Genomic DNA, 141061 nt, shown 5'->3' on the forward strand with positions numbered 1-141061 from the left:
CCCTGGTGAAGCAGCACCCGAGGCTGCGGGGGTGAGCGGAACTCGGAGAGCGTGATTGGGATCAACGGTCAATTAAAATAAAACGGCCCATTTTAACGCGGAGGTCCTGCTTATATTCGTGTCCCTTTCCCATAAATGAGGAAGTAAATGAAGCATGTTCATTTGTGTGTGGGGGGGAGGGGGTCTGAGGAAAATAAGGGTTTTTGAAATGGTTACAGAGTCTAAAAAACAGAAATTTGAAGCGTCCCGGGGAGAAAACATGTGGCCTGGTGACCTGCCAGATGCCAGCGGCTCCAGGGCAGCTGCCATCAGCATTAACCTTGGGGGCATGTGGCCTAATGTCACCAGTGCCAGGCTCAGGGTGGGCACCTCGGGTTGGAGCCCTGCCCCACCACCTAGTCGCCACATGGCCTTGGCCTACAATGAGCACCTTCTCTGTGCCTCTACTTCCCCGTTAGTAAAGCGAAGGCAATAAAACTACCCCGTGGGTATTTTAAAGATTCCGGTGAACGGTGTCGCCCAGGCGTCACGCACGGTGTGAGCCAGGTGTGCCCTGTTGGTCCTCCTACTTGCTCAGTGAACCTGAGGCCCTGCGTGCGACCTCAGAGGACGGCAGCGTAACCAGAGCTGCACCTCTGGTGGGCGCCTTCCTCCTGGGGCTTAGCTTCCAGAGGCAGCCCTGGGTGTGCATTTTCTTCAGTGGACGTTGAGCCTGTTCCTCTCCTAGGCACATGGTAGGTAGGTTCAGCACCGTGGACAGCAGAGACAGCACGCCCAGCCCCGCTACCACCCCAGCTACCACCCCAGCTACCACAGGGCTCCATTCACTGGAGGCACTTTGGCCCCTTCCTGGCAGCTCCTGCCTCACAGACTCCCTGTGAACTGTATGGACTTGGTGTGAGGCTGACATCTGTGGTGTTGGCCTTCATCAAGGGGGCATTTGCTTCCAAGTTCAAATCTCTCTTCTCCAGTTCAGGGCAGGATTTCTCTAGAAGAAATTCCCAGTCGTTTCCTTTGGGGCTGCTGTCTGCAGGCACAGCGTTGGGATAGGAAGGGTGAGGCGATGGTTACCAGGGAGAAGGATTGGGAACCACACGTGGGAACCCAGGACTGTGTAGCTTGGGTGGAAAACTGAAGGAATTTTTTAGAAGAGCCAAGTTGGTAGGAACCTGAAGGATGAGGGGAAGAGACAAAGGGGAGAGTGTATAGCACGGAGCCAGAGAACCAAGTCCAGAACGAAGCAAGTGCCATGAATGGACTACACTGGTTCAAGAAGGTGCCCAGGACTAGTGAGTGGGCACCAGCATGGCCTTTGCAGGGGTGCACAGGACATGCATAGGCGTGTGTTTTAAAGGAGCTGGGCCGGCTGGTGGGCACAGAAGATGGAGCACCAAGGGGACAGAGACCTCAGCAAGCGAAGCCCACGGAGGGGCCGTGGCCGCAATGGCTACTCTTCCTTCCCTTCCTCCTAGACCAGCCATGGGCAAACTACGGCCCGCGGGCCGAATCCGGCTGTTCTATCCAGTTTTCTTGCTCTCCCCTCCGCTCCTTTACTTTGAATTTATATTAGTTCACACAAACACTCCATCCATGCTTTTGTTCCGGCCCTCCGGTCCAGTTTAAGAACCCATTGTGGCCCTCGAGTCAAAAAGTTTGCCCACCCCTGTCCTAGACCTTTCCTAGGACACTGAACAATTTTAGCAAAGATGGGGGTGCTGTGGGGGTTTCCAAGAAGGGGTGTTTCCCCACTCCTTTCTCATGTTCCTCATCCTGCCACAGACCAGAGTCCTGATGAGCAAGACAGAGCGAAACTGGCCCAGGGAAAAGTCCCGTTAAGCATGCACAGGGGAGAGGTCCAGAGCAGCTCAGCTGAGTGGGGTGAGTGAGGGGTGGTGGTAGTCTGGGACTGAAGAGAGGAGGAGGCAGAAGACAATACCCACACACAACACCCTCTGCCTTGCAGCGATCAGCACCTGCTAGTTCATGCACAGCCTGGTTCCTGCGAACACCTGCTCCTCTGTCCCCAAGCACCTGATGCTGTCCTTGAAACCAGACGCCAGCTTCCTGCGGAGGCGGGGAGGCACAGAGACACCAGCAAACAGCTGGCAGAAGTCACAGCTGGCCTCCCTCCTCCCCCAGCCTGGCACCTTTGCCAGCAAGGCCAGCTCACAAGCCGCCCCCTCCCCTTGCACACAGCTCAGACCGCTCTGTAGGAATCTCTGGCGCTCATGTTTGCCAAGGAGTCCAGCCACATTTTACCTGGCCCAGCTCTGAGCGGTCAGGTGGAGCTGCAGGCCCGGGGGCGGGGAGACTCAGAGGGAACCCCTCACCCTGCTGGACGCCTGCCCAGGCCTCTCTGTCTCTGCTGCTGCTGCAGGAGCTGGACTGGGTCACACGTGAGGAAGGTTTGCTCATTTCTCTCCACATAGCAGTTCTGAAAGTGTGATCCTGAGGCCAGCAGCATCACCTGAGGGCTTCTCAGAAATGCAGATTCTCTGGCTCCACACCAGACCCACTAAAACAAAGCACCAAGGACACGGCCCACAAGCCCGGGGGTTCTGATGCCTGGCATTTGCGAGCCCTGTGTTCCAGAGGCATAGGAAGAGGACGCCTCCACCCACCGCGTGCGACTGTCCTGCTGTCACCCAGTCGTGGGCTCCTGGATCTGTCCCAGTTTTCCTTCCAACAGCAAGATGTTTGTATGGGACATTCTCCCAGATACACCTTCACGGACCCATGCCAGTCTTCCTGGAGGGCGCATTCCTAACGGATTTGCAGGACACAGGAGCGCACATTCAAATGCTGGGAGAGGTGCCTGTGGGCCTCTGACAGCCTGCAGCCTCTCCACCACGCTCACTCCCACCACAGATGAAGGGACACACGTGTCCTGCAGCCTCCCCACCACGCTTGCTCCCACCACAGATGAAGGGACACGCGTGTCCTGCAGCCTCACCAGCTTAAACTAAGCGTTCTCCGTGTTTTCATTTTCTTTCCAGATCTGAGCTGTGAAAGTGGCATTGTGTTTTGACTTGCATTTCTTTAAGAGTGAAGTTGTGCATATTTTTTAACGTGTATTAGCCATTTTAGCATGGTGCTTTTGGGGCTCTCTCTATGTCCAGCAATCAACATGCATGACTGTGTAATAAAATAAAAAGAAGAAAAATGCTGCCCCTTTCTTTTCTGAAAATTGCTTTGCAGTCTCATGAAGGGGCCGGATGAAAGGTCTGGGGTGAGGGCAAGGTGACCAGGTGTGGCGGTTTGCAGGAAGGGGTGGGGGCCCGGGATGTAGGACTCTCAGTGCTAAACCTGTGGGAGTCCCAAGCAAACTGCAATGAGGTGGTCATGGGGTTCAGTGGTTTGCTCAGGGCAGCACACAGCAGGGCAGCCGGCAGCCGGGCAGGAGGCTCCGGGCCTGCCCAGTGCAGGGCTCTTCCCTCAGGGGCCTCTCAGGGAGAACAGAGAGCTGCCAACAGGACTTGTCGCCCTCTCCCAACTGGACAGGAGGCTCCTTCTGCTCATTTACCTCTTAAACCCATTTCTCTCTGTACCTGGCAGAGTCGGAAGCTGGTCAGACTGAGGGCATTACCACCAGGGAGGAGCGGGGGGCGGGGAGGCCCGACACTGCAGTCTCCTGACCACACAGGGACAAACCCACCCAGTGATTTCCACAGGGGAACGTAGTTGAAAGACCTGGGCTTTGGAGTGGACAGACATGAGCTCTGATGGCTCCAGTCCAAGCCCTGACAGCTGCTTCACCCTGGAAACCGCTGTGACCCTCCGTATTCTCTTTTCTGGATGAGACCAGTGATACCCTCATCACAGCAGCATGCTTCAGGCATGAGGAGGGCGTGAGGAGGAGAAGGCACAGAGGGTAGATTATTCTCTCTCTTATTATACTACATGACACACGCCAGTCAGAGAAAGACAAGTAACACATGATCTCACTTATATGTGGACTCTAATGAACAAAATAAACTGATGAACAAAACAGGTCCAGAGGCATGTGGATGCCTGGAACAGACTGACAGAACTCGGGGGAGAGGAAGGGGGACCTGGAAGAGATTAACCAAAGAACACATATGCATATATGCACAACCCATGGACACAGAGAACAGTGTGGCCACGGGGCTGTGTCTACCCAAAGGGGCACATTTTGCAAATCCACACCCTGGCCCACATTACTCCAGTGCTGCCGTGGCCCCCCCCCCCCCCACACACACACACACACCATCTTTCCCACCCCTCAGAGCAGCCCCAAGAGGCTTACCCGAACAGGTCACCTGAAAAGCAAGCTACTGTTCATTGTAAATCACAGATCATTTGCAAAATAGGAAGCTGCCTCAATGCTGCATGAATTACCACTCGAGGCAGGTGGCTGCCAGCTAGGAAGGCCTCGGATTGGCAGAGCCTCAAATGAGCGCTTCGGACAAGCTTTGTCCACAGGCCAAGGTTCCGCTCTCAATGCTGGGCTGACCTGGGCGTTTGCAGGCCGCCAGGAGCCCGGCTGTGGGTATGCAGCAGTGTCTTTGGGCAGAAAAGCAATGTTCCCAGCCTCAGTTAAGAGAAGAGGGAAAGATGATGGCTAAGTGTTCAGTTCACTTCTATCACTGCAAACATCCAACCCAAGGGAGAGGGAATGGGATATATTCTGAGATCATTTCAATTCATTTAAATTTAAAAAAAAAAAAGACAACTGAGCAGCAGCGAAATGCAGAGAGAACTGGGGGTAAAGGGGTACAGCGGGTGTGACGCCACAGAACCAGCCAAAAAGATGTCGTGGACCAGAGAAAAACACAGAGTAACAACATCTGCGCACTCAACCAGTGAGCTGCCCACCTACCAGACAGGCCACCAGCCCGGAGACAAGCCCCACCCCTGGGAAGCAGATGGAGGTCTCTCCCTCTGTTTCAGCAATAACCTGACTGGTGGCCCCAGAGTGGGCGCCCTGCTCCCAGTTGGACAGGGGATATGCCGCAGGAGTGCTGAGGTGGCAAACAGTAGGCACGTCCGTGAGGAGGCGGCACAGACACCCTCACCCTAGCCCAGGCCCAAGATCTCCAGCAGTCACACAGGCCCATGGGGAGCAGGCCCTGGCATTGCCAGATGCAGCACCTGCCCCTGCCCCAGCGCACACACTGCTCACCCCTGGCCACCCGGGCCCCACACATTCACACACAGGCACCGTGCCCACCCCAGGCCTCGCCAGCCCAGGTGGTGTCCACTCTACTCCTCAGGAGGGAGCCACAGCCTTGTGGCCTGTGTGGCCTGCCCAGGCCACGGCACTGCAGCGAGGCTCTGCTCTCCCACGGCTGGAAGGAGCCGCGGACACTCTGCTGGGAGCCAGGGAAGTGCAGTGTTTGGCTGGGAGCCTTGTGCAGTCCTGACCACACAGGGGCTGGAGCCTGGGTATGGCTGTTACCCTCAGAGCGTCACGGAGGACGGACCACGGCTTTTCACCTCTTACAGGACTTGATGGTTGTCATCCAGCAAACCCCCTGCTCAGACACTGCAATTAGGACATCGAAGTCGAGCCCGGCGCAGAGGAAGGCCCAAGGCAGGCAGGCTGCCGAATTCCAGAAAGCCTGGTGGGTGGCACATGCTTTGGGGCCTCAGAGTTTCATAGTCCAGCCCTGAGTGTATTAGGCTGAAATGGCATCCAGACCCTGACAGGTGACTTATTGCTCTGAGGTGGACTCAGCCAGACCGAGGTTAGGAGGTAAGCCATCATTTCAAAGTATTCGTTTACAATGAGAAATGCAATTGTTTACTCAAGCCCAACAGCCAGCACATTCTTGCTAGAGAGAAAGCCACCTGGGAGGACAAATGAGAATCAAAGTTTGCCAATTAAAAATAAAACTGGCCTGGCCAGTCTGGCGCAGTTGATTGGGTGTCATCCTGTACACCAAAAGGTCCCCGGTTTGATACCCGGTCAGGGCATATGCTCAGGTTGTGGGCTCAGTCAGGAGGCAGCTAAACAATGTTCCACTCTCACATCGATGTTTCTCTCTTTCTCTCCTTCTCCCTTCCTCTCTCTCTAAAAATCAATTTAAAAATCTTTTTGAAAAATAAGTAAAACTGGACAGGTGGGTTGGATCAACTCAAACGTGGTGGTCAAGACAAGTTTGGCCAGGACCCAGGCCTCTGGCTTCTCAACCAGCTGCGAAGCCACCGTGTCTGGAGAGGACAGCCCCAGGCAAGCCACCCCGTGCTGTCAGCTTCTGATGGAACCTAACCCTTGGCCTGCATTCTACTCTGAAGCAAGCAAGTCCTCTACCCTGCCCCTCCCCAGGTCTGCTGCTTGATGGCGGGGGGGTGGGGGGGGGGCAGGAGGCTTGTGGAAGCCACAGAGCTGTGCCACTCGAGTCCCCTCAGGAGACACAGTTGCAGAGTGTGAGTGACTGACAGCCTCCACGCAGCCTCTTCAGCGTCCTCAGCTTTTAAACCAAGGTCTCCTCTTGAGCTGGCCCCTGGCCCATGACCGAGCCAGGCAGTGGTCTGAGGGCCTGGCCGTTCCTGCCAATGCCGGCCGCCTGCCTGGGAAGCCAGCACTCGCCCTGGGCTCAGGGACCTCGCAGGTCTGCAACTTGGTCTCATGGCTCCTCTGACCCCCACCTGCCTCCCACCCGCAGCCCCACCCTCTGTCACGCAGGGGCCACTCCTGGCCAACCTGTTGCTCTCCAACTGCCTGCAGCTCCCTGGAGCCTGGCCTGCCTCCTGCTCTACTCAGAGACCAGCAAGTCGTGTTCGTGGCCGAGTCCTGGCCTGTGGCCTGTTTCCCTAAGGAAAGTGCCATTGGCACCCAGCCACGCCTGTAGGTTACGTCTTGTCTATGGCTGCTTTTGCACTCTGTCAGGCAGTTGAACAGAGAGACCTACAAAGCCTACCCTGGTATTTAATATCTGGCCCTTTACAGAAAAGCTTGCCCGTCTCTGCCCCAGATACTACAGTTCTGATGCCAACAAAGGCTAACACCATGAAAAGCAGGCCTCTTCCCAGGCCTGGACCCACGTGCCTGAGACACGCCCCTGGCCTCACTTGATGCGCTCCTCTCCCGCTCCTAACTGCTCTCAGGGAGCCCCGGAGTAGGTGAGGGAACCACAGCGCAGGGTGCAGAGCCTGAAAGACATGCAACATCAAGGCCAGGGTCGGCCTCAACACGCGGGCCCAGCCTCCCACTGGCCACTGCCTTCGTGTGGAAGGTACACCATGCCCGGTGTGATTGGGCAGGGAGGGCCTTACAAGCTTTGACCTTGACAGTGAAAACCAGGAAGCAAGGATGTGAGGTCATTTGCTGCTGTGACCCCGCAAACACCCACCACCTTTGGGAACGGTGCTCCGACTTTCCTTTGGAAAACTGCCCTGCCCCCCTCATAAACCGGGTTTTCAGGGCTGCAGGCTGGGCCTGTGACTGCAGCCTGACCCATGGGTGCGCCTCCCTGGGGCACCGAGATGGCATCGGGAAGAGCACACAGCCACCGGGTCTTCAGCAGGAGCCAGGAGGAGAAGCTGTTCCTCTCTTCCCATTGCTGAAGGGCCATCGAGCAGGTCTGAGTGCAGCTGCTCGGAGGACAGCAAGCCAGGCTGAGGGTTAGGGTTCCTGTGGGCATCAGTGCAGCTCCTGGATGTGTAGTTCCATGAGCGGGCAGGGTCCCCATTTTGTTGAACCAATTGGAGTGGGATTTGCTGTCACTTGGAACCCCAAAGGCCTGACTTATAGGAGGACTACACTCAGACCCTGTCCTCCTGGGAGGGGCAGGGGAGGTGCCTGGGTGTGGGCTCTGCTGGCTGCAGACCGGCCTCCACACGTGGGGGCGGGAGAGCGCCTCCATCCCAAAGCCCTGGCTGGGACGGAGGTGCCGGAGGAAGTATTTTTCCGGCTGCAGTGAAGCAACTCCGTCATGAAAAGGTCGGAGGTTATTTCCAAATCCTCAAAGCCGAACAACCTCAAAACCTCAAAGCGGAGGGGGTTTTGTTAGACATACTTAGTCCACGATCCAGCATCTCATGAGCCACCTCTCCTGCAGACACAACTCTCGTGTTGCTTCTCAAACACGGAGAGCAAGATGAAAGCGCTGCGCTGTGCTGGTGCAACCTGCTCCACCACGGCCAGCGGCTCCCCCGGCAGCGCCCCTCCCCTGCGCACCTGCGAGCCCGAGGAATGGTTGAAATGCAAAACGAGGAATGGTTGAAATGCAATACGCAGTTACACTATTTACATTTTCATTCCTTATTAGATCCTTGTAATGACTCCTTATTGAATTGAAGCTTAAATGGCTCGAGACTGATGGTAACGGAACATCTAGTTGAGCGCTTGCCTAAGTCTCTCAGCCCTGATTGAGTATTTTTCTCCCTGAGCCGCTTCCACAGTGATGCTTCTGTCACTGAGGAGAGCAGGACCAGGCAGGATTCAGCTCTCAGCTCCCATCCGTCCACGGCTTGTCCAGTGGTCGGGAGCAGCGCCCCCTGGAGGAAGTCCCGGGAACATACAAGTCCTCAGGGAGGAAGAAGGCTGAAAGGTGAGTAGGGGATGCCTGTTACCTTGCAGGTTCCAGCTTCCAGTGGAAGCTGGGGTCCTTGTGGGAGCCACTACGACTCCCGCCTTCTTCCCCACCCCTCCCGGCTCAACAGCAGCGCGTCCCGGCACTTGTCAGGCCGCGCCGCCCCAGGTCTGTAGATGCCTCTTCCCGGCCTCCTGCTTCTCCCACTTCCCCACAGGTCCCCCCAGCTCCGAACCTCCATGGCTCAGAAGAAAGCAGGGCTCTGACCACGGCCTCCACCCCGCTGTTCCCTCCGACCTCCCCTTCCAGGACCTCCCTCCCTCCCTCGGCTCCACGGCCTTGTGTCTCACAGGCTTCCTCTGTAGGGCTCACCTGTCCTCCCGAACTGGGATCTCTCTCCGGAGTCTGCATGCCCCACCTCCTCACTCCTTTATGCCTTTGTTCAAATATCACCTCTCAGTGGGCCCTCTAACCACCCCATTTAAATCCTCAACTACCACCCCCTTCCCCCACCTCTGTCTTATTTATCTCCGTAACTCTTACTCCCAGGGCACACATTGTAGTTCACCCATTTATTCTGTTTATTGTTCTCTCCCCCTGCTTTACTTGAATGTTGGTTCCAGGAGGGCAAGAATTTTTCTGTTGGTTTCACTGCTGAATCCCCAGTATCTAGAAAAAAGCCCAGCACTAAGTAGGTGTTCACATAAATATTTTTTAAGTGGATGACCCAGCAAATGAATGACTGCACACATGCATAAGTGAAGGCACAGTCAGCCATTCCTTTCTGGCCATCAATCCCGATGGAAGGCTCTCCTTTAGGCCAGGAACCTATGCGTTTGTACCTTGCCTTTCTGGATCTGGGCATTGGAGAAGTCTTGCACGGGAAACAGGGGTGCAGAGTGAGGTCCAGAACTCAGGGTGAGCCCTGGTCTTTCAGTCACAGCAGTTGCCCCTCGCCTGGGCAAAGGGGGAGAGGAGGGCTCAAGAGCCTGAGCTCAGAAGGGGCCCTGGTCCCTGGCACCAGCAGAGCAGGTTGCTCCCTGGAGGCATCAGAAATGAGGGACAGCTCAGTGAATGGCTGAAGCATTGCTATGAACACCCACAGAGTTTGTCAGCACTCAGCGATCCTGGGCATGATTTAGGAGAAAGAGAAGGAGAGAAGGGTGGTGGGACAGTCAAGACTATCCCCCTTGTATAGGACATTGATACAGAAGGGCAGGGTCCTGTGGTGCAGGTAGCTGGGGCCCCAGATGTGGCCAAGACCTTGGGGGTGATAGTGGTGTGGACCCACTACTTCCCAAACCTCTCTACCAGCTTCCTCAGATCAGTGGCATAGATACAACCCACCAGCCAGGCCATGCACAAGGAGTTCAGTTTTGCATCAAAGAACTCCACCCCGGCTGTCCAGCCAGCAGGGGCATGTGCTCAGTGGTGACCAGCCACACCCTCCACTTGGCATCCTCAGCAGCTCCACATGCAGGAGCAGGGACGGGACAGCTGCCCAGTGCCGATCACCTTGGCTACATAGTCCAGGGACCGTGGGGCCAAAGTCATGAGGCCAATCTTCAGGACCTAAAGGACCGAGATGCTTCCCTCTCCACAGGCCCTCAGAAGGGGCTCCACACTATGTCCTGCTCGCTAGGTCCGGGGTCCCAAACTTTTTGCAGAAAAGTTATTTTTTCACAAGCCTTCACATTGGAGAACTCATTCAGTTCCATCTAGCATTTATTTAGTCATCACATTTTCAAGGCATGTACATTTTGATAGTTGTGTCAAACGCCACCAGAAATGTCCCAGTGTGTGCTGTCCTTTGCCATCCTCTCCACTGAGTACCTATCTATGTTCTCACCTGCTCTGAAGAGAGCCCCACCTTCCAGAGAATTGTCTATTTGATTTATCTTTTCAAAGTTCTGGTTCCTGATTCAATTAATCCATTCCACTGACTTTTTGCCTTGTGATTAATGTGTGTTCTTGTCTTTATTAATTTCCTCCCCTCACTTTTATTTTGCTAATCATTTTCCAGCTTCTTGTTTTGAATTTTTAATAATATTCTCAATCTTTCAACATTTAAGCATATTTATTTTAATAAGAACTTTACAATATGGATTTTACAAAGAATTACATTCATCATGGCCCAATGTGTGTTTCCGTACAAGGGTCTCAATGTCTTAAATGTCTCAATAGTTTACCTTTTCAGTATTGACTTCAACTTTTACAACAATTATTTTTATTTTGTTTTATTTCCAAGTGGCTATCATTTATCTTAATTTAGGCATCCTCTTGCTATTGAAGCAATCAGGAAATGTGGTTTGTTAAATTTTAATTTGGGGGATTTGTTGTAAATATTTTTAAATTATATCCTCAACCAAGGATATTTTTCCATTGATTTTCAGAGAGAGTAGAATGGAGGGGGGAGGGAGCAAGAGAGAGGGGGAAAAGAGAGAGAAACATCGATGTGAGAGAGACACATTGATTGGTTGCCTCCCACACTCACTCTGATCGGGGCTGGGGATCAAACCTGTAACCTAGGTACATGCCCTTGACTGGAATCGAACCTGTGACCCTGTGGTGCACAGGCACCACTCTAACCACTGAGTGACACTGGCCAGGGCTGTTGTGGATTTTTTAACTTGGTACATACATTGCATCAGTCCAGGTAGGTTAGGCTGCAGTAACAAACAGCCAGAAAGAAAGTCTCTGTGTTTAAATAACAAATATTCCTTGCTCACTACATGTTCATAATGCGTAAACTGGGCGCTCACCTCCCAGCCAGGCGGTGACCCATGTTGGCAGTTCCATCTTGACACATGTTCCATGGTCACAGAGGCAGAGAAAAGACAGCCCAGCTTACGCCTCTTCTGCACCCATTTCATTGGCCAAAGAAAATTCAGATGCCCGAGTTCAACAGCACATGAGCACTGAACATTGTGAATAAACATTCTACTGCACCCATTCAACAGGTGTTTGTAAAGAACTGTGGCGATACTGCCTACTCTAGAGCAAAGACGGGTGCAGACATTGGGACTGTGGCAGATAGTGTGACTGTCCTGCCTCCCAGCCCCACTTCCAGAGGTGGCCTGTGACCCACACAGAAGTGGAGTTCCTGGGAAAGCTTTTGCTTTTCTTATATTGGTGCTGCCCTGTCTCCTTCCTTCTTTTCCTCTGTCAAGAGGCCAAGCAAGTCTCAGAAATATTTGCCTTGACAATGTTGAACATCTGAACCAAAAACAGCAGCTGCCAACTTCCAGATTTCTCATATGAATAAAAAAATAGACTCATCCTATATAATAAAAGCCTAATATGCTGTGTCCGGTCATCCGGTCGGCCATTCAACCAATCGAAGTGTAATATGCTAATGATATGCTAAGGCCGCTCAACTGCTCACTATGCCATGCACTGACCACCAGGGGGCAGATGCTTCGACTGGTAGGTTAGCTTGCTGCTGGGTCCAGCCGATCGGGACTGAGTGAGATGGGCCAGACATGCCCTAGAGCCCCACCGCGGTCCCCCTCAGCTGGCCAACCTCCCAGTTCCCTCCCCAGTCCCGATCATGCATCACTGGAATCCCTCGGCCTGGCCTGCACCCTCTCACAATCCAGGCTGAGGTACACCCCCCCACACACACTGAGTGCGTGAATTTCATGCACCGGGCCTCTAGTGTTTGTATAAGCCACTGAGGTGGGGTTTCCTATTAGTCACATGTGAAGCAGTTCTGGGTGATGAAAGAATTCAGCATGCACACAGGATAGGCCAGTGGTCGGCAAACTCATTAGTCATCAGAGCCAAATATCAACAGTACAACGAATGAACTTTCTTTTGAGAGCCAAATTTTTTAAACTTAAATTTCTTCTAACGCCACTTCTTCAAAATAGACTCGCCCAGGCCGTGGTATTTTGTGGAAGAGCCACACTCAAGGGGCCAAAGAGTCATATGTGGCTCGCGAGCCGCAGTTTGCTGACCACGGGGATAGGCAATGCCCGTCTTCAGGGGATAACAGTCCTGCAGAAGCACATTGTTGTGAGATAATAGAAAAATATATATATTGATCTCTGTCCCCAGTTCCTGCACAGAGTTCCCAACACCCTTGTAATTTCCTAGGTGACAAGTACACTAGGAGCATCTTTTGTTCTAATATTTGGTATTGGACCCCAATTCCTGACACAAAGTTCCTAAATCCCCTGGAAGTCCTGGGTGATAGCAGTGTCTTTCATTCTAATGTGGTGACTGGTGACCAGAAAGACCAAGCCATGATTAGAAGCTGGGAACTTTCAGTCCCACTCCCTCTGCCATCCTCCAGAAGGGGAGAGGGCCGGGAAGGGGAACTAATAATGGATGGTCCCCAGGTGAGGAAGCCTCTATACAATCCCAATAGTATGAGTTTCAGGCAAACACATCCATGGTGACTCCCCTAACTCCGAAGGAACAGAAGTACTGAGGACCCCCCAGACCTCACCCGTGTGTCTCTTCATCTGGCTGCTTGTCGGTACCCTTTACCATACCCTTTAATAAACTGGTAAACACAAGTAGGTGTTTCCCTGAGTTGGTGAGCTGCTCTAGCAAATAATCAAATCTGGTGGGACGTCATGGGGACCACTGATTTGTAGCCAAGTCGAAGTTGTAAGTAGCCTGGAGACCCACCACTTGTGACTGGAATCTGAAGGAGGGGACAGTCTCGTGGGACTGGTCCCTTAACCTGTGGGGCCTTCCCTAACTCCAGTTAGTGTCAGAATTGAATCAAATTGTAGGACACCCAGCTGGTGTCACAGAGAATTGCTTGGTGTGGCAGGGAAACAGAACAAACAAAAAAGCCCCTACACATGTGGTGTCAGTTTCTGCAAAGAAGCTGGCTGTTGTTTTGATAGCAATATTATTGATAGCGATATTATTGATATAATAATAAAAGCATAATATTCTCATTAGACTGGATGGCCTAACAGCAGAACGACCGTCCAGATGACCTTCTGGACAAAGCTGGGGCTGCGAGGGCCTAGCGGCCCCTTGCACAATTTTCGTGACTGGGCCTCTAGTTGTAGATAATTTGAGAAGTATTGCCATCTTAACAAGATTACCTTCAATCCATGAGCATGGGATATCTTTATAGTTATCTAAATTTCCTTTAATTTACTTCCATAGTGTACTATAGATTTAGTGTACAAATTTTGCATCTCTTGTTAAGTTTATGCCTGAATGCTTTATTCTTTGGATGCTGTTGTAAATGAATGTTTTCTTAATTTTATTTCCAGGTTGTTCATTTAATATTGTACAGAAATACAATTGATTTTTATATTGATCTTGTACCCTGCAACCTTACTGAACTCATTTATCAGTTCTAGTAGTTTTTTAGTGAATTCTTTAGATTTTTCCACATGTAGAACCATGTCATCTGGAAACAAATATGTAATCCTTTGCAATCTGGGTGCCTTTAATTTCATTTTCTAGCCTAATTGTCCTGCCTAGAACTTCCAGTACAAGGTTGATCAGAAGTGGTGAGAGCAGACACCCTTCTAGTTCCTGATCTTAGGGAAAAAACACTCAGTCTTTCACCATTAAGTATGTTAAGTATGTTAGCTCTAGTTTCTTGAGTGTTTTTATAATGAAGGAAAGTTGAATGGTGTCAAATACATTTTCTGCATCTATTGCAATAATCATGTGGATTTTGTCCTTTATTTCATTCATTCATATGGTGCATTAAATTAATTGACTTTAGTGTGTTCAACCAGACTTACATGGCTGGGATCCCACTTGGTCGTGGTGTGTAATCCATTTTGTATATTGCTGGATTTGGTTTACCAGTTCTGTTACTATTTTTCCACATTTATTTATGAGATATTGGTATGTAGTTTCATTTTCTTGTGATGTGTTTGTCTTGTTTTGGTATCAGGGTAACACTAACCTCATAGAATGAGCTGGAAAGTATTCCTTCAACTTCAGTTTTTTGGAAGAGAATGATATTAATTCTTTTTTTTTAATATTGGTAGAATTCACCAGTGAAGTCCTGAGAAGAATGTGTATTCTGTTGGTACTGACTGGAGTGGCCCATAGATTCTGTTAGGTCTAACTCACTCACAGTGTTTTGTATAAGTCTATTTGCTGATTAATCTTCTCTCTAGTTATTCTATCTATCACTCAAAGTGGATATTGAATTCTCCAACACATATTGTTGAATTATCTATTTCTCCCTCAATTTTGTCCATTTCTGTTTCATGTATTTTAGGGTCTATTGTTTGGTAATTGTTACCAGTATATTTCCTTGATGTATCAATCTTTTTATCATTACAAAATGCCCCTCAAATATCTGTCTTTTTGTTTGAAATTCTATTTTGGGTGTTTTTAGAATAGCCACTCCAGCTTCCTTATGGTAACTGGTTGCATGCTATTTCTTTTATACCCATTTGCTGCCAACCAACTTCTATCTTTGAGTCTTAAAATAAATAGCATATGGTGGGACCTTGTTTTTAAATTCAGTCTAACAATGTCTGCCTTGATTAGAATGTCTAATCTGTTCACACTTAATGTTATGGATATAGTTGGAACCACTGAGTTTCATGGATACTATGTTTGTTCAGTTCCTTATTTTGAATTTCTTCATTTTGCTGGCAAACTGATTCAAGTAAATTTCTTATAACTATATATGGATGGTATCGTTTCTGAGTTCTTGAATGTCTAACATTATTTGTCTTTTATTCTTATGCAACAACAATAGTTTGGGAGGGTATAAAATTCTGGGGTCACAACCATTTTTCCTCAGAACTCTGTAAACTCTTACCTATTGCCTTCTAATATTTAGGGGAGCAATCTACTTTACCTATTTTTCCTTTTTAATAATCATATTTTTATCTGATTTAATTTTCTTTTTATACTTAGAATTTATAAAAATCCACAAAATATGTCCCAATTAAGATCTTTTTTCAATTAATCCTGAGTCTTTTTGACATAAAGATTTAAGTATTCAGCCGAAACCGGTTTGGCTCAGTGGATAGAGCGTCGGCCTGCGGACTGGAGGGTCCCGGGTTCGATTCCGGTCGGGGGCATGTACCTTGGTTGTGGGCACATCTCCAGTGGGAGGTGTGCAGGAGGCAGCTGATCAATGTTTCTCTCTCATCGATGTTTCTAACTCTCTATCCCTCTCCCTTCCTCTCTGTAAAAATATCAATAAAATATATTTTTTAAAAAAAAAGATTTAAGTATTCAGGTCAAGTAAACTTTCTTCCATAAATTTACTTCATTATGTGTTTCTGGAACTCATTTTATATGAATATTGAATCATTTAATTGACTTCATATCTTTTGTCTTTTATAATTTTTTTCTTTATATTTCTTACCTAGTTCTAAAGGACCTTTTTTTAGATTAAAAAGTGTTTATTTAAAATGAGAAAATAAACCACGAATCACACATTTTGAAAAAATTTATAATTACCAAAAATATCCCAAATCCAGAAAAAAATATATTTTAATTGACTAATCAACTGGCATACCTCTATAATATGTTTTTCTGCATTTTTGGCTGCAAATATTTTGATAGTCTCTGGTTTGTTTGTTTTTTAAGAACTACTTGAAGAAGAATAAGCTCATTAAAGAAAATTTAGGGGGAAAGTAGAATCACAAGCAGAAAGTACAAATACACAGATTGTTCTATCACCCATACACACAATACAGGCAATACATTACTAATATTTTAGAACTGCTATTTGGCCTTTTAGAATATACCAAGACAAGAAGTGGCAGGCATATTTTAATATTTCAAAAACAAAAAATATTAAGATTGAAGGTAAGCGACAAACGTGGGGGGAAATAAGCTTGAAAAGCAAATTCTTACAACAGCAGTTCATTTTCATCCTGCAAAACTTTTCACCTTGATTACGTATACAGTAGGTCCTCAGGTTACATCGGAGATCCGTTCCTACAGCGCAACGTAATGTGATTTTCGCCGTAAGTCGGAACCCACCTACATAAGCACCTACGTCACTCACATGGAGCACATACTCAGCAGTAATGAAGTGAAACAGTAAAAAAAAAAAAAAAAATTAAAGAAAGATAACAACTCCTGACCTTTACTTGTGGTAAATAAATAATAAAAAACATAAAGCACATATGTACATACGTCGAAATGACGGAACTTTTTTTTTTTATAAATAAATGGGAGATGGCGATGTAACCTGAGGACTGCCTGTAGTTATAAATATACTAGAGGCCTGGTGCACGAAACTCGTGCATGGGTAGGATCCCTAGGCCTGGCTGGTGATCAGGGCCAATCAGGGCCTTCCAGCTGCTGGCCAGAGCCTTCCTTCGTTCCGCACCACCCCTTGGTGGTCAGCACACATCATAGCAAGTGATTGAACTTCGGTCTCCTGGTCGAACTCCCAAGGGGACACTATTAGCCTTTTATATATAGATAGATATAATAGCATCTAAGCATCTCCATTCAAAATGTTATGATCGAGGAAAGGAAGATGGCTGCTGATGGGAAGGCAGTCTGCAAGATAGTATGTGAGAAAACAAAGGGAGAGTATGTGGTCGCACGGGGAGTGTTTGTTGGTGAGTTGAGGGACAGCTATACTCCAGGAGACTGTGCGGGACTGCTAGATGGGGCTCCCCTGACCAGGCAGCCCACACTGCTTCTGGGTTCCCTTCTGGAGCAACCGGCTCAGATGCGGAGACTGCGCCATCTTGAAGGGGAAAGTGGATGTTGTTGGGAACATGAAAACCCTGGAGAATCTAAAACTACGGCACCCACCAAACAACTGTGAACCCCAGAACACCGGTCCCCAATTGGTGCAAACACACGGATTCAGAGGAGCTCTACACTCCACCACGGAAAGGTCAGATTTTGCCTGGGATAAGGTGAGGTCTCTGTTCCTGGCAAGAGAGAGAAACGCGCGCACTGCGGGAGCTGGAGGACCAGGGGAAGTCTGCGCCTAGAAAAATCCGTGGCTTGTTGGGACTGGCGTGATCCGTGAATGTGGAAGGGGGTCCTCAGAGCTGCTAACAGAAGGGATCTCTAAAAAGCAACCCATTTTGATCTGACGCAAAAGGACAACCTAAAAATTTTAAAAGTGTGCTGGCTGCTTAGACCCAAGGGGGGAAAACGACTGCACAGACTTGCGCGCAGCCCCGGAGTTCACACACTTATGCTGGCTCGTTTTTTCTTTTTTCTTTTTCCTCTTTAAATCCTTGCTTCTGATTACTAAGCCCAATACATAGAATCACCCAATTATGGACACCTTAAGAGAATGCAGGGGAAAGTTGTTTTTCTGGAACCTGGGGATCAGAGCGGGGAATAACCATCAGAGAACCAGCTCTGGGGCAACCCACTCCCACAAACCGGTACTGAATGCCACAGGGAAAGCAGGATCTAAGCACTGGCTAGAGAAGACCTATAGACCTGGAGGTCAATCCAGAAACACTGCCACCCAGGGGTTGAATCACAAATTGACTCTTGTGTAAACACAAATAAAGGAATACAAGAAATTAAGACATACTGCCTGCTTAAAAATCAGGACTGGCTTACAACACTGAGGAGCAGTGGAACGCAGGGAACTGCAATACTGTCCTGACTAGGAAACAGGCGTGCCAAACAGAACAGTAGAGGAAGTGACCTTCACTACTGCACATTTTTATTTTTTTTTTTCGTCTTTTACTTAAGACTCTAATTATTTTTCTTTTTTCCTCACTTGATTTTACCTTTTTTTTTTCAAGATTTTTTTATTTTTTTATTTTTTTTATTTTTTATTTTTTAAATAAATCTTTATTCAGATTATTACAATTATTTCTCCTTTTTCCCCCCATAGCTCCCCTCCACCCATTTCCCACCCCACCTTCTGCCCTTACCTCCCCCCCACTGTCCTCATCCATAGGTGTATGATTTTTGTCCATTCTCTTCATGAACCCCCCATACCCCTTTCCCCTGAGAATTATCAGTCCACTCCCTTTCTATGCCCCTGATTCTATTATATTCACCAGATTATTCTGTTCCTCAGGTTTTTAATTCACTTGATTTTTAGGTTCGCTTGTTTATAGATATGTATTTGTTGTTCATAATTTTTATCTTTATTTTTTCTTCTTCCTCTTCTTTAAGAATACCTTTCAGCATTTCATATAATACTGGTTTGGTGGTGATGAACTCCTTCAGCTTTTTCTTATCTGTGAAGCTCTTTATCTGCCCTTCAATTCTGAATGATAGCTTTGCTAGGTAGAGTAATCTTGGTTGTAGGTTCTTGCTATTCATCACATTGAAAATTTCTTGCCACTCCCGTCTGGCCTGCATAGTTTCTGTTGAGAAGTCAGCTGACAGTCGTATGGGTGCTCCCTTGTAGGAAATTAACTGTTTTTCTCTTGCTGCTTTTAATATTCTCTCTTTGTCTTTTGCTCTTGGCATTTTAATTATGATGTGTCTTGGTGTGGTCCTCTTTGGATTCCTTTTGTTTGGGGTTCTGTGGGCTTCCTGGACTTGTAAGTCTATTTCTTTCACCAGGTGGGGGAAGTTTTCGGTCATTATTTCTTCAAATAGGTTTTCAGTATCTTGCTCTCTCTCTTCTTCTGGCACCCCCATAATTCTGATGTTGGTACGTTTGAAGTTGTCCCAGAGTCTTCTTACATTATCTTCAACTTTTTGGATTTTTTTTTTTGCTTTTTGCTTTTTCGGTTGAGTGTTTTTTGCTTCTTTGTATTTCAATTCTTTGACTTGATTCTTGGGTTCCTCTATTCTGTTTCTGGGTCTCTGTATAATATTTTTTATTTCAGTCAGTGTATGTTTAATTTCTAGTTGGTCCTTTTTCATATCTTCGAGGGTCTCGTTATATTTATCGGCCTTTTCTAGGATATTCTTAAAAAGTCTTATAACCGTGGTTTTGAATTCTATATCCAGTCGTTTGTTTTCCTCCATTTCTTTCGTTTGTGATCTGATTCTTTGACCCCGCATTTTCACTGATTCCCTGAGTTGGTAAGGTAGATATTTGTGCTAGGTTTCCAATATGGCCCAGTGGGTCTGCTTCCCCAGTTAACCTGAGGTGGACACTCTTGGTGCACCCCTTTGTGGACTGTGTGTACAGCCTTGTTGTAATTAAGTCTTTATTGTTGTTTGTATCACTGGGAAGAATTGACCTCCAGGCCAGTTGGCTGTAAGGATCAGCTGTGTCTATGCTGGGAGAAGTTCGGTGCTGGAGACAGCCTTATAGGATTAGACTTGCCAAATTGCAATAGCCTCTGTGCTCACCTTTGATGGGGTGGAGTCTCAGTCTTGGCTTCCTGTCAGCCTTGCCCTTGCGCGCATGTGCGCTTTCAGTCCTCCGCCTTCCCCGGCTCCCAAGTCTCCGCCCGAGAGTCCAGACTCCCCCCACAAGAGCGTGGGTCCCCAGGGGCTCGCCTGGAACTGGGGTTCACTGCAGTCAGAACTGGGGCTCAGTGCCGTCAGGAGCCTCTGACTCCCTTTCACTAGGGAAAGCCTGTGGCAACCTCTGCAGCCTTTGTGCGCACTGGCACGCGCACGCGCGCTTTCAGTCCTCCGCCTTCCCCGGCTCCCGAGTCTCCGCCCGAGAGTCCAGACTCCCCCACAAGAGCGTGGGTCCCCAGGGGCTCACCTGGAACTGGGGTTCACTGCAGTCAGAACTGGGGCTCAGTGCAGTCAGAATCCTCTGACTCCCTTCCACTAGGGAAAGCCTGTGGCAACCTCCGCAGCCTTTGTGCGCACTGGCGCGCGCGCGCGGGCACTTTCAGTCCTCCGCCTTCCCCGGCTCCCGAGTCTCCGCCCGAGAGTCCAGACTCCCCCCGTAAGAGCGTGGGTCCCCAGGGGTTCGCCCGGAACTGGGGTTCAGTGCGGTCGGAAGCTTCCTTCCCCCTTCCGCCAGAGAAAGTCAGCCAGGCTCTCAGCCGCCCTTCCTCTCTGCGCGCACAAAGCCCCTTTGCCATACCTCCAATTCTCTGTGAGCTTTCCTCTTTCCTTCTAGTTGTAGAATTTTCACTCAGCCAGCTTTCCTGTGGTTCTGGATGGTGTCCGTTCTGTCTTTTAGTTGTAGTTTTGAAATTGTTGTGCGAGGCAGCAGTTTAGGTGTTTACCTATGCCACCATCTTGGTTTCTCTCTGATTTTACCTTTTTAATTATTACATTTTTATTTTCAATCAGTATTATTACTACTACTATTTTACCTTGTTTTAAAAAAAGTGTCATTTTATTTTTTCTTTATTTTACTTTGGGATTAGTGTTCTACATTCTATTTTCATCTTTCTTTTAGCATCATTTTACTCTATCTCAACTTTACCTTTATGCCATCACTCTCTTCCTAACTTTTCACCTTTTGTTGTCCTGTTTCTCTTACCCTTTTCCTGCTTTAGATTTTCCCTATTCCTTCTTTTTACCACCTGTTAAAATTTCACCCTACTTATATATCTAATTTCCAATCCCTTGCTCCAAGTCCATACACACCTCTCTCTTCTCTTTCTTCACTATCCAAAAAAAAATTTTTCACTCTGTCCTTTTGTTATTATTTGCTTGATTGTTGATTATATCGATTTTTTTATGCGTGTTTGTGAGGTTGTTTCGCTTATTCTTTTTGTTTTGTTTTGTTTTTGTTTGTTTTTTGCTTCTGTTTTTCCTCGCCTCGCTTGATATTAGTTGTTGTTTGTAGTTTGTATTCATCTCCAGGTACTTGTTGCAAGCATTTGTTGGGATTAGTGGCTGTTCTATTGGAGTTTTCTCCCCATATATATAGTTTGTTCCCCTCTTCTTTTGTATTCTCTTTCTTTTCTCTCTTACTTTTTTTCCTTTTTTTAATTTCATTTTTGCACTCCTTTCTTTTTTTTCTCTCTCCTTCTTTGTCTCCTATCCTCTAATTTGCCTTTCTCTGGTGGTCACCTTTATTTGGGGTTATTAGTATCGTGAATACATTTCTGTTCAGTGCCGTGTGCATTGTACATGGTTGTGTTGTATTTTGTGCCTTTAAATCAATGCAGGAGAGAGAGAACTACATAACCAGACGCCCAGAGAAGAGAGACCATGGGGAGACAAAAAAACAGCCCGCAAATGAAAGAAAGGCAGGCATCACCAGAAAAGGAAGTAAACAAAATGGAGGCAAGCAATCTGTCAGAGAAGGAGTTCATAGAAATGGTCATAAGATGGCTGAAAAGAATGGAAGACAAATTCGACAATATGTGTAAGAACCAAGAGGAAATGAAGAAGAACCAAGAAGAAATGAACAATGACATCGCTGCTGTAAAGAACTCAATAGAAAGCATCAAGAGTAGACTAGAAAAAGCAGAGGACCGCATCAGTGAGCTAGAAGATAAGGTAGGAAAAAATACCCAAGTAGAGCAGCATCTAGGAAAAAAAATTGAAAAGCAGGAGGAGAGCCTAAGGGAACTTTGGGACAACATGAAACAAAACAACATCCACATAATAGGGGTTCCAGAAGGAGAGGAAACTGAGCAAGGAATAGAAAACCTGTTTGAAGAAATAATGACAGAAAACTTCACTGATATAGGGAAGAAAAACCCACACAAATCCAAGAAGCTCACAGAGTCCCAAGCAAAATGAACCCCAAAAGACTGACGCCAAGGCACATTATAATTAAATTGGCAAACACCAACGACAAAATAAGAATCTTAAAAGCGGCAAGAGAGAGACAGAAAGTTACCTACAAAGGAACCCCCATCAGACTAGCAACTGATTTCTCAACAGAAACTCATCAGGCCAGAAGGGAATGGAATGAAATATACAAAGTCATGCAAAGGAAGGGTCTGAATCCAAGAATACTGTACCCAGGAAGGCTATCAATCAAAATTGAAGGTGAAATGAGGAGCTTCACAGACAAAAAAGGACTAAGGGAATTTATTACCACCAAACCAGCAATGCAAGAAATGATAAAGGGTCTGCTGTAAAAAAAGAAAAAGAAAGAAAGAAAGAAGTAGGAAGTGAAGAAGGAACACAGGGGTAAAGAATAACAATGGCAGCAAATAAGTACCTATCAATAATAACTTTAAATGTAAATGGATTAAATGCCCCAATCAAAAGACACAGGGTAACGGATTGGATAAGAAAACACGACCCATATATCTGCTGTCTACAAGAAACCCTCCTCAGAAAAAAAGATGCACACAGACTGAGGGTGAAGGGATGGAAAAAGGTTTTCCAGGCAAATGAAACTGAAAAAAAACCTGGGGTAGCAATACTTATATCTGACAAATTAGATCTCAAAGTGAAGGACATAACAAGAGATAAGGAAGGCCACTTCATAATACTAAAGGGAGCAATCCAACAAGAAGAAATAACTCTGGTAAACATATATGCACCCAATACAGGAGCACCCAAATATATAAAAAAAACTCCTGAAGGATATCAAGGGAGAGATTTACAGCAATACAATCATAGTAGGAGACTTTAATACCCCACTATCACCATTGAACAAATCCTCTAAACAAAAAATCAGCAAAGAAACATCAATCCTAAATGACTCACTAGACCAGATGGAATTAATTGACATCTTCAGAACATTTCACCCCAAAGCCACAGAATATACATTCTTCTCAAGTGCACATGGGTCATTTTCAAAGATAGACCATATGTTGGGACATAGGCAAAGTCTCTTCAAATTCAAGAAGATAGAAATCATATCAAGCATCTTCTCAGACCACAGTGGCATAAAACTGGAAATCAACTACAATAAAAACAACCCAAAGAAATCAAACACATGGAGACTAAACAGCATGCTATTAAGCCATGACTGGGTTACCAGAGAGATCAAAGAAGAAATAAAAAAACATCATGGCAACAAATGACAATGAAAACACTACAATCCAAAATCTATGGGACACAGCGAAAGCAGTCTTGAGAGGGAAGTTCATAGCTCTACAAGCCTACTGCAAAAAACAAGAAACAATGGTAATAAATTACCTAACGCAACAACTCAAAGAGTTAGAGAGCAACAAGAAAAGCCCAGTGTAAGCAGAAGGAAGGAAATAATATAGATCAGAGCAGAGATAAACGACATAGAGACCAAAGAAACAATACAAAAGATCAACAAAACCAAGAACTGGTTCTTTGAAAGGATAAACAAGATTGATGAACCTCTAGCCAGGCTCACCAAGAAGCAAAGAGAGAGGACCCAAATAAACAAAATCAGAAATGAAAGAGGTGAAATAACAACAGACCCCACTGAAATACAAAGGACTATTAAAAAAAAATACTATGAACAACTCTATTCCAACAAACTGGACAACCTGGAGGAAATGGACATATTCCTAGAAAAATATAACCTTCCAAAACTCAATCAGGAAGAATCTAAACATCTCAATAGGCCAATAACTACAGAAGAAATTGAAGCAGTCATCAAAAATCTCCCAGCAAACAAAAGCCTGGGGCCAGACGGCTTCACAGGGGAGTTTTACCAAACATTCAAGGAAGAACTAAAACCTATACTCCTCAGACTATTCCAAAAAATTCAAGAGGAAGGAACACTTCCAAGCTCCTTCTATGAAGCTAGCATCACCCTAATATCAAAACCAGATAAAGACAACACAGCGAAAGAGAATTACAGGCCAATATCCCTTCTGAACATAGATGCCAAAATCCTCAACAAAATTCTAGTAAATCGGATCCAGCACTACATCAGAAAGATCATACACCATGACCAAGTAGGGTTTATCCCAGGGATGCAAGGATGGTACAATATTTGCAAATCAATAAACGTGATACATCACATAAACAAATTGAGAGATAAAAATCACATAGTCATATTAATTGATGCAGAAAAAGCATTTGACAAAATCCAACACCCTTTCTTGATAAAAACTCTCAACAAGGTGGGAATAGAAGGATCATACCTCAACATAATAAAAGCCATATATGATAAACCCACAGCTAACATCATACTCAATGGGCAAAAACTAAAACCATTTCCCCTAAGAACAGGAACAAGACAGGGATGCCCACTCTCACCATTCCTGTTTGACATAGTACTGGAAGTATTAGCCATTAGAATTAGACAAGAAGAATAAATAAAAGGCATCCAAATTCGAAAAGAAGAATTAAAACTGTCCTTATTTGCAGAAGACATGATATTGTTCATAAAAAACGCGAAAGACTCCATCAAAAAACTAATAGACTTAATAAATGAATTCGGCAATGTAGCAGGATACAAAATTAACGCCAAGAAATCTATGGCATTTCTATACACCAATAGGGAACTTACAGAAAGAGAGATTTAAAAAGCAATCCCATTTATCATTGCACCAAAAAAAATTAAGATACCTAGGAATAAACTTAACTAAGGAGGTAAAAGACCTATATGCGGAAAACTACAGGTCACTGAAAAAAGAGATAGAGGAAGACATAAACAGATGGAAGAACATACCATGTTCATGGATTGGTAGAATCAACATCATTAAAATGTCCATACTACCCAAAGCAATCTATAGATTCAATGCACTCCCCATTAAAATACCAATGGCATATTTCACAGACCTAGAAAGAACTCTCCAAAAATTCATCTGGAATAAAAAAAAAAAAGACCCCAAATAGCCACAGCAATCCTGAGAAAGAACAAAGCAGGTGGGATCTCAATACCAGATTTCAAGCTGTATTACAAGTCCTGTTCTCAAAACAGCCTGGTACTGGCATAAGAACAGACATATAGACCAATGGAATAGAATAGAGAACCCAGACATTGACCCAAACCACTATACGCAATTAATATTTGACAAAGGAGGCATGAACATACAATGGAGTCAAGACAGTCTCTTCAATAAATGGTGTTGGGAAAATTGGACAGATACATGCAAAAAAATGAAACTAGATCACCAACTTACACCATACACAAAAATAAACTCAAAATGGATAAAGGACTTAAACATAAGATGGGAGACCATAAAAATACTAGAGGAATCCACAGGCAGAGAAATCTGACATATACCAAAGCAATTTCTTCACAGATACCACTCCTAGGGCAATGGAAGCTAAAGAGAAAATAAACAAATGGGACTACATCAAAATAAAAAGCTTTTGCACAGCAAAAGGAACCATCAACAAAACAACAAGAAAGCCCACTGTATAGGAGAATATATTTGCAAATGTTATCACTGATAAAGGTTTAATCTCCAACATCTACAGGGAACTTATACAATCTAATAAAAGGAAGATAAATGATCCAATAAAAAAATGGGCAACGGACCTAAATAGAATCTTTTCAAAAGAAGACAGAAGGAAGGCCAAGAGACATATGGAAACATGCTCAAAGTCACTAATTAACCGAGAGATGCAAATAAAAACGACAATGCAGTACCATCTCACACCTGTCAGAATGGCAATCATTAACAAATCAACAAACGACAAGTGCTGGCGAGGATGCGGAGAAAAAGGAACCCTCGTGCACTGCTGGTGGGAATGCAGACTGGTGCAGCCACTGTAGAGAACAGTATGGAGTTTCCTCAAAAAACTAAAAATGAAACTCCCATTTGACCCAGTAATCCCACTTCTAGGAATATATCCCAAGAAACTAAAAACACCAATCAGAAAGGATATATGCACCCCTATGTTCACAGCAGCAAAATTCACCATAGCTAAGATTTGGAAACAGCCTAAATGCCCATCAGCAGTTGAGTGGATTAGAAAACTATGGTACATCTACACAATGGAATACTACCTGCTATAAAAAAGAAGGAATTCTTACCATTTGCAGCCGCATGGATGGACCTGGAGAGCAGTATGTTAAGTGAAATAAGCCAGGCAATGAAAGAAAAATACCACATGATCTCACTCATTTATGGAAAATAAAGAACATTATAACCTGATGAACAAAAAGATAGATACAGAGGCAGTAAAGCACCGAAAGGACTGTCAAATTACAGTGGGAAGGCTGGGGAGTTTTGGGGAGATGGGGGGAAAGAGACCAACCAAAGGCTTGTATGCATGCATATAAGCACAACAAATGGACACAAGACACTGGGGGGTGGGATGAGGGCATGTGACAGGGGGTAGGGAAGGCTGGGGGAAGGTCAATGGGGGGAAAAAAGGAGATATATGTACTACTACATGTAATACTTTGAACAATAAAAAATATTAAAAACAAAAATAAACAAAATGTTATGATCAGCAACTTTGTGTGATATGGCTGATGACATGCTTTATTTAGTTTAAGATACACATCTGGTTAATGATTTAAATGTTTACAGAGAAAAGCTTTACAATAAGAAAATAAAAGTACATGTTAGAAATAAGCAAGCTCTCAAAACACACAAGATTCTTTATGAGAATTACCTTACTATGAAAAAAATAAAACCAATTCCATCTTTCAAGAGACCAGATAAGCCCTAGCCGGTTTGGGGATAGAGCATCGGCTAGTCAAGGGCATTTACCTCAGATGCAGGCTCCTCCCTGGCCTGGGCCCTGGTCGAGGTGCATGCAAGAGGAAACTAATCTATGTGTTTCTCTCACATCAATATTTCTCTCTCTTCCACTCTCTCTAAAAGTCAATGGAAAAATATCCTCAGGTGAGAATTTAAAGAGAGAGAGAGAGAGAGAGAGAGAGAGAGACCAAAGAAAAATGGGAACAAAGTGAAATTCTAGCAGATGGTGGTAACATCTAATCTTATCTGTAAGTAGAACAAATGTGACGGGCTCTTCTTGGTAGACTTTCCTCATGCTTTGTGACTCTGTTGAGGTCATACATGTTGTCGCATCTGAGGTTTTACAGCTAAGAAGGACCAGTGTTGGGACTCAAGTCTTTTGATTCCAAGTGCATTGTCCATTTTCTCGTGGCTGTTGTTCGAGTTCCCCATGACAAGCCAGCTCTGTGCGGAGAGCTCACTACCTAAGAGCCTGGTCAGTCTGTAAATCTGCTTCCGTCCGTTCCTTTCGGGTGGCACTGCGCTCTCCCCTACCGCTCGAGTTGGCACATGAAGCCTACGACCTCTGTGCTTCAGTGTCCTCGTCTCAAGACATGGAACGACAGTGACAATGTCAAAGGATGGTTGTCCCTTCCCACAGCCTTGTTCCTGCAGGCCCGGTGGAAAGCTCCAGGACACCCGGGCCTGGTCGTCTCTTTTATAACAAGCTTACATATCATTCTCTCTAGAGAGTAGAGAGGTTTAGGCATTCCTCTGGCATGGTAACTTCTGAGTCTGGGTACTTCAAGCCTATTTCTCTACATGCCCTTGCACTTTTGGCACCGGGCACCTCGGGCTGTGTCCATAGTGACCCTACACTGGCCTGGACCTTCATGTTGGATGAGTTAGCACAATTGTTAGGAAGATCATCCCAGGTAACAACTCACATGTCCATCAACCAATGAATGGAGAACAAAATGGAATATTCCAGTCATAAAAAGAAATCAAGTACCAATTCATGCTACAAGAGGGATGGACCTTGAAAACATTATACTAGGTGAAAAAAGCCAACACAAAAGGTACGTATATTATCTGATTCCATTTATATAAAATACCCAGAATAAGCAAATTCATAGAGACAGAAAATAGATTAGGAGAGGATTAGAAGATTAGGAGCTGGCTGCTCTGTGTGTGTGTGTTGGTGGGGGGGTGCTGGAGGAGTTTCTAGATAAAGACTTTTTGATTCACTCATCTAACTAGGGATCCAATGCTTTTCCATCCTGTTTTGTATCTCCAACGATGCTGCGGGCTTCGCTGGCAATCTCCTTGCAGAGCACACACTTTTGCTATTTCTCCACCTTATCCCCCAAATCCCACTGCAGTGACTGGCTTCACACGCAGCACCTGCTCTGATTCCTGGGCCGTCCCTCCTTCTCTCTGATGAATTTCTTCGTGTGTCTGAAGACTTTTCTCACGAATGCGGTAAAGACAGGTCAATGCCAGTAACCAAGAGTGAGCTTCATTAACAACTTGTGGGGTCCCTGAGCCTGGCCTGTGGGAATCGGGCCAAAATGGGCAGTCAGACATCCCCCGAGGAGTCCCGGATTGGGAGAGGGCTTAGGCCAGGCCGAGGGACCCCACTGATGCATGAATCCATGCACGGGGCCTCTAGTATGCATATAAGATCTTTGGTTAATCTCTTCCCACCCTCCCCACTCCCCCCTTCCCTCTGAGATTCATCAATCTGTTTCATGTTTCCATGCCTGTACATTGAGCATCTGGCTTCTGGTGGTCAGGGTGCATCATAGCTACCAATCAAACGGTCAAACGGTCCAATGGTCGACACTTAGCATATTAGGTTTTTATTATACAGGACTACAGGCCCAGTGCATGAAATTCGTGCATGGGGGGGTGTCCCTCAGCCTGGCCTGCATGCTCTCCAATCTAAGACCCCTCCGGGTATGTCAGTCTGACACCCTCTCACAATCTGGGACCGCTGGCTCCTAACCACTTGCCTGCCTGCCTGTCTGATTGCCCCTAACTGCCTCTGACAGCCTGATCGCCGCCTAAGCGCTCCCCTGCTGGCCTGATAGCCCCCAACTGCCCTCCCCTGCCAGCCTGATGGCCCCCAACTGCCCTCCCCTGCCAGCCTGATGGTCCCCAACTGCCCTCCCCTGCCAGCCTGATGGCCCCCAACTGCCCTCCCCTGCCAGCCTGATGGCCCCCAACTGCCCTCCCCTGCTGACCTGCTTTGCCTCGGCCCCCACCACCATGGCTTTGTCCCAAAGAAAGTTGGATGTCCGGAAGATGGCTGGTCACCCTGTCTAATTAGCATATTACCCTTTTATTAGTATAGACTAGAGGCCCGGTGCATGAAATTCGTGCACAGGGAGGGTATGTCCCTCAGCCCAGCCTGCACCCTCTCCAATCTGGGACCCCTCGAGGGATGTCCGACTGCCCGTTTAGGCCCAATCCAACCGGGCCTAAATCCAGGACTGCTGGCTCCCAACTGCTCGCCTGCCTGCCTTCCTGATTGCCCCTAACCGCTTTTGCCTGCCAGCCTGATCACCCCCTAACCACTCCCCTGCCAGCCTGTTTGCTCCTAACTGCCCTCCCCTGCAGGCTTGATCACCTCCAACTTTCCTCCCTTGCAGGCCTGGTCTCCTCCCAAATGCCCGCCCCTGCTGGCCATCTTGTGGTGGCCATCTTGTGTCCACATGGGGGCAGCCGTCTTTGACCACATGGGGGCAGCCACCTTGTGTGTTGGAGTGATGGTCAATTTGCATATTACTCTTTTATTAGATAGGATTCCCCGAGTTGATGGGTTGGGAGACCAGAGAGGAAGGAAATACCATGTCTGATCATTAGATTGTTTGTCATCTAACTGACCTCAGTAGCAGTTAGACAGTGTGTGGAGTGTCATCTTCCGTCTGTGAAAACCCTTCTAGGTTGTAGCTATTCCCGCCCCCCTTACCTTATAACCTCCTCTGCAATTGGCTACCTCGCAGGGACTGACAGCAGGCCTCACTCCGCCCCTGCAGGCAGCACTAAGCTCAGGACCACCCCGCTGTTCTGCACTCACTGGTCCTTGTCTCAATCCTCCCACAGGCCCTACAGATGCTATGGGGTTCAGGGAGATTGGATGAGGGGGAGTCTTTTTATCACTCTCTGACCAATATCTTCTCAGGCTCATGGCTCAGCAGTCACTGGTCAACTGGTCACCCAGCTATGGCCACAGCCACTTCTCCTGCCACTGGGGTGGGAGGGGACAGCACATTGCAGACACATGGCCCAGCTGCGACACAGACAGGTTCTGCCCACTCACAGGGCCAGGGCGGAGCGGAAGCCCAGCAGCCAGACATGCAGCTCCAGAGAAGGCGGTGGGGGAGCAGGAGTGGCTGTCAGCTGGGAAGTAGCACGCGCCCTCCGCTGCCCCCGCCTGCACTGTCACGAGGAGCCTGGCCTGACACAGGCACTCCTTCCCCAACCCCTGCATCTCACAGGGCTTGTTTGGCGCAATGACACAAACGCATAGGAGACACAGGCTGCAGGCTCCGCCTCCGCCTCCTGCCCGCGCCCCGCCCCGCCCCGCCCCGCCCCGCCCTGCATCCCTGTCCTGCATCCCGCTGAGCAGGAGGGTGGCGGCGCGGTGCTGTTGGTGGCTGGAAGCTGATGAAGATCTGTTTGTCTTCATTGGAACCATTCGGGTTTTCATTGCAAGCCGCTTCCATTCTTTTCCCAGAAGCAGGCGGCATACATTATAAATGACTGACTGACTAGGAAACAGCTAATTACTGGTATTGGTTTCTCAAGTGAAGGTCCTTCCAAGCTGCTGCTCATTAGTTCATTCATCAAGGCGGTGGGCGCTTCCCGGCGCTCCTCCGGACCGCGCGGGGCGGGTGGCACGCGGCTGCGGTGCTTCACAGGCACCAGGGCCCCTGGCGGGGCCGCCTCCCTCGGCGGGCACCGGGTGGCGCGGCGTGGGACCCGGCCACACGCACAGGGCCAGCCGCTGACCGCCCCAGCACAGCCGCAGGCCCCCGGGGCCTCCCCCACTCCCACGCGCTGCAGGCCCCGAGGCTTGAGAAGAAACAGGACACGTGTGTCTGACACGGTCTCCCCAAGACAGTTCCTAAGGACAAAGGGAATCAGCAGCCATGCAGACCCCAGAAGACACTGCCTCACCCACAGGCCACAGTGCCTGCCGCCAGTAGTGGCACAGCAACGCCACCTTCTCCCAGGGGCGCGCTGAGAAGAGCATGTGGCTCCTGTAATATTTCTGCCCCCAAGATGGAAAGCCTCACTCTGATCGTGACATGCACGAGACAAACCCAAACGACAGGGCCTCCTGTATGACAACTGGCCAGGACTCTTCCCAGTCCCCACGGTCGTGGAAGACAGAGCTGTCAGGTTCCGGGGACTGAGGAGATGTGGCAGCAAAATGGAATGTGGAATCTGAGCAAAAAACAGGCCTCTGTGGGAAAAACTAGTCTTTACTGGACTTCACCAGTTTTCCCCCTTAGTAACCATGTTACTAAATGCAGTTGTGAATGTTGACTATGAAGTCCCCTCCCTTAAGACAGTGCAGGGTATTGGAGTTGCACTGTGAGAAAACACAAACAGGTTCATATCCGAGACCTGCCACCACTGTTGGGCTGACTTTTAGGGAAGTGATTTATTCTCTCGCGCCTGGTGCACATCTGTACAAAACTGAAACAGTGGGCAGACTTTGGTTGGACATTTTGTTGCTCATCGCTGAAAGCATCCAAATGACACAAGGAACAGAGCAAAGACAAGACTGCCCGAAGAGCAGTGCCTGCAGTGGAAATACATGGGAGGAATACGTGAAGAGAGAATTAAAAAATTCAGAGACTGAGGTCTGTGAAAATAAAATAGTAATGAGACGAAGAGTGACTGCAGGTGGGAAGACGGCGCTGATGTGGTGGCCAAAGGAGGACTGCCCGCGTTCCACTAAGATAGGAAGGACTTGCCATATGAGCACTTGGGGTAAGAGCATTCCTGGCAGAGGAAACAGCACTTGCCAAGGGCCTGTGGTCGACACACTACGAGGTGGCCTCTGTGCCTGGATTAGAGGAAGAACAGCGCAGAAGCCCCGTGGAGACTGTGGTGACTTGGACTCGGGCATTATCTGTGGAGAGAAAGAGGAGTGGGCAGGTGAAGACATGACTGTGAAAGCAGAGCTGGGCAGAGCCTGCAAATGGCTCAGGTGTCAGGAAGCGGGTGAGCGATGGATCCCTGGATTCTGGACGGAGAAGCTGAAGTGGACAGATGGTGATGCCATTTACCAAGTCCTAGAAGAGGCTGGGAGACAAAGCAGAAGCAATATTTAGAGATACTGCCTGAAAAGTTCACAAACACACTCATAAAATGCAGGATAAAAAACAAAAAGCCCACAGGTAGGCCCATCATAACAAAACTGATGGAGAACAAAGAGTGACATCTTCCAAGCATTTAGGAAAAAAAGACACAATTCCAAAGAAACAGCTGGAAGACTAACTGCTGATTTACCTACAGAAATAATAAAAGGCAGAAGACATGGAATGAGAAGGAAAGAAAATAACTTCCAGCCTGGAATTCTATTCTCAGTGAAAATACCCCTCAAAGTAAAGGCAATATAAGGACCTTCCAGGCAAATGAAAGGAAGTGGGCAGGCATCACAAAGAAACACGCAAGGGAATTCTTTAGGCAGAAGGCAAATAATTGCAGAAGAAACACTGGAACACAGGAAGGCTTGAGAGCAACAGGACATGAGCATTGATAAATCTAAGTGTATACTGACCCCCAGCATTAATAATAATGTTAGTTATAGGAGTTCTGTATCTACATATGTTCAATATATACTGAGTGGCCAGATTATTATGATCTCTGAATGCATAATAATCTGGCCACTCAGTGTATATCTTATATAATAAAAGGCTAATATGCAAATTGTCCCCTCGACCAGGAGTTCGACCAGCAGGCAGGCCGGCCAACCGCCCATGTCCCGTCCCCCTGGCCAGGCTGGCCGGACCCCACCCATGCACAAATTCATGCACCAGGCCTCTAAAATACACACACACACACACACACACACACACACACACACACTGAGTGGCCAGATTATTATGCGTTCAGAGATCATAATAATCTGGTCACTCAGTGTACATAGATTTAGAAAGCACAACAGCAGCCCAGCCGGTGGTGCTCAGTGGTTGAGCCGTCGACCTATGAACCAGAAGGTCACAGTTTGATTCCCGGTCAGGGCACATGCCTGAGTTGCAGGCTGAATCCCCAGTAGTAGGGGGCATGCAGAAGGCAGCCAATCAATGATTCTCTCTCTCTCTCTCTTTTTTTTTTTTATAAATGCTGAACATTTTTAATGCTTCTGTCATTTCACAAAACATCTTTTGTTGACATTCTACAAATGATAGCATCCAATAATGTCCCAATCCTTTCTATCTTTTTGACTTCTGTAATATTTGTTATTTCAGGAAGATTTTTCAGGGAAACTTGCTGATTTTCTACCTTAGCTATTATGTTTCCTTTATCTGTTTTTCTCCATCTTCAATGTAAACAATTAGAACTGAAGTGTCATTTGCTGAGATACTGAATTTTTTCAAAGCCTCTGAAATATTGTTATTTGGGGACAGGTTGAAAATAATTTCAGTACATAGAATTCTTGTCTTCATTTTTTTCTAGTTTGTAGAGATGAACTGCTTAGTTTGCTGCCACAAGTATCAGACATGGATCGATAATCACTGTAGGGTTTATCAATGAACTATTAATAGCACCTTCCATGGCCTTTTTTCTCAAGTCTCCAGCATTTTTTACATCTTTAAATAACAGAAGAGTCACCCTGCATTCGGGAAATAGTCCAGCTGATGAGTTAACTGCATTTCATAGATAAGTAGGCTTCGCCGCCTCCCGCATCCGTCTCCAATGATTCTCTCTTACCATTGATGTTTCTATCCTTCTCTACCTCTCCCTTCCTGAACTCTGAAATCAATCCTATATAATAAAAGGGTAATATGCAAATTGACCCTAAAGGCGGAAAGACCAGGAAGGACTGGTTGCTATGACACACTGACCACCAGGGGACAGATGATCAATGCAGGAGCTCCCCCTGGTGGTCAGTGCACTTCCATAGGGGGAGCGCTGCTCAGCCAAGAAGCCAGCTCATGGCTGGCCAGCGCAGAGGTGGTGGCGGCAGCACTAAGGATGTTAGACTAACGGCTTAGGCCCCACTCCCAGCAGGCCTAAGCCATTAGTTGGACATCCCCCTAGGGCTCCTGGGCTGCCAGAGGGATGTCTGACTACCAGCTCAGGCCTGGTCCCCCCGGGAGTGGGCCTAAGCCAGCCGGTGGACATCTCCTGAAGGGTCCCCGGACTACAGGAGGGCACAGGCCGGTGAGGCCCCCCCCCCTCCTGCCGAGTGCATGAATTTTTGTGCTCTGGGCCTCTAGTAAAAATATATTAAGAAAGAGAAAAAGGAAGGAAGGAGGGAGGACAGCAAACAGTAGAAAGGGGAAAATGGGATTTAAGTGTCCTAAGGTCCAGAAGGGGTGAAATCTCATTTCTCTTACACTCATAAATCAGGAACTCATGTTGAAATCACAACAGTAACCATGAGATGAAGAGTAAAAGAATGTATAACCAACAAGCTAACAGAAGTGAGAAACGGGAATTTTTAAAATGTTTGATCTAGAACAGGGGTGGGCAAACTTTTTGACTCGAGGGCCACAATGGGTTCTTAAACTGGACCGGAGGGTCGGAACAATAGCATGGATGGAGTGTTTGTATGAACTAATATAAATTCAAAGTAAAGGAGCGGAGGGGAGAGCAAGAGAACCGGATAGAACAGCCGGATCCGGCCCGAGGGCCATAGTTTGCCCAAGGCTGATCTAGAAGGAAGGCTAGAAAGGAGAGAAAAGGGCATACAAAACAGGAAGGCCACATAGCAAAAAGAAACAAGATAATAGATAAAACCAAATGCACTTCTAATTAAGTTAAATGTAAGCAACCAGCACCTCCATCAAGCTGCCAATGACCAAGTGCATACTATTAGCCACATTTGCAGGAGAGGAAGGAGATGCAGAGAAGTCAGGACCTGCCCACAGTTGTCCCCTGGGAAGTCATGGGACCAGAATTTGAACGCAGCAGCCTCCTCCGGACCTGAGCACGCCACCCTCCAGGAGCTCCCTCCTCTGTCCACCCAACGCTGCTTCAGCCCTTCCACAGACGGCCCTAAGCTCCCACAACAAGCTCCTTGCAGGGACCCAATGGCCCCACATCATTGCCATGGTGATGGTGCTAAGGCACAAACTGGGTCTTCACTTTCTCCAAAATTAAAATGTCACCTGGCGGGCTGCTAAGTGGTTAGAGCAGGGGTGGGCAAACTTTTTGACTCGAGGGCCACAATGGGTTCTTAAACTGGACCGGAGGGCCGGAACAAAAGCATGGATGGAGTGTTTGTGTGAACTAATATAAATTCAAAGTAAAGGAGCGGAGGGGAGAGCAAGAGAACCGGATAGAACAGCCGGATCCGGCCCGCGGACCGTAGTTTGCCCACGGCTGGGTTAGAGCACTGACCCACAGACTGAAAGGTCGCAGGTTTGATTCCAGGTCGGGGGCACGTACCTTGGTTGTAGGCTTGATTCCCAGTGGGAGGCAATCAATTGATGTGTCTCTCTCACATCGATGTTTCTCTCTGTCTCTCCCCCTCTCTTCCACTCTTTCTAAAAATCATGGGAAAATACCCTTGGGTGAGGATTAACAATAAAAAACAAACAACAATAATTAAAATATTTCCTGGTTTCTCATTTGCTTCAAGACAAATGCAGTTGGTCATAAAAGGTCCCTCTAGACGAGGCCTCTGCCAGCCCCTGTGCCTCCTGACCTGTGCTGAGCATGACATGGCCACACCCTACAGCGCAGGTAGTCTTCCTCTCCTCGACAGGAGGGCACACTCAGAGCAGTCAAGTGATGACCCAAGCGAATCCATTAACCCAGCTCACAGTTCGATTCCCGTCAGAGCACATGCCCGGGGTTGTGGGCTTGATTCCCAGTTGGGGGCATGTGGGAGGCAGCTGATTAATGAGTCTCTCATCATTGATGTTTCTATCTCTCTCTCTCCCTTCCTCTCTGAAATCAATAAAAATATATTGAAAGAAAATTTGTTAATCCAGGTGGTAAATGTTTACTAAGTAACTACCATGTGCCTCCCACTCTCCCAGGTGCTGGGAAAAGAGCAGGGAACAGAAGAAGCGAACACCCGCCCTCCTGTGGGCATGCCGTCGCCCGCTGGCCTTTGGCATCCATGGGTTCCATATATGTGGGTTCAACCAACTAGTGGATCAAAAATACTTGAAAGAAAGTTACATTGTTGCTGACATGTATACAGTTAGGCCTACGAAGATTATAGTGGTGTCCATACTGAACATATAGACTTTCTTGTGACTATTCCCTGAACAATACAGCAAACAACTAGCTACACAGCATTACGTTGTATTAGGAATTATAAGTTATCTAGAGATGATTTAAAGTACATGGGCGCATGGGTGTAGATTGCATGCAAATACTATGTCATTTCATATAAGGGACTTGAGCATCTGCAGTTGTGGTATCATAGAGGTCCCGGACTCAATCCCCCAATACCAAGCAAGGGACAGCTATAATGGGCATGTGTGCTGTATGTTGCACATATGTGCACGTATGCTGTGGCAGGTGGTGAGAAGTGGCAGGAAGAGAAAGGGAGGGAAAGGGAAGGGGGTCGCAATGCTTACAAGTGTGCTCAAGAAAGGGCTTGAGACTGGTGTTGAGTAAAGATACCGAGGAGATGAGGGAGTGTGTCCTCACCACAGGCATCTCGGGGACAGGCCTTCTGGGCGACCCAGGAAGTGGGCTGGAACGGCAATGCCTTGAGGGGGACGGGGAATGGCAGGGCAGGAGCGCTGAAATGTAAGAATGTGCCTCTGGGTATAGTCAGATCCGCATTTGGGCACAGGGGCATTGCTAAATGAAGAGCCTGGACTTCCATTCTGAGTGGGACAGTAAAGGGGCACCCCCCCACCCCTGGCCAGGCCCTCTAAAGGAATGAGGCCAACACCCAACACCGTCCCTGAGGCCCAGGAACTGGCCGTGCCTACCCTGCAGAGGTTCAGACAGCAATGCTGGCTTCACCCAGTCCTCCCTACTTTCTTTAGGAAAAATGGAGCTGTTAGCCAAGGATACCCCATCCCTGAACGCTCTGAAGAAGAGGGCGCCGGGCCGCGGGTCACTGGGCAGGATGCAAACCCTGCGGCTCTGGGAGAAGGTGGCTCTCGCTCTCTCTGTGTAGAGAACGTTGCCCGGGGTTGGGAGGCATGGTGAAGACCAGACCAAATCAAGACTGAATCTAGAAGGTTCCACATGAGGTAGCCCCAGCGCACGGAGACAGGTTATCTATGAGGTGACTGGCACAGGGTTGCAAAAAGGGAACCACCCCCACCCACCTACCCCGCCAGGGGAGAGCAAAGAGCCGCCTGGGTGAGGAGGGCGCTGGGCGGGACAAGCCACCAGGCACATCCTGTGAGTCACGCCTGGCTTTCTCCAGGAAACCTGTCAGGAGGTACTGGTCACTCAGGTATTTGAAAGTAACCCTCCAAATTCTGAGGAAACAGAACGTTCCGCATATATTTGCTTAGATATTCAACCTGTGTATTTTATGACATCAAACTTTCGCATAATGAAGCTTCTTGAATAGTCAGTGGACTGCATGGTTGAACTCTTTAATGAAACCTAAAGCAAAATTCTCCCGCTTAAAACCCGTAAGTGCTGCGTGCCGGGCTTCAAGACACATGGCCCACTCACGCGTCCTGGGTTGGGAGCCTCCCTACCCCACTCCAGGCCACAAGGCCGCGGTGACCTGCATCCGCTTCTAGGGAAACCGATGCTGTGCACTCAGCTTGCAGCTAACTGCTCCCGCAAAACCCGCCGAGGTGCGGCAGCTGCTGCCATGGGAGTGCGACCCCCTGCGGCCACACGAGGTATGGCATCCTCAGCAGGGAGCTGGAAATTCCAGAACAGAACAGTGCAGAGCAAAGCTAAGTGAGGGGCGAGAGAGGTCCCAGAAAGGGAAGGTCCCTTTGGCCCGCTGTTTCCTCCCATCACAGAGGTGCGGCAGGAGGGAAGAACAGGAAGCGCGGAAAGTCCGCTGGGCCTGGATTAGAATGTGGAGTTGTCTGGAGCCAGGTTGAGTTACCCCGTGGAGACATGGATGCTAATCCTTGACTGTGAAAGTTAAAAAGCATGGATGTGACTTTTTGTTTTAAAAATTTACAGAGTATCTGCATGCAACTTACTTTCTTCACTTAACAGTACAATTTTAAGGCATTTTGTAATATCAGTGTGGTACCGATATCTGTTTCATTTCCGAGGTTAACACCAAAAAACGCAGTTTGGCAAGGGGGAGAAAGAGGAGTGTGGCTTGAAGGGCATCGTGTAATAAATTTATTGTATTTTGTTACATTTTCCACTTTTCCCTTAATTCCAACTGTGTGCAATATAATCAACTGCTGTTCCAGAAATAAAATTTTTTAAACATAAAAATATAAATTCTGCTTCTCAAAAGTGCATACACCTTGAATAATAAGACACACAAATAACAGAAGTCAGTGGCACATCTCATGCACTTGTTCTAAAATAACTTAAAAGATATGACACACTTCTCCGGCCACAGGACGACCCCTCTTTCCCATGACTGCAGGGCTAAGGAAACTCAGCACTGAGCATGCGTGCGTGGACAATACCGAGCCGCCTCGGGAGTCTGACGGCAGCCCGTGTGCAGCCAGAGCGTCCCGGGAGAAACCAGTCCTGTGATGGGCCGGAGTTCAGTTTAGCCAGTGGTGAGAGGCAGAGGGGACGTCCTGGCCTCTCCCAGGCAGAGTAGCACCTAGGGAACTCCCATCACTCTTCCTCCACGGTAGCAGCCTCACTGCTCCCGCCTCGCTAGGGAGCCCGCCAGCCTGGTAGCTTTGTGCCTTGAAATGCGAACACCAGGGGAACTGTTTCTTTCTCGCGGGCAGCAGTGGTGAGATGAGCCACCCGAGGAGCACAGGGACTGCCCGGAAGTCCTTGGCAAGCACTCAGCTCACCAGATTAAGCTCCATCCCACTGGCCTCCATCCATAATGTATGCAGCCAAACTTTTGGATGAGCATTAGCTGATTTATTAAAATGATATGAAAAAATACCAATGAGGGTTACAAAAGATTCCAAATAAAAATGCTTCACATTCATTTTTAAATTTAAAAATACTTCCTGAAATTACATTCTAGACAAGTAGAGAATGAGCTAAACAAGAAATTTGGGGGCAGCCTAGGGTTTGCTATTATAATTATTACAAAGAAACCATCATTCTATCAAAATCTGGGACTCCGCCCTGGCTCTCAGCAGGGCTCAACCCTGCACTTCAGACACACCTGGAGCTTTAATCCACGTGGTCATTCCTGGGCCGGACCACACTGACTACATAGTGTGCGCGATGGGGAGGGACCTGGGTTTAAAGTTCCCTAGACCAGTCTCATGAACATTCATGAGAGGCTTCAGAGACTTCAGGGGCAGTCTGTGTGAGATGTGAAGAAGCCTCCCTAGTCTATTATGGATCTCACTTCCACCCAAACTGGGAAGTGCCAGGTTAAAACAAATGTGAGATGGATCTAGAACTAACCCACCCTCCGACGCCACCATAACCCCACAAGCTTAGTCTTCATGTGACCACTGTTTTCCATAATAGTAGCTCTAAGTCTCTAAAAAGCATTTTAAACTGTTAGCACTACTAGAAGCCACGTTCTCTCCTTGTGACCACAGTAGAACCCTAGAGGATATAAACAATTAAAATCTATAGAAAATGGCAGGTTATTTTTAGAACATTCCTATACTTCACAAAAGTCTTCAAGCTAAATACAGTATATAAACCAGTGTTCAACATCCCCAACCCATTCCTGCTTGCAAATACTTACAGTCTTGCCAATGATTCAAAAGGCTGGCCAAGAGAAACATGTGCAAAGCAAAACAGGAGACCACATTCATGCTCTTCTACACTGATTAAACCACACTGAACAATACAAATCAGAAAACAGAGCTCCGTAATCTAAGAGTTGCCTTTAAAAAGCTGTTTAGTGTCGTGGACGGTCTGTGAGGTGCTTTGCATAGGCAATAAGAGCATGCTTTCTGGGTTAGCTACAGGCCATGCAGGGCCATCCTGTGTCCCGTGCGTGAAGCATGGCTGCTCAGGCTCCACGTGCAGCTGCAAGACACACCTCTGGGCGCTGAGCCAAAGGCAGTGAGACTGACTATTCAACTAAAATAAAAGCATAGCGTTTACCCCAAAATACTCCTGCAGGCTTAGCAACAATGCATCCTTTATGAACTTAGACAGCCTGCACAGTAACAGCTACCTTTTGTGTTAACCACAGGCACTGGTTAGACAGCAAATTTTGCTCTTTTCAATCCAAATGATTCAGAGTTCAACCCACCTCACAGAATGTGTTTTATAGAAACTGTGCTTGTCATTTGCATACTATCTCAAAATTCCAACCCAGAAACACTATCTTTGCATCTGACAATTATAACTCCAGAAAACAGTAAAGTCAGCTGCTCAGTAATTTTATCAGAATGAAAGGTGACATCAGGTGTCAACTACTTGAAAAACATGTTTATTTTATGTAAATGAGCTTTGCTCACAGCTCTCCTCTGCTCCATTTTCCTAAAGGCTGCCACTGCCGTCCTTCACATGCTGTTCCTGTGTTTCTCATGATAGAGGGATGACAATTTTTCACTCAAACTCCCTCCCCCCTCCCCCCGCAAAATCCCCACATCCATCTCATGCCAACGTGGGTGACCACATTTTCAAGCCCTAAGTATAGAAACAGCTGTCTGAAAAAGTGGACGTAGAGGAGAGCGTCTCCGGAGGTGAAGAAGGGCACTTTTGGCTTCCAGAGGACTTGGCCGAATCAGCAGAACCCGTTCGCTCTGTCGGCACCCGGTCCATCAGCTGCGCTCCCAGGGCTCCTCGGCCACAGCAAACTCCTGAAGCCTGCAGCTGGCCTTCACTCGCAGAGCAGGCCCTCCACCAATGTGTCAGAATGAACGAACGAATGAGTAAATGACGAAAGAATGATTACAAGAGTTGAGGTCAGCCTCAGATAATTACAACTCTTTACCAAAACACAAATACTCCTATTGGTCCAGCGTAGTATTCCTCTCAGTTAGGCTGCTTTTAGGGAGAAAATAGAAAAAGGTGGGAGATGGTCTTGCATGACATGAGCCTAACACCCTCCGCGCTCACACATTGGGGAGGGATTATGAAGGCAAGGCCCGGGACTTAGGGAACGTGGTAGGCTCAGTGCCTGGGTTGTTCACTGGAAAGAAATCCAAATGAAAAGTTTCTTAAGTGGACAAGTGAGAGAGACGAACTCCGTGGTTGGTGGTTTTTCTGTGCTCACCAGGAAATGAGTGCTCGGATGAGGCCAGAAACCAAGCCCACCATCCTTAGTAGGTGATTTCCAATCCCAAACACACATATGCTCATTGCGCCAGACATCACCAGGGAAAAACAGAACCAACACCAAGTCCCTAACCTACCAAAGACCTGAAATGAACCAGGTAACCATTTCCCACACTTCACACCTCAAAGAGCACCTGCAAACTTCCGGGCAAGACAGCCTTCTCAGTGGCTTAGCGTTTATACCTGGTGATCAGGGATAAACTTTACATTGCTTAAGCGCAGAAATGTAACAGCTTAGAGATGCCTAGACAATGCCATAATATTTCCTGATTTTTTCCATTTAAATCTGAAACGAGGACTAAATTCATAAGCATACAATTTTATAGTGAAATTTTGTTTCTAGATCTCATGGAAAATTAAAGGAGTTTGTAGTGTGCTTTTTAAGACACTAAACCAAATGGAAAATCCATTCCTGAAGCATTCAAGAATAAAAATATTCACCACTGTGAAAATTAAACTACTTTCCATTCATGCTTAAATAATTATAGCCCCAAAAGGTGTTCATAAAACCTGTTGTGTAGCCAAACTATAATTCTAACACTTTGCAGAGATACAGATTTCAAATGTGGTTTGCCTGCGAGAGAAAGATGAGAGGCTCCAATCGGCGATTCCACATTTGTGATACAGAAAACCAGTGCCTAACAGACTGGCTATCCACGTGTGGTCAGAAGCGAGAACATCCCCGGCAGCTGGGCATCGGCAGTCACTGGGCCGAGGAAAGCAGCGCTGCTCTGGAGCAACAGGACTGGGCGCGGGGCAGACACGCATGCTCAGGAAATGTCAGGGAGCACTACGGCAACTTCCACAAGCTGGGTGAGTCTTAGATATCACAAGGGTCTAAAATTCCAGCTACCCTCAACAAAAATGGCCTCCAGACTTGTGAGTTACCTGCTAATGCTCAAATTAGCAGCAAAATAAAGTTAAGTAACCTACTGGAAACATTTCCCAAGAGGTATTCATGAAAAACAACAACAAAAGGCAGTGCAGAATTCACAGCCGTGTGTGTGTGGTCGCCTCACACACAGCAGGACTGAAGGGGGATTACACATGGGTCCGAGTGCCAGGAGTTCAGGGAGAACTTGAAGAACCTGTGAGTTTTTGGAAGTTAGTATTTAAGAGCACATAAACATAGCATGCTGTATTTCATGGCAAAGTGACAAATGCTATTCAAATAGAATGAGAACTAGGACTCTCTTGACATTCAGGAAAAGGAGGAAAAAACTAAAACTTGCCAGGATACCTCCAGAAAGCTTGGAAAACCAGGTATCTTGCTTATCTGTGAGATGTCTGTGAGGTTCTCTAACCAGGAAATGCAATTGGCATGGACAAGGCCAGACGGAACATGTGCTGACCCCGCCGAGTTCTGGTGAGAGATTCAATCTTAAGCACGAAGAAGTGAGTGAATACTGAAGAGCAGTCACTGAGCCCGACAGGCAGGATCAGAAACGTGTACGTAATACTTGGTTACACGTCGCTTCACTACCACTGACTTCCGACCTGAGCAACTTCTTTCCTCTTCATAACTGACCAGACTGTGGAGACGTGGGCATGAAGCTTCCAACGTCTAACAGGAAAGGCAACACCGAGGAGGAAAATGGGAGATTCACATGTGCAGTTGAGAATCCTTTTTCTTTTCCCAGGAATCTTTAAAAGATTCCTCTACTGCTCGACTACTTTTCAAACTCCTAATGGCCTCCACTAGCAAATTTAGAAGGGAAAAAACTTAACTACGAGTGACTGGCTTTCTGAATACCCAATTTGCCACATCTTGGGACCCACACCTTTGCCGATGTGAAAGTAGTGAAAGACCGCTTCTACCTCTAAAAGTGTCCATGTGTGGCAGTAGGAGGAATGACAGTCACTGACAGGCCACCTTCCTCTCTAGTCCTTTTACGGATACACATCCTTCCTAGCCTGGCTGAGTATATATACCTGAGAAACATTAGTGTTAAAATATTGCCCTTTACAAAGACTGGTAGATGGGGCCAAAGTGCAGGAAGCAACCGTTTTCTCTCGGTTTGTCTCATTGTTAGTGTCACAGTTTTTAGAACTCCTGGTGCCACATGACAGTCCCCTTGGGGACAAGTCCTGCTCAGCTGAACCCCAGGTCAAATAATTCATCCTTCTACAGAGCACAGTAATGACAGCTTGACTGGTCCCAGGTCCCAAACCCTAGTGTCCAACGAGTCATTAGAGTTCTCTAAAAGAAATATGTACAACTGCTAAAGGGACTGTCCAGGGTATCCTCTGTAATTTTTCCAGTTAGCTCAGTACTGATGCTTTACCTATGGCTGTTATTTGGTTCAATGGCAGAATAAGGCGACGCTTTTAACAATTTGCAATTGAATTCCACGCACGCGCGCACGCACACACACACACATGCATGCACGCAAGCACACACATCAGGCACATGACCCAAAAAATACAAAACAAAAGCATAGAGGGCTTTGGTGGGGGGGAAGGGGGTTCTAAATAAATAAACGCATCACTGAGGCTTCGGAGGAGGCCGTGCAGAGGCTGGCATGCTCGAAGGCAACCTTGGGGAGGACTTCTCGGAGGACTGCCTGCCTCCAGGAGAGGAGAGTGCTCCAGAGTCTAGAGGGGAAGACTTGGACTTGCGACTGGACAGCAGGGAATGTCTAGCAGAAGCAGGGTCCTTGGAGACAAGCTGCTCTTTCCCCGCAGAACTGGCATTTGGCTGCTGGGAGCCTGGAGGCCGGTGCCCTTTCTCTGCCTTGTCCTCCCCGGCATTCTTACAGGCCGACTTGACAGAGCTCCCACCTGCCTTCTTAGAGAGCAAGGTCGTCTTGCCGAGGTCAGTGGACCGCCGGGTTTCCTTCTGCCTCAAGGCTGACTTGAAAAAGGATAGCCCCTTTTCATCCGACTTGCTGTCCCTCTTCAGACCAGCCTTCACACTCGCATTGGGGGAGCGCAGGCTGGCCATGGAGGAGCTCCTGACCTGCTTCCCATCTCCCCGGCCCTCCCCCGCCCTGGCCTGGCTCACCCGAGGGGAGTTGGGCTTGGAGCTGGAAGGGCCACTGGCTCGGTCAGAAACCAGGCTTTGTCTGGAGCCCTCTCTACTTAAGCTCCGATCTGAAGTCCTGCCCTTCCCAGGGGGGAAGGGGCCCCTCGTGGCAGGGCCCGAGGCTTTTTTGGCAGGAGTGGAGGAAGCAGTGCAAGTGAGGGAAGAAGCTGACTTCTGCTTCTGGGGCGAAGGAGAGGCCACTGAGTCCTGGGCTCTGGGGGAGGACTCCTTCCTGGGAGGGGCGGGGGCCCTGGAAGACTCCGCTTTGCTTCGGGAGCGGGAGGGCTTCACAGAAACTTTGGCAGGAACCGGAGAGGAAGGGGAGGTGCTGGACTGAGATGACCCCCGGCTTGCCAAGACGGACCTCCCCTTCCGCAAGCTTCTGTCTGGCTCAGACGCACCTTTGGAGCTGGGGGAACTCTTGGTTGTGCTCTCTGGTTTCTTTGTGAGGGAGCCTGGGTGGCTTGGGGGTTTCACCTCTTTGACGGGAGAGCTGTCTACAGAATCGCTCTGATCCACGTAAGCTATCTGGTTATTGTTATCAAATGGATCAGAGATGGAGGGCAAGCGAGCCCTTTGTGCTGAGTGTTTGCTCTGTGTGTCTGCCACACTGGAGTTCAATCTGTGGGCCTCTGGCTCGTCTCTGCACACGCCTTCCATGACAGCCAGAGGGGCCCGGCCTGTAGCCTTGTGCTCCCGTCGACTGGGAGTGCCGCCCAGGTCCTGGGAACTGCTAGAAAGGCTCCTCAAGCTACCAAAGCAAGAGACCGAGGCCTTGTCATCCACTGCCTCCCCGATCTTCTCCAAGGTGGAGGCAGAGGCGTGAACCGGAGAGTCCCCTGAGAACCGGGAAGGAGAGCTGGAGCGCATCTGAAGCTTGGCAGACAGGGACCAAGAAGGTCTGATGCAGTTTTCATGGACGGCCAAGGGGCTGGTGACAGAAGACCTGGATGACAAGCTCTGGCGCTGGACACTCCTCACGAATGGTCGAGTTGAGAAACCTCCTGCATGCACAAAGAGAACATCGTTAAGCTAAACAGCAACGAGGCCAGAAGCACCTACCGGGAAAGGAAGGCGAGCATCTGGGACAGCAGGAGCACGACGCTCAGAGCAGCACGTCTGGGCTCAAGGAGTAGTCATGGGATGTCCACTTTCCTGAGCCCAGTTCCCTCCCTTACCTATCCAACAGGTGCATTCTAATTCAGGGACCAGCAAACTGTCTCTGCCTGCCTGCTCTCCACCAGGGATCGGCACCGTTTTCCTGTACAGGCCCAGCCAGTAACCACTTTAGGCTTTGTGGGCTCCCATCTCATGAAAGTAGTCATGAGTGACACATCAACAAATGGGCATGGCTGTGTTCCAATGAAACCTTATCCTATCTAATCCTTCTAATAAAGAGGGAATATGCTAATTGACCCTCACACCATTGCAAAGATGGCGGCGCCCACAGCCAGTAAGGATGGAATATGCTAATTGACTGCCCCACCCTCAAAGATGGCGGCACCCACAGCCACAAGATGGTAGTGCCCAGTCCCCTCAGCCCCACCGGGCGCCTGCCTCCGGAGTTCCCCAATCCCCTCAGCCCCCCAGCTTCCCAGGACCAGTCCGAGGTGCAGGCAAGCCTTGGATGGTGGCTGCCCAGCCGCCCAAGACCGGCCCGAGGTGCAGGCAAGCCTCGAATGATGGCTGCCCAGCCGCCCAGGGCCACCCGAGGCTCAGGTAACCAGGGCCGGCCGAGGCTTGCGCTGCCAGCAGTGGCAGCAGCAGAGGTGTGATGGGGGCCTTCCCCTGATCGCCGGGTCGCCTCTCGCCCCTGAGGGCTCCTGAACTGTGAGAGGGGGCAGGCTGGGCTGAGGGACCCCCCACTCCAGTGCATGGATTTTCATGCACCAGGCCTCTAGTGAGAATAAAATAAAATCTTTAAAAAGTCCTGTGCCCAGCAAGGTACTTGGCACTCCACAGATGCTCAATAAATGTGAATGACTGAGTCAGCTTAACTCACTAAGGATATCTGGGGCACACAGAAGGCAGTCTTTGCCCAAGATGGCACCAAGAGTTAGAGGCAGAGCAAACACCAGAGCCGCAGCTCCAGCCCACATGCAATGCCACATACAGGTGCCTGTAGTTGTTAACTATGAAAGCAGATCCACACAAACGACTAAAGAGACAATATACTCCTATCCTGAGTGACTTAGAACTTATTTTAAAATAGTCGTAACTAGAATAATATAAATCCAAAGAGCCCAGCCAGTGTTGCTCAGTGGTTAAGCATCGACCTATGAACCAGGAGGTCACAGTTCAATTCCCAGTCAGGGCACATGCCTGGGTTACAGGCCTGATCCCCAGTGTGGGGCGTATAGGAGGCAGCTGATCAATGGTACTTTCTCATTGATGTTCTATCTCTCCCTCTCCCTTCCTCTCTGAAACCAATAAATATATTTTAAAAAAACACAAAAAAACCTTCCAGCCCTTGAAGAAAAAAATGGTAGCCAAATAGGCAGACGTGTCCTATGCCTTGTCCCAGAGCAGATAGAAGAAGCAACTAAATCGAATAACATCCACCCGGAATTGGCAAACTGGACACAGCTGGTGAGACCATTCACAACTGGGAAGCGCAGAAGACACCTGGAGAATGGTAGGATCGAGGATCTGGGCTGGAGAGAGGTGTGCAACCACCAGGCCCAGAGGGTCAGAAGAAAGCTGCAGGGCACCAAGTCTGCATCCCTTGGGGACAGGCGTAACATCCAACTGTGGAAGGGAAGTCCACAGGCTGCTGGCGGCTGGAGATTCTAGATCTAAGCCCATAGCTGCGAGAGGCTGTGACCAGAAAGGCGGCCTGAAGAGCTGACTGAGCCACAGGGTGCCAGCAGGGAGAGGAACTCACAGTCATGTGGTTGTTTTGCCTCTATTTTGTCTTCTTTTATTTGCTAAACCCAGTTCATAGGACCTTTCAATTACACTCACCGAGGCTGCTGTGCAGGTGTAGGTGTGGATTTGTGGGGTCTGGGGAGAGGTTGTGGAGGAGAAAGGGTCAGGGAGAGGTGACAGGAATCCAGCACTGAGACTTCCTGACCCTCCAAACTTAAGCAGCCATTTTCTCCTGAAGAGCCAGCCCTCCCAGCAGCCTCAAGACAACCAATACAGTCACACCCAACCTACACCTTGAGCTGTACAGAGGACACAAAGACTATGAATAGCCCCAAAGAGCCCTCAGGGACTTGGTTGAAGAGGGGCCATTGAGTCTTAAAAAGCGATAAAGCACCACTCCCACCTAAAGCCTGTCAGAAGCAGATCCTTGAGAAATTAAGATTGACAGCAGGCAGACTGGCAAAGCGGGCAGATTGCTCCTGCCTGTTCACAGAGGAGTGGTGGATCTCTTGGAACTTCACGGTGCTGACTACCTAACAGGTAACAGACGTGGCAGACAGAACAGAAGAGTGGGGTCTTAAACCAGCCCCCATGGGGCATTAAAACTCAGCTGAAGCTAATGACACTTCACTTTTTAATCTTTTATTAAAAATTTTTTTTCTTTATTTTTTTAATCTTTTATGTTTTGTGTGTATTGTTTTTTCATTCTATTTTTATTTTATTTTATTTTATTTTTTTTCACCCTTTTCTTCCTCATTTCTCCCTTTTTCATCCTTTTTTCTCTTCTCCTGTCCCTGCTTTAGTTTTTCTCTTTCCTTTCCTTTTACCCCTTGTTAAAAATTGATCTTTATCTGCTTTATTGATGTGTTGTTATTATTGCAGTCTCTGTGGGCTTACTCGTATATCTAACTTTCTCTCCCCTGCTCCAAGTCCATGTACCCTTCTCTTTTCTCTTTCTTCGATAGTCAATTCTTTCTATGCTTTTGTTGTTCCTCTCCTCTCCTGCTCTCTTCTTCTCCTAATTGTTTAATTAGATTCACTCACTAAACTCAAGCCTATCAGCTCTCTCCTCTACTCACTTTTTCCAAAAATAAGTGAATAAATGAATTAAAAATTTTTAAATTTTTTGTTTTATCTTTTAATTTTTTTTATTATCTTTCTTTTCTTCTTATCCACTCATTCTCTTTCTACTGCCTCTATACTGAACCATGGTCCTTAACATTACTCATTCAATTCCTTAACCTTACTTTCTGTATATAAGCTCTGCCTCTAAAAGATTCTGTCCCCCCACTTTTCTGGGTGTTCATTGTTTGCATTTTTTGGTTTGTTTTGTAGTGTTATCTCCCCATATAAATTTTTTTTTCTTTTCTCTCTTATCTTTTTTTCTTTCCTCACTTTTTCTCTTTTTCTCTCTCCTAATTTTCTTTTCTCTGGTGGTCACTTTTATTGGGGTTATCAGTGTCATGAGTACATGTTTTCTTCCATTTGTGTTGTCTTGTCTAGTTGTATCTTGTGCTGTTTCGTGAACATGGTAGAGAGTGAGCCACATAACCAGACACGCTAAGAGGAGACTCCATCCACGAATGGGACAATAACACTCAAGACCCAACTACACCAAGAGAACCCAAATATCCCAAGTAGGGGGCATCCCTAGAATACCAGCCCAGAAGACCTGAGAGACTGTACTACTGGGTCCCACAAAACATCTATTATATAAGACAAACTCAAAAAATCTGCATGGCATATTAGTTTGATCTAATACATAGAAACAATCACAAAGGGACAGCAAAAATGGGGAGACAAAGAAATAACCCCCATACGAAAGAAAAGGAGGACTCACCAGTAAAGGAAATAAATGAAATGAAGGCAAGCAAGTTGTCAGAGAAAGAATTCAGAGCAATGGATATAAGGACACTGAAAAGGACTGAAGGCAAATTCAACAACATGTGTAAGAATCAAGAGGAAATGAAGAAGAATCAAGAGGAAATGAAGAATCAAGAAGTGAAGAAAGACATAGCTGCAATAAAGAGTACAATGGAAAGTTTCAAAAGTAGACTAAAAGAAACTGAGGACCGCATCAGCGAGTTAGAAGACAAGGTGGAAAAAACACCCAAGTAGAGTAACAACTGGAAAGAAAACTTAAAATGCAGGAGAGCCTAAGGGAGCTTTAGGACAACACAAAACAAAACAACATCTGCATAATAGGGGTGCCAGAAGGAGAGGAAGCAGAGCAAGGAATAGAAAACCTGTTTGAAGAAATAATGACAGAAAATTTCCCTGATGTTAGGAAGAAAAAAAAAATTACACAAGTCCAAGAGGCACACAGAGTCCCAAACAAGATGAACCCCAAAAGATCAACACCAAGACACATCATAATTAAATTGGCAAACATCAATGACAAAGTAAGAATCTTAAAGGCTGCCAGAGAGAGACAGAAAGTTACAAGGGATCTCCCATTAGACTATTAACTGATTTCTCAACAGAAACACATCAGGCCAGAAAGGAATGGTATGAAATATACAAGGTCATGCAAAGCAAGGGACTGAATCCAAGAATACTATACCCAACAAGGCTATCATTCAAAATTGAAGGTGAAATCAGGAACTTCACAGCCAAAAAAAAAGGCTAAGGGAATTTATTACCACCAAGTCAGCAAAGCAAGAAATGCTAACCAGACTGCTGTAAAAAGAAGAAATAGAAAGGGAAGAAGGAACACAGGCATAAAGAATAAAAATGGCAACAAACAAGTACCTATCAATAATTACCTTAAATGTAAATGGATTAAATGCTCCACTCAAAAGATACAGGGTAGCTGAAGGTGAGCCACTTCATAATACTAAAGGGAGCAATTCAACAAGAGGATATAACTCTGGTAAACATATATGCACTTAATACAGGAGCACCCAAATACATTTTAAATAATTCTGGAAGATATCAAGGTAAAGATTGACAGCAATACAATCATAGTAGGGGACTTTAATACCCCACTAACGCCATTGGGTAAATCCTCTAAACAAAAAATCAGCAAAGAAATAGCAATCCTAAATAACTCACTAGATCAGATGGAATTAATTGACATCTTCAGAACATTTCACCCCAAAGCTACAGAATATACAGTCTTCTCAAGTGCACATGGGACATTTGCAAAGATAGACCACATATTGGGACATAGGCAAAGTCTCTTCAAATTCAAGAAGATAGAAATCATATCAAGCATCTTCTCAGATCACAATGGCATAAAATTAGAAATCAACTACAATAAAAACAATGTAAAAAATGAAACACCTGGAGGCAAAATAGCATGCTATTAAACAATGATTGGGTTACCAAAGATATCAAAGAAGAAATAAAAAGCATCCTGGAAACAAATGACAATGAAAACACAACAATCCAAAAATCTGTGGAACACAGTAAAAGCAGTCCTGAGAGGGAAGTTCATAGCTCTACAGGCCTACCTCAAAAAAACAAAAAGAAAAAAGAAAGAAAAATGGTAATAAATTATCTAACCCTACAACTTAAAGAATTAGAAAGAGAGCAAGAAAAACCCAGAGTAAACAGAAGGAAGGAAATAATAAAGATCAGAGTGAAAATAAATGACATAAAGACCCCTCCCCCCCCAAAAAAAATACAAAAAGCAATAAAGAGCTGGTTCTTTGAAAGGATAAACAAGATTGATGAACCTCTAGCCAGGCTCACCAATAAACAAAGAGGACCCAATAAGCAAAATCAGAAATGAAAGAGGTGACGTTAACAACCAACCCCACACAAAGAAGGCCGAGGGACATATAAAAACACGCTCAAAGTCACTAATCATCCGAGAGATGTAAATCAAAACGACAATGAGGTTCCATCTCACACCTGTCAGAATGGCTATCATCAACAAATCAACAAACGACAAGTGCTGCAGAGGATGTGGAGAAAAAGGAACCCCCGTGCACTGCTGGTGGGAATGCAGATGATGCAGCCACTGTGGAAAACAGTATGGAGTTTCCTCAAAGAATTAAAATGGAACCTTCATTTGACCCAGTGATCCCACTTGTAGGAATATATCCCAAGAAATCAAAAACACTGATCAGAAAGGACATATGCACCCCTATGTTCACAGCAGCACAATTTACAATAGCTACGATTTGGAAACACCCTAAGTGCCCATCAGTAGATGAGTGGATTAAAAAACTGTGGTACATCTACACAAAGGCATACTGCACTGCTGTAAAAAAGAAGGAACTCTTACCATTTACAACAGCATGGATGGACCTGGAGAGCATTATGCTAAGTAAAATAAGCCAGTCGAGAAAGATAAATATCACATGATCTCACTCATTTGTGGAATATAATGAACAACATAAACCAATGAACAAAATTAGATCCAGGGACATAGAAGCATCGACCAGACCGTCCAACCTCAGAGGGAAGATGGGGGTTGCGGGGGGGGGAGGGTGGTGGTAATAGATCAACCAAAGGACTTGTATGCATGCATGTAAGCATAACCCATGGACACAGACAGTAGAGGGGTGAGGGCATGTGCTGGGGGGTGGGAATGGCTGGGGAGAGGTCAATGGGGCGGGGGGGAAAGGAGACATATGTCATACTCTAAACAATAAAGAATTAAAAAAAACTTCCAAAGAAAATATTGTAAATCAACTCCCATACACACATGCTAACGGCAGCGGGGGAATATGTCAGAGTCTGCCTGGAGGAGAGCCTAGGGCCAGGCCCGTCCTGTGGGCACCACCAGCACCCCTGGGAGATGATGACACTTAAGAGGGCACCGATTCTCCAACCACTGGTTAAAAACAGGTTGGCAAACCACCTTTAGGCCCACTGTTAAAACGACAATGAATTCTAGGTTGAAAGGCTGTGCTGGAAATAACCTCTACCTTAGTAAGTGAAGATTCATTGGTCAGTTTTTCAAATAATGTCAGGAGCTAGAAAGGAGCTTAGCAGCCATAGCCCAGTACTCTTACTGTAGAAGCAGAGAAGCAACAAGCCCGAGCTGGCAGAGCTGATGCTAGGGGCACATCCCCCAGGCTGGCACATCCTCCCAGCCCCTGCCTTGGCCTCCATCTCGCGTTCTCAGAAGACCCATCACCACTAGAAGCAGTTACAGCTATCACAATGCTGGCCGCAGAATGAGGCTTGTTGGAAGGAAGGTGAGTCAGCGTCTCATTCAGAAGCTGAGCTCACTGTCTCTCCTTTCCCACCTCTCGCAGTGCTGGCTGCCTTGGTCGCACCCACCTGGTCCCTGATGGAACTAAGGGCCTTGGGTGCTGCCACTACTCAACTGGTAAGTGAAGGTAAAAAAGAGTTCCATTTTTATCAGATTTCCAAAGTTTTTATGTTGTACTTATCTTCAGAATTCCCAAAAACTACTTCTATGGAGAGGCACCAGTTTCTGTCCTAAACGCTTCTGAAAAAGAACGCGCCAGAGTCCTCTCAGGAAAACCGCGTGGCAGGGAGGTGAGACGCTGGGCGGGCGGGAGCTCCCTGCCAGGCCTGGCACAGGCGCGCTGCACTGAGTCCCCTCACCGCTGCCTGGAAGATTTTAAAAAGCACTTTGAAAAATCTGTATTCATTATTGTACAGAGTCAAGGCCCCAGCCTCCACGCCAGACCTGCAAGGTCGAAAATGATGAAAGAGAAGAAAGAAGTCCTAGGTCAGAGAGGAGACGACACGCCCCGTGCACAGCAGACGTCACTGACGACTGGATGCTGTGCAGCACCACCCACAACCTTCCTGGACTTGGTTCCTAAACAGGAGGGACCCGGTGCTTTCCGTGAGTTGCCTCTTGGAAGTCTGTCACCAAAACACAAAACACACACTCACCATCATCTTCACTCCTCTCCCCTGTCATCTCCACGGACTCAGACAGCGAGGCCAGAGAGGTTCGTCGGGAGGAAGCTGCCGAGGTGGCACTGGCGGGCTTGCTCCCCGGGAGCCGGCTCACCCAGTGCTCGCACAGGGAGGAGCTCGTGGAGCCTGCAGAGAAGGGAGGGCACCGAGGTCAGGCCAGGACCCGGGCCTGCACAGCACACCCGCAACGTGAGCACTGCAGGTCAGCACGAGCTGCCAGACCCCAGTGTGCCTGCTCCAACAGCCCCTGCCAAGACCAAAGGCGCACGGCTGCAGTGATAACATGAGTACAGGATGGACAATTCACAATGCACGTCCAAGTCGCAAGGGCTGGCAATAGAACAGGCTATAGACAAATCGCTCACGTTCATTCCTTCTGCACACATTTACGAAGCACTACACACAGTGCCTGCCTCACACTGACACACAGGAAGGAGAGAGAGCAGCCGTGCTGTTATTTCCTCCGCCTCGCTGTTTGTTGACTTTTAAAGTCATTTTCGCAATATTAATATACAAACACAAACACAGGGCTCTGTGTCGATCTGTTCTGTGTCTCAGGAACGCCCTTAAATACACATGAGAGCAACAGCAACTGCTCTTAAGTTGAGAACATGAAGCAGTATGACGGTCTCAAGTAGCCCTCACGAGGGTGTCGTTTCTGAGCACATCCCAGGCTCTAGGAAGCACTGAGGACAGGCCTCAGAGCACTGGGAGCCTCACTTGTGTTAACGAGTGAGTGGCAGACAGATGGGTGCACTGGGGGGCAGGGTCTGATTCCAGCAGGGGCCATTGCTCCAGAGAGGACTCCTTTTAGCAGCTTCTAACTTAGCCCTCGCAAGCTTCAGGGGGAGCAGGGGTCAACAATCCCTAACCTGACCACATTCCCACATCCCAGTCCTGTCTTATTCTCTTAAACTCAAACCTTGCACTAAGCAGCACCCATCCCTTGTTTAGATTGTGTGAGCATTGATTCCTGCATTTATTAAAACAACAGACTAGACCCCTTCAAACTCAACTCAAGCCATCTATACTATTACCTTAGCCTTCAATTCTTCCCCTAATAGGATAGGTCAACTTTACTGGGGGGGGGGGGCTATTTCTACCGGCGTTTAACCCTTTACAAAAGGCTTTAAGGTGCATTTGCCTAATACCTGATGCATGCAAGGACCCCAAGAGGCACGTAGTGGTATTGCACCAGGATTACAGATGATAAATACATGCCTTGGACAGGTTGTGCCCCAAGGTCACCCAACCAAAATGTGGCAAAGCCAAGTCTCCGTCCTACTTCCAAACCTCTCATTCCCTCTACTTTCAGAGTGCATGCCATGCTGCTTCGTAGCTCATTTACCCCACGAGTGGCCCTCCCCAGCACTAGTTCCCCTCCCTGTGAACTCTGCTGGTTCACAGCTGCTCGCACACACCACCCCCATTTCCTTAACTGCAATCATTTTGGTTTCAAGATGAAATGCAAATGTGAAGATTAATCTGATCAAACTGACAGAGGCATGACACCTCCTGGGAATTTCTGTGGACATTAATGACAATCTTCTGTTCTGGGAAAAATTGCCCAAGAATAGGGTGGCCTTACCTGCCACCGAGCTGTTGGCCGACCATGATGGTATCGCTGTCCGCCTCTGGTAGAAAAGGATGTAGGCCATCTGTGTGCAGACCTCATCTTCCGACAGCTGCTGCACATCACTGTCATCGAAGCAGTACCAGAGCCCGTCCACGGAGTTCTTACAGTAGGCTGCCAAGGAGAGCCCCGTCAGCACCCGCGCTGCACCAGCTGGCCACTCCCCACCGAGACCCTTTCTCTGGCTCATATAATTAACTCAAGACCTTTTAAAGGCTGCATGAAGTGACAACGAGGTGAAAAATCCAAATTCCGTATCACCCTCAGGCCAAATATTTCAAAAAATTCCAAAGAGATAAAGTTCTTTTTAATCTTAGGAAACAAAATAGACTTATTTATTTAAACCAGTGGGTCTCTGGTGGGACCAAACCAGTGGGACAATTCTACCCCGGAGACATGTGGACAAGTCTGAAGGCATTCTGACTGTCCCAGCCTGGGGAAGGGGCTCCTGGCCTCCAGTGGGAGGCAGGGGTGCCCAAGCACGGAACTGTCTGGCCAAACTGTCAGCAGTGCCAGGGGTGAGAGACCCTGAGGGAAGTATGTAGTAACAGCTTGGTGTTTATTAGAGACAGAAGATAACAGAACCAGAAGTAATGGTATTAATCATAACAGCAGCTAACACTTGCTTAGAACTATGTGCCACACATGCACGTCATCCCATGAGACCTGCTCTATGATGATTCCCACTTTAGAGGCTCAGAAAGATCAACCAACTTGCCCAAGGTCATGCCGCTGGTGAAGGGCAGGGCCCAGCTCATTTCAGAATTGTCTAGTCCCCTATCCAACACTGCTTCCCTTGGGGGTAGCATAAACCATGTCTCAGGGAAGTTGCTTGGTAAACGGAGACCATTTGAGCTCATGGATGTATGCGGCCTTCTCCCCAGTTCTAATTCTAAGCCTGAGAGAGAGATACAGAGCATTCAAGAGCCAGCAAGAACGGACAACTCAATGTTCCTGACATCCTGGAAGGATATATCAAAGCTGTGACAAGCTTGATCCAGAGCAGTACCACACTTCCTACAATACCTATTTGTTGGGGTGGGATAAAGGAGTGCTAGGATATTTAGCTGACCACTGGCACAGACTCAGCATGGCCCCAGGGAGGGCACGCAAGCAATGAGAGGAGGCAGCGGAGTGACTTTCCCAAGCATGGCATCCTGAGGGATGAGGGCACCCGGTGAGAAGGGCTCCAGCAGACAGGCCCGGAAGGAGAGCAGAGTGAGAATCTGTGCTTGTAGGAAGGGAAGTCTTGTGCAGCTTGGACTCTGGAACCAGCCGGGAGAACCATGGAGCTATACCCAGGAACGGGGCCAGGGCCAGGGCCAGGGCAGTGGTCTGGTCCATGGCTGCTCTTCTGGAGTGGGGCTGGGATGGCCAGGGGACGCCCGAGAGAAGGTGATACAGAAACCTGGCACTGGCTTCAGTATGTTTCCTTCAGATGGTCTGTCCCCAGCCATAGTGTGAGCACCAGGGAGCACGACAACTCATTTGTGGGCAAACGATGCACTTACGAAATAATTCTAGTTGCCTTCTTTCCAGCACTATTAGTGACGTGTCCTCTAGAACAGTGCTACTCAAAGTGCGGTTGGAAGACTGGTGCCAGTCCACAAGATAAAGAGCAAAACTGAGAAAAGCACTTGAAAACTTTTATAGCAATCTGATACTGCCATGTTTTAATTGTATTTTTGCAAAAGTACTGGTTCATGAAGGACTGGAAATTTTTAAAAAGAAAAAAAAAACAGGTTCTTCATCACAGATACTTTGGGAAGCACTGTTTCAGAACCCTTACACAGGTTAGCCATGCATGCACCACGTAAGTATAGCTAGAGCCTGTGCAAAACAGACATCACAGGAAGCATTCCCAATGAACATGTACACACGGTGTCCGTCCCCTGCCTATGCTGAGGCACTTCAAGTGTTCTCTCATCTAAGACTAACCACTTCACATACCAGACAAGCAGAGGTGTGGCCTCAGCATGGGAAAGGGGAAAGGATGCAGAAAACAACCAAGCTCCTCTTAAGATAAAAAAGTCCTGGGCATGGATGAGGATGACGATTCCATAAAGATGTGCCACTGACCAGCACACTGAGGAATGGTTAAAATGGTAAATGTAGTTATGTATACTTCAGCACAATTTTAAAAACTGTTATCAGGGGTTATTTTTGAGCAATAAGCCCATAGATGATGGCACTGTTCTTTCTCCCTCTCTTTAGTGTCTAAATTTCATTTGATGAACGTAACTGCTTTAAAAATGAAAATGTAAATGTAGCCTTGATACAGAAAGAAACCCTCCAAGTCCCTTTAGAGATACTAGAAAAGTGCTTCACAGTCACTCCAAACCAGGGAGGCGCCAGGAGCTCACGGAAGTGGAGTGAATCCATACGTGGGGAGTGCAACAAGGCGAGCCCAGCGAGTCCTCGGGGAGCGGAGCGTGCTGTCCATCTGCACACACCACTCCCCAGTCAACCAGACGCCACGGATGGGCCTGCTCAGGAAAAGGAGGAGGGTTTTCACTTGTTTGCTCTTGGACAAAGATCCAGAGGATGAAAACTGCCCTCGCAGTTGGCACACTGGCTACTGGAAGGGGCAGTGAGGCTCTAAGGCAGAGTGACCCTGTCACAAGCAAACACGCCTGAAGGCATCATCCGCACAGACACCCGGCCCCTCGCACTGCAGACCTGTGTAGTGCCCCCCTTGCATGGTGCCATGATGATTGCACACAGCATACAGGTCATAGACGTAGTCCTCAGGGTCCCTCCCGAGTCCATAAGGTCGTCGCCATGGAGACCAATGGGATGGCAAACTCCAGCTGCTCTGGCTTCTCTTAACCACATGAGGCGTCATGTCCAGGCCAGTCAAGGGGAACTTGACCATGTTCTGAAGTTTCACACGCCTGTCTCCTTCCTGTCACAAGAAGAAAGACAAGTCCTGATGATGATATTTTCCTGCAAACAGGAGGCGAATGGGTTCAGTGTGGAACATGGGCTCTAGCAGCTGAAGTGGCTTGAGTTACCTGTCTGATATTCCCCAAGACACACACAAAATAGGGAAACAGACTAGTTGTTTGAACTGTCTGGAGGAACAGGTTTTAAGATCACTAAAAATGGAACCAGCAATGACCTCCATATAAGGGGTAATGAGACTCCCTGAGTCTCCACTTCTATCTGATAAAGGGCTTTTAGGTTTTTGACTCACCAACTGACAATTTCAGGTGGTTCGTCCTGATACCTCTGTCACTAAGGCATGAGAGTGATGGAATAATAACATATGAGAAAGACGAAGCCGGATGCCCAGCACAGACAGCCACTCACTAAGCAGTGCTCCCTTCTGACCCACCCCTCCAGCAGTAGTGTGAAAAGTTAACACTGATTTAGCTTAATCTATGCGTTTAGTTGACAATCCTGGGTAATCTGTCTTTTCCACTCATTCATAGGGAAATCCTGTGAAATCCAACCGTCAGCTGAATATTTACTGAATGTTTCATGTGTCTGTGGGAGCTTTAAAAAATTAATCAGGCCTGGCTGGTGTGGCTCAGTGGTTGAGCATCGACCTATGAATCAGGAGGTCACGGCTTGATTCCCAGTCAAGGACACATGCCGGGGTTGCGGGCTCGATGCCTAGTAGGGGACGTGCAGGAGGCAGCCGATCAATGATTCTCATCATCGATGTTTCTATCTCTCCAGCCCTCTCTTCAATCAATAAAAACATATTAAACTTTATTAAGAAAGATTAATCGGGTATGGATAATGGCTACCCAAAGGAGATATGGATCTATTAAGGGAAGAAATTTTTTCATAAGACAAGGTAAGATGGGTCCTAGGTGGTCAGGAAGCTCAAGCTAAAGAACTTGAACTTTGTTCTTAGTCAAGGGGGAAGTACTGAGGCTTTGAAGAGGTGATGTCATCGGAACTGTAGGTGAAGAACTGTGTAAGTAGTGCATAAAACATGGTAGAAAAAGTCATCTAAGTTAAGAAATCAGTTAAAGACACTGCAGCTCGGCTGGCGTGGCTCAGTTGGTTGAGTATTGGCCCATGCACCAGGAAGTTGCGTGTTTGATTCCTGGTCATAGCACATGCCCAGTTTGCAGGTTCAATCCCTGGATGGGGGCATGGAGGAGGCAGTCAATTGATGCTTCTCTCTCATCAATGTTTCTATATCCCTCTCCCTTCCTCTCTCTGAAATCAATAAAAACGTATTTTTTTTTAAAAAGATACTGCAATTGCAACCAGCTAAAAAGTACCAAAAGTCTGAACTGGCAGAGTGACAGCAAGAATGGAGAACCCTGGCCTGGTGGCTCAGTTGGACGTTGTCCCGTGCACTGAAAGACTGCTGGTTCAATTCCTAGTCAGGGCACATGCCGTAGCTGTGGGCTCAATCCCTGGTAGAGGGCCTGCAGGAGGCAGCCAATCGATGCTTCACTTTCACATCAATATTTATCTCTCCTTCTCCCTTCCTCTCTCTCAAAATCAATTTTAAAAATCTTTAAAAAAAAATGGGGAGCAGGGGACAGATGCAGGAGGCAAGGGAGAGGCGTAACCAAGCAGAGGAGGTGACTGCCATGGCCTAGATGAGAGGGGCCAGAGAGAAGAGTCAAAGACACCCTGCGGGTACCGTTCAAGGTGCTGGGAGGGTGACACTGTGCCTTCAAAAGACACAGAAAGCAAACTAAATTAGTCTGTGTGTGTGGGAGGAAACAGAGAAGGCTGGGGTCCCAACCCTCAACAGCTCCCCACCTGCAGATCCCAATGGGCTGTGTGCAGTTGGGACACCCAGCTGGCCCCCAAATCTGTGTGAAAGCCCCAGCCCTGGAGCCACGTGCAGGCCACGTGGTCAGCAGCCCTAAGCCTCTTTTTTTTTTTTTAATTTCTTTATTGATTAAGGTATTACATATGTGTCCTTATTCCCCCATTATCCCCCACTTCCCATTCATGCCCTCCCCGCCACCTGTTGTCTGTGTCCATTGATTAGGCTTATATGCAGCCCTAAGCCTCTTACCCCTCTCCTGGTCTCTCCAACTCCTCTGCCACGACTGTAGCCCCAGCCATCAGCACCGCTCCCAGCCCTGAGGACTGCACTGGCCCCTTCAGATCTCCTGCCTTCATTCTTGTCACTTCTAAGCCCTTCGTCAGAGTCCCACTCTGTCTGCGCGGACAACCCGGCCCCCCACATCGTCCACCTCAGCTCGCACCTTTCTCTCCAATTCTCTGGTGCTCCAGCCAAACTGGCTGCTGCCAGCCTCTGGCATGGCCGTACTCCCTTGGGGGCGGGGCTCTGCACACCCTGCTCCCCTAATGCCTACCCCAATCTCAGATACAAAACTTCCTAAAGCCAGGCCCACAACCCTCTATGCTTACCTCCCGTGTAGCCCTCACACAGTGAGGCTGTCCCAGACCATCCTACCTCAGGACAAACAGCCGTTCTGGGCACACTGACTCACAGAGAATGTCACTCAGAGCAGATCTTCTTTGTACATGTTTCTAACTCCTTTCCCCAACTGTACAACCACCCCGTGGGAGCAGGACGCCACCATCATGCCTTCAGGGAGAAACATCATCCTCCCGCCCCCAGAAAGGAGCTCTCCTTTTTATTTTTAATCCAAAGTACGCTCACCAAAACTGAAACACAGTATTTACAACCCTATAGCAAATGCTCCAGAACAAAGTAAAATATCCACAGTATGAACTAAAATGTATAGGCTTTAAAGGACCACAGGACACTCTAACTCTGGAAAGAACAAAGGGTGCCCCACAAGGACAGATGTGTGTCTGTAACACAGACAGGAGCACAGGATCAAGCAGGGACCCTCGAGAACCCACAGCCCACGTGGCCACAGCCCGTCCTCACCTGCCGGAACCTCTTCAGGTGGACGATGAGCACGTCCGGCAGGGTCCACAGGCTCAGCGTGATGCTCCCCTGCTGCAGCTGCTTGCAGTGCGGGCAGCGCCAGGCGTCATCAGGGGCCAGCTGGAAGTGAGGGGCACAACTGTGTGAGCGCCTCAGGGCGAAGCTTCCTGAGGATGGCGGCTGCACTCCCTTCTCAGCCAGTGCCCGCAACTCAGAACCTGTCTGGAAACTGCACACGATGGCACCACACACCTGCTGGATGGGTTCTCTCTCAAAGGGCCCGATGACTGTCTAGCAGGCGTCCTTAAACTACGGCCCGGGGGCCACATGCGGCCCGCCCAGGACATTTATCCGGCCCGCCGGGTGCTGCTGCCTGTCCTGCTTAGCAGCCGACTCATCCCGGGCCCGCAGTGCGCATAGGAATTTGTTCATAGTTTTTTTTTTAAACTATAGTCCGGCCCTCCAACGGTCTGAGGGACAGTGAACTGGGCCCCTGTTTAAAAGGTTTGAGGACCCCTGGTCTAGAGCAGCGGTGGGGAACCTTTCTCTGCCAAGGGCCATTTGGATATTTATGACATCATTCGAGGGCCACACAAAATTATTAACTTAAAAATTAGCCTGCTATATCTGGTAAACATGCTAAATTTGGTCAAACATTTAATTAACTCACCCCTCATGCCTTGGCAGGCCAGACCAAATGATTTCGCAGGCCTTATATGGCACGGGGACCAGGCGTCTCCACCCCTGGTCTAGAGGATATGACCCCGAAGCACCTTAAACTCAGCGTATTCCCCAAACTCATCAACATAGGCCACTTTCTCCTCCTTTCCTGTCTCAGCAAACACCAGGACACCCCCCAAAGGCAAACCATGGGGGTTATCCCAAACCCTCAAACCCTTCCCTCTTCCTCCCGCTCTATGTCCACCTAAAGTTATTCTCTCTCTGCCATCTCTCGTCCTGTCTCCTCCTCTCTACCCTGACTAACCCCACCTGAATTTGAAGTCCTCACTCATTCTCTTACCTGGGCATCACCAACCTCCTAACTGTTCTCTCTCCCCTAGCACTGAATTGCTCAACAATCCTCCCCTTCTGCTACAACACGATCTTTGTAAATATCATCTACATCTACATCTACATGTGTCATCTCTGCAGGCCAGGTTTCAGGAGGGGGACATATTAGGTTCCAGGGGCTAATAGGTGAGAGATTCTTAAACCTGCTCTGGAAATCAGAAGCTGCATCAGATCTGGGACCACATTTTACAGTGAAGTAAGGGAGATCAGGGAGTGGAAGGCCCTGCCCCTGAGACGGACGAGAAAGAAGCCTAGGACAGATGGTGGGAATGCCTCTTTTTAAGGGAAATACAAACGTTCAGAAACCAGCAGAGCCTGAGGATGCAGAGGCAGAAACCAGGGAAATCGGAAGCACTCCCTTTCACGGATACCAAAAAGGAGTGGTGAGGACGGAGGCTGTCAGAACCAACCCTGTGGAGAGATCAAGTGTAGACTGAGAACGTCAAGAGCAGAGTGAGGAGTGTGGCCAGACAGACGATGAGGGCTTGCGGGGGAGAGAAAAATGCTGGGACACTAATGTGCAGTGGGGCAGAAAGGCGGAGGAGGGCTGGAAGGCCAGCGGGGAGGGAGCAGAGCGGAGGGAGTGCTTTCTCACAAGGAGAGTCATGTCTGCAGGAAGTCTGGGGGGGTGAGAGTGCATCAGAAGGTGAGACTGGAAGGGGCCTCCTCTGTCATCTGGTAAGTCCACATTGTGTGACACAGAAACAGTCCGCACGCATGGCCACCCAGCCCAGTGCACTGGTGAAGGAGCAGTTGTTGCGTTAATTTCTGACACATTATAAACAATACTTCTGTAAGAGACTAAGAATGCCGTGAAACGTGTAATAACAATGCCAGTCTCTAGCATACCGCTCTGACCCTGTACTTTATCGAGCTATAACTGCTACTGAGAGCTCCCGACGTGCACACCACACAGTCGTTGGTCTGGCTCCTACCGGCACGCAAGGGGGGCTTGCTCAGCAGGAAGCTGTTCCAGTTTCAGACAATTCATTACCAAGTTCTTCCGTGTTAAGACAAAATAACTCCCTGTAATTCCTATCTTTAAGTTCTGTTTTTTTAGGTAAAATTAAGTTCACCTCCTCCTCCACAGGATGGTCCTTGAAGTGCCTGAGTCCTTCAGGCTCCTTCGTCAAAATACATTCCGCCACATCTTGATTCCCAGGTGTGCCATTCCTGGCCACTCGCTCAGGTTGTGCCTGGTCTGCCAGGGTCTTAACAGGGAGCATGTAAAGTGATGGAAAGAGCGGTGCCATCACTGTGAGTTTGGACAATGTCTAACGCAGCCCTTACAGATAATGCTGACCAATGTGAGCTTGCAGACAACCCACGTCCACAGTTCCTGTCACACAGCCTCCTGCCGGCCAGGCCACACCCTCTCCTCTCCCACGTTGCACTGTTATTTTTGGATCCAATGACTGAACTCCCCAAGTGACCCCCATTTACTCATTCATCCCAGTGCATGCTGACTGCGTGCTTTCCATGTGCCAGGCTCCACGGTGGACATTCAGGATTACTCAAAAACCAGCACTGTCTCTCCTCACCCTGTGCTCCAGTTATACTGGCTTCCTTTCTGTTTCTCAGCCATGCCAGTTCCTTCCTTACCCATGACCTCCACTTTCTTTACTTCCTTGTTTGAGGACAGAAACACTGTCTTTCTTGGTCCCAGCCAAATCCCCAGGACCTAGTGCAGTACCTAGCACACAGTATGTATTCAATAAACATTTACTGAATGAATGAATCCCTATCCTATATAATAAAAGGGTAATATGCAAATTGACCCTAACAGCAGAATGACCAATAATGACTGGTCACTATAACACACACTGACACTCAACACAGGAACTGCCCCCTGGTGATCAGTGCACTCCCAGAGGGGGAGCTTCACTCAGCCACAAGCCAGGCTCACAGCTGCAAGCGCAGTGGTGGTGGCAGGAGCCTCTCCCACCTCCTCGGCAGTGGTAAGGATGTCCAACTACGGCTTAGGCCGGGGGGAGCGGGCCTAAGCCATTAGTCAGACATCCGCAAGGGCTGCCAGGCTGCCAGAGGGATGTCTGACTGCCAGCTTAGGCCTGATACCCCAGGGAACAGGCCTAAGCTGGCAGGTGAACATCCCCTGAAGGGTCCCGGACTGTGAGAGGGCGCAGGCCTGGCTGAGGGACCCGCCCCCCAAGTGCACGAATTTTCACGCACCAGGCCTCTAGTGAAAATATATCCTGCTAGCTTGAACTCATCCTTCCCATCAGTGAGACGTTCTGTAGAATACCAGTTTTGCCATCTAGTAGGTCTGCTCATCTCTAAGGTTTGTGCCATTCTCAAACAACTTCCAAATCAATTAAAAAAAATCTAAACAGGATAAGGTGCTTTACAGAGTAGGCAATCAACAGGTTGCAAAGCCAATGAACTATTTTATATAAGCTCCAAACTGAAAAAAAATTCTTATGAAACTTATTATTAAAGGAACTAGCTATGGACAACTTGGGGGTGAAAAGGCTCAGTGAGAAGATGGAAAACATTTCAAATATTTAAAAGATAGACAAATATTTGGCCCCAACTATTCTTAGAGAGAACACATATGGTCACAGTGACCTGGGGATATAGTCCAGGCTGACCTCAGTCTCCATCAGGGACCTCCAAAGAGGAAATGGTGAGTCACCTACGTAGGCAAACGCTTCACAACTAAAGGTGTATAAACAGTGGCTGAACAAGCACCTCTCTGAAATTCAGTAGAGCCCAACCATCAGAGAGAAAGAAGCGTTCAAGTCCTCTTCCACCGGAACTGCATAACTCGCTATGTACTTAGAGTGAACAGTAACAATCAGTAGTCAAAAGTCTGACCTGACCCTGGCTGGGAGCGTCATCCCAATACACCAGGTTGCAGGCTCCATCCCCAGTCAGGACACAGACAAGAATCAACCAATGAATACATAAATACATGAAACAACAAATCCATGTCTCTCTCTCTCTCAAATCAATTTTTCAAAAATTTTTCAAAGGCACCTGCTGATCCTAAACATCACCTCAAGATGAACTACAAGCATTTTAGTCAAGGTTTCTCAAGGTGCACAAACCTGGAGAGGTTTAAAAACCACAGAGGCTTGAGCCCCATCCACAGACACTTGTCTATCTGTCATCCTTACATGCAAATATTTGCCAAATCCCTACTATCTGCAAAGCACTGTGCTAAGTGGTCCAAAGAACTGCCCAATAGAACTCTGTCTATATGTACACTGTGTCCACTGAGCACAGGAAACTAAGAAACTGAACTTGCAATTTTATTTAATTATAATTAATTTAGATAGGTTCTCACACCTATGTTCTTAGTACCAAAAAGTTGAGAATCACTGTTCCAGTTACTAAGGAAAATTATTTAAAACCTAACACTAAAATACCCATACGTGTGCAGAACCTATGTAAATGCAAAACGACTCGGGAATTTTCTGGGACATAATTTGTTTCTTCATTGTCACCTTGCTATTCCCCCATCCCTACCACCGCACCACCCAAGAAATGCTCCCCAGCTCTCACCCGCTCCTCTTTGGTGTAGAGTTGGAAACACTGGGATAAAGTGCAAGTTTGAGGCTGATGATGACGCTCCTGTTGCAGACGAACACTCTCTGCATCAGGGATATACTCATCTTCAGTATTTACAAACAAGCTGCCATTGGGGGCAAAGCATTTATCAGCAATATCTTGCAAAATTGACACAAAATACAATCACAGCTTCACAGCATAGATATAATTTCATAAGCAAGAAGGTCAATGTGTAAGAAAGCAATTTCCCATGTTCCAAAGTGTTCTTGAAAAATTCTCTATAACATTATTTTCAAGAAGAAATAACTTGGTTTGTTTTTTTGAGGGACTGGCCATGAACTGTGCTAATTAATCCATATACTCTTGTCCTTTGTAACTAAGGGCACACATCTTGCCTAACTTACTAGAGTTAATGGGCCTGTAATACAAATCAAAGTAATTAAACCTACAATGAATACACACACACACACACACACACACACACACACACACACACACAAATATATAGCTTCTATCTCATTAGCAGCAAACAACAGAATGTATAGGACAGAAATAATAAACTACTTAAATAAAGGACTAGCAACACACCAGACACTAAACAGTTAAAGAGAATTTTGGGTTTCAGCTAATTTGAAAGATCAAAGGCATGCTTCTAAAATAATTAAAACAATGACTCTATAAACACTAAGTAAAAAATACTCACAAATCTTTTGTCTCCTTGTCCCATTCTACCACTAATTTCACATGAGCAGTGCCACCCGGTCCACACGATTTTAATGCCCTATAGATAGAGAAAGGGGATGGGGAGGGAGAGGAGTCACATGTTATCTCTATTATAAAAACCCTGTGGCCATGATGCCATCACGACCAAACATCAAAAGGCACCTGCTAAACGTCATATGATTTCTTCATGGGAACAAGTAAGTGTTGCTCTGTTCAACTCTCATCTTCCAACAAAGGTCAATTTAAGTGCTTCTGAGAAGGAAAGGTTAGAGCAGGAAACTATTCTTATCTCTATCCACAAGTGTCTTCAAGGTGGGCGAGGCTGCGTGCGTGCATGCGGGTGGGCGGGGCTGCGTGCGTGCATGCGGGTGGGCGGGGCTGCATGCGTGCATGCGGGTGGGCGGGGCTGCATGTGCAGCGAGGCGCACGCAGGTGGGCGGGGACTTGGCGCTAGGTCTCATGGCGGTCTGGGTCTTGCATGATTTTGCGCAGTGGGCCTCTAGTTTTCTAAATAAATGCTTTTACTTAAATATGGTCATCCTATGTGAAATCTGAAATCATGTGATTTCTGAACATCTTCATCATCATTCCACATCAGAAAAAGTTTCTAGTGAGACCATTATAATAACCTCATATATAATTAGTAGGTTACAGTGGGACTAAAAAACCCTTACATTAAAATGTCTAGTATAGAAATAGGGATTAGAAGAAATTTAGAATTCTGTTATAAAGCTATCCATAGTCACTCTTAGATGTTCTTTAGGACCTTTCCAACTCTTTGTCCAATTTCTCAACAACCCAAATAGAGACAACAGTCTCTCTGGGAACAAAGTCTGCTCCTGCACCCCTTCCCCATAAACCGTGCCTGTCCTTGGACTTGGTCTGCGCCAACCTGAACTTCCACTAGGTCCTGCTCGAGTTCCACCTCCTTCCTTCATAAAGCCCCACTGAGTGCCTTGGCACATTCCATCTCCTGAGAAACTCAGGATTAATAGTCAATATTACTGCCCTAGCCAGTTTGGCTCAGTGGATAGAGCGTCGGCCTGCGGACTGAAGGGTCCCAGGTTCGGTTCCAGCCAAGGGCACATGCCTGGGTTGTAGGCTTGATTCCCAGTAGGGGGAGTGCAGGAGGCAGCCGATCAATGATTCTCTCTCATCATTGATATTTCTATCTCTCTCTCCCTGTCTCAAATCAATAAAAATATATTTTTTTTAAAAAGAAGAAAAGGGTATACTTATAAAAAGGAATGTTCAGAGAACACAAAGGGAGCCTTTACACACACACACACAAAAAAAAATAGTCAATATTACTCATCTAATTTTCTTATGCTTTGCAATGTTTTGAAGCATTATCTAATCTATTAACTCTCATCTCTAAAACCAAATAGTGACTTGCCCCAGCTGGTGTGGCTCAGTTGGTTGAATCGTTGTCCCGTACACCGAAAGGATACAGGTTCGATTCCTAGTCAGGGCATGTGCAGGAGGCAACCAACTGATGTCTCTCTCTCTCTCTCTCTCTCTCTCTCTCTCTCTCTCTCTCTCTCTCTCTCTCTCCCCCCCCAACCCTCCCTTCTTCCCTCCCTTCCTCTCTCTAAGATCAATTTAAAAAAAAAAAGATGTTAAAATAATAAAACAAAACAGTAGCCTGCTTTCAAACAGAACCACATTGTAGACTTTTTTGAAATACTGAAATGCAGGCACTACAACATTTGTTGAAAAAATCATAATAAAAACAGTAACATGAGTTTTTATATTTATGTGTCATATATGTATCATTATTTTAATACAGTGTGTTGTACTATAAGAAGTGTGTAGAAAGTACAGGGGAAGCAAAGTGTAAGAACAATTTGACCACAGGGGAAGGATGGACAGTGTGAAAAAAGACTCAGAGGAAAGATACTGTCAACACATGCAAAGGCACATGAAGCCGTGCTGTGTGTCCAAGCAGCCCGCAGCACCCTGCCACTGCTGAAGGGTTAGGATGGTGGGAGAGCAGCAAGCAGGCCTGACAGAGGAAGCAGTCACAACTCAAACTGAAACACGCCCTGCACTGTGGAGCCTGGCTTTGTCTTTTACAACACAGGTCACCCTGCAAGGACGGCAAGGGGGAAAGTGGCATGATGAGAATTCTACTTTGGGAAACGTCAACCTTGGTGAATATGAAAGTATCATTTATCTGTAGTCCTGGGATATACAGCAATTTGCTTTCCTTAACATGAGTACTCCAGGCTTTTCCAAAAAGGATCCTGAAACATATATCCTAATATGAATCAAAAGTAAAATGAGGACTTAATTTCTAAATGAGCCCAAAGAACACACTTGTGTGGACATTATACCAGATGTCACTAGAAATCACACATGAGCACTTGTGAAATTCTAGAAGGTGATGTTTTTACCTTTCTACTGTTGGGTGGCACAGTGGCTGCTCCTCCTGGGGCAGCAAGTACGTTATTCCCACCACACTGACCACACGCAAGCTGAACGGACACACCTGCAGCGAACGGGGAGGAAAGTTAGGCTGGATTTCTCTAAGGGCATCAGTTTCACAGCGGTCTTTCCAAACCAGGTTAGAGGGGGAGCAAACTTGTGTAAAATGCTCCTCCATAATGTTGTTAGGTTGCTGAACTGCTCTAATACACTTTAATATGATTTACCCAAATACAATTTACACATCAAACATGTTATGCAAGACAGGTAATACGTGGCAGTCGTGGAACATTAACTTAATGTCAGTTTCCCATGGATACCTTAACACTGAAATCCTAATTTTGAAAATATACAGAGGGATGTTCTACAAAATCTGTCCAAGCTGATCACATGCTAACCATGATTAGACAAACCTTAGAAAGGGAAACGTGCAGTGGCAGTTCGCGTCACAGACGAGGGCTCAGTCCTCGTCTCAGAGCCCTACTGAAGAGCTCTGCAGAGGCCTGAACTCTGAACTCCCGTTTCCTCACTGGTACACACGCATACTGGGCCGGAATGCCGGAGCACGTACACACCTGAATGCAAACCGTGGGCCTCAGGAAATACTTCATCTTCTCCAAGATTTCCTTCTGCAGCAGGTCCCAGGCTATTGTCTTCTCCAAGTGCAGCACAAAAGGCTGTCCAAACCTAACACATACAACCATTTCAATTAAATTATAGCAACCTCTTTACGCTGTGTTCCTTACTCATGACTTTTTTAAAAATACGTTTTTACTGACAGTAGAGAAAGGGAGAGGGACAGGGAGGTAGAAACATCGATGAGAGAGAAACATCTATCGACTGTCTCCTGCATAACCCCTACTGAGGATCAAGCCCACAACCCGGCCAAGTGTCCTGACTGGGAATCAAACCAGTGATTTCTTGGTTCATGGGTCAATGCTCAACCATTGACCTTCTTAAATGGAGTCACTATATAATTGTTTTTAGGGCTGTTCTCAATATAAAACAAACAGGAAATTTAATATAACTCTCATAAGTGGATGAAACAGTCAGAAGAGAAGTGAGTTTTCTAAATGAAATTTAACAGCTCATACATCAAAATGGCTTCTGGGGGAGCATGAGGCTAGGATATTAGGAAGCAAGACACAGGATCAGTGGAGACGATGAGGAAAGAAGGCCAGAGTGGACAGCAGTCTGGAACAGCACAGGTCAAACAAGCAAGGGGTTAATGCCAGAGGAGCAGACAGGACAAGCAGGCCTAGCAGGCAGGCAGCCAGGGAGAGCCACATGGCCCCTGGGGTGCCAGGCTGTCAGGTGTTGGAGAACACCAGGCGGTGCCTGGCTCTTGGCTATGGCTGCAGGCAACGTCACCGAGGGAGCTTCAAACAAGGGTGCCCAAGTGCAGCCCCCCAGATCCTGTTGCAGTCACTCTGGTGGATGGCTCTAGCACTGAGACTTTTTAGAAGTTCCCCAGGCGGTTCTAAAGTGCAGCCACGGTGGAGCACCACTGGGCTGCCCTCACTCCCCAAGCTCCAGCCATTCACACCTACGTGCTGTGTGCCCTGAATGTGTCCAATTCACACACCCAGGTCTTTGTTCAGCCAATTCCCTCAGCCTGGAAAGCCTTCCCAGCCTGTTCCTGGGCTAGGCCCCACTCAACCACGTCAAGACCCCGCAGAGGTGTCCTGTGGAAGCACCTGTCAATTTGTTCCCTGTGCTCTCGGCACCATAGCACCAACTTACAGTGCCTGATCATTCTTCTGCCTCCACAATGCACTGTGAGCTATCTGGTGGAAGGAAATGTGGTTCGCTATCTTAGTAGCCTTAACATGGTAGATGCTGAGTGAGTGAGTGAGGAATCAGATAAACCCTGACTCAGGCCAAAGCAGAGGTGCTAAGATCACCAAGAAACCCAACTCCTAATAAAAAGTTTATTCACAGTGACACTCAACAGTGAACCAACCTATCTGCCTAAAAATGACTGTGACGTGAAATTACAAGCACATGTAAACCATCTGGCCACATTTTCAGTGACAACGTCTTCACTTCTAAGAGACTAACATCCCTTCCCTCCTGTCCCTTACACATGCCAAGCTCCTCTAGGCTCAGCGTCTTTGTACTCCAAGTCCCCCCTCATGAGATCCTATTCCCCAGAGGGTCACACAGCTCACCCTCTCCTCTCAGGCTCAGCTGCTTCAAGAAAGCCCTCCCTGGCCTCCCTCCCTAACAGTGCCCCCAACCCCAGCAACTCTATCATCCCAGCCAGTTTTAAAATCTTCGAAGTGGAAAGGACTGAAGTTAAATGTGTTTACTTGCTTGTAGTCACTCTGTCCTAATTAGGATGTAAGCTCCTGGGAAGGCAGATCCTGTCTATCTGCTACGTAGCCCCTGTGTTTAGAACAGTGCCCCACACACTGGCAACACTCGAGTATTTGTTAAATGAGCATCAAAAATGCAGAAATCAACACATTTTGCATTTATATTATTCAGCATCTTTAAAAAAGGAATTTATTCCAAAGCAACATTTTAAAAGGCTAATATAAATGCTACCTTGACAAAGAGTAGAAACAACAAGTGCCTTCCTCCCTAAGCAGATCCACATCGTGCTTATCACTCAGGTGACATCACTACTGGGAAAAGGCTACTTTAAAAGACAGTCGAAACCCCCGCAGAGGGAAATTCTTACAGAGGGAATAGACCTGAGATTTCCAACTCCCAACTTCCTGGCTTATGCCGCTGCACCAAGAGTGGCACGCACCACTGCTTAGACAGGAAACGCTGGAGGGCCAGGGGTGCAGGGAGAGAGAGCTCAGTTTGGAACCTAAGATTGTGGTGTACATACCATCCAAGTAATTTGTTAAGAATTTAAAGAAGAAAAAGAAAGCTGTTAAGAAAGCAGCTGTATATAGGTGTATAGGTCTGGGGCCACAAGAGGAGCTTGTGCTGGAAATAGACAAATGACAGGAGCCTTTAAAAACTACCATGAGCTTGAAGAGCCGTTCTCACTCAGATTCTATCATCCTAATTTTATATTCTCCCTTCCAACCCCTCAAATCAGGTCACCTTCTTTCTAAACATCAGAATCAAAAATTAACTACTAAAAGTAAGGATGCTTTTATCCCTAGTTTTGAAAACATGAGACTTTTCAAAGCCTCCACAGATGCTGGAAAAGAAGCTGTCTGCACCTCTTTCCCTGCTGCCCGGTGCAGGCGCGGTTGCACACCAGCAGGACGATCTTGTCGCTCTCTGCTCTCGTCATGGGCAGCTCCACCTTCCCCTGCTTTGCTGCTGCGTGTGTAGAAGACAGTCTATGATGGGCCAAGCCAATTGTTAAGTGGTTCAGATTGTTGTTTAAGTGAATTCCTGAAACAAAATAGAAAAAACTTACTTCATCTCTTAAAATTCTTTTCATTCATTCATTACAAAGTACTTTGCCCAATAGAGAAATTAAGATGTTGTCATTATATAATTTAAACTACAGTTGAAAGAAGGAACAAAATCTACCCTGAGATGACTCCTCTCGCCACTCAGATAATTTCTTCAGCATCATTATTTAAGCTGGCCTTACCGTCAGAAACTGAAAATTAAACCTCTTATCTTCAGTGACTATTAGGTCCGATGTAAGAAAGGCAAGTCTGCAGAGATGATTCACCACAACAACGTGAAGTGTGGCCATGCGTGCAACCAGCAACCAGATGAACTTTTTTTTAAAAATATATTTATAGATTTTTTTACAGAGAGGGATAGAGAGTTAGAAACATTGATGAGAGAGAAACATCAATCAGCTGCCTCCTGCACACCTCCTACTGGGGATGTGCCTGCAACCAAGGTACATGCCCTTGACCGGAATCGAACCTGGGACCTTTCAGTCTGCAGGCTGACACTCTATCCACTGAGCCAAACCGGTTAGGGCCAGATGAACTTTTTAAAAAGTAAAAGGAAAGGCTAATACAAGTGGAATGATCTTCAATATTCCAATGCTGCTTTTTCTCCCTGCTTTAAGGGCCAAACTTATAAGAAACTACATTTGCCCTGACCAGGTGATTCAGCTGGATGCAGTGTCGTCCCATGCACCAAAAAGGCTGGGGGTTTGGTTCCCAGTCAGGGCACATACCTGGACTGGGGTTCGATCTCCAGTCAGGATGTGTATGGGAGGCAACAACTGATGTTTCTCTTTCACATGGAGGTTTCTCTCTCTCTTTCCCTTCCTCTCTAAAATCAATAAAATAAAATTTAAAAACAAATAAAACAAAAAAACCACATCCTAGGGTGAGGATTAAATAAAGAAACTACATTTAACTAGATTCACAGCAACTATAGAACTTTAATACAATCACCTAAACTGTCCCAACAACATTAACGTAAACGCACGTATTTGTTTGGCAGGCCCTATACAGACTGCTGAAAGCAGAGCTGTCAATCAGAGGCACTAAGCAATTCAGCACCAAGCAACAGCCCTGAACTCAGTAGGAACTCAATAAATGCTTGACTAAGTAATTGTTAATTTCCTTAATCCTTTGAAAGCCTAAGGAAATGATACTCCAACTGGATAATGAAGCCTACCACCACCTCAAATATAGTAACATCACCAGGAGGAAAATAAAATAAAAAGTATTTACACAAAAGTATTCATAGCAGAAATCTGGCAATAACCTAAATATCCAGTAATATGTGACTTGCTGAACCTACGAAGATACATCAACATTACAGCAATTTAAAATCATGAATACATAGTCTGGCCAGATGACTCAGTTGGTTGGCGGGTTGTCCTGTACACCAAAAGGTTGCAGGTTCGATTCCTGGGAACACATACCTAGGTTGCAATTCCTGGTTGGGGGCGTATACGGGAGACAACTAATTGATGTTTCTCTCTCACATCGTTTCTCTCTCTCTCTCTCTCTCTCTCTCTCTTCTCTAAAAATCAATAAAAACATATCCTCAGCTGAGGATTAAAAATGATGAATACATAGTTAATACCGACATAAATTCCAGATAAATTAACCTTTTAAAATAAAGAACACAAGAACTAGCCGGGCCTGTGTGACTCAGTGGTTGAGCATCGATCGACCCATGAGGTCACAGTTCGATTCCCAAACACGGAACAGGCCTAGGTTTCTGGCTCGATCCCCAGTAGGGGGCGTGCAGGAGGCAGCCAATCAGTGATTCTCTCACATCACTGATGTTTCCATCTCTCTCTCCCTCTCCCTTCCTCTCTGAAATCAATAAAAACGTATTTAAAGAACAATAACACAGGAACTAGAAATACGGAAACACTGAGTTTTCATCAAGCTATTAGAGGGAAAAATACATTTTAATGTTGAACACCATGAAGAAAACACAAAAGAACAGCAGATTTCAGTTCCTAACCATTTTAAACTTTAGTGTAAGGAAGTAAAAGTAATAGAAGTCTGAATCTGAGACAACGAATGGCCTCAATTCCCAGGCTTTTGGCAGAAGGGAGGCTGGAAAGACCTGTTCTGCTAAAAGTGATCAGGATTCCTAGTGCGATGAGGTGATACCCATCAACTGCAGAGGTCAGCTCTGCATTCAAAGTGCAGGCCCAGTTACCACCAGCTGTGTGACCCCTTAATCTAAGTCTCCTCCCTCATTTGTAAACTGGGAAAAGTAGCAGGCTCATTCACAATGAACCCAATAGTATAAGGCCTTTACAACAAAGACTAACACATACTCACAAAGTGGTATATTCTTCCAACAAAGGCACTCTCTGGCTAGAATATAATAACCTTGGACCTCCCCATATTCACTTAAAAAGAGAAACTTAGTGTAAACTCTAGTAATTGGGGAATGAAGGGGGATTTGGGATAATATTCAGTAGAACAAACACTAACTGGGCTGTATATTAGGAACTATACTCAGCTGCTGGGTACAGAAAGATGAAGCAAAATGCAGTCCCAACTGTAGAGAATTCACAGTATGGTGGGACAGACACAGGAGAAAACAGGTCATGGCCACACAACATTCTAGTCCAGAAGCTATGGCTAGATCACAGAAGGGAGGAGTCAGTCGGCCGGCCGAGAGTGGAGGAAATGAGGGAAGACTCTGGACAAGGTGATTTGGTATTTTTACTGTGATGCAATTTAAATAAACAAAAGCACATGCATGAGAACACAACTGGAAAACAGACAACAGAGCTCCTGGGTCAAAGAACAATGAATACTGAAATAACAGACTGTCTACAAAATGATGTCAATAGGGGTAGACCAGAGAAAACTGACTCCTAAGCTGAGAGTGGAGAAAGCTGGCCAATCCAGTATATACAATTACCAAAAGATTCAGGAACTAGAGGCACCAGAGACCTCTAGAATTAGGGGGTGAAAGAAGAGGTACTAAATAAGACTTTTGACAAGGGCACCAAGACCATTCAAGGATAGTCTCTCCAACAAACAGTGCTGAGATAATTGAATATTTACATGCAAAAGAATGGAACTGGACCCCTACCTCACACCATACACAAAAATTAAATCAAAATGGATCAAAGACATAAATGTAAGAGCTAAAACTATAAAAATTCTATAAGAAAACACAGGGGTAAATCTTCATGGACTTGGATTTGGCAATGGATTCTTACATATGACACCAAAAAGCACAAGCAACAGCAATGACAAGATAAATCAGGCTTCATCAAAATTAAGTACCTTTTATGCATCAAAAGGTACTATCCATTCAGAACACCTGAAATCTAGTTGAACAGAAGGCCTACAGCTAAGAATATAAAAAGAATCCACATCAAGACTCGTAGGAGGGCCGGCGACACATAGCAGGCTGAGCCCAAGCCCACATGTGGTGGTTAAAAACCGGGAGGGTTATCTTGGCTGTGGATCCATAAGGAGCGAGGCGTTCCAGTGCCAGGAAGAGAAGTCCCCATAATTTCTGGCTGTAAAACCAGACTGTGGCTGAGTGAGAAGGAGGGCTGCTGAAGTCCTAGGCATTCCTCTTAAAGGGCCCCTCCAAAGACTTAATCAGACTCACTCTGAGCTTCAGAGCTGGGCAGCAGTTCGAAAAGCACCAGGAACATATGGGAAGGGACTGAAGTGTATGACATCACGGCAAGAGCTGGAGAGAAAGCTTTCTCCCAGAGAGAAGTGCTGGCAGAGTCCGTTGTTCCTTTTCTGAGCCCTCCCACACTGAGCACCTCCTCTGGGCACCTCCAAGTCCAGCACAAGGAGCAACCACCTGCAGATTGCTCTGTAGCTCATGCAGGCTGGCCCTGGGCAGGCAACAGGTGGTGGCTGACTTTGCAACTCCCAGGAGGCCTCAGAGACATGCAGTAGCCAGCTTCAGACCACACCAGATTACAACCCAATCACCTCCACAAGCAACCCACACACCCACACAAGCAACAGACTCAGTTGGCATCAGAGCCCCAGTGAAGCAAGTTCTGCTCCATGGGGCCAGCCCCTGCACAGCAGCTCCTCTGCTGGAGTCAGAGCCATTCCTCACAGCTGACTGACCTTCCAATGATGTGTGAACAGCAATCAAAGCTCAACTACTACAGGAGGATGCACACAGCCAACACAGGGGGAGCACCTGGAGCATCCAGCTCAGGTGACTGGAGAGGCTGTGTCAGTGGGCCCTACAGGACACCTCCTACATGAGGCCACTCTACCAATTCCAGGGGATGTAGCAGCTCTACCTAATCCACAGAAACAAACACGGGGAAGCAGCCAAAATGAGGAGATAAAGAAACATAACACAAATGGAAAAAAAACACAAAAAAAAGAAAAAGAAAAAAAAAACACAAGCAAAATCTCCAGGAATAAAGCTAACTGAAATGGTGGCAAGCAAATTACCTGATACAGAGTTCAAAACAATGGTTACAAGGATGCTCAATGAACTTAGTGAGAACTTCAACAGCATAAATAAGGACATGGAAATCATAAAGAAGAACTTGTGAGAAATGAAGAATACACTAACTGAAATGAAGACCAAGTTACATGGAATTAACAGTAGAGTAGATGAAGGAGAGAATCAAATCAGTGTTTTGGAATATAAGGAACCAGAAAAAACTCAATCAAAAGTGAAATGACTCCAAAAAAATGAGGATGGTGTAAGAAGCCTCTGAGACAACTTCAAGTGTACCAACATTCACATCATGGGGTTGCTGGAAGAAAAAGAGACAGAGTAAGAAATTGAAAACTTATTTGAAAAAAATGACCAAAAAAAACTCCCCTAATCTGGTGAAGGAAATAGACATATAGGTCCAGGAAGTGAAGCGTCCCAAACAAAATGAACCCAAAGAGGCCCATACAGGACACATCATAATTAAAATGTAAAAAGTTAAAGACAAAGAGAGACTCTTAAAAGCAGCAAGAGAAAAGCAGTTAGTTACCTACAGGGGAGTGCCCATAAGATTGTCAGCTGATTTCTCAACAGAAACTTTGCAGGCAAGAAGGGAGTGGCAAGAAATATTTAAAGTGATGAAAAGCAAGGACTACAACCAAGATTACCCTACCCAGCAAAGCTATCATTCAGAATCAAAGGACAGGTAAAGAGCTTCCCAGACAAAGAAAAGCTAACTGAGTTCATCACCACCAAAACAGTATTACATGAAATGTTAAAAGATCTTCTTGGAGAAAAAGGAGAATAAAAAAAGATCAAATATATTAATAATAAAATGGCAATAAATACATATCTATCAATAATTACTTTAAATGCTCCAATTAAAAGACATACATTGACTGAATGGTTAACAAAACAAGACCCTTACATATGCTGTCTAAAACAGACTCACTTCAGATCGAAAGACACACACAAACTGAAAGTAAAGGGATGGAAAAAGGTATTTCATAAAAATGGTAATAACAAACAAAAAAAGCTTATGCCAGATAAAATAGACTTTAAAACAAAGGCTATAACAAGAGACAAAGAAGAACCCAGCAACTCCACGTCTGGGTATTTATCCAAAGAAACCCAAAGGACTAAATTGAAAAGACATGTGCATCCCTATCATAGCAGCACAATTTTTAATAGCTGAGATATGGAAGCAACCTAAGTGTCTATCAGTAAATGAATGGATAAAGAAGAGGTGGTACATATGGAATGTAATTCAGCCATAAAAAAGAATGAAATATTGTCATTTGCAACAATATGAATGGACCTAGAGGTTATTGCACTAAGTGAAATAAGTCAGACAAAGAAAGACAAACGCCAGATAATTTCACTTAAATGTGGAATTTAAAAAACAAAATAAACAAACAAGCAGAACAGGAAAAGGTTCATAAATACAGAGAACATCTTGATTGTTGTCACATGAGAGAGGGGTTGGGAGTGATGGGTGAAAAAGAGGAAGAAATTTAGAAGTACAAACTGGTAGTTACAGAACAGTCATGGGAATATAAAGTACAGCATAGGGAACATAGTCAATAATATTGTAATAAGTATATATGTTGTCAGATGGGTATCAGATTCATCGAGGTGATCACTTCATAAGTTATATAATGTCTAATCATGGTGTCATACACCTGAAACTAATATAATATTACACATCAACTGTAACTTTAAAATAAAAATTTTCATAAAAAAGAAAAGACACTATCAAAAAAAAATAAAAAGATAACCTACAGAATGGGGGAAATTTTTGCAATCAGATATCTGATAAGGGTCTAGTACCCAGCATACATAAGAAACTCTGACAACTCAACAACGAAAAGATAAAAAACCCAATTTAAAAATAGAGAAGGAACTTGAATAGACATTTCTCTGAAGAGGATATATAACTGGCCAACAACCACATGAAAAGATGATCAGCATCATATATCATTAGGAAAATGCAAATAAAAACCACAATGAGGGGGCAGACCGGAGCGAGGCTACAGGAACTGGAGAGCCATGTTCTGGCTGCTGGCACTACACAAGGAAGATCACATCCGGGGCAGCAGCTGCAGCCAGACCGCAAGCCGGGCCATCCCCGCCACTCACTAGGTGGTCCTCAGCGACAGCATGCAGCTCCCCCCCAACCCTCAACAGACCACCACCCCCTGCGGCACATTCTTCAGCACCACCCCAGGAGGTACCAGGATCATCTATGACCAGAAGTTCCTGATGCCGTGTCAGAATTATTCACCTGTGACCAAACAGCCCCATGGGATCTGCCTACTATTCGGGGGGTCACTAGCCCTGTAAGTGACGAGCCCCCCACAGAAGCCAGCCAGAACCACCTGCAAAGCCAGCAGGCGGTGAAGAGTCACAATTTGAGATAGACATTTAAAGGACCAGCCATCAGATCAAGCAATGACTCTGGGCCTCTCTGGCCCTTCTCTGGAGAAGAGTCACACCGCCAATTATCATCCTGGGCAGGCAATGGGTGTGGGGTCAACCACCCTAGTCCTCTGCTCCCTCGGTCAGAGCACCTGCTCCCCCTTACTCTTGGTGAACACCAGCAGATACCTCTTTATGCCTCCATTCATGCAGGAGCTGGCACCCCAAGGGGAGTGACTCTCAAGAGAACACATCCTGCAGTCTGGGCCAGGAAGTGGACCTGGAGGACCCCTTCTGAATGACCATCCTGCTCTCTTCCACTGAGGGCACACCACCCCTTAGTTAGGTTTGTGTGCTTGGGGAAGTTCCCCTCCCCTACTTCCCCAACAGAGGAAATAAAAGCCCTTGGGCAAAAACAAAAAAACACACAATGAGATACCACTTCACACTCACTAGGATGGCCATAATAAAAAACAGACAATAAAAAATGTTGGCAAGAATGGAGAGAAATTGTAACCCTCATATATTTGTTGTTAGAAATAAAGACAATGTAGCTGCCGTGGAAAACAGTTTGATAGTTCCTCAGAAAGTTAAAGAGAATTACCATATGCCCTAGCATTCTCACTCCTAGTTATATAACGCAAAAGAAATGAAAACAGGTTATTCAAAAAAATATTTATACATGAATGGTCACAGCAGCACTACTTAATAATGGCCAAAAGATAGAAACAACCCAAATGTCTATTGACAGATAAATAGGCAAACAAAATGTGGTCTATACGTATAATGGAATAATATTCAGCCATAAAAAGGAATGAAGGACTGATACACATTGCAGCATGGATGAGCCTTGAAACATAATGCTAAGGGAAAGAAGTCTGTCACAAAAGGTGACATGCTATATGATTCCATTCATGTCTAGATGAGGGAAATGTATAGAAACAGAAAGTGACTGCTTAGGACTGGGGGGAGGGGAGAGGCGAGGGAAAGAGATTCTTGGGGAGACAAAGGAGAAGCTAATGAGACAGAAGATGGGGAAATAAATTATCAGCACACAACAGGGAAAGTTTAAAGCATGCGACATGTTTGTGTCAGATTTCTTAAAAGCAAGTATCAAGAGAAGGTTTCTACATTAAAGGTTTTAGAATTTAGAAATTGAGCACCAGAGTTGGTAAGCACAATACAAAAAAAATTTACAGCAATACATAAATAAATAACTTGAGTGCTGTAATAAGATGCCGAAGTGTCCACTTAAGGGAGAAAATAGTCTCAGAAATGTTAGGAATTAAGGTAATATCCTTGCCTAAAGCAGTAAGCACTGTCTTCTTCTAGGAAAATATGTTACCATAAAATTTATACCATTACTAGAGGCCCAGTGCATGAATTTCGTGCACAGGTAGGGTCCCTAGGCCTGGCCAAGGATCAGGGCCCATTGGGGCCTTCTGGCTGCCAGCCAGGGCCTTCCTTCCCCAGCTGCCAGATGCTGGCTGAGGCCTTCCTTCATTCCGCACCGCCCCCTGGTGATCAGCGCACATCATAGCAAGCGATTGAACTCCCGGTCTCCCAGTTGAACTCCCGAGGGGATAATTTGCATATTAGCCTTTTATATATATATATAGATTTAAAAAATGTGTTATGTGTATTTTACTACAATGTAAAAAATGATGCTATCATGTAACAGACATCTGAAAAGGCAGACAGTGGTTGACCCACACACCTATTATGTGGCATTATGGAAACATATGCTCATTTACCTCTCTGACTGAGAATTCCTTCAGGCCTGAATATTTCTGGAGTCTCAAAGGCAAAAATGCAGTCGCTTTCGTGGACTGTTTCCAGGTCATCTGTGTCACAAAAGGAACGGTGGAACCCATCATAGTACATTTCTGTTAACACAATCTAAAAATGGGGAAAATGTAAATAACTGAATAAGCAGGAAGTCAATATGAATGGATCTCCTAATTCTCCATGAACTTCCCCAGACCATCAGGACCTAACCTGTGAGGCCTCTGACACATCACAGAACCCACATTATTTGCCTTTAATAAGAGAATCTTGGAAGAACAGCATCCCCTGTCACTGAAGAGCAATGTATTTTGTTCTCAGAATGTGATGGCACTAAATCCAGAGTTCCTCTGAGTTCTGGTGAAGAGACACAGGAGATGGGAATTACCCCTGTTTCACAAGGGAAGAAACTAGAGAAGGCGGTGACCTGCCTGAGGTTATACAAATATTCAATCTCTGGCAATGACAGAGTCCACATCTGGCTCCAAGACTGACCGCTACATCATTAAATTTTCTTATTTCCAGGTTAAAAAATGTCAAATAACCATCAATATTTGCATTAGGAAAAAATGTAAATCAACTCAATGTCCAACAATAGGAACTACTTAAATATATTATAGCCCTACTGGAATTATAAAGCTATTACAAAGAATGAGCTATAAATAACTGCATTAACATGAAAAAAAATCTCCTAAGTAAATAAGAAGCAAGGTAATTACCTTGCTTCTTAATGAGTTCATGTTTATAAAACAATAAATGTAGTATATGCACAGGAAAAAATAGGAATGAATTTACAGCATAATATTAAAGTTAGTAACCCCTAGTTCTCAGATACTTTATATGAGATACTTTCTAAGTTTTGTTTCTGAAATGGCTGAGTATTGCACAGTAACACAGAAAAACAAAAGATGGGTAAAACAATGGAGACATTCAGGGACTTGGTTACATGCTCAGCAGCACTGTCTAGTGGAAAAGCACTGGATTGGGCATGAGGAGGTTCCAGTCCCGGCCTGCCACCAACCAGCCCTGTGACCTTGAACAAGTCACATGGTTTTTCTGAGCCTCCTTCCAATGAAGGGTTTGGACTGGACCCCTTTGGTTTCCTTTACTAACACAAACATAATGAGTCTATGAGGTGACAGGGGCTGGTGGCAGAGTCCACAAACAGCCCAAGGAAAATACTCCTGGCATATGTTCTGTCTATGATTTTAATGACCACATTGTTTTTCTGCAGGCGAACATGTAAACATAGGTCACTTTCTCCAGCAAGAACAATGAGGTCAAAAAAAATTTGTAATTCTATCACTCATTCAAAGCGCATGCAAAAAGAACCAGACAGTACTGAGAGCTGTAAAGAGACAACCAGATTTGCCTTGGACACACACCTAAGCCTCCCTCCTTCTCTGCTTTTCCCCTTATCCTGAAGGAAAAAAGCAAATCAATGTGCTCTTAAGTGTAAGGAAAAATGTGAACACTTTATAAATGTGCCAGTGCTGGGTCTATGAAAATGTGTGATATTTGCTTTTTAGGGCAACACTCGTATTTGTTTTACTGTAGTAACTTCCGAAATGAGGCTGTCGGCAGCCCAAGTACATAAGAGCTTTCCTATGCAATTATGACAGCTTCCAGAAGTGATCTAGGGAGAAGCTACGCAGTCACTGAATCATCTTTCCTTAGTAAGTCCTAATAGGGAATGTTTTTCCAAATAAACGCATAATAGTGAACTGAATAAAGAATGTATGCAAAAATATGTCACGCCACAAACAGGCCAATTAAAATACCAAAAATTTACCCAAAAATGAAAAGGATGCACAAATTCCTTTTTCTTATCTAAACAAAGTAAGAGATTGGTCCAGCTCTAACCAGAGAACAAACAGAACTGAGCATCTCTGTGCAGGAACTAGCCAGATACCCATTCTAATCACAGGATGGCAAGGGTTTGTCAAGAGCCACTGCTCAGGTTCTCTAAGCCTCTTTGGCTTTCAAATACTACAGGGATGTTCTTCCCACATAAGCCTCCATCCGGATGATTAAGAGGGCTAAGTAATTATAAATAAAGTCACAGCTTTTCCTTTTAAAAATGTACTAGTATACACAATTAAAGAAACATGGAAAGGTTTTGTGTATATTTTTCTCCTTTGGGTCTTAATTTTCCTTTTCCTCACCACAGAAGCAACTGGTTTGACATTTCTATCTAACCATATTTGGCAGAGAACTGTTAAAAATTCCAGGACAGAAAGCCACCCTTCCAGGGCTCCTTGTGCAGTCAGTGTTTGCAGGCGTACTACCTGGTCAGTGGGGATCTTTGTTTCCAGAGACACTGCTTCCCGAAGTCTGGCGACAGTCCCAGACAGAGGCACAGCCACGCCAATCCGCATGCAGTGAGAACACTTTCCTTGATACACTACGGTGACATAGAGAGGCCTGTACAGATCAAAGTCACATCTTCTTATTAGTTGCTTATCTCAACTAAATTACAGAAGCAAGACAAATCTGATTGGAAATCAATGTAAAACTGAAGTTAACCCACACCTTTATTTAGAAGTCAAAAGAAAAACTCATTTGGACCTAAGTAAAACTCTCAATAATTAAGAGATCTCTGGAAAAGGTAAGCTTCAAAAAACAAAAGTATAACATATCAATACTTGGAAATTTTGAGAAACAGTTCAAATAAAGCAATTAACTAAAAGTGCAAGGTGAGGGCTCTAGGGAATCTAGAAGGCACTCAACAGCCTTTCCCTTTCCCCATGCTGTGGATGATGACCAAGTGAACAGACACACCTGTCCCATGCACCCTGCAATCTCAGACAGGCATTCATAAATTTCTGTAAGGTTTTAACAATGCTTGTATGTAACGTATCATTAATCCCATTACTTGTCTAAATAAGTAAGCCTACTAGGAGCATACAGAGGAAAAGGAACACAGAGAAATGTGCCACCTTAATTTTATTAAATCTGTTCTTACCTTGTGTAGGGTAGAGGGATTGGCAAAGAAATGCAGAGGAAAGGGTCAAAAGTGTTGCTCTGCTTCTGACAATGAGGACATGTCAGGGAGGATCTTCAAAAAACAAAATGTAAGATACCCACATTAAGATCACCTACAACCACATAAGCAGGCAACATAAAGGAAATTTAATTTGCTCATACCTGTATTGGGCTTGAAAAAGTTCTTGTACAAAAGTGCTACAGACAGGAAAAGATGGTCCCTCAGGCATCATATCAGACTCTGATGGTGGCTTAAAAGAAGAAAGTATAATTTCACAGGCTGAAAGTACCAATTATTGACTGAAGATGACCCTGAAAGTGGCACAAATGTCCCTGACTTCTTATACAAGCTATGCATCAGGTCCAGATGTTCCAGTGAGAGGTATCTGCTAAAGGAACCAGAACACAGCAGCCGGGACGTGGGTCACAAGAAACTCATCTCTTCACAGGCTCTCCCACATCTCCGTCTCTCCACCCCATCCAGGTGGTTCCTCCCTAGGACACTCCAATCTCCCTCCAACTCTCGATGTCCTGTTCTAACCTCTTCCAGGAAATTAATCCCAACCACTGAGTTCCTAGCACGTATTAGCTGCTGATTTGGGTACTTAATCACTCTATTTCATATTTCACTAACCTTTCCATGTCTCTCCACTAACATCACTGAGTACCTGCTATTACATGCAGAGAGCAAGGTAGAGGGCTTTAGGGCACAAAAATAAGACACAGAGCCTGACTTTGACTTCATCGCAATCTGGTAGGGGAGAGAGTCAGCTACACGCATAGAGTTCTATGACAGAACAGTGTTCAGGCACAAAAGGACCTTGAATTGAAATAATTTAACAACTTACCGAAACAAGAAATTTAAATTTTGAGGTACTGAGCAGAATTATCAAAAACTTTAAAAGCTGCAAGAGAAAGGCAACTCTTTATCTTAATTACTTCCATTATAAAAATCATTTTACCCATCATAGTAAGGCTACATGCATAAAAATGGAGAATAAATCACTCTTTCTCAGTACGAATATTCTGGGGGTTCAGTTCCTACACTTGTTCCTGTTTGACTGTGTCCATTCCAGTGATCTATAGGCTATGGGTCTCACTGGACTAGAAAGCAAGTGTTTGCTTTAATAACAGTTTAGTGAGGTGGAACCACTTAATTTTAGTCTAAAGTTAGTCATATAGGCAAACGTGTCCTCTCTCATTAGACTGTAAGCTCCTGGGACGGTGCCTCTGGCATCTCACGCTCCCAACACAGTAGCCAGTGTGAGAAACCCTCTAAGTGTCCATGAATCTTATCCTCACCTGGAGCTCACTCAATGTCACTACAGTAACTAAGTGCCGACTGCAACAGTTCCTGAGAAGTTTGGGAGAACGGACCCTGGGCTCCAGCTCCCTGGCTGATGGGCGGGGCACCCTCACCTTCACAGGAGGCTGGCCGCTCTGCTTCACTGCATGATTGAGGTCTTCGTGAACTCGGTCCAAAAGCCACAACAGAAACTCCTGGGCATCATGCTGGGAATTCCCCCGGTACTGCAGTGCATTCTTTGACACAATACTCTAGATAGGTACATAAATCAGCACGAAGAGGGTGAGTCCTAGCTCTATGATATACTGCTCATCATCCCAAAGAGGGATGGATGCAAACTCTCAAGGGTGTTAGAGGACTTCCCAGAAAGAGCAATGTAAAAGCAGGTGCTAAAAAACAACTAAAAAACAACAACAGAAAAAAACAGGTGCTCAATGTAAAACCTACCCCCAAGAACATGCACCAAAGACTTAAATGTGCCTATCCCACTTTTAGGAATATAGCTAAAGGAAACCATCAAAATAGTCACAACATCTAAGAGGATATTCATTCATCAGACCTTCTAATAGCAAAAACAGGTGATAACTTGAACATCTTAAAAACGAGAATTTTTACAAGTACCACATTGTTATTTTGTACACGCAAAACCACCAAAATGTTCTATGTCAATTACACCTTAGTAAAGAAAAAAAGAGTTGGTAGTATAAAATAAACAAGTCTACATCATATAAATATTGAGTAAATAAATGGGAGGAAGAGATGAATCTTCCTTATAGAAGAATTCCAAATAATTTATGTCACTAATGCCCCTCCAGGAGTTGGACCTTGAGAATGGGCTATGATAGTGACCTGCTTTCAAAGACTCGAATATGGGAGAGGGTAGCCATTGAAAGGCTGCAGCTGAACTGAAATAAGATCATGGGCTCTGGAGCATGTAGCCTCGGTTCAAATCTCTGTCCCACCTCTTATTATGTGTGAGGTCTGGGCTAACTCCCCTCCAAAGTGAAAAGGACAATAATGATTTAGTGTGATGGCTAAGTGAGAACGCATGCAAAACATTTCACATATAAATGAGTAATTAAGCACTCAAATTTTAACTATGAATACTGGACTTATAAAGTAGGGAGACAACTACACAAAGCGAAAGCAGTTCAGACAAATGAAATGATGAGGCATGAGATAATGGGGGTCTGAGCTAAAGCAGTAAGGGCAGAAATGTGAGGCCAAATCTGAGATTTTGAAATTAAAGAAGTAGAATCAATAGAATTGGTGAGTTAATGGATGTGGAAAGTGAGGAAGGAGGCATTAGTGTCACCCAGGTGTCTTATCTGGACGATGTTCAACTGGTGGTACTTGCATCAAGATAAAATAAAAAAGGAAGAAGTCTGGGAAAGAGGGTGATGAGTTAGTTCCCTTTCGAATCCACTGCATTTGCAGCTCTGCAGAACCTCCACGTAGAAGTATCTGGTAAACAAGTGAAAAATACAGACCTGGACTCCATGGAAGTCTGTGCTAAGGACAAGATTTGTAAATCACCAGATGAGTGGTAGTTAAAACCATGAGTATGTCTGATCACCCAGACATAATCATGAGATGGAACCCAGAGGACAGCTATATTTAGGGGAGACCAAAAACGTCATTAAAGATGTGGCAAAAAAATCAGGAGAATGGAGACCCAAGAGTCAAAAGAAGAGAGTCATGCAGAAAGTGATCAATAGTATTCAAAGTTGAAGAATGATAAAGTAAACCAAAGAAATACAAGCTGTCCATTGTAATTTTCCAATAAAGATAATGATAACAGAGATTAAAAGGGGATAGATTTTTAATTTGATTATGAAAAGAAGCATCACAACTTGATGGTCAATTAGATGTCAATGAAACATAAAGATGATTTATGAAGATTCAAATTTAGGGAGGAAAAACTCAAAAGAACAAAAATGAGAGCATATTGAGGTGTCATGGGCAAAACTTACTGAATGAAGTGGGCAAGGAAAAGGAAGGACCCTGAAGACAAACAAGGATGCCGCCTGGATGCCATCTCAGAAAGCAGTACACAAAGGAGAGATGGCTAACTCACCCGGAGTTTCCTTCATGTGGGGAAAGTCTTCACCAGAGGACAAAACTTCTACCCGAGGTCAGAAGCCACCCAAATCACCAAGTCCAATTTCTTCTTTCTCAGCCCTCACCTTACTCAATCTCCCTGTAGCAGTTTCTAAACTTGATATCTTCCTTAATTTTGAAATGCCTTGGTCTGTGGCCTTATGTTCTCATTTAAGAGAATCAAAACCAGAGCCATCGGTATGGACATTGCAAGAGGGTGAACTACAAAAGAAAGAGAATTCCTAGTAAAGGAATGGATCAAGAAAAAACACCAGCACTAGCCACACTGACTCAGGATGGAAGAGAAACAGGTGCCTGGTGGCACTATCTTGCGGGAGACACCATGTTTTTAGTGTCTGACTTAGGCGGACAATGACGCCAGGAACAGCAGAAGACTGCAGCACTTTGGACATGTTATGTTTGAGGTACCTACAGGATCCCAAGTGAGGTTAAGTGTGGTGCTCAGGAATGACACCTGAGCTGGAAGTTAAATCAGAGAAGTATATACCTATCCCGTGAGCGCAGAGTCAATACCCCAGCCAGGACAAAACCTTGAAGAACTAGGCTAGCATAGAAGGTACAAGTCACAGAAAAGAAGCCAAGAAGATAAGAGAATGGCAGCACATAGGCAGAGGGAGGGGAAACCTCCAGGGGATGAAAGCAACAATGTCAACTACCACAGGAAAGTCAAGACAGGCAGGGAGACAGGTCCTTTGGAATGGCAAAGTAAGAGGTTGACTGCCTGTGCAATTTCAATGAAGCAGACAGAGAGGGTGAAAGAAGACCACTCTTCATATCCAAGAAGCTTCATTATGAAAGGAAGGAGAAAAGATGCTGTGACCACCTAGAGGGGGACTGACTGACACAGCAGAAGCACTTATATGATGAGGGTAGAAGCTAACAGAAAGGAGACACCTGAAGAAAGGCGATGCTTTTTCTTTATTTTTATTTTTTTATTGGTTTTAGAGAGAGGAAGAGAGAGAGAATAGGAGAGAAACTTCAATATGAGAAACATCCATCAGTTGCCTCCTGCACACGCTCTCACCAGGGATCTGAATCTGCAAGCCATGTATGTGCCCCAACCAGTAATCGAACATGCCACCTTTTGATGTATGGGACAACTCGCCAACCAAGTGAGCCACCTGGCCAAGACAAGAAAGACGATTCTTCAGTAAGGGGAGAAGGAGGGATTCAGAATAGGTAAACTGCCTTAAAAAGGAGGTAGGAGAGACAGAAACAGAGGTAAGAATAATGTAATGGTTCAGAGAAGTTACAGACAGGAAGGTGGGGAAGTTTGATTTGTATTGTTTGTTTGTGGAGGAAGCAGAGGACAACTGCCAAGAGGAAGTCTTGGGTACAGCAAGGGTAGAAACAAGTATCATGGCACACAGCTGGGTACACAAATTGCCAGAAGCATGACCAGCTTCTGTTTGGGACCCTCTCTCACTATTTCCAGTGAGGGAGCAGGGGAAGTCCTCAGCATCTGCATTCTAAGAAAGAGATTAGCTGAAACTCAATGCTTCATTATGTGTCAGAGCAAATATTTATGGACAATGTCATCAAATTTCAGGGTGGAGACAATATTAAATTCTTTATCAGGCTTGAATTCAACTTGATTTATGCTTCCTGCCACTATCACTTCAACTCATCCAGCATTTATCCACCAATCACTATGTTCCAGGCACTGTGCTAAAGCCGCTCAACAAGATTTTTGTTGGGCACGATTAAACAGGCCATGGGGACTTCCACAACCCTCTGCAACTGGGGCAAAAACTGCTCTGGGTCAACCTCACCCTAAATCATTACATCACAAACTGAAGGCAAGTTTACAGGAGACCTCACTGAACAAACACAAAGGTTCCTCTTTCTGCGCCTTCACAATGGTGACATCTTCCTGCTGCAGATACCCAAGGGACTTTCCTTTAACCCCAGGCAAAACAAATCGTAAGATCCTATCTAATGAAGAGGGAATATGCTAATGGACTGTCACGCCCTCACAAAGATGGTGGCGCCCACAGCCAATAAGGAGGGAATATGCTAATATGCCCTCAAAGATGGCGGTGCCCACAGCCACAAGATGGCGGCGCCCAGTCCCCTCAGGCCCACTGGGGCGGCAGGCATGCGGCATGACAGGGCCCGCCCCCAGGTGGATCCAGCCACTCCATGTGCCTGCCTCCAGAGTCCCCAGCTGCCCAAGGCCGGCCAGAGGCACAGGCAAGCCTCTGATGGGGGCTGCCCAGCTTCCCAGGGCTGGCCCGAGGTGCAGGCGAGCCTCGGATGGCCGCTGCCCAGCCACCCAGGGCTGGCCCAAGGCTCAGGTAATGAGGGCTGGCTGAGGCTTGCGCTGCCGGCAGGGGAAGCAGCAGAGGTGTGATCACGCCTTCCCCTGATCACTGGGTCGCCTACCGCCCCTGAGGGCTCCTGGACTGTGAGAGGGGGCAGGCCAGGCTGAGGGACGCCCCCCTCCAGTGCATGAATTTTCATGCACTGGACCTCTAGTAATCTAATAACCATCCTTAGTATGTTATAGGAGAAAGAAAAGTAATGGGAGTAAAGAAACCACAGGGAGACCGGCCAGTGTGGCTCAGTTGGTTTAATGTCGTCCCATGCACCAGGAGATCACTGGTTCGATTCCTGGTCAGGGCACGTGCCCAGGTTGCAGCTCGATCTCCCAGTAGGAGGTATGCAGGAGGGCAGCCGATTGATGCTTCTCTTCCTCTCCCTCCCCCTCTCTAAAATCAATAAAAATATATTTAATTTTTTAAAAAAGACAGTCACAAAATGTTGGATATGTTTTATAAAAAAAAGAAAGAAAGAAAAAATGAGTTATTTCTGGTACAGAGTTCCTTGACCTTTATAGACACAGGGGCCTAACACAGGGTAACTCAAATCAAGATATCCCTGCATCCAAGTTCTCATGAACCAAATTCAGGAACTAAACAGACATGGAAAGCAAGAGCTATCTGCACTGCTGTAAAACTAACTTTGGAGATTAAACAAACTTGTATGTACCACAAAGACTTGGTGACAGAAATTCACTGCTTGGGATATAGACTAGGAAAAGGCATATATCTTGTCTAAAAGGGTTGAGAAAGGATTACTCCATTTCAAGAAATTATAACTAAGGGTAGAAGTATGGTCAAGAGCATTAGAGCCGGGATAAAAGGATGAAATATAAAAAAGAAACTACGACAAGTGGTTCAGTGAGATGAACAAGGAGCCAAGACTTCCCAACAGATAATAAAGCTATACAGGAACAAAACAGAGCAACAAGAGAAGACCCCCCAAGTATGTAACAGTGGTCAGAAGTTTCCACTAGAAATGCAATAGAAACAGAAAGACTGGGTCCTGAACACCTGAGTTCAAGTCTTCTTTCCACTTTTTACTTAGCATTTCTCTGTGCTTTGGCTATCTTTTCTGCAAAATGGTGATGGCAATATTTTTCTAAAAAAATTATTGTGGCACTTCAAATCATAAAGCATCATAAATTCTAAAACTCTGTATGGCTGCTGTTACATAACTTTCAAAAGTCAAGAATAAAGAAAGGACTTACCCTCTGGTGCTATAGGGCACCATATTTGGAAAATCCCAAAGAGAAAGCAAAGGAGAAAATACCTAAGGCTTTGCCTCCTGACTCTTGGTTACACATCAGAATCATCTGGGAAATTTTTAAAAATAAAAGCCATGTCCTGGCAGCAGATCCAGGCCTACGGTGGGATCTGATCACCGCTCATCTTTTATCAAGTGTGATTCTTCTTTTTAACAATTCAAATGGGAAGCCAAGACAAGAAAGAACATGGCCACACTGGAAAAGCTCTGCAGCTTCACTTCTAAAGCACTAACATTTAGGAGAGGCTCTTTGGTCCTCACTGGATTACCATCACTTATTACACTGTATTTTATTCATAGCATCAGGAAATACAATATCATATCTGCCTCCACCATTAACCAGTAACAGGGATATTTTCAATATTATCTGCCCCACCCCCCGCCCACACCTAACAAATGCAATATTTGATACAAAGAGTAACAATTACAGTTAATATCTGAGTGCTTATAATGTATCAGGCATTACACTAATTGTTTATAGGTGTTATTTCCTATAAAATCAATCCCTTGAAAATTCCCTATGCTGTGTCATTAAGAGGCCCGGTGCACGAAATTCATGAACGGGGGTGTGTGTCCCTCAGCCCAGCCTGCACCCTCTCCAATCTGGGACATCCCTCTCACAATCCAGGACTGATGGCTCCCAACTGCTTGCCTGCCTGCCTTCCTGATTGCCCCTAACTGCTTCTGCCTGCCAGTCTGATCATCCCCTAACCACTCCCCTGCCAGCCTGATTGATGCCTAACTGCTCCCCTGCCAGCCTGTTTGCCCCTAACTGCCTTCCCCTGCAGATCTGGTACCCCACAACTGCTCTCCCCTGCAGGCCTGAGTCCCCCGCAACTGCCCTTCCCTGCAGACCCAGTCACCCCCAACTCCCCTCCTCTGCCGGCCTGGTCACCCCTAACTGCCCTCCCTTGCAGGCCATCTTGTGGTGGCCATCTTGTGTCCACATGGGGGCAGGATCTTTGACCACATTGGGGCAGCCAACTTGTGTGTTGGAGTGATGGTCAGTTTGCATATTACTCTTTTATTAGGTAGGATGGGTGGGGGCCAGCTGGTTTGCCCTGAAAGGTGTCAGGGTGGAGGTTCCCTTGGGGTATGAGGCGGCCTTGGAGAGGGGCCTGTGGTGGTTTGCAGGCCAGCCACGCCCCCTGGCGACCCAAGCGGAGGCCCTGGTATCTGGGGTTTATTTATCTTCTACAATTGAAACTTTGTAGCCTGGAGTAGAGCCAAGCCTTCTGCTTGCTCAGAGGTGGCAGCCATTTTGGGGGGGATTTATGTATCTTCTATAATTGAAACTTTGTAGCCTTAAGCGGAGGCCTGAGCCGGCCAGGGTGTGCAGAAAGCTTGGCTTCCTCCATCACCGGGAGCAACCCTAGCCTCCTGCTCTTTTCAGCTCCGTGGCTGCCGCCATTTCTGTTTGGATTTATGTATCTTCTATCATTGAAACTTTGTAGTTTTGAGTGGAGGCCTAGGCTGGCAAGGGCAGGCGGAAAGCTTGGCTTCCTCCATTGCCGGGGAAACCCAAGCCTCCCTCCTGCTCTCTGTGGCTGTAGCCATCTTGGTTGGGTTTATTTGCATATTCGCTCCTGATTGGCTGGTGGGCGTGGCTGGTGGGTTTAGCAGAGTGATGGTTAATTTGCATATTGCTCTTTTATTAGATAGGATTTACAGATGAAAAACATTTGGACTCAGAGAAGTGAAGTAACTTGTCTAAAGTTACCATTATTCTTCAACCTCATCTTATGGAAACAGCCTTCAAACCATTCTGTCAATAATCCTTCCTCCACAAATGATTCCCTTCCCTTATACAACTCAGGAGCACACAGGACTTGGGGTTCTTCATTCTGAGTGTCAGTTCTCCATGCAGACATAAACCCGTGTAGGAGACTAAACTATAGTTGCACCAAGCCTGAGGCTTCTAGGAGTTTATTTGCTTTTAAACAAATCCTTGTTAATCAGTGTTCGTTTTGTTGTAATTTGCATTTTCCCTACAACTGAAATATGGCCCAGAAACAAAAATGCCGTTTTTCTCATTGAGATGTTGTTATCTGAGGCATAAGGAGGAATGCAGACTACGTCAGAAGATCAAGCTGCAGCTTGTGAAGGTTTTTGTCCTGCCAGAGTGTCCTGGTTGCAGTTGTGACAAGAGAGCCAACAAAAGACAAGGATCTGGCTTTGCAGAACTCCGCCTGCCTCTCCTCAGCTAATGGCAAGGGGAGTGATAGCTCTGCTGTGAAGAGGAAGTCTGTCCTGCCACAATAGTGTCTTCTTTTGGGGCTCCTTATTTTCCAACACAATCTAAGATTCTTCCCAAAAATAATGCCTTTCTTTTTTTTTTTTTTTTTTTTTTTTTTTTGAGGAAGGGAAAATTTTGGCTAACAATCATCACAATCTAAAAAGCTAACACTTAGTCCTGATGTAACTTAAAGGTAGCCATACAGTAAAGTTTAATAAGTTCAACAGTTAAAAGTCAAAAAAGAAAAACTAGAAAATTCATCTAAATATCTAAGAAATTATTATATACTAGTGGCCCGGTGCACAGATTCATGCACATTGAAAGGACATTAATTAGAAGGTGGCCAGCGGGGCAGGACTAGGCGAGACTGGATGGACATGCCCTGGAGCCAACCTCCCGTGGTACCTACCCAGGTCAGCTGTACCTGGGGTGGCACTGTGGCTGGAAGGGTGTCTGCAGAGTGAGCAGGGTCCCTCCGGCAGGTGGGGTTCCTCAGCCTGGCCTGCAGGGATCAGGCTGAAACTGGCTCTCTGACATCCCCAAAGGGTCCCAGAGTGTGAGAGGGCACTCTGCAAAGTTGCTGTCGTACAGGGTGTGGAACACAAACACAAGTGTGCAGTAAACCAGATTCAGGGACGACAGTGCCCCAGCAACAACATAATCCACAGCCAAAGGTAGAATCATGTGGCCCTGCGAGCCCTCGTGAGAAATTGGGCTCCCTCCTATCTGGTTTCAGAGTGTGTCACCCGAGAACCACCGCTGCCAAATCACTGCAGCTCGGCAGCTCCTGCACTGAGCGTCTGCCCTCTGGTGGTCAGTGAACGTCATAGCTACTGTTGGACAGACACTTAGCATATTAATAGTACCCTTTTATATATATACTAGAGGCCCAGTGCACGAAATTCGTGCACGGGGGTGTGTGTCCCTCAGCCCAGCCTGCACCCTCTCCAATCTGGGACATCCCTCTCACAATCCAGGACTGCTGGCTCCCAACTGCTCGCCTGCCTGCCTGCCTGATTGCCCCTAACCGCTTCTGCCTGCCAGCCTGATCACCCCCTAACCACTCCCCTACCAGCCTGATTGCCCCTAACTGCCCTCCCCTGCAGGCCTGGTCACTCCTAACTGCTCTCCCCTGCAGGCCTGGTCACCCCTAACTGCTCTCCCCTGCAGGCCTTGGTCCCCCCCAACTGCCCTTCCCTGCAGGCCCAGTCGCCCCCAACTTCCCTCCTCTTCCGGCCTGGTCACCCCTAACTGCCCTCCCCTGCAGATTGATTGCCCCCAACTGCCCTCCCTTGTATGCCTGGTCCCGCCCAACTGCCCTCCCCTGCTGGCCTGATCGCCCACAACTGCCCTCCCTTGCAGGCCTGGTCCCTCCCAAATGCCCTCCCCTGCTGGCCATCTTGTGGTGGCCATCTTCTGTCCACATGGGGGCAGTCATCTTTGACCACATGGGGGCAGCCATCTTGTGTGTTGGAGTGATGGTCAATTTGCATATTGCTCTCTTATTAGATAGGATAGAGGCCTGGTGCACAGATCGGGGCCAGCTGGTTTGCCCTGAAGGGTGTCCCGGATCACGGTGGGGTTTCCCTTGGGGCGTGGGGGGGCCTGGGCGAGGGGCATGTGGTGGTTTACAGGCCGGCCATGCCCCCCGGCGACTCAAGCGGAGGCCCTGGTATCTGGGATTTATTTATCTTCTATAATTGAAACTTTGTAGCCTTGAGCAGAGCCAAAACTCCTGCTTAGTCCGTGGCCGCAGCCATTTTTGTTGAGATTTATTTATCTTCTATAATTGAAACTTTGTAGCCTTGAGTGGAGGGTTTGGCTGGCCAGGGTATGGGGAAAGCTTGGCTTCCTCCATCGCTAGGGAAACCCAAGCTTCCTGTTCCCTCTGTGGCTGCAGCCATTTTTGTTGGGATTTATTTATCTTCTATAATTGAAACTTTGTAGCTTTGAGTCGAGGCCTGGGCTGGCCAGGGTGTGCGGAAAACTTGGCTTCTTCCGTCACCGGGGGCAACCCAAGCCTCCTGTTCACTCCATGGCCCCAGCCATCTTGGTTGGGTTAATTTGCATACTCACTCCTGATTGGCTGGTGGGCGTGGCTTATGAGTGTAGCAGAGTGATGGTTAATTTGCATATTACTCTTTTATTAGATAGGACTAGAGGCCCAGTGCATGAAATTCGTGCACGGGGGGAGGAGGGGTGTCCCTCAGCCCAGTCTGCACCCCCTCCAATCTGGGACCCCTTGAGGGATGTCCAACTGCCCATTTAGGCCCAATCCTGGTGGGATCTGGCCTAAACAGGAAGTCGGACATCCCTCTCACAATGCGGGACTGCTGGCTCCCAACCACTCACCTGCCTGTCTTACTGATTGCCCCTAACCGCTTTTGCCTGCCAGCCTGATCACCCCCTAACCACTCCCCTGCCAGCCTAATCGATGCCTAACTGCTCCCCTGCCGGCCCAATTGCCCCTAACTGCCCTCCCCTGCTGTCCTGGTTGCCCCTAACTGCCCTCCCCTGCCAGCTTGGTTGCCCCTAACTGCCCTCCCCTGCTGGCCTGGTCACCCCTAACTGCCCTCCCTTGCCAGCATGGTCACCCCTAACTGCCCTCCCCTGCCAACCTGGTCACCCCCAAATGGTCTCCCCTACAGGCCTGGTTGCCCCTAACTGTCCTCCCCTACAGGCCTGGTTGTCCCCAACTGCCCTCCCCTGCTGGCCCGGTCACCCCTAACTTGCCTCCCTTGCCAGCCTGGTCGTCCCTAACTGCCCTCCCCTGCTGGCCTGCTTGCCTCCAGCTGCCTTCCCCTGCAGACCTGGTCCCCCCCCCCCCCACAACTGCCCTCCCCTGCCAGCCTGGTTCCTTCCAACTGCCCTCCCCTGCAGGCCTGGTTCCCCCCAACTGCCCTCCCCTGCAGGCCTGGTCCCCCCCAACTGCCCTCCCCTGCCAGCCTGGTCGCCCCTAACTGCTCTCCCCTGCTGGCCTGGTTGCCCCCAACTGCCCTCCCTTGCAGGCCTGGACCCTCCCAACTGCCCTACCCTACTGGCCATCTTGTGGCAGCCATCTTGTGTCCACATGGGGGTGGCCATCTTTGGCCACATGGGGCAGCCATCTTGTGTGTTGGAGTGATGGTCAATTTGCATATTGCCTCTTTAATATGTAGGATAGATTCCTACTATGGAGTGTTGTAGATATGAGAAAGTTAATTTAGAAAACATGGAGAAATAAATAATACAATTAAGTGAAAAGAAGATAAAAAACTATGTATGAACATGATTTCAAACTTTTAAAATACATTTTAAATACCTTTTGTCTTGTATCCTTCTAAATATACACCAAAGCATTATCTTAGGTATCATTATCTTAGAATGGCAAGTATTAGGTGATTCTTACTTCTTCCCACGTTTCTGTAATTTGCACATTTTCTAAAATAAATTTGTTGATAACAGTAACTAGGTGATACTTAATGATCTGAATATAGCACACCTTGGAATTTTGGCCAAGGAACCCCAATCTTTATGCATAAAAGATGGGGCTAGCAAAAATTCATCCCAGTGAAATAGGCAGCACTCCACTGAGAATTTCTTTCTTCTCTGCTAGACAGACCTAGGGAGCCTTACACTACAGTTTTCTGCCCATGTTAATCCTAAACCCAAAGCCAAAAACAAGCTTTGGACCTTATCACTAGAGGAAAAATGTGACAGCATCAAAGAAAAATGAGGGAAAGAGAGAGGGGAAAAAGGAGAGTTTGTGCCTTTAAATATGATTTTTCTGATTTTAGAGAGGAAGGGAGAAGGATAGAGAGATAGAAACATGGATGAGAGAGAAACATTTATTGGTTGCCTCCTGCACGCCCCCTACTGGGTTTCAAGCCTGCAATCTGAGCATGTGCCCTGACCAGGAATCGAACCAGTGACCTCCTGGTTCATGGATCAATGCTCAAACACTAAGCCAGACCAGCCAGGCCAATCTATGTTCTTGATTAAGTGGCACTCCTCTTTGGGGTAGAAGTGAAATGATCTACACATTCTTGGAGATGGCACATGGTGGGGAAGAAAAGGCGTGGAGGAGACAAGCATGCAAGTATGTCTTCTATAATCAGTATGTGTGTGTGAACACACACAGGCACATGTGCAAAGAGGCAAAGTATATAGCCTCTTCATTTTGAATCTGTTGGTATTTGATGATAAACAACTCTAAAATGTTTTTGACCAAACAGCTAATTTTATAAAGGGATCCAAAATATTCTGGAAATAACCTTGATTTAAAGCATATATAAATTATGAGTTCATAGTGCCATAAACCCAGAGTACTCTCAATAAAGTTTAACTGGCTGGAGATGCAAGGCCCAGGCCTGCCATACCACTCTTCTCCACACCCAACACTGTGCATGTCTGAGAGTAAGCCGGACTGACTCCTAAGCCATACACAGAGGGGGTCTCCAAATCCACCCTGGCCTCGGCCAGTTCTCCCAACCCTCACAAGAATCAGATCGCATAAAAACAGGTGCAAGTCTCCAGCTCAACGTGGCTTCAGGCTTTCCCTAGCAAAGAACAATTTAAAACCTTCCTAGCTTTGGCCTGGCCTGGCCTGGCCTGCCCCAATCTTGACCAATTCTAGCTAGTCCAGGCCTTGGTCATCTGCCTGTAGAATGTGAAGGCTAAATGGAAGAGTGCATGAATACATAGAGAACAGAGAATTCTGTGTAATAAAAATAGGGTAATTCCCTGAATTACTGAACTATTACCATCGTATACGTGTACTTCTACTTTAAAGAACAGATAAAGCTGCCCTACCTCATTATCAACAAGGAAATGCAATTTAAAACAAAATGCGATTTTCCATTTATCAATGTAAAGATGCCTATTCTGCAACAGAGGGTACAATAGACATTCTTACACACTATTCATAGCACAATCCTGTAAAATAAGGTAACAAATATGACTTAATAACCTTCAAAATAAGGCCTGGCTGAAACAGCTTAGTTGGAAGAGTGTTAGACTGAAGAATCTTCAAAACAGATAACCACTGACCCAGGAATTTCACTTCTATATATCCTAAAAAATAGCCTAAAGTAATTGTAGTTATCTTACTGATTTTAATAACTCATTTATGTCATGGATAATAACCATTTTCTGCTCATAAAAATGAAAGCTTTATGTAAAATATACGTTCATGCAACCAGAAACCATCAAAACAGATGCCATCAAACAATGATCTGAAGATTTTGCCATCAAACAATGATCTGAAGATTTTTTTGACAAAAATTCGTAATACCGTATGAAATAAAATCATATCATGTAAAACTGTATATACAGTTTGATTCCAATTATGTGGAAACACACAGATAAGGGGTTTGGAAAGGCAAGTAATATGCCAAACAACTTTTATACATTTTCAATTCTCCTCTTTGAACTTATACATATTTTCTAAGTTTTCTACAACAATTTAAATAATATTCTTATCAAAATTGATGTTATCTTACAATAAATTTTAGCAAAAGAAACCAGACCCAAAGGATATATACTTCATGCAAACCAAAACCACAATGAAATACCACTTCATACCCACTAGAGTAGCTATAATAAAAGATAGACAAAAACAAGTGGTGAGGATGTAAAATGATGCACTGTAGAAAATGATTGGGCAGTTGCTCAAAAAGTTAAACATTGAGTTAACTACCATATGACCCAGCAATTCTACTCATAGGCAAATATACCCAGGAGAAATGAAAACATATGGCCACACAAAAATCTGTGCATGAATGTTCATACTTCAGCATTATTCATAATAGCCAAAAAAGGAAACAAACCCAATATTCATCAACATGTGAATGGATAAACAAACTGTGGTATATTCATATAATGGAATATTTTTCCGCCATAAAAAGGAAGGAAGTATGACTCATGCTACAACATGATAAACCTTGAAAACGTCATGCTAAGTGGAAGAAGCCAGATGCAAAAGGCCACATGTCACATGATTCCATTTTTATGAAATGTCCAAACAGGTCAATCTACAGAGACAAATTTGGGAGGAATGAGGAGTGACTGCAAATGAGTATGGGGTTTCCTATGGGAATAATAAAAATGCTCTAAAACTGATGGTTGCACAACTCTGAATATACCAAAAACCTTTGGATTGTGCACTTTAAATGAGTGCAGTATACGGCATGTAAATTATACCTAAATAAAACTGTTTTTAAAAAGAATATATACTGCATTATGTTACTCATAATAAAATTCAAGAACTGGCAAAATAAATCAATGGTGTTAGAAGTCAGAGGAGTGGTTACCTTTTGGGGGAAGGGACAAAAGAGGGAGCTTTTGGATGCTGCTGATGTCCCATTTCTTGATCAGGTTGATGTATTATCACTTTAGAAAAATTCATCAAGCTTATGCTGAAGTATATGTCTATACTTCATTTAAAAGTTTAAAAAAACTAGTTGACTTCAGAAAGAAAAAACACTAAAGTTTTTAAACTTAGCCAGAGTCTCAGGCCCTCAGTTTATTTAGTCTTATTTAGAGCTGATTCTATTTATCTGGCTACTTAACTAAAAGCCAAATAGAAACTGCAAAACACAGGAGTGAGACAGTAGAAGGTATAGGCTCCCAGGATAAAGCAGGAGAAAAACTAAAGAAGGACCATGAAGGAAGAGGGTAGGGGAACGAGAGGAAGCATTATAAAGAGCAGGAATAAGAATTCAACTATATAGCAATCTGTAACTATTCATCAAGTCCTATATAGTCCCACTAGCCCCAAAGAAACAGCCATCTTACAGACCAAGAGCATATAGACGATGCTCATGATAGTCTAAATCACCAAGGAAACAGTAAAGTATGACCAGGATCCTCTCCTGGGAAAGTGAGTATATAAAATATGCTATCAAGCTACAAATCCAAAAGTCTAAATTTTAAAGACTTGATGTTCAAATACATAATTACCTGGGCCCAGTCCGTGTGGCTCATTGGTTGAGCGCTGACCTGTGAACCAGGAGGTCATGGTTCTATTCCGTGCAGGAGGCAGCCAATCAATGATTCTCTCTCATCATTGATGTTTCAATCTCTCCCTCTCCCTTCCTCTCTGAAATCAGTAAAAATATTAAAATAGTAATAATAATTATCTGGGAAGTAACTTCTACTCCCCCAAAACACCAGATGAATGGGTTATTATTGTAACTCAAAAAGACCATACAATAACATAACAATGGCACAGAATATACCATACTGAGAAGTCCCCAGAGAATCATGCTAGGGAATCATCTAGCACTGTAACACTGGAGATTTAAATACCACTTCTTCAAAAACAGTCTACAATTCAATTGATCAAAACCAAGAACACACATGCATCAAAGGTGAGATACCGAACAGAGTGGCAAGGCCAGACCCAGAGAAAACTTTGAGGTGGAACGCATTTCTCCTCCACATATAACTACAGTGGCCTTTTGCAGGATCCTCCAGCTCTTCCTACTGGCATCCCGCCCTTTCCTGTAAGGCTTGCTCTTACAGGCTGGGTGGGTGGATTGGTGGGTGGGCTGGCTCACTGGGCTTTCTTGCTAACATGTTCCCATCACTCAGGTGTAAAGGAACCAATGGTTATTGAACACCACGATCTGTGAGGCTGATGTTATATGGCAGTGAAAAGGGAAACAAGGTAACCAAGACTCAGTAAGTAACTCAAGACCTCAGCTGCACCAGATTCTGACTAAATTCCAAATTCATGGATTCACTAATTTTCCAAAGAAAAGGAGTAGACCTGGACACTGACTGGTCTCACCCTCCTCCCAGAGCCATCTTGGGATGCTGACAGCCTGAGGTCTGAGACAGAATCAGTAGTATCACCAGGAAGTGGTGGGCAGCAGTTACAAGAGCCTAACTCTGCTTAACATCACAATGCAGCTCCTAGGGGAAGGACCAACAGGTCCCCAACCTAACTAACCCTTCTTCCCACTGCATGGAAGATAAAAAGCCACCTGTGCTCCTTCTCTCCTGCCAGCAGGGAACAAGGCTACTCTCCTCTTCCTGCCCTTCCTGTCAATATTAAAGTCCTAAAATCATTAACTAGTAGCTACTTCCCATGAGCTGTTGCTTTTAAAGATGCTATCCTTTTTTAAAAAATATATTTTTATTTATTTCAGAGAGGAAGGGAGAGGAAGAGAGAGACAGAAACATCAATGAGAAAGAATCATTGATTGGCCACCTCCTGCACACTCACTAGTGGGGATCGAGCCCAACACCCAGGCATGTACCCTGACCAGAATCGAACCCGGGACCCTTTAGACCACAGGCTGATGCTCTACCACTAAGCCAAAATGGCCAGGGCGAAAGGTTCTATCTTTTCTTTAGCTATCCTAGTTCATGATAACTTCCATGGAATCAAGGCTCTAAAAGAAGGGGGATGCACCAAGCACCTGCACTGGCACAAGGGTCTATAGTATTAGGGTAAGATTAAGAACGTTAAGCTAATATCTATAATAATAAAAGTGTAATATGCAAATCGGCCGAATGTCCGGATGTCCTTCCAGATGACCTTCCAGATGAAGCCAGGGCTGCAGCCGCAGGATTGAGGCAGCCGCCGCAGCTGCAAAGGCCTACTCTTGCATGAATTTCGTGCATCAGGCCTCTAGTAGCTTTATAATTACATACTTGGAGCACCTCTGATCAGGAAAGGGGTTAGTCTTCCCCAGCTGTAGAGAGCTATGGACCTCAAAGAAAAGGTTGAATTTTCTTCCCTACAGTTTAAAAACAGTATTTCTCTGCCCTCATCATTGCTCAAAGTAAAGAAATACAAAAGTTACTTCCCTGTTCATTCATTCACTAATAAACATGCATAGAGGACAGGACCAGTTACTATGGAAAACGAAGAGAATCACAGAATTCAAGTTTACACCTGTATCTTCATTTGCAAAACAGAAATAATAATAAGTGTCTACCTCACACTGTTATCAGGAGTAAATAAAATAATCCACTGTGCAAGACATAGGGTAAGCACTCATGTTAGCTAGAGGAAAAAAAGCAAGATGGAAAAAATTACATAATGTGCTAGCATTTATCTCAATAAAAGGGAAATACAATCACACACACAATATACAACCACAAATATATATACACACTCACAGGTTTACTTATATTAAAACCAATGAAAGAATAAATCATAAAATTTAGGGAAAAGGGGACAGGGTGTAGGGATCAGAGATAGAAACTAGACTTCTCTGAACAGATCTTGTTTTGTAAATTTGGCTCCAGGCCACATATTTAATTTTTTACATAATTATGCAATAGAATTAAATTTTAAAAAGCAACTCCTCAAAATCAAAAGGAAAAAGAAACACATAAATTTACATATATATGCAGTCGGTAGTAAAGCCACACTTAGAATTATTACGAGCAACTTTAAGACATAGTAATTTGACTATACAGATATATGAACAAAAATAAACCTTAAATCTTTTCAAAGACTCACACTATTAGTGGTACCACTACTGGGATTATTATTCTGTGACTCAGGAGTGCACTGTAGGATAACGCAAATAAGAATTTACACTGGTGTTTCAGGATTTTCAGTATGAGAGAAAGGAAAAACAGATAATATCAATGATCCTATCTATCCTATCTAATAAAAGAGTAATATGCAAATTAATCATCACTCCGCTACACCCACAAGCCACGCCCACCAGCCAATCAGGAGTGAGTATGCAAATTAACCCAACCAAGATGGCTGCAGCCATGGAGCGAGCAGGAGGCTTGGGTTTCCCCAGCAATGGAGGAAGCCAAGCTTTCCACACACCCTGGTGGGCCCAGGCCTCCACTCAAGGCTAAAAAGTTTCAATTATAGAAGTTAAATAAATCCCAAAAAAAATGGCTGCAGCCACGGAGCGAGCAGGAGGCTTGGCTCCACTCAAGGTTACAAAGTTTCAATTATAGAAGATAAATAAATCCCAGATACCAGGGCCTCCGCTTGGGTCGCCGGGGGGCGTGGCCGGCCTGCAAACCACCACAGGCCCCTCGCCCGGGCCGCCACATGCCCCAAGGGAACCCCCACCCTGAGCCGGGAACCCTTCAGGGCAAACCAGCTGGCCCCCACCTGTGCACCGGGCCTCTATCCTATCTAATAAAAGAGTAATATGTAAATTGACTGTCACTCCAACATACAAGATGGCTGCCCCTATGTGGTCAAAGATCCTGCCCACACGTGGACACAAGATGGCCACCACAAGATGGCCAGCAGGGGACGGCAGTTGGGAGGGACCAGGCCTGCAAGTGAGGGCAGTTGGGGGCAATCAAGCCTCCAGGGGAGGGCAGTTAGGGGTGACCAGGCCGGCAGAGGAGGGAAGTTGGGGGTGTCTGGGCCTGCAGAGAAGGGCAGTTGGGGGTACCCAGGCCTGCAGGAGAGAGCAGTTGGGGGGGTACCAGGCCTGCAGGGGAGGGCAGTTAGGGGAAAACAGGCTGGCAGGGGAGCAGTTAGGCATCAATCAGGCTGACAGGGGAGTGGTTAGGGGGTGATCAGGGTGGCAGGCAGAAGCGGTTAGGGGCAATCAGGAAGGCAGGCAGGCGAGCAGTTGGGAGCGAGCAGTCCTGGATTGTGAGAGGGATGTCTGACTGTCCGTTTAGGCCCAATCCTACCGGGATCAGGCCTAAACGGGCAGTCGGACATCCCTCGAAGGGTCCCAGATTGGAGAGGGTGCAGGCTGGGCTGAGGGACACGCCCTGTGCATGAATTTCGTGCACCAGACCTCTAGTGTTAAATAAAAAACTTGATATCCTGAATTGGAATTATCAACATGAACTCATGATTTAGTGTATCTTTAAAAGAAATTATAATTTTCTTTCATTGTGTTGTCTTTATCTGGTTTTGGTTTTAGGGTGATGCTGGCTTCATAGAAGGAGCTTGGAAGTGTTCCTTCCTCTTGAATTTTTTGGAATAGTCTGAGGAGGATAGGTTTTAGTTCTTCCTTGAATGTTTGGTAAAACTCCCCTGTGAAGCCATCTGGCCCCGGGCTTTTGTTTGCTGGAAGCTTTTTGATGACTGCTTCAATTTCTTCCATAGTTATTGGCCTATTGAGATGTTTAGATTCTTCCTGAATGAGTTTTGGAAGGTTGTATTTTTCTAGGAATATGTCCATTTCCTCCAGGTTGTCCAGTTTGTTGGAATAGAGTTGTTCATAGTATTTTTTAACAATCCTTTGTATTTCTGTGGGTCTGTTATTTGTCCTCTTTCATTTCTCATTTTGTTTATTTGGGTCCTCTCTCTTTGCTTCTTGGTGAGCCTGGCTAGAGGTTCATCAATCTTGTTTATCCTTTCAAAGAACCAGCTCTTGGTTTTGTTGATCTTTTGTATTGTTTTTTTGGTCTCTATGTTGTTTATCTCCACTCTGATCTTTATTTTTTTCCTTCCTTCTGCTTACACTGGGCTTTTCTTGTTGCTCTCTTTCTAACTCTTTGAGTTGTAGGGTTAGGTAGTTTATTACCATTGTTTCTTAGACAACACAATGAAAGAGAATTACAGGCCAATATCCCTCATAAACATAGATGCCAAAATCCTCAACAAAATTCTAGCAAATCAGATCCAGCAGTACATCAGAAAGATCATACACCATGACCAAGTAGGATTTATCCCAGGGATGCAAGGATGGTACAATATCTGCAAATCAATAAATGTGATACATCACATAAACAAATTGAGAGACAAAAATCACATAGTCATGCCCTAACCAGTTTGGCTCAGTGGATAGAGCGTCGGACTGCGGACTAAAGGGTCCCAGGTTCGATTCTGGTCAAGGGCATGTACCTTGGTTGCGGGCACATACCCAGTAGGGAGTGTGCAGGAGGCAGCTGATCGATGTTTCTCTCTCATCGATGTTTCTAACTCTCCATCCCTCTCCCTTCCTCTCTGTAAAAAATCAATAAAATATATTTTAAAAAAAAAATCACATAGTCATATCAATTAGCGCAGAAAAAGCATTTGACAAAATCCAACACCCTTTCTTGATAAAAACTCTCAACAAGGTGGGAATAGAAGGATCATACCTCAACTTAATAAAAGCCATATATGATAAACCCACAGCTAACATCATACTCAATGGGCAAAAACTAAAACCATTTCCCCTAAGAATAGGAACAAGACAGGGATGCCCACTCTCACCACTCCTGTTCAACATAGTACTGGAAATATTAGCCATTGCAATTAGACAAGAAGAAGAAATAAAAGGCATCCAAATTGGAAAAGAAGAAGTAAACATGTCCTTATTTGCAGATGACATGATATTGTACATAAGAAACCCGAAAGACTCCATCAAAAAACTATTAGACTTAATAAATGAATTCGGCAATGTAGCAGGATACAAAATTAATGCCAAGAAATCTATGGCATTTCTACACACCAATAATGAACTTACAGAAAGAGAGACTAAAAAAGCAATCCCATTTACCACTGCACCAAAAAAATTAGGATACCTAGGAATAAACTTAACTAAGGAGGTAAAAGACCTATACACGGAAAATGAAAAAGGAGATAGAGGAAGATGTAAACAGAGGGAAGAACATACCATGTTCATGAATTGGTAGAATCAACATCATTAAAATTTCCATACTACCCAAAGCAATCTATAGATTCAATGCACTCCCCATTAAAATACCAATGGCATATTTCACAGACCTAGAAAGAACTCTCCAAAAATTCATCTGGAATAAAAAAAAGACCCCGAATAGCCACAGCAATCCTGAGAAAGAAGAACAAAGTAGGTGGAATCTCAATACCAGATTTCAAGCTGTATTACAAAGCCACTGTTCTCAAAACAGCCTGGTACTGGCACAAGAACAGACATATAGACCAATGGAATAGAACAGAGAATCCAGGTATCGACCCAAACCACTATGCTCAATGAATATTTGACAAAGGAGGCATGAACATACAATGGAGTCAAGACAGTCTCTTCAATAAATGGTGTTGGGAAAATTGGACAGATACATGCAAAAAAATGAAAGTAGACCACCAACTTACACCATACACAAAAATAAACTCAAAATGGATACAGGACTTAAACATAAGACGGGAGACCATAAAAATACTAGAGGAATCCACAGGCAGAGAAATCTGACATATACCAAAGCAATTTCTTCACAGATACCGTTCCTAGGGCAATGGAAACTAAGGAAAAAATAAACAAATGGGACTACATCAAAATAAAAACTTTTGCACAGCAAAAGAAACCGTCAACAAAACAACAAGAAAGCCCACTGTATGGGAGAACATATTTGCAAATGTTATCACTGATAAAAGTTTAATCTCCAACATCTATAGGGAACTCATACACCTTTATAAAAGGAAGATAAATGGTCCAATAAAAAAATGGGCAACGGACCTAAATAGAAACTTTTCGAAAGAAGACAGAAGGAAGGCCAAGAGACATGTGAAAACATGCTCAAAGTCACTAATTAACCGAGAGATGAAAATCAAAATGACAATGTGGTACCATCTCACACCTGTCAGAATGGCTATCAACAAATCAACAAACAGCAAGTGCTGGTGAGGATGCGGAGAAAAAGGAACCCTCGTGCACTGCTGGTGGGAATGCAGACTGGTGCAGCCACTGTGGAGAACAGTATGGAGTTTCCTCAAAAAACTAAAAATGGAACTCCCATTTGACCCAGTGATCCCACTTCTAGGAATATATCCCAAGAAATCAGAAACACCAATCAGAAAGGATATATGCACCCCTATGTTCATAGCAGCAAAATTCACCATAGCTAAGATTTGGAAACAGCCTAAATGCCCATCAGCAGATGAGTGGATTAGAAAACTGTGGTACATCTACACAATGGAATACTACCTGCTATAAAAAAGAAGGACTTCTTACCATTTGCAGCAGCATGGATGGATCTAGAGAGCATTATGTAAAGTGAAATAAGCCAGGCAATGAAAGAAAAATACCACATGATCTCACTCATTTATGGAAAATCAAGAACATTATAACCTGATGAACAAAAAGATAGATACAGATGCAGTAAAGCATCGAAGGGACTGTCAAATTACAGCAGGAAGGCTGGAGAGTGTTGGGGAGGAGGGGGAAAAGATCAACCGAAGAACTTGTATGCATGCATATAAGCACAACAAATGGACACAAGACACTGGGGGGTGGGATGAGGACATGTGATGGGGGTAAGGGAGGCTGGGGGAACGTCAATGGGAAAAAAAAGGAGATATATGTACTACTATATGTAATATTTTAAACAATAAAAAGATACAAAAAAAATAAAAGGAATTATACTTTTCCTAGCTCTACCTACTTAGAAGACATGGAAACCACGTGCACCCTGGCGCCCAGCATGTGGCCTCTCAGTGCCATTTGTTACCAAAAGGACCCAGGGCTCCTTAAAGAAATGTATACTTCCAGATCTGGCACAGGAGACAGTAACATGAGCCTGGAACACCTTAACTTCCTTGAATTCTGGTCTTAAATCACAGACTACTAGTATTATGTCAAATGGACTTGGGAGCCAAATTGTCCCACTAGCCTAAAATGAGACAGTTTGAGCAACAAAAAGGTTAATAACTGAAACTGACTGAATAACATCAAATATGCATTTAAACCCATGAGTTCATATGGTTACAACAAAAATCTCACTAGCCACATTTGGAAATCAAGTTAACTATTTTGAAAAATAGAAAATTAAGATGGGGCCCTGCCTGGTGTTGTTCAGTGGTTAGAGTGTTGGCTTTAACCAAAGGGTCATGGGTTCGATTCCCGGTCAAGGGCATGTACCTATGTTGCAGGTTTGATCCCCAGCCCTAGTCAGGGTATGTGAGAGAGGCAACCAATCAATGTGTCTCTCTCACATTGACATTTCTTTCTTTCTCTTTTTAATTGAGTTCAGAAAGGAAGGGAGATGGGGAGAGAGATGGAAACATGAATGATAAGAAAGAATCATTGATCAGCTGTCTCCTGCACACCCCACACTGGGGATCGAGGCCACAACCTAGGCATGTGCCATGACTGGGAATCGAACCATGACCTCCTGGTTCACAGGTTGACGCTCAACCACTGAGTCATGCTGGCTGGGCTCACATCGATGTTTCTTTCTTTCTCTCTCTCTCGCTCTCGAGCTCTCTCCCCCCTCTTCCCTTTCACCTTCCCTAAAAATTAATGGAAAAAAATATCTTCGGGTGAGGATTTTAAAAATAATAATTTTTATAAAAAGAAAATAAAGGTGGGGAAAAATCAAGCATTTATTTTACCTTTCTTCTCCAAATTTACTTTGGGGTAATCAAATAATTGCCAGGGGCAAAAGTCTTATAGACGTGTTCTAGCTGTTAAGTGAAGAAGGAATGTTAAAATTATAACATCCCCAGTTCTGACCCTTAATGATCTAGGAATAATCATTACTAACATTACAAGAGACATGACCAGACAAGTCTAGGCTTCCTGATAGAGGTTAATAACACTACCCACAAATTAGTTTTACAAAAAAATGGAGGTTAAAACACACACACACACACTCCTTAACCCTGAACCTCATTAATCCTCCATATCTAACTACTACTTTACAGGAAACACAGGGACATAAATTTGACTAAAACTACAACAGGCAAAATCAGACTATGGGAAGCTCCACAGCAGTGTTCTTCAAAGTATGATCCACAAACAGGTGCCTATCTGTGAACTTGTCACCTGTCTATGACGAGATAAGTACAGAAACTGACAGTAAACATAGAAACATTTAAAGCAAATAAACAATCATTTTATGTCTAATTAAATCTAACAGTTTTTTAAATGGCGCTGATTTTATGTATGCCTTATTTCATTTTTCTGGAAAAGCTGAAATGCCAAGCTAAGAAATTTATACCATTTTATATAAAAGAAAAGGTAAAGGCATTTTTCTTTTTAAAATAAAAATGTTTTTATTGATTTTAGAGAGAAAGGGAGAAGGACAGAGAGATAGAAACATGGATGAGAGAGAAACATCATGGATCCACTGCCTCCTGAACACCCCCTACTGGGGATCAAGCCTGCAACCCAGGCATGTGCCCTGACTGGGAATCGAACCAGTGACCTCTCAGCTCAACCAGCTGAGCCACACCGGCTATGGTAATAGAGGCAATTTTTGAGAAGAGAAATATAATTACAGGTAAACTTTAAGAAGATTATCTGGCAACAATAAAACCTATCAAATGGAAGAAACAGAGTTTGGAAATGGGGAAGGGTCCTCAGGTGACCACAGACTTAAAATGAGCAGCTTTGTTATCGCCTACCATTTCTTGAATTGTTACTATGAGTGGGTTTTTATACTAAATCCTTACTTCTATCTTCTCATTTAATCTTCATAAAAAACCATGCAAGTTTGGAGTTCTGGCTCTGATACTTACTAGAACTGAATCCCAAAATCCTAGTTTTAAACACTGAATAGCAATGCCTCTTTCACAGGGCCATTGTGAAGATTAAATGAAAAATTGTATATGAATGTATATTGTCAGTGATCTGGCTCCACACAAATGGTATTTTCAGGATTATGATTATTATTGTTTCTTAAATCTCTCCTGAGAATCAGACAGCTCGGCCTTACTCTTAAAGACGGAAAGACCAAGAGTAAAAGCAAAGAATTTATGGAGCTGGTGATGAGCTTACAAGGGTTCCTGACAGCAGAAGCAACCAAGGCATTTCCTGATCAATCCTGTGAAACCTCCTAAATTGTGAACTGTTGTTTTGTGTGCAGTCTGTTTGCTGCCTTCCAATCTCAACAACCGGGGGGGGGGGGGGGGGGGGGGGGGGAAGCAACAGATGTTCAGTGACTGGCCAGGGCATAAAACAATGATTTCCAAATAGAGAAAGATCGCAAATGAAAGACAACACAGCCCATGTGCTCCACTGCAATTGCAAAGATGTCTTTTGTTAAACATAAAAGAGTATTTGAGAAACATCCAGTAAACGATTAATTAGCAGAGCAGACGAGAATATTTTTGAAGGAAAAAGCTACAGAGGACACAACTTGAAATTATTCAGTTTTGAATGATTTCTTTTCCACTACCATATATAAAAGATTTTCTTGTGGAAACCATGAGGTCATTGTTTTCCAGAGTCTTTACTCTAGGAAACAGCTGTGGGGAACGACACAAACAGAGAACACTGCCCTATTTAGTAGCCCATCATTGTGACAAGTGTAGAGATGGGGACAGGAAAAATCCATCAAACCACACAACAATAACAAAACAAAAGTGGCAGAGTCAAACTAAAACTGTAAGCCACACAAAGGAAGATGTAAAACAACTAAGTCTGGATTACTGCATCTCTGTATCTGCAGAGATATTTCCATGTTTAAACCAGATCAGCTCCTTTCCACATGAGTCACCAAAAGCTTAAATGATGCACTTTGCACAGTTCCTGATACATGACAGACATTCAACAAACATAACTAAAAAGTTTTCCTAGGGCTCTTATGATCAAACTAGTGGCCCGATGCACAAAATTCGTGCACGAAGGGGGGGGGGGGGTTCGCTCAGCCCAGCCTGCACCCTGTCCAATTGGGGACCCCTTGGGGGATGTCCAACTGCCGGTTTAGGCCCGATCCCAAACCGGCAGTCAGATATCCCTTGCGCAATCTGGGACCACTGGCTCCAAACCACTTACCTGCCTGCCTGATCACCCCTAACTGTCTCTGCCTACCTGCCTGATTGCCCCTAACGCCTCTGCCTGCCTGCCTGATCACCCCTAACTGCCCTCCCTTGCCAGCCTGACCTCGCCCACAACTGCTCTCCTCTGCCGGCCTGATCTCGCCCCCAACTGCCTCTGCCTGCCTGATCACCCCTAACTGCCCTCCCCTGCCGACCTGATCTCGCCTCCAACTGCCTTCCCCTGCCGACCTAATCTCGCCTGAAACTGCCTTCCCCTGCCAACCTGATCTCGCCCCCAACTGCCCTCCCCTGCCGGCCTGATCTCGCCCCCAACTGCCCTCTCCTGCAGGCCTGATCTCGCCCCCAACTACCCTCCCCTGCCAATGTGGTTGCTCCCAACTGCCCTCCCCTGTCAGCCTGATCTCGCCCCCAACGGCCCTCCCTTGCCGGCCTGATCTTGCCCCTAACTGCCCTCCACTGTTGGCCTCATCTCACCCCCAACTGCCCTCCCCTGCCTGCCTGATCTCACCCCCAACAGCCTTCCCCTGCCAGCCTGATCTCACCCCTAACTGCTCTCCCCTGCCGGCCTGATCGCCCCTAACTGCCTCTGCCTGCCTGATCGCCCCTAACTGACTCGGCCTGCCTGATCACCCCTAACTGCCCTCCCCTGCCGGCCTGATCTCGCCCCCAACTGCCCTCCCCTGCAGGCCTGATCTCACCCCCAATTGCCCTCCCCTGCTGGCCAATTTGGTTCTGATTGGTCAGTTTCTAAGCCAGTCAGAATCAAAAGCTCTGCCTCCTAGGCAGCCATTGGCTCCTCACAGTTCACCCAGATTTGGTTCTGATTGGTCGGTTTCTATGCCAGTCAGCGTCTCCAGGCCTATCTCCAGGCCTGATCAGAGAGGCGGGGCTGATCAGCAGCCCCCATGGAGGCCCGGCTGCTGGGGAAGCCCAGAGAGAAAGAGAGAGGCAACTCCTGAGCAACAGCTGCCACAGAGGCTGCGGATCAGACCCTTCCTCTCTCTTTGGGCCTCTCTCCGGGACTGATCCATAGCCCCCGTGGTAGTCAGTGCTGGGTCACCACGCCCACACCAGCAGCAGTCAGTGCTGGGTGGCCAAAGCAACCCAGCACTGACTGCAGGACTGACTTCCGGTGTTTGGTTGAGCCTTCAGCCAGTCGTTACAGACCCTGGGTTTTTATATATTAGGATACTATGTGACCTGCCTAACACTGAGCGTACCACCCAACTCCAGAACTGCTGTCCATTCTGTGCTCCTGGTCTTGAAGACCACCATCCATCCCAAGACACCCTGTTTCAAAATCTCAGTTACTTTCATCTCCTCCAAATCAAAACCCCAATGAGGTTTCACTTCACACACACTAGGATGGCTATTAAAAAACAACAACAACAACACAAAACAAAAAACAGAAGATAACAAGCGTTGGCAAGGATGTGGAGAAATTGGAGCCTTCATGCATTGCCGTTGGGGATATAAAATTCTGCAGCCACTGTGGAAAACATCTGACAGTTTCTCAGAGTTAAACACAGAAGTAACGCATGATGCAAAAGAATTGAAAACACAGAGTCAAACAAATACTTGCACACCTACGTTCAGAACACCATTATTCTCAATGGCCAAAAAGCAGAAACCACCTACCAAATCCTGCAAAACACAGTCCAGGTAACACCTCTTTGGTCCCCCCCACATCCCTCCCATTCCTCAAGTGCTCTCCCCCTGCATTTGCACAGCACTTTGTACACAATCTATCACAGCATCCTATCCTATGCAGCTATTTCTTTACCCATGAGTCTTCCCTTCTAGATCCTGATTTCCTTAAGGGCATGAACCATCTCACCCATCTTCATATCCCCAGTGCTTTGCAACACAAAACCAGCACAGGAATCAATAAACGTGCTCAATAATTTTGTGCACTTAATAAATCCATATCATGTCTACAAAATACCAACCTGAATTTGATTCTTAATGGGTATAAACTGGCATTTCTGCTGCCCTACACTGCATTCAGGGCTAAAAGCAGGGAGTCAAACCATCACGTAAACCAGGTTCCAGGATTCTGCCTTCCTGGTTTCCCCAGTCTCTCAAACTGCCCCTTCAGCAGGTCCGCTCCCTCTCCTGTCATCTTATTTTTAGGTCCCCCAACGGCCTGGCCTTGGGCTTCTGACCTTCACACTTATCACCTATATACAGCTGAATACAAGTCTACACAGCTAGTCCTAACTCATGGCACATTCCCAATAGTCTAATAAGACCTTCTTGGATATCCCAGCCCCAACTCCACATGCTCAGATTAAATGCATGATCTTCTCTGCCCCTTGAGCTCCCCAAACCACTCCCCTTCCAGCTACTCCATTGCTGTCAGAGATACTCATTATTCTCCCCATCACCCAGGTCTGAGACCTCAGTATTTCCTTACCTCTCCATTTCTTGGATTCTCCTTAATAATGTCATGATGTCCTCCAAATGTCTCTTGGATTCACTTTTTCCTCTTGCTTTACCTCACCTCATACCTGTGATTGCTCTCTCCCCGCATTTATTTTGTCCTCCATCTGACTCATTTTTTACTCACCATCAGACTCACTTTTTTTAAATACCTTTTTCCCCTAATCAATGTCTGCACAGCTCAAGAGCCTCAATTGAATCACTATTGATGGCAGCCTCAAGGCTAAATTATTGTGACAGACTTTCAAGGCCAACCATAATTTGCCTCCTCTCATCTGCTCAGACATCTACATTTATTTCTCTCCAAAGCAATGGTTCTCAACCAAGGGTGATTTTGCCCCCCAGGAGACATTTGAAAATATCTGGAGACATTTTTTATTGTCATCAGTGGGATGTGGAGAGGACAGGGACACTAACAAACATCCTACAATGCCAGGACAGCCCCTCGCAACAAAACATCATCCAGCCAATAATGCCAGATATGTCAACAGTGCAAAGGCTGGGACAACTCCAAATCAAGCCTCCATGGCAGACAGCCCAGTAGCTTCCATGACCATGAGCCAACTCTATCCCTCTGCTGAGAATGTTTCCCCACCATCCTGAGACGACACCCCTCTTCTTAACTATCTAAGACTTGTTTATCATCAAACCCCATTCAAGGCATATTCCATGGCTTTAAACACCACCAAGAAGTTGATGGCTCCCTACTTTTCTTTAGCTAGTCTCAATCTTCTGAACTCCAGACTCCATTATCCAGCTGCCTACTAGACATCTCATGAATATCCTATTTAACACATCTGAAAATGAACCCCTGACCCCCAAAATTGCTGCTCCTCAAGTAAGCACTGGTAACCACTCAGTTGCTCAAGACAAACAACTGGGAGTTATTCTGGATGCATCCCTCTGCCTCAGTGTACCCCTCACCCCCAGCAAGTCCTGTGGAGTCTACCTGCAGATATATCTCAAATCCACCCACTTCTCCATCTCCATCCACCCCCACTTTTACTTAATCTATCATAGAAGCCCCTACCTGGTCTCCCTGATTCTGTTCTATCCACTGTTCAGCATCTGAGTGATCACTCCATGTTTTAATGAGACCAGAACAGAACTCTGTCCAAGTCCTGCAGCCACTCCCCACTGCCCTTAGAATAGAATCTAAACCCCAAATGTGCACATAGAAGGCCCTATATGACCCGGCCTCTGCCCACCTGCCCATCCCTTCCCAGCCTCTATCCTCCTCTCCTCCCAAAATTACCAGGTGAGTATACAGGAGAAAGTAAGTCATGAGATTGAGAGTATATATGCATAGCTACCTGTGGAGTATGAACCTATAAAAAATGTATACATGTTCGTATACACATTTAACCAGTCAGAAAGAATGGTTTTTAAGAAGACTTGCAAAGTGCCAAGGTACGAGCAGCAACGGCACATGTGTGAAGCAGCTGTAGCTGACCTCATTTATATTCATTACCATTCAGCACCACAACCTTAGAGAGGAAAATGCTACACGTTTCAGCATGTCCACCTGCCAATTGACATTTTATGTTGAGACCTGTCCTTTCAGTGGTTGTACTAATAAGGCAACCAGACACAGGACTCAGTGTGAGCCTCAGCAATGCAGGGTGACAAAATGGAAGTCAAAATTCTGGTTCTGCTCCCTCGGCCTCCAGCCAGCAGGTGAACCTCGGTCCCATCATCCGGAAAGGCCAGGGACTGCTCACATCCACCCAAGTCTCCTTCCAAGTCAAAAATGTGATGATTTTATCACCTCCCTGCTCCTTCAGAGACTTGGAGCTTCACTAACTAAAGTGACAGTGTTTGACAGACAAGGGAACTGACCAGGAAGAGACGTACTTTCTATTTTATACTATCACAAATCTAAATGGGACCTATACAATTTCTTCTTTTTTTCTGTTTTTCAAAGAATTCAAGGGATACCTGAATTCAGAGTACTTCTTAGAAACCACTATGAAATTTCAATGTACTAAACCAGTGGTCGACAAACTGCAGCTCGCGAGCCACATGCAGCTCTTTGGCCCCTTGAGTGTGGCTCTTCCACAAAATACCACGGCCTGGGCGAGTCTATTTTGAAGAAGTGGCGTTAGAAGAAGTTTAAGTTTAAAAAATTTGGCTCTCAAAAGAAATTTCAATCATTGTACTATTGATATTTGGCTCTGTTGACTAATGAGTTTGCCGACCACTGTACTAAACAGCTTCGTACAAACCAGGAAACATCTCTCAAAGGCCTGTAGCATGAATCCATGAAAAAGCAAGGTGTGACACTGAGCCAGTGTCAGCCCAATGCTAGCTTGTCTGCCACTCCTCATTTTTACATGTTTACTCCCTCTGTAACCTGAGAACTCTCACTAATAAATAAGCAACACCAGGCACCAAAGTTCAAGGAAAACACCATGGGAGAGAAAATTCCATTACTTTTTGTTTTGCTGCAACTTTGGATGGCGTTCCCACAGTTCTTTTATCAGGAGATCACTATGTTCCAGTTGTTCTTTGGGGGCATGGTTTGAGCACAACTGCTCTAAAACTTATCTTTCTTACTTGAAAGATGCCCATCTATCTTTCTCTTCCCGCAAAGGGGCACTGAGAACTGGAAGCTAGAGAGCATCTCTAAGGACCTGGAGCATCTATGCCAGCCTCCTATTAAAGCTGTGACAACCCAAATATGTCTCCAGATATCACCAATGTCCCCAGGATTTGGGGGTTGTGTGTGTGTCGGGGCGGGGAGGGGAATAGGCAAAAGCACGCTGGTTGAGAACCACAGCTCAATATCTGAGCAAGAGCACAGTATCTGTATAAAAAGAAAAAAAGGATCTAGGTGGCAGCTAGAGAAGTTTCTTAAAGCACACCCAGGTTGGGACAGTCAACCCATTTCATTCTGGGAAATGAAAATCCAGCCTTAACCACCATTTAGCTCTCCCAACACCAAAATCCATTTATCTGGTAAGCTTCTAAGCTCCAATTAATACGGTTAGAAAGTAAGAATTCTGATTGAAAAATTTACAAAGCACATTCAAAGACATACTAAGTGCTTTTCCAGACCTTAAAATAAACTATCTCAAGATGGCAAACTGGTTTTAACTTCTCTGACAAGTCCAATCACTGGGCAGAGGCTGCCTGGAGCCCTAAAGTGAGCAGGATTCTGAGGCTGAATGTGAACCAGCAGGGCATGGTGATGAGTAGGCCTCACATCCACCTCCTTTGGTGTTCAACTTTCTTAATGCTCAAAATCACAGCCATTAAATGTGGCTGTAATAAAACATTCTGGAAAAAAAGAAAGTAATCCACCAGGCTTACCAAACTGGGAGAAATAAAAGGAAAAGAAGAAACCTGATCCTATCACTCTCCTACTTAAAAGTTGGCTCTGGATTTTCAACTTCCAGAGGATAACGTCTCAACCAGGGGAGCCTATAATGCATTCACATCCTCCGTCTCCCAAATGTTCTGTACTCCCTCCCTCTCCACGGCGTAACCCAGACACCAGCATTACCTGCAAACTGGTTAGAAATGCAGCATCTCAGGCCCCACCCAGCTCTGCTCTGTAACAGAAGCCTGGATGAATTATAGACACATTAAAGTGTGGAAACAGTGTCTTGGGAAACTTGCCAGGTTCCTCGAGACTCCATTCTTCACAGGCAGGTACAATGTCTCCGCCAGTGGAATGTGTGTGGCACATGCAGGTGTGCTTGGGTAGGCTGCCTCCACTCATCTCCTCTATTAAAGCAGGAAAGCCCAAATGTCCACCTACAGCCTCCACAGCAGCCAGGAGTGAAGTGACATGATTAGAGTCAATGAGATGTCAGGAGAAGCCTGCTGAGGGGCTTCTAGGAGAACTTTTTTTCCCCTGACTTCCTGCCCTGACTAGGTAGAAGTCAAGTTGGCAAACCCTAAGGACAAAAAGCCAATAAGAACTAAGGATAACAGAGTAGAAACCAGAAATGGCCTGGATCCTAAATGGTTGGGTAAATCTTCAATAAATGGGAGGTGAATGAATGAGTGCAAAGTGAAACCTACTAAGGTTAGAGATTACACTTTTTAAAAAAAAAATAGGTCCTCTAAGAATCTGTTCAACTTTAGGAAAGCATACCTACAAATCAGTCTTGGCATTTCTAGAATCACTGACGTATTTCTGTCCACATTTTTAGTGGATAAAAGAATGAACACAATCTCTTAAAAAGCAGTGGAAATGTTCTCATACCAAAACGCTGTTGAAATTGATTTTCACATTTGGGAAAAAGGAGAAAATGAAACTTAAAACACTGGGCTCTGACCTTAAAAAGTTTGTAATTGCTGTGGCTACTTACAGGCAACTATAAGGAAAATTAAAAAAGAAAAAGGCTTTTCTTTTACAGTCGCTGGTTGGTTGTCATCCTCTCCTACTTACTTATTTTGAGATTTCTGACATGGACCTCATTTTTTCCAGTCCCTATACTAGTCAAGTATTCCCATTCAAATTTCCAAGATCAAACAGCAATCACTTTTTCTCTTTGAGAAAACAGGGTAGAACAACATAAATATAAATGTAATGTAAGTAAAGTGTATTAAAAGGAGAGGGGCACACCCTGGCAGCGCTGTTCCTCAGCAAGAAGGGAAGTCCTCAACCAAGCTCTGGCTCCTCAGACAGATTACCATTTTATATTTTAATCAAGTCATTCACTCTTACTTAAATAAAAGGATTTTTAAAAGAAACTTCATAGTATCAGTGAAAACCCAGTACCACTTGCCATAAATACAAGACAAATGTGAAAACAAGCCCAATGACATCACCTTACTATATTCCAGCTATTGTTGCCTACTAAAGCCTCTAAACTTGAGGCTTGTTCTCACTTTGTTTAAAAAAAATAAAAAGGTGGGGAGTGAGCAAGCAGTGTTAAAGCCAGGCTACCGCCACACTGAGACTTTCTCTTGAGGGTGATCAGGACAGAAAGAGAACGAAAAAGGAATTACGTTTCTCACTGTGTGGTTTCATGCTACTTAATTTAATTCTATTTCCCACCTAAAAGGAATCCTCATACAATCTCAAACCATCTTCTCCTTTTGATGAGAATAAGAGCCCATTCATTTCCTTAGTGCAGCCTAAATGGTCCCACATCATCTGGCTCAGCCCTCTCAGCTCCAACCCGCTTACGGGGATCCAAGGGCCATATCTAGCCCACTGCCTGTACTTGTGTGGCCAGTGAGCTAAAAATGGTTTGTAAAAACGAATACTTGTATTAAATCTGTGTTAGGGAGAATATCAGGAATGGCATACTGCTTTTCCCTGTGTCCTTCCACCCTAATTTTGAACGGCAATTAAGCTACACAGTTCTCCCCTGCAGAAATAATCCCATTCTTCTCATTAGTGGACCTATATTACAAAGTATTGTACTTAACTATCACTGTATTTTTATTTTAGTCAATAAAAATTTTGTAAACATTGGTTTTCTCTTGTTATATAGGTACATACATATAGTCTCGATTTTGCGTCTTGGCCAGCAAAGCCTAAAGTATTTACGCCGCTGCCCTTTACAGACCGCCCGGCCCCAGCTCCAGGTCCTCAAGTGCACACTCTCCTCACGCGTGGGAGCAGCTTCTCTGACCCCTCAAGGTCCTTCTCTGCTTCTCAAGCCTCAGTTCCCAGGCCCTCTCCTCCAAGGGGTCGCCCTAACCACGCCCGCCCCGCTTGCAGTGGTGGCATCACCATGTTCACTGTCTTCAAACCACCGACATGGCCCGTTAACTTATTATAAAGTCTTTACCATAAAAACAATCAGAGCAGCAACTACTCGTGGTCCTGTGCACAACGGAAACGCTTCCATGCGGTGAACGCTCTTCGTGCCAAGATCCAAGTGAGAGAGGGTAAAACATGGGGAGCACCAAAGATCGATTGACTTGTTGGCAGCTCACAACCACCTCTGAGGTCGGGGCCGGAGGAAGCTGGCATAGTGAGGGTGTAACTGGGCGAGGCTGCACAACCAGCGACCCAACCGAGCCCTGGACCAGGCTCGAGTCGGGTGCACTCCCCGACGCCTCAGCCTGGCAGGTGGGACGCTTTGAATAAACACTCGATGAATGGATGCGTCACGCACTCAGTCCATCAATCGATCCACCTCCCTCGCGACCGGTGGCCCGGCCTCAGCCTCGGGGCCCACCCACACCTCTAGCACGGAGGAGGGAGACCTGGGCGGGGGCGCGGGGCTCGGGTGCAGGCCCGCCGGGGCGCGGCGGCGGGTGGGAGGGGGAGGGCCCACCTTGAAGTCGCGGCTGTGCTGCGGGGTGTACTCCAGCGTCCAGAGGGCGCGCACCAGGTGCGCCAGCTGCTCGGTGACCTCACCCGCGGCGCCAGCAGGCGGCTCGGGCTCGGGCTCGGGCTCGGGCCGGCCGGCGCGGTACTGGCCGAGCGCCAGGTACTCGGCGAAGAGCTCGGTGTTGCTGAGGCACTGCAGCGTGGCGTTCATGAAGCACGTGTTGCCGTGGTTGCGGAGCCCCGCCACGCCGGGCACCGGCTCGCAGGCGGGCGGCGCGGGCGGCGGGCAGGGTGGTTGGCAGGGCGGCGGCGCGGGCGGCCCAGGCGGGAAGCAGCCGCGGAGGGCGCCGCGGTCCGGGCTGCCGCCTTCAGAGCTCAGGTGCGAGAGCGTGGACAGCGTCTTGAGGACGCGACTCATGAAGCTGCCCACCGAGCGCGCCGACGACGGCGAGGGCGCGGCGGGCCCGGGCGCTCCGGGGGCCCCCGCGCCGCTGCCCGCGCGGCCGCTCCGGAACAGCCGCTTGCTGAAGGAGCGCTTCTCCTTCCCGCCCGCCGCCGCCGGCCCAGGGCCGGGCGCCGTTACCTTGGACATGGCGGCGGCCGCCCACGCTCATCTCCGCGCCCGCCCTCCCGGCCCGCGGCCCCGCCACGGCCGCCGCCGCATCCCACCGAGCCGGGCTGGACGCCCCGCACGCCCCAGAGCGCCGCCGAGCGAGCCAGCGGGCGGGCGGGAGCGCGCGCGATCGGCCCAGCTGGGCCGCTCACGTGACTCGCCGCCGCTGCCGCCGCCGCCCGCCCGGCGCTGAAGCCGCCGCCGCCGCCATGTTGACTGTGGGAACGAAGTCGCCTCCCCCGCCAGCCGCGAAGGTAACTGGCGGCTCCGGCGCGGTTCTGTGGCGTGAAGCTTGACAGGCCATGTCTAGTGTGGGTGGTCCCGACGCGGAGGGAAGCGCGGGGGGCGGCTCCCGGGCTGGGCTCCGTGGGCGCCGCTCTGACGGCGGAGGCCTGCGATGGGGCAAGAGTCAGGGGTCCGCTTTTGACCAGACCCTGGAGGGGAGATGAACATAACCCTGACCTACGCAGGGCAAGCCAGCTCCGTCGGCGTGCCCACCCCAACGCCATCACGGAGACGGCGCGTCCCGGCCGCTGTCTTCTAGGCGACACTTGGGGTCGCAGTGAAACCTCATCATCAGAATTACCTCCTCAGCTCAGCCTTTAAATGCCACGTCCGCCCGCGCACCGGAAGGTCCCGGGTTCGATTCTTCGATTCCTAGTCAAGGGCACGTACTTGGGTTGCTGGTTCGATTCCCGTCTTCCTTCGATTCCCGCCTGCGGGAGGGTGAGGATTACAAATAATAAAGTCCCGCTGGAGTCAACCATCATTCCCTCACTAAACACATAGTTACTGCTCTGTGCCAGGCACTGTGCTGGGCGCTGGGAACACGACAAAATGTGCAGCCCACACCATTGCTGTGTGCCCTCCTGCAGCTGACACTCCTGGCGGTGCTGACAACAGCTGCTGAGTGCCAAGCGTGCACTATCTCCTTCACCTTCAGTGCAGTGCCTTTCACATGGATAGGACTCCTATTGTTTCAAGCCCAAGTTTGTTTCAACGCCCCTAGACTTGACCTCTAAACGAAAGGTCACAGACCCTCAAATATCACAGGGACCAAGATAAGCCATGTCAGTGAGTGAAGAATCCTGATGTTTCCGTCATCATATTGGTCTGTTAATACAAGGACTGGGCTCTGTGTCAGGGAGAATATGAGGAAGGGCATGCTGCAAATGAGCATCCTTAAGGGGGTGGCTGCCACTCAGCTCCAGCCAATTGTTCCATGTGGAAATGAGGGCTCAGATCATCCTATTTTTTTAAGAGAAGGGGGAAATCCTATTTTTAAATGTTTGTTTAATTTAAAAAGAAACTAGAGCAGGGGGAAAAGTATGTCTTTGGTCTGCCTTCAGCCCCAAATCCACTGGTGTGTGACCTCTGTAGATTCTCCTCTTTGCTAACCCTTAGCCTGAACCTGGTTACTATAGAAGGGAGAGATCCCTTCTTAAAACATGAATCCCACCTTACGCTAGATATCAAAGTAACTGGCTTTTCCCTTTGGCCTCCCACCCCACAGTAAGCAGGACCGTTATGGTGACACCCCAGGGTGCTCTGCACTGGCCCCCACATCACCTCCATTCTCACCTCCTAATCAAAATATCCGTTCCTCACTGCATGTTGAACTAACTCATCCAGACAGCAGGAAGAAAACAGTGGGCACAACCTTTGCAGACATGGTTGAGTTTCTTCGAATATGAAGATCGTGGGGGAAGGAGGGACATAAAAAGGAATAGTTTTTGGCGGAATTTCAAGCAGTCTGACATTTTATCACAATATCCAACCATTATGTTAACATCTTGTAGTTTGTTTGCTTGCTTGTTTTTCAGAGGTGGGAAGGGTCTTGGGGTCTCCCTAGGTGTCAAGCCCACTTGGAAGTTAGCCCCCAAGGTTAGCTTCCATACTCTGCTTTTTTTTTAAAGCATGCCTCCATTTGAGACTCAGATGTTCATGCCTCCCATCACACTTGCTCAAAGTCTGCAGAGACTAGGTCTGTTTTGCTGAACATAGATGCCTAGTACTGACCATGGGTCTAATGAATGTTTGGCTGAATGAATAAACTGCTTTAGAAGAAAACTGAGCATAGCAAAAGCTTTTTCATTCCCTGTGTCATGCCAGGAGCCCATCCCTAATTTCAGCCACAACTATAAGCTATGGAAGCCATTGCATTGTGACAGCACCCCCATTTCAACACCTGCTGTTTATCTTTGTCTCAGGCTCTGATGTAAGGAGAACCCAAACTCAGAGGCTGAGCAGCTTTAACTAGAGCTGGAGAATTCAAGCCCCAGACAGATCTGGAATTGGCTGAGATGGGATTGTCTCCTACCTGCTTTGAGCAATCCTCAGCCTCCTCCAACAGGTTTGTCCATGTGACTCTCCAGGTGGTGGCTGCTTTTCAGAACACCCTTTCTTTACTGGCATGCAAGCCTGGCATGCATATGCTACCATTAGGTGCTAACAAATGTTCTTTTTTTTTAATTTATTAAAGTGGGAGTTAAAGTGGAGTCATAGCCTGAATATGACCCCATTGCTGGGCCCTCCTCTCCAGTCCAAGCAAACTACTTGGAATCCCTCTGTTGTCGTGTGCTTCAAAGAAATTAGAGCTGACCCCAGGCCGGTGTGCTCAGTGGTTAGGCATCGGCCCGAGCACCAAAGGGTTCGATTCCCAATCAAGGGCACATACCTGGGTTGCAGGTTTGATCCCCGGACATCATCAGGGCGCATGTGGGAGACAAGCAGTCAATGTATCTCTCTCACATGGATGTCTCTCTCTCTCCCTCTCTCCCTCCCACTCTCTCTAAATAATCAATATCTGTATGAAGGCTACCTCACTAGGTGTCCACTAATGAATCAGACAAGCCTCTGCTGCTGTGAGGAGGCCTGTACCTTAGGGCAGGTGACAGATTGTAAGCTCATTCCCATATGGTTAACGTTAGTGCTGTAACTGAGAGGTACGGATTTTTGACAATCTAACCTTTCCCCCCTGCTTTATAATGTCACTTTTTAATCACATTGTAAACCTCACATATATTTAGGGTTTTTAAAAATTCTGTTCTATCTCATTGCTGTGTGTCTATAATCCACAATAACACAGATTGAGAATATATTGAAATGTTTGGTAGGGCTACACCTCCCAGTATTTTATTCACCGTTTGGTTGTTCTCTCAGAATTCAATCCTTTGCGGTTATTAATTTATGTAGATTAATTTAGGTGAAATTGACATCATCATAATTTATCTTCCCTGAAAATAAAGTGTGTCTTTTAAAAATTATACAAGCTTTTCATATCCTTAGAACAGTATAGTTTCTTTCCATAGGTCTGTGTAACATTAATACATTGATTCCTATTTGTTGATACTATGAATGGGATACTTTTATGCCATTATATTTTCAGTTGTTTGTCTCTAGGAGGAATTATTTTGTAATCAGCCACCTGATGTACTGTAGTTCTTTCTCCTAATTTCCTTTTGGTTCTCCTGTTTTGTTTTGTTTTTTCTGGCATTCATATCAATGCATGAGGTAATAACCTGACCTCTTCCTTTATACTGTTTATACCTCATTTTTTCTCTCTCTCTCTTGTCTGAGTGCCCTTCCAGAATTCAGTTAAGTAGTAGTTATGAGAGTGGGAAGGCTTGATTGTTCCTGACATTAATAGCAATGCTTCCAGGCCTTTACTAGCAAGCACAATGCCTGCTTTTAGTTTGAGATATATATTATTTATTGCATTAAAGTGGCATCCATTTATTCCTACTTCAGAAAGGGTTGTTATCAGAAATGGATCTGGAATTTTATCAAACAGGCGTCAACAGAGACGAGCCCCGGCTTGGGGTTTTCCTCTGACCCATAATAGATTCTTGGTAGCGAAGAACATGAACTTCTTTGAACTAACTGAGGCAGAAAAGGAGTCCATTGGAAGTGTGGTTATCGAGCAGCTCACAGAACTGTCTGAAAAAGTTCAGGTCAGACTTAGAAAACCCAGGAAGACAGCACATAGCCAAGCCCCGCCCCCACCACTCCACTCCAGAAAACGGCGCATGAGTGAAGCTGACACGCGCTGCTGCCGCCAAGGCTGGCACGCCATTGCGCAGCGGCAGCCACACTGCTGGACTCTTGGCTCTCCTACAGCACTATGGCTAATCTTGAATAATTTTTGATTGAATGCTTGCTACCACACCTTCCCAATTCTAAGCCCCAAGTGGAAGCATTTATGTGGTTGGGCTGCATCCTTGGTCTAGTCACTTGCTGCTGGGAAGAAGGGAGGACACATCTCCTACAGGGAGGACAGGGTGCCTCCCATCTGTCTTGAGATCCCCTAAAAAAAAAAAAAAAAGGCTATTTAATGCTGACAGCCAAAAATGACAACTATCCACTGCAAACTATTCATGTAGCATGTGTCATATTGATCGCATTGAATGTATTGCTTTATCTACTTGCTAACATAGCATACAGAAATTTATGTCCTTTTTTGTTGTTGTTAATCCTCACCCAAGGATATTTTTTCCATTGATTTTCTTTTAGAGAGAATGGAAGGGAGGGAGAGAGACAGGGAGAGAGAAACATTGATGAGACACATGGACTGGTTGCCTCCCACACGCACTGGAGATCAAGCCTGCAACAGAGGTACATGCCATTGACCAGAATCGAACCCACAACCCTTCAGTCCGCAGGGCAACACTCTAACCATTGAGCAAGCCAGCCAGGGCAAGCATGCTTACTGTCCTTGTCAGGTTTCAGTTTGCCAGCTTTTTTTTTTGCTTTTTTTCTGGCTGAAACAAAGTTTATTGGGAGATAGACAGACTTCCTGCCGCAAGAGGACAGCAGGAAGGGGGCCCAAAGCAGGTTACCCGGTTTGCCAGCTTTTTAAAAACAACTGTGAAGGGTCCCTATTATCTTTAGGCTCTGCAACAATTTAAATGTGTTTTCAGCCCTGGCCCTATGGTTGTCGTCTGTACACCAATAGGTTGCAGGTTCTATCCCAGGTCGGGACTCGTATGGGAGGCAACTGATCAATGTTTCTCTCACATCAATATTTCTCTCTCTCTCTCTCTCTCTCTCTCTCTCTCTCTCTCTCTCATATTCTCTCTCTCTGCCCCCCCCCTTACTTTCTCTTCCTTCCTCTCTCTCTCAAATAATAAAAACATATCCTCGGGTGAGGATAAATAAATCAATGTGTTTTCAAAGGTTCTAAGAATTCAAACAATGTACTCTCTAGACCTGGTAGAGCAGGCCATTCTTTAAAATATTTTGTAACTTTCATCCATTCATATTGGTCTTTGTAAATTTTCTTTCTCTTCTTAAATTAATTATAGTCATTTTACTTTGCTAGGAAAACATTCATGTGTTCCAGTTTACTAGCAAAATCTTACGAAGAATTGTCTTGAGATTCCATTTTCTTTTTCAGTTCAGGACCACAGAAATAAGTTAAATATATTTCTTAATGTGTGACTATTATCGTTGGTGGATGGCAATGGCGTCCCCTGTCCACTAGTCACTTCTCCTTTTCACAGACGCTCACTAAACTCCAGAATGCTAGGTGGCACTGTTGGTGTCTGAGCCAGACCCTGTGTGCATTGCTTCCAGTGGCTTCACCTGTGGCTGTCTCCTTGCCTGCCTTGGGGCCACTGGCACTGCCTCATCCAACACAGAGAGCTGGAGGTGCTGGGGGTTGATGTCCTGGGGGCCTCTCGAGCAGCGGCTGTTGGGTGCAGGAGTATGAAGCCTAGCTTCTCTGCCTCCTGTCTTGACAAAGCCTGAGGCATAGCTTACATCCCAGAGCTCCCTGCAGGGTGAGGCCAAAGGCACTCTTTCCAGGACCTTACCCCAAATGTCATCCTTTCTGCCTTTTGGTGGCCTGCTCTCCTCACCCCAAAGAGTTTCTCTAAGAGCTCTTCCTTAATAAATCACTTCCACATAAATTCTCATCTCAGGGTCTGCTTTTGGGGAACTGGTCTCAGCCAAAAATGTTTTCACTTAATCCCTGCCCTTAGAAGCTGGCATAGCATCTAATTAATTGCACCATAACACCTGGGCATTGTCATAGAGCTAGCCTGTGAATATGAAGTTAATAACTCAATCAGGAGAAGTAGCAAACACTTCACTGAGACAGTGTAAGTCATTTTGGGTTTTTAAGAATGAGTAGAGTTGGTCAGAAAAATAGTGTGGAGGTGGGTGTTATAAGCCTAGGTAAAAATGGAGGCGGGGGGGGGGGGACTCATAATTATAAATAACATGTGGTTCCTATGGTTTAGGAATTCAACAGTGGTGAGTGAACTTAGAAACCCAAACAAGTCTCAGAGAAATTACAACACAAGGGATAAATAAGGGCTTGAATAAACAAGATGCTGCCCTTGCCTTGGCGTGCGGAGTGGGTCTAGAAGAGTGAAAATGAGTTTTCTAGGCCAAGAAGGGAGTGAGGCAACCTTAAGAAGAGAAAATAATGTGTAATGACACAGGGACATGGAAAGGCTTGATATGTTCAGGAAGCTCAAGTTCAAACTCAGAAATACATGGTAAGAAGAGTACATCCTTTTGGTTCATTTCCTTTTAAAAAATCTAGTTATGTACAAAACTAGTCTAGGTACAAAACTAGTATGTTTTGTAAACCTTTTTACCACCTGCTCATATCTTTCCCTTTTTTTTTTTTTTTTTAATCCTCATCCGGGGATATTTTTCTATTGAATTTTAGAGAGAGTGGAAGAGAGAAGGAAAGACAGAGAGAAATATCAATATGAGAGAAACATCAATTGGTTGCCTCTTGCATGAGCCCCAACCAGGGCCCAGGCCGGGGAAGAGCCTGCAACCAAGGTACGTGCCCTAGACTGGAATCGAACCCGGGAACCTTAGGTCCACAGGCCGATGCTCTATTCACTGAGCCAAACAATCCAGGGCTCTTTCTTTCCCTCTAAGCACAGTGGAGCAGGCCTCCAGTCTAAAGCCTTCAGTAGGAACATTACTGGGGTAATTTGTGACTCATGTTCCACGTGCTCTTAGAGAACCTTGCCACTCACTCCCCATCAAGAGGTCAAATCTAGGTTCCTCCCTTTTGAAATCTGGAGAGTTTTAGGACTGCCTCGACTGATAGAACTCGGGAGATGTGGCACTATGGGACTGCTGAAGCCAGATCATAAGAGGCAATATACCTTCCATTTGGCTCTCTCAGGATAGTCACCCTGGGAACCCAGCCAGCACACTGTAACAAAGCCCAGGCCACATTGAGAGTCCCTTGGAAAGAAACCAAGCCCAAGGCCCTGAGACCTAGGTCCTGCCTGGGCTCGAGTTGACAACCAGCATGTGAATGGACAATCCTGGAAGTGAGTCCCCAGCCCTCTCCCACCCTATAGTGCCCCGTAGAGCAGAGATGAACCTTCTTTGCCAAACCCCATCCAGATCGCAAAATAAATTATGTTGTTTCAACCAATTAAGTTTTGGGGTGATCTGTTACTTAACAATTAGATAAACAAACAAGTATCTAGATAGATCTTAGTTACATTTTTGTTTTCCTCTATTAATTTTTTCTTCTTACCCCTTGGATATGGGCTAGATTTAGTGACATACTTCAAAGAACAAAGTGTGGAAAGGGACAAATAGTAACTTTGAAGTGGAAAGACCTGGCAGACACCACCTTCACCAAGTGATCAAGGTCAACATCACTCAGTGATAGGGCATGTTGATGTCATGACCCCTGTGTTTGTCAGAGTTTTCCAGGGAAACATAACCAACTCTGTGTGTGTGTGTGTCTGCATAGAGATTTATTATAAGGAATTGACTTGCATGATGATTATGGAAGCTGACAAGTCCCAAGGTCTACAGTCAGCAAGCTAGAGACCCAGGGGAGCCAAAGAGGTAGTTCTAGTCCAAAGTCTGGCAGACTTGAGATCCAGGAAAAGCTCATGTTTCAGTTTGAGTCCAAAGTCAGGAAAAGACTAATGGCCCAGCTCCTGTGGTCAGGCAGGAGAAATTCAGAAGAGGGTCAACTTTTTTGTTCTATTTGGGCCACCCAAATTGAGGAGAGCAATCAGCTTTACTCAGTCTATCATTTAAATGTTAATCTCATCCAGAAACAACCAAGGGCTTCCGGTCAAAATGGCAACATAGGTAAACACTGTACTCGCATCCTCCCACACAGCTAAATTACAACTAAACTACAGAACAGTCACCATTCAGAACTGCCAGAAATCTAGTTGAACAGAAGTCCTACAACTAAGTGTATAAAAAAGAAGTCACATCGAGACTGGTAGGAGGGGCAGAAACTGAAGCAGGCTAGCCCCACTGTTACCAGACAAGGGACCTGGGCCTGAGTGGGTCGTCTGCCTAAGGCCAGCCGGTAGTGTGTGGACTCGACTTCATGCAGAAAAAATTTCACAACACAAATCCAGGTGACTATGAGAGAACGTTTATTAAAGCAGGGGGCAGCCCTAGCCGGTTTTGCTCAGTGGATAGAGCATCAGCCTGCGGACTAAAGGGTCCTGGGTTTGATTCTGGTCAAGGGCATATAGCTGGGTTGCAGGCTCGATCCCCAGTGGAGAGCATGCAGGAGGCAGCCAATCGATTCGCTGTCATCATTGATGTTTCTACCTCTCTCTCCCTCTCTGAAATCAATAAAAATAAAAATAAATTAAAAGCAGGGGGCAGTAAAATAAGGAAAGGCTTATCATAGAAGAAGCAACAGGAGAGCCTAGGCTGGGCTTCCCTAACTCTCTAGGAAGTCAGAGAAAAGGGGTCTTGGGATCACGCTCAGGGGATTAGCCTGGGATGAGCTACTGCTGCTCGTTGCTCCCCGGGTTGCAAGTCTCCTGGGGTCCCTTAGAGTTTAGGAGATGCATGCCTCTGGGAGAAGAAGAGGGAAGAGAATGGTGCAGGCTGCTCCCCAGAGGGGAAGCTTATGCCAGCTTCTTTGTTTTGAATGTTTTTAAAGGCTTAGAGTTTATGGGAAATCTCAGGGGAGGGTGTCAGCAGAATATTCATCATTTTTCAGGGTTGTGGCCTCCACTAATTGGTCAGTATCAGGGCAGGGGTTCATAGTCATTGCAGCTGGTCCTGGTGTCTCCTGCCTGGTTTTGTTGCTTTTCTGGGCCTGGAGCTGAAATACAACTGAGGCCTAGATGTTATCTCTATGGAGGTGACCTGTATCTGCTGTAAATTCCTAGGCCAGTTTGTTCAGCTGTCTTAGTTTCCCTATTCCACCTGTCCTGGGTTATTGGCCTGTTTCACCATACCCACATGTGGCAAATATAAATTGGAAGGGTTGTCTTGGCTGAAGAGGTTCCCCCCTAAGGAGCGAGGGGGTCCCAGCCCCATACCAGGCCCCCACAGCCCGGAGTTCCAATGCCAGGAAGAGAAGTCCATAATTTCTGGCTCTAAAATGCAGCAGAAATTATGCCCGAGTGAGATAGAGGGTTGCTGGAATCCCGGGCAGTCCCTCTTAAAGGGCCCGCACACAGACTTAACTTGGATTCACTCACTCTGATCCCCAGCGCTGGGGCAGCAGCTTGAAAGGCACCAGAGACATATGGGGAGGAACTAACTCGTCTGGCATCAGAGTGAGAACTGGAGGGGCAGCTTTCTCTCTGACAGAAGTGCTGACAGAGGCCATTGTTCCTTTTCCAAATCCTCCTCCCACAGAGCTAGCAAGCTGTGCCATATCTGAGACTCCATCAACCTGGGTATCAATGTTTGTCCTGCCCTAGTGGTTCCCTGAGATTCTTCCCCACCCAACTTGTGGTCCCACCCAAGCTGCTTCCAGTGGCTTTTCTATACAAATGGCCTGTCTTGGCTCATGCTTAAGACTTTCCTAAAATCTCTCAAACAAGCCTCAGCATGCCCCATACATCTCACTAAATGGCCCCAGGCACAACACAAATGGTAGCCAGCCTTGGCCTCTCCCAGGCACCTCCGAGCACAGCACAAGTAGCAGCCATCTGAAGATCACTTTGTATTCATGCTAGGTGGCCTTGTACAGAGCACAGGCCGTGACTGACCTTGGCCTACACCTCCTGAGAGGCCCCAGAGCTAGTGTACACAGTGTACAGCTTCAGACCACGTTGAAGTACTACCACCCAAACACCTCCAAAGCAACACACTCAAGAGGCAGATTCAGGGGACACCAGAGCCCCACTGAAGTAAGTACTGCTCTGTGGGGTGGGCTACTGCACAGCTAATCCTCCATGGTGGTCACAGCCAGTACTTGCAGCTGATCAGCCTGTGGATAAATTCCTCCCATTGACATGCCAACAGCAATCAAGACTCAACTACAATAGGAGGGTGTACACAGCCCACACAGGGGCTGCAGTACAACTGGAGTGCCCAGCTTGGGTGACTGCAGCGGCTGTGCCACTGCACCCTACAAGACACCTACTACATTAGGCCACTCTACCAAGCCCAGGGGACATAGCAGCCCTACCTAATACATAGATACAAACACAGGGATGCTGCCAAAATGAGGAGACAAAGAAACATGTCCCAAATGAAAGAACAGAACAAAACTCCAGAAAAAGACCTAAACAAAATGGAGACAAGCAATCTACTAGAGGCAGAGTTCAAAACACTGGTTATAATGATGCTCAATGAACTTAGGGGAATAATAGATGGACTTAGTGAGAACTTGAACAGGACTAAAAAGGACATGAAAACCATAAAAAAGAGCCAGTCATGATCCCCAGTAGGGGGTGTTCAGGGAAGCAACTGATTAATGATTCTCTCTTCATCATTCATGTTTCTATTTCCCTCTCCCTCTCCCTTCCTCTCTGAAATGTGTGTGTGTGTGTGTGTGTGTGTATCCTATCTAATAAAAGAGTAATATGCAAATTAACCATCACTCCAACACACAAGATGGCTGCCCCCATGTGGTCAAAGATGGCTGCCCCCATGTGGACACAAGATGGCCAGCAGGGGAGGGCAGTTGGGAGGGACCAGGCCTGCAAGGGAGGGCAATTGGGGGCGATCAAGCCTGCAGGGGAGGGCAGTTAGGGGTGACCAGGCTGGCAGAAGAAGGAAGTTGGGGGCGACTGGGCCTGCAGGGAAGGGCAGCTGGGAGGGACCCAGGCCTGCAGGGGAGAGCAGTTGGAGGTTCCAGGCCTGCAGGGGAGGGCAGTTAGGGGCAAACAGGCTGTCAGGGGAGCAGTTAGGCATCAATCAGGCTGGCAGGGAGTGGTTAGGGGGTGATCAGGGTGGCAGGCAGAAGCGGTTAGGGGCAATCAGGAAGGCAGGCAGGCGAGCAGTTGGGAGCCAGCAGTCCTGGATTGTGAGAGAGATCGGGCCTAAACAGTCAGTCAGACATCCCTCAAGGGGTCCCAGATTGGAGAGGGTGCAGGCTGGGCTGAGGGACACCACCACCACCCCCGTGCACGAATTTCATGCACCAGACCTCTAGTATATATATAAAAGCCTAAGCGACCATCACAACTGAAACAGCCAAACAGACAACCAAATAGGCTGCAAGGGGCGACCAAGCCAGCAGGGGAGTTAGTGAGGGACGACCAAACAACTGAGCAGCAGGCTGCGTGGGGCGACCAGGCTGGAAGGGGGTGCAGAGAGGGGCGGCCAGGCTGGCGGGGGGACAGTTAGGGGTGACCAGGCTTGGGGGGGGGCGTTTGGGGCGACCAGGCAGGCAGGCAGGCAGGTGAGCAGTTAGAAGCCAGTGGTCCCAGATTGTGAGAGAGATGTCCACCTGCTGGTTTATGCCTGATTCTGGGGACATCCGCCGAGGGGTCCCGGATTGGAGAGGGTGCAGGCTGGGCTGAGAGGACCCCCCCCCCCGCACAAATTTTATGCACTGGGCCTCTAGTATGTATATATATGTATATGTATGTATGTGTGTGTGTGTGTGTATATATATATATATACATATATATATATATACACACACACATACATACATATGTACTATTATTAAAGGCTAATATGCAAATCAGCTGAACAGCAGAATGACCAGTCACTGTGATGGGCACTGACCACCAGGGGGCAGATGCTCAATGCAGGAGCTACCCCCTAGTGGTCAGTGTGCTCCCACAGGGAGAGCGCCGCTCAGCCAGCAGCCCTGATCTGGGCTCACGGCTGGCAAGCACAGTAGTGGTGGCGGGAGCTTCTCCCACCTCTGCAGCAGCTCTAAGGATGTCCAAATGATGGCTTAGGCCCACTCCCTGGGGAGCAGGCCTAAGCCATCAGTCAGACATCCCCCGAGGGCTCCCAGACTGCGAGAGCTGGGCTGAGGGATGCCCCCCCCCCCACTGAGTGCATGAATTTCATGCACCGAGCTTCTTATATATATAGCTCATATATAATAAAAGCCTAATATGCTAAGTGTCCGGTAGTCTGGTTGGCCGTTCAACCAATCAAAGCATAATATGCTAATGATATGCTAAAGCTGCTCAACTGCTTGCTATGACATGCACTGACCACCAGGGGAAGATGCTCCAACCAGTAGGTGAGCTTACTGCTGTGGTCCAGCTGATTGGGACGAGCAAGAGGAGCCGGACACGCCCTGGAGCCCTCCCGCGGTCCCTCCCCAGCTGGCCAACCTCCCGTGTCCCTCCCCGACCCCAATCATTCACCAGTGGGGTTCCTTGGCCTGGCCTGCACCGTATCGCAATCCAGGACCCCTTGGGGGATGTCAGAGTGCCGGTTTCAGCCCAATCCCACAGGCCAGGCCAAGGGACCTCACTGCTGCACAAATTCATGCACCGGGCCTCTAGTATATATATATCTTTCCAGTCAGAAATGAAGGCTACACTAACTGAAATGAAGAATAAGTTACATGGAATTAACAAATTAACAGTAGAGTAGATTAATCAAATCAGCCATTTGGAATATAAGGAAGCAAAAAACAAAACAGCAGAAAGAAAAACTAATCCAAAAAAAATGAGGATAGTGTAAGGAGCCTCTGGACAACTTCAAGTGTACCAACATTTGCATCATGGGGATGCCAGAAAAAGAAGAGAACAAGAAATTGAAATTTTATTTGAGAAAATAATGACAGAAAACTTCCCTAACCTGATGAAGGAAGCAGACATAGAAGTCCAGGAAGTGCAGAGTCCTGAATAAAATGAACCCAAAGAGGCCCACACCAAGACACATCATAATTAAAATGCAAAAGGTTAATGATGAAGAGAGAATCGTAAAAGCATTCAGAGAAAAGCAGTTAGTTACCTATAAGGGATCTCCCATAAGACTATCAGCTAATTTCTCAACAGAAACTTTGCAGGCCAGAAGGGAGTGGCAAGAAATATTCAAAGTGATGAAAAGCAAGGACCTACAACCAAAATTATCATTTAGAATCTAAGGACAGCTAGAGCTTCACAGACAAGAAAAAGCCAAAGGAGTTCATCATCACCAAACCAGTATTAAAATAATTGTTAAAGTGTCTTCTTTAAGGAGAAGAAGGAAAAAGAAATGATAAAAAAATGTTAACAATAAAATGGCAATAAATACATATCTATCAGCAATTTAATCTAAAAAAACAAAATAAATGAAGAAGCAGAACAGAAATTGATTCATAGATACAGAGAACATTTTGAGGGCTGCCAGATGCAACGGGACTTGGGGGGATGGATGAAAAAGGTGAAGAGACTAATAAGTACAAATTGGTTGTTACAGAATTGTTATGGGAATGAAAATATGACATAGGGAATAGTCAATAATATTTTAATAACTATGTATGGTGTCAGATGGTTACAAGATTTATCAGGATGATCACTTAGTAAGTTCTGTAATGCCTAATCACTGGGGTGTACACCTGAAACTAATATAATAATGTACATCAACTGTCATTGAGAAATAAAAAATGACTTAAAGTAAAAGAAAAAGGCCAAGGCAAAGAGTCAAGACAGAAACAGAGAACATCACAGTTCCACAGACACAATTCTTCCTGCAATTAGACAAATGTATATAAAGACATCTTTCCCATCTTGATTCTACCCAACCTCCTCTGAAAAATAGAATATCCATTCTAGTTTCATGAGACAACTTTACCACTATCATTCAAGCATTAGAGCCACAAAAAAATATTTTTATACTTTTCCAGGAGGATTAATTTGCTTTTAAAATATAAGACATAAAGCTCCTCAGAGCTCTTTTTTTTTTATCTGCTAGATGGGGTGCTGTCTGATTCACGAATTGTTAAATTAAGCCAATTCAAGTAACGTTTGATCAAATATCTGCGCTCTCTGTGACCCTGTCAAGTAAACACATAAAATTTAATATCAAACCCTAATACAATGTGATGAAGAGGGCACTTTACCTCTATTGTATTCTTTGTAAATCTATAACCCAGTCTAATCATGAAGAAAAAAATCATATAAACCCAAATATAGAGACATTCTACAACGTAACTGACCAGTACTTTTCAAAACAGCCAGGGCCAGGAAAACCAGAGAAAGACAGAATTATCAGAGTCCAGAAGTGACTAAGAAGACATGATGATTAAATGCAACATGGCATCCAGGGTTGGGCCCTGGCAAAGAAAAGGCTATTAGTAGAAAATCTGATAAAATACAAATAAAACTAGGACATTAATAGTGTTGTACCAATGTTTGTTTCTTAGTTTTAACAATGTACCACAGCTGTGCCAGATGTTAACATTGGGGGAAATGGGGAAGGTTATGTAAGAGCTCTGTACTATCTTTACAACTCTTCCTGTAAATCTGAAGTTTTCCTCTGTTCCATACAAAACCTTACTAAGATGAGAGTAAAAGAATAAAATGGTATAAATCCATAAAAATAGTGATCGTAAAAAGGAGAGCACGGTTGATGAGAGAACGTATAAGTCAAGGTTCCATCTGGAAAACAGAGCTGCTCTGTATTGCGAGTAGGAAGGGCTTTCCCTTGGGGAACTGAGGCTTATCCCACCACCGGGAGGCCGGGGGCAGAGGGCAGGTAAGCCACTCTGCCAACCACAGCCTGTAGCACCAAAGTGAAGGAATCTCAGGAGCACCCCAGAAGCTCAATCGCAACCCAAGGGCAGGGCCAGGTATAAGGTGAGGCTAGTGAGGCAGGCCCCTTGGACATCAATTTTAAGAGGACACCAAAACACTCATGCATGATGGCTCTCCAGGGAAACAGAGCCAATAGGAGATATGTATATGTATGGAGCTTTACTACAGGAAGTGGCTCACACAGTTATGGAGGCCTGGAAGTCCCACAGCCTTCTGTCTACAAGCTGGAGAACCAGGAAAGCTGGTGGTGTCTCAGTCTGAGTCCAGAGACACCCATGTTCCAGGGCAGGAGAAGGAAAAATTAAATTCACCCTTCGTCCACCGTTTTGTTCTCTTCAGGCCTTCAGTGGATTGGATGACACACCCACATTGGTGAGGGAATCTTTGTGTGTGTTTTTGTTGTTGTTGTTGTTGTTGTTGTTGTTTTAATATATTTTATTGATTTTTTTACAGAGAGGAAGGGAGAGGGATAGAGAGCCAGAAACATCGAAGAGAGAGAAACATCAACCAGCTGCCTCCTGCACACCCCCATTGGGGATGTGCCCACAACCAAAGTACATGCCCTTGACTGGAATCGAACCTGGGACCCTTGAGTCCGCAGGCTGACACACTATCCACTGAGCAATACCAGCTAGGACGGATCTTTGTTTTGTGTTTTTTTAAAAAACTTAATGCAAAAAAAAAAATCCGTGATGAACAAAATATCAGAATTCCCAATGAAAACAGAATCTGAATCCTGCACTTACTCTCTTTATAGAACTCCTGTAAGTTGAATATTGAATGTCAATAAATTAATTCTCTAATTTCATTATCTTGCCTTTTTTCTTTTCCATCTGTGTTCTTTTTAATTCTACTTTCTAAGAGATTTCTGAAGCATTATCTTTTTTAAAAAAATGTTTTTATTGATTTTTAGAGAAAGAGGAAGGGATAGGAAGAGAGATAGAAACATCTATGAGAGAGAAACATCGATCGGCTGCCTCCTGCATGCTCCCTACTGGGAATCAAGCCCGAAACCCAGGCATGTGCCCTGACTGGGAATCGAATTGTGACCTCCAGGTGCACAGAACAACACTCAATCCACTGAGCCACACCAGAAGACTGAAACATTATCTTTTATTAATGCTTTTATTTAATTTTAAATTTCTTCTATTGAAATGTTATTTTCCAAACCCATTTATATTCTTTTTTTTTAATAACTACCCATTGCATTTTTTTAATTTCATAAATCTTTATTGTTCAGATTATTACAATTGTTCCTTTTTTTCCCCCCCATAGCTCCCCTCCACCTGGTTCCCACCCCACCCTCTGCCCTTACCTCACCCCCACTGTCCTCATCCATAGGTGTACGCTTTTTGTCCAGTCTCTTCCCACACCTCCCACACCCCTTCCCCCCCGAGAATTGACAGTCCACTCCCTTTCTATGCCCCGGATTCTATTATATTCACCAGTTTATTCTGTTCATCAGATTTTTTATTCACTTGATTTTTAGATTCACTTGTTGATAGACATGTATTTGTTGTTCATAATTTTTATCTTTACCTTTTTCTTCTTCCTCTTCTTAAAGAATACCTTTCAGCATTTCATATAATACTAGTTTGGTGTTGATGAACTCCTTTAGCTTTTTCTTATCTGTGAAGCTCTTTATCTGCCCTTCAATTCTGAATGATAGCTTTGCTGGGTAGAGTAATCTTGGTTGTAGGTTCTTGCTATTCATCACTTTGAATATTTCTTGCCACTCCCATCTGGCCTGCATAGTTTCTGTTGAGAAATCAGCTGACAGTCATATGGGTGCTCCCTTGTAGGTAATTAACTGTTTTTCTCTTGCTGCTTTTAATATTCTCTCTTTGTCTTTTGCTCTTGGCATTTTAATTATGATGTGTCTTGGTGTGGTCCTCTTTGGATTCCTTTTATTTGGGGTTCTCTGTGCTTCCTAGACTTGTAAGTCTATTTCAGGTGGGGGAAGTTTTCTGTCATTATTTCTTCAAATAGGTTTTCAGTATCTTGCTCTCTGTCTTCTTCTGGCACCCCCATAATTCAGATGTTGGTACGCTTGAGGTTGTCCCAGAGGCTCCTTACACTATCTTCAAATTTTTGGATTCTTTTTTCTTTTTTCTTTTCTGGCTGAATGTTTTTTGCTTCTTTGTATTTCAACTCTTTGACTTGATTCTTGCAGTCCTCTAGTCTGCTGTTAGGTCTCTGTATAATATTTTTTATTTCAGTCAGTGTATGTTTAATTTCTAGTTGGTCCTTTTTCATATCCTCGAGGGTCTCGCTAAATTTATTGGCCTTTTCTAGGAAATTCTTTAAAAACCTATAACCGTGGTTTTGAACTCTGTATCCAGTCATTTGTTTTTCTCCATTTCTTTCATTTGTGATCTCTTTCTTTGTCTCCGCATTTTCACTAATTCCCTGAGTTGGTAGAGTAGATTTGTATGGTAGGTGTCCTCTAGGGCCCAGTGGCTCAGCCTCCCCAGTTACCTGAGGTGGACACTCTTGGTGCACCCCTTTGTGGACTGTGTGCTCAGCCTTGTTGTAGTTAAGTCGTGATTGTTGTTGGTATCACTGGGAGGTATTGACCTCCAGGCCAGGCTGTGAGGATCAGTTGTGTCTACACTGGGAGAACTTCTGTGCTGGAGACACTCTTATGAGAGAAGACTTGCAAAATTGCGAAAGCCTCTGTGCTCAGCTTGGATGGGGCAGAGTTTCAGGGCGGAGCAGACAGCCTTGGTTTCCCATCAGCCCTGCCCTATGAGGCCCCTGGGTCTCAGTGTCCCTTCGTAATCACTGCAAGCACCTCTGAGAGAAAGCCGCTCTTGAGTTTCGCCTGCTGCCAGACAGTCCAGTTTCTCCCCTCATGAGTCGGGGTTCCCAGAAACTTGCCCGGAACTGGAGTTCAGTGCGCAGTCTGGAGCTTCCACCTCCCTCCCTCTTTAGAAAGCCAGCTGCACACTCAGCCACCTGTGCACACAGCCGCCCGTCCTCTCTGCGTACGAGTCTCCATACCTCAGCCTTTGCAGCTCCTCTGAGTCTCAATGTGCTTTCCCCTTTTCTTCTAGTTGTAGAATTTCCACTCAGCCAGCTTTCCTGTGGTTCTGGATGGTGTCTGTTTTGTCTTTTAGTTGTAGTTTTGATATTGTTGTGCGAGGTAGGAGTTTAGGTGTTTACCTATGCCGCCATCTTGGTTTCTCTCCCATTTATATTCTTATTTTTAAAAATCATATTATTGTTTTATAGATGCAATACTTTTCTCATCTCTTTGAGCATAAGTACAATTTTTTTTTATTTTTTAAAATCTTTTTTTTGATCTTTTAAAAATAAATCTTTATTGTTCAGATTATTACAGGTGTTCCTCTTTTATTTTCCCCCATAGCTCCCCTCCACCTGATTCCCCACCCCACCCCATGCCCTTACCCCCCACCACTGTCTTCATCCATAGGTGTAAGATTTTTGTCCAATCTCTTCCCACACCACTCACACCCCCTTCCCCTTGAGATTGTCAGTCCACTCCCTTTCTATGTCCCTGATCCTATTATATTCATCAGTCCATTTTGTTCATCAGATTTTTTATTCACTTGATTTTTAGATTCACTTGTTGGTAGGTATGTATTTGTTGTCATTTTGTTGTTCATAATTTTTATCTTTACCTTTTTCTTCTTCTTCCTCTTCTTAAAGAATACCCTTCAGCATTTCATATAATCCTGGTTTGGTGGTGATGAACCCCTTTAGCTTTTTCTTGCCTGTGAAGCTCTTTATCTGACCTTCAATTCTGAATGATAGCTTTGCTGGGTAGAGTAATCTTGGTTGTAGGTTCTTGCTGTTCATCACTTTGTTGTTGTTTTTTTATTTATTTATTTATTTATTTATTTATTATTGTTTGAAGTATTACAAATAGTAGTACATATGTCTCCTTTTTTTTTCCCCCATTGACCTCCCTCCTGGCCTCCCTTACCCCCCAGTACATGCCTTTACCTGCCCCGCCCAGTGTCTTGTATCCATTGGTTATGCTTATATGCATGCATACAAGTCCTTCGGTTGATCTCTTACAGCCCCCCCACAACCTCCCCTGCCTTCCCGCTGTAGTTTGACAGTCTGTTCAATGCTTCTTTGCCTCTGTATCTATTTTTCCCCCATTTCTTTCCTTTAAAAAATCTTGCCTCTGCAGACTAGAAATAAACATATAATAACAAAAAATGTTTGAGTCCCAGTTTCAATGTCCAACAGTTCTGATTCCCCATTTCAATGTCAAACAGTTCCATATGTGTACATGTCAGCAATGATATCTGGATGGTGGGCACATGGTGGCAATGCAGGTCCGACCCTCTCTGGTTTAGTCCTAGGCAACTTGCTGTGTCGCATAGCTGCTGACTGCTAGCGTGGCAAGGCGTTGTCAGAGTCTTCCATCTCTGGAATGTTTCTCCTCTTGTCTTCGTGGTTGGAATAGACCTGCCAATTCCTCTCTGTTGCAGGAATCCACATGGTCTTGGAGTTGTTTTCTGAAAATAAAGAAACATATTCTCGACCAAAAGTTAATAAAGGAATCTTTTCTATATAATTGATTTGGGATCCTTTTTATTTTTGCCCAAACGATTTTCCTTTGTCTTATTTAGACATCATGTGTGTTTTTCATGGGTGTCTTGCTGTTAGCATTACAAATGAAAATTAATTTTGTAAAGTAAAAATTTTCTAGATGTAATTTACTTATAGGATATTTTTCCTTACATGATATTACCCTACTATCCCCCCTTTTTTTGATTAATGGAGGCTTTTGTAAATTTTATAATGCAGTCTTGATAACTTTAAATTTTAATTTTTTGCACAAAAATATGACTGCTTTAGTTTCATTGCATGTTCAGGAATTTTACCATGAGATGAACTACCAATAGAAATTTTAGTTACCACTTTAGGAACAGCTTTTTGTCCAGTACAATTAAATTTTCTTGAATATTCACTTATTTGAATTTGCCTATTTAAATTAATCTGAAAACTTGATTATTATTTTACTGTCAAATTTAATACTCTACCAACAATCTTAGTTTACCCTGTAAATATAAGTGGAAAGGATTTATCTCTTGCCACTCCCTTCTGGCCTGCATAGTTTCTGTTGAGAAATCAGCTGACAGTCGTATGGGTACTCCCTTGTAGGTAACTATCTGTTTTTCTCTTGCTGCTTTCAAGATTCTCTCTTTGTCTTTTGCTGTTGGCATTTTAATTATGATGTGTCTTGGTGTGGTCCTCTTTGGATTCCTTTTGTTTTGGGTTCTGTGCACTTCCTAGGCTTGTAAAGTCTGTTTCTTTTACCAGGTAGGGAAAGTTTTCTGTCATTATTTCTTCTAATAGGTTTTCAATATTTTGTTCTTGCTCTTCTTCTGGCACCCCAATAATTTGGATGTTGGTACGCTTAAAGTTGTCCCAGAGGCTCCTTACACTATCTTCATATTTTTTGATTCTTTTTTCTTTCTGTTTTTCTGGTTGGGTGTTTTTTGTTTCCTCATATTTCAGATCTTTGGTTTGATTCTTGGGGTCCTTTGATCTACAGTTGAATTTCTGTATATTCTTTATTTCAGACAGTGTATGCTTAATTTCTGACTGGTCCTTTTCCATTTTTTTTGGCATTCTCATTAAGTTCCTTGAAGGTCTCACTAAGCTCCTCGGAGGTCTCATCAAGTTTCTCAGCGGTTTTTAGAAGATTCTTGAGTAACCTTATGAATGTGGTTTTGAAGTCTATGTCCAGTAGTTTGCTTTCCTCCATTTCTTTCATTCGTGACATGTTTCTTTGTCTCCACATTTTGCTGCTTCCCTGTGTTGATGGAATGGTTTTCTGTGGTAGGTGACCAGTGGTTCAGCCTATAACCTGAGGTGGACACTCTTGGTGCACCCCTTTGTGGGTGGAGTGCAAAGTCTTGGTGTAGTTAAGCCTTGATTGCTGTTGGTACACTGGGAAGAATTGACCTCCAGGCCAATTGGCTGTGAGGACCCGCTGTGTCTATAATGGAAGAACTGCTGTGCTGGAGACACGCTTATGGGGCAGGACTTGTTTCAGTGGGGCTTTGCTGCTCACTGAGTCTGCCTCTTGAATGTGTCACTTATGGATGTGAGTAGTTGAAATCTGGTGTCATCTCGCACTGACCACTAGATACACTACCTTCTGGATCTCCAATGGGGTGCAGGTCAGCTACTGTCTGAGGCCACCCAGCAGGAGCTACAGCGAGAACTACAGTTTTCTCCTCTTTGATTGGGGTTTGGAGGTTTTGGAGCTGTCTGACCAGAGCTGCAGTTTGTTAGGTTAAGCTGCAATAGGGCAGGCCATTTATATGCAAAAGATGCTGCGTGGAGCTTGGGTGGGTTTGTAGCTTGTGCGGGGCAGGGTCTCAGAGAGTCACTAGGCTAGGGTGTGGCAAACAGCGATGGCTGCCAGTCAGCCGTCTCTGCGTCTCCACATTTCCAAGTCCCCGTGTCCCATGCCCCAGCGCAGTAAAACAATGATTGCTGCGCGCACCTCTGCAAGAAAGCCACCCTCACTTTCCAACCCGATGGCACAGTCCAGCTTCTCCCCATAGGAGTTTGGGTCCCCTGCGTCTCCCCAGAAACTGGAGTTTGGAGTAATCGGGAGCTTGTCTCCCTTCAGGTTGAAAAAAGCAGCGCTCCCAGTCGCCCACCGC

General features: G+C 45.8%; 1 protein-coding gene and 2 pseudogenes across 3 annotated transcripts; 1 reads left to right on the top strand and 2 right to left on the bottom strand.

Annotated features, from left to right (window-relative positions):
• Positions 1 to 33199: 33199 nt before the first annotated feature.
• Positions 33200 to 33702, bottom strand: LOC308253879 (EKC/KEOPS complex subunit TPRKB-like; annotated as a pseudogene). Its single transcript has one exon. The product of its transcript is annotated as an EKC/KEOPS complex subunit TPRKB-like (transcript).
• A 4571-nt stretch (positions 33703 to 38273) lies between these two features.
• Positions 38274 to 119562, bottom strand: USP31 (ubiquitin specific peptidase 31). The gene is made up of 16 exons (XM_080682124.1): positions 118873 to 119562; positions 84734 to 84871; positions 83477 to 83565; positions 83295 to 83387; positions 82618 to 82753; positions 80299 to 80443; positions 71512 to 71689; positions 68902 to 69013; positions 68296 to 68390; positions 65880 to 65957; positions 65171 to 65300; positions 60575 to 60694; positions 57409 to 57634; positions 54685 to 54843; positions 53070 to 53222; positions 38274 to 45379 (listed from the first exon to the last, which is right to left on the bottom strand). Exons 1-16 carry the CDS (start codon positions 119458 to 119460, stop codon positions 43836 to 43838), a joined length of 3984 nt encoding a protein of 1327 aa, XP_080538250.1. The 5' UTR covers positions 119461 to 119562; the 3' UTR covers positions 38274 to 43835.
• Positions 78176 to 78554, top strand: LOC308254456 (eukaryotic translation initiation factor 4E-binding protein 1-like; annotated as a pseudogene). The gene has a single exon. The product of its transcript is annotated as a eukaryotic translation initiation factor 4E-binding protein 1-like (transcript).
• Positions 119563 to 141061: the final 21499 nt, after the last annotated feature.

This window comes from Plecotus auritus (assembly GCF_963455305.1).
Source record: "Plecotus auritus genome assembly, chromosome: 7".
Lineage (NCBI taxonomy): Eukaryota > Metazoa > Chordata > Mammalia > Chiroptera > Vespertilionidae > Plecotus > Plecotus auritus.

Excerpts from the sequence above, each read along its gene's own strand:
- USP31 (XM_080682124.1), bottom strand. The coding sequence starts at position 119,460 with ATGTCCAAGGTAACGGCGCCCGGCCCTGGGCCGGCGGCGGCGGGCGGG. Across the intron at positions 60,695-65,170 it reads TCTACACCAAAGAGGAGCGG|CTGGCCCCTGATGACGCCTG; the intron begins GTGAGAGCTGGG and ends CCTCACTTCCAG. Across the intron at positions 45,380-53,069 it reads GGAGAGGAGTGAAGATGATG|GAGGTTTCTCAACTCGACCA; the intron begins GTGAGTGTGTGT and ends TTGTGCATGCAG.